General features: G+C 41.8%; 2 protein-coding genes across 2 annotated transcripts; both read right to left on the minus strand.

Annotated features, from left to right (window-relative positions):
• Positions 1–2821: 2821 nt before the first annotated feature.
• Positions 2822–43898, minus strand: GAD2 (glutamate decarboxylase 2; the record flags this gene model as incomplete). Its single annotated transcript, XM_082479011.1, has 16 exons — positions 43774–43898; positions 43446–43505; positions 43148–43297; positions 41769–42002; positions 36693–36783; positions 35765–35877; positions 31700–31815; positions 21048–21127; positions 17015–17069; positions 15482–15598; positions 14285–14349; positions 10322–10400; positions 8479–8628; positions 6579–6686; positions 3705–3794; positions 2822–2995 (listed from the first exon to the last, which is right to left on the minus strand). Exons 1-16 carry the CDS (start codon positions 43847–43849, stop codon positions 2822–2824), a joined length of 1758 nt encoding a protein of 585 aa, XP_082335137.1. The 5' UTR covers positions 43850–43898.
• Positions 43899–46952: 3054 nt separating this feature from the next.
• On the minus strand, positions 46953–110294 carry LOC309669168 (myosin-IIIa-like; the record flags this gene model as incomplete). The annotated part of the gene is made up of 24 exons (XM_082479771.1): positions 46953–47067; positions 48878–49018; positions 50772–50812; positions 53187–53296; positions 64273–64411; positions 64529–64567; positions 65181–66150; positions 67281–67404; positions 70491–70577; positions 71239–71401; positions 72868–72979; positions 75999–76204; positions 83185–83273; positions 84159–84312; positions 92683–92830; positions 95491–95701; positions 96696–96822; positions 100145–100259; positions 102775–102977; positions 103752–103835; positions 103920–104024; positions 106069–106185; positions 108759–108858; positions 110218–110294. The coding sequence occupies 24 exons, from the start codon at positions 110292–110294 to the stop codon at positions 46953–46955; spliced, it is 3777 nt and encodes a 1258-aa protein (XP_082335897.1).
• Between the last annotated feature and the right edge of the window lie 11060 nt (positions 110295–121354).

Genomic DNA, 121354 nt, shown 5'->3' on the forward strand with positions numbered 1-121354 from the left:
CTGACTGCTTTCACTGCTGTGCTGGAGACTGATTAGAGTCTATGGTTAATTTGGTGATAAGTACTGGTGGAATAAAAAGACAAAACAAAACATAAAAAAAATGTTGAGCCTGTCTGAGGAGAATAAAGCAACTAAATCCGTCTTGTAAAGATAAGGTAAAGGAATACCAGATGGCCGATTTACACTTGTATGCTGGTGCTGAGTATCGCCCCAAAAAGGGTATGGTGATGGAATTGGTTTTTTAATGCTACAATAATTAACAGAACACATCTTGTCGTGAAAAAATCCAGCAGGAGACACAGAAAGTTACAATTAAACATTCCCTTTATTGGGGCCTTGCTCCGAAATGGCACAAGTGATAAATGCTCACAGTGCCTATCAGTGCTACTAATGAAAAGACCCAGAGTCACGTTTTACACTTTTATTTGGATTTAGATCAACACCACAGATAAGATACTTTGGTCAAACACAAGAACAGATTGCTATGCCGCTCTTTCCTGGCTGCAATAAGTACAATAACATGGAAAAAAGAAAAATGCTGGTTCTCCTGGAACACTGAATGTAAATCTTGGATTGGCACATACAGCTAATAAATACGTTGTTTGCACTTAGCACTTTAAACAGAATTGCACATGCAAGGTGTAACCAGGCTATACTGATCACCGTCATCATTGTCCCTGTACTATTTTTACTTTTCAAGCTCTTTGCTTGCCTTCTTCCCAGCAAGAAAAAAGAATGTAATTTGCTGCTCTACTCAGTATGTCAGTGATTAGTCTGCCGATTTTGACACGTTTAGCAAAGGTCACATTGAAGTCCTTCCTGGTAGAATTGGTATCTCCTCTATAGCTTGACTTGCAACACTATGCATCGCAGGTAGCAATGGAAGTCCACTGAAGTGAGGTGAGAGGTCTGCCCAAAAGCCGACGAGGAGAGGTTAATACCAAGCAAAGCTATAGTAGAGGGACCGGCATGAACGCAGTTCTTACGATATCAAGAGTCAATACTACTACCACACAAATAATGACATCTCAATAATATATTGTACAAGCTTATACAGCAACACATGTTGATTTGCAACATTGTACAGTTTAAATCTAAAGTGCACAGCCTCAATCTGAGGTGACAAAACAGTACTATCAATATAATAAAGGCAACACAATTACAGACACAATTTATTTCCTCTTACTTCACGTCCTCATGGTATTACATTGAATCAATACTCCATTTATCTATTTTAGATGAAATTAAACCACATTGCACTTTTTTTTTTTTCCTCTTCAAGTATTTTAGAGACAGCAAAACAATATTGCTTTACAAACAAAAGTTGGCCGTTTAGGCAAAGTTAAAACCAAAACTTTAGTAGGGTTATAAGTAGACAGGCCCGATCTGCAGAACTCTTACCAACACTTCCAGATGTTGGGGGGAAAGAGGATAAACTTCAGTTTCCATGCCAGAGTCACCTCTACTGTTAAGGAATGATGCAGCACATGAATTCTGCGAGAGCTGTGCCCACGGTTTCTGAACAGGCTGCGAGGCTCCGCATGGGCTGTTTTAGGCAGACGTAGCCTTAGCTCAATTTTTTCTGCAATTTCAAAAGCCGTTGCATACAAGGATGGAGTCCAGCACTGTGAGAAACCTTTGACCAAGCCGTTTGTTACTTAGACCCCGTCCCTGTCAATCAGATTACAGTCACATTTGATTTAGGCCTTGTCTTGTAGACCTGTACTTCTGTAAGAAGTCTTTACCCTCTTAATGGAGCTGTGAGGTTTCATGCTATTTCTTTAGTAAGATTTTCAGTTAATTTTAGTTTTCCATGTAGTTTTGGACTGCTCATAGAAGAAAGGGTTATGAGATAAGTATTTATTCAGACATGTGACTTTTTTTGGATAGGCTTTTTTACCACAGAACACAGAAACCATCCAAATACAACCTTATTTCAGTCTTGGTTAGCACTGTATATTGATTGTGCGTCTGCTTAGGTAGGCCAAGTGGGAAACATAATTAGGAATAATAGCATCCTATTGTTGTACTGTAATTGATCTTATTAAGTGGTTTTCAGAGCTGCAGTACTCTTGAGGTTTTTCAGTAATCAACCCTGGAGAGTACAATCCATATGACATGGAGAAATGAGGTATTGGTACCTCTTAAAAATGTAGTATGTGGGCTTATATTTTAAAATAAGCAGTAATAAATATTTGAGGCACCTCCATCAAAAGAAATAGAATCCTAGTTAATTCTCAGCTTCTGTCCTTGCAGTTTTATAACCCATATAAAATAAAAATATATAGTTTACAAAATAGGATTTTTATATATATATATTTCCTTTTGTAAAACTATACGTATTTAAATACATTTGAAATGTTGCTATAGGTAAATTAGAAATTGTTCTACTACTACGAAAAAGGCAAAATACTTTCACTTTTAAACATACAGCTTGTATACTCTGCTTCTCAGCGCCCCCTCCCACATCCCCCAATTTGATTTTGTCATCATTTTGGGCAAATTTGGCATCATTCAGTCTGATTGCTTTTAATTTAAAGTAGTCGCTGTGTTAAAATAGGGGATAAAATTTTAAGTATCTTCTGTTCTTCCTTATTTGTTTCAATGCAGCTTTTTGTGCAGCTAATTATTAAGGAGGTATTCTAAAACTCAGGAAAGGACTTTAAAGGAGCCATGTTCCTTGATTTTAAACTGTACTCTACTCCAACGCCACAATATAGAAATAGATTTACTTTGGAACAAACTACATATACATTCGCACAGTTTGTGACAACTTAATTGTCTCCTTAGAGGTCCAGGAACAGACTTTCACACCCGATTATTATAAATCTTGTCCCAGGCGTTCTATTTCATCAATCAGGAAATCAATGTCTTGGTGAGTTGCTGCGGGGTTTGAGATGACCATCCGGAAGAAGTTCACTTTGTCTCCCAGGGGTTGATAGCTCACCATGGTCGTTCCATACTCCATCATCCTGGCTTTTATCACTGGTGCCACCTGCAAAGTAACAAAAAGCAGGGGATGATGATGATTATTATTATTATCATCATTATTATAATTACTATCATTATTTTAATTACTTTCATTATTACCATCATCCTTATTATTATTATAACAAAACACAGAGTATGCTTTCTTTTTTAAAAAAAGACGAAGAGCTACAAGAAGCAGTTCAAATAAAATTACATCTGATATTGATAAAAAAGTTAACCTCCATTAAGGAATAAATGGCTCACTGAAAAGACATTGGGTTTATCCTGTTCCTTTGTCCTCCTCTTAAAATCACCAGGGAATTTCCCCCCTGCTACTTTCTCAATATTGCTGACAGCCACACAGGAGCTGTTTTTTGTAGTGCTCAAAACATATTGTTACAATTGTTTTCCATCTTCTTTTTGTGCACCAGAGTGCCATGGTATTATCCACCTGTTGTTGCACTTGCTGGGTTTAGCAACTGCAGTCTACAGTCACTTCAGTAAATACACAGAGTTCAAATACTCTAGAGAACCGGTAAACCCAGGGAGCACCAAACTCGGAGACCAGAGTAAGGTGGTGCTAGCCTAACCTGCAGTAAAATGACCACAGAGGTGTCGTTTGCCAGACTATCACGAGGTGACCTTGCCCTGTGCCCTCGGAGACCATTTTGAGGATTGCCTGCTTGCAAGGATTTCACTGTTCACTACACCATGTCCTGGAGCACGCTGCTTACCTTCATAAGGCGGCTCGTTCTTTCTTCATTGTCTTCCATACTGCGCAAGCTGGGAGGTATATACCAGAAGCAGACGTTTGTGTGCTGAGGCTAAACACAGAATAATAACGATTTACACTGTGAGAAATGCTCATAATATCTCAGTTGCAATGAAGTTCATGCCTTTCCCCCCTCTCGTACATCATATTGTGACAGCAGTCAAGGGTTTTCATTATTGTGGTCCACTGAGAGCCATCATCATTATTAATGCAGAAAAGATAATTTTAGGCAATTTATTCCCAGGGTGTCAGATGCAGAAACACATCATCCAGCTGTGCGAATATATTTATCCCCTACTGAGAGGCTGCTAGATTTTGTATGTGCTGTCCCCTCCAGAGGCTGAAGGGATTGTGTGGCTAAGACAAGAGTTTATTACAGATAATTTAGAGGTGAGGACCATGTTGTTTACTTTTATTACATGACAGAGTAATACAAAATCTGATTCTGTAAACAAGAGTCACAGGTGGCACATAAGACAGTCTAAGATTTTCTTACTTTAATGAAATGTATTACTTCTCAGTTTGATTCAGCTAGCTGCTGTATTAATATGCATACACCACAGCATCTTAGCTAATTTAACTTATGTGGAAGCACCAAATAGAAAGGCAAAAGGAAGAACCAGTCGACATTTTGTGTATTTTTACAGTCGTCCAGCAGTTGCCTCTTTGCTGGATGCTAAATGTGTGAGTTACAGCAACTCCTGCTGCTGCCGGTTCCTTTACTCATCAGACCCAGTGGATGAAATACAGTGATGATGCGTGAGATGCAGGAAATAAATCACATAGTGGCATGTGGGTATGAGCCCATGATCTTTGTTTGAAGAAACATGGTGATGTTTATCCTTGTGTGCTGCAGAGCACTTAGGCACACGCTAAGTGATCGCTACCAGGGAGCAATGTTCTGAGAGACAAAACCTTCCAAGGCAAGTACAGAGCAAAACCCATCATAAGTAGGGGGGAAAAAAGTTAAAACATGACTTTTTTACTCTTTTACAGGCAAAACACCAGTTAACTCTGTAACAGAGGTCTCTACCAGGCCTGTCCCCAGCTGTCACAGCTGGAGAGGGCTGCCACAAAGAGATGGCTGAACACAGGACAGCATGGTGCAGTTGAGAGGTACAGCCACACAGCTTAGGCTGCACTGCCTTGCCCTGGGCACCCAGGGGTCCCATCCCAGCTGGACTCCCTCACCAGAAACAACATGCCCAGAGATAGCTGCACCCCACCCGGTCATGTAGCCTCTGTCACGTGAGCCAGCTGGGCTCCTGAGCAACATTGTCTGCTGTGTAAAAAAATGGCTGGAAGGCCGGGCCCAAAGAGTGGTGGTGAATGGAGGTAAATCCAGTTGGTGGCTGCTCACAAGTGGTATTCCCCAGGGCTCGGTACTGGGGCCAGTTCTGTGCAATATCTTTATCAACAATCCGGACGAGGGGATCGAGTGGACCCTCAGTAAGTTCGCAGACAACACCAAGTTGGGTGGGAGTGTTCATCTGCCCTGAGGGTAGGAAGGCTCTACAGAGGGACCTGGACAGGCTGGATCCATGGGCTGAGGCCAATAGCATGAGGTTCAACAAGGCCAAGGGCTGGGTCCGGCACTTGGGTCACAACAACCCCATGCAGCACTACAGGCGTGGGGATTAGCGACTGGAAAGCTGCCTGGTGGAAAAGGACCTGGGGGTGTTGGTCGACAGCCAGCTGAATATGAGCCAGCAGTGTGCCCAGGTGGTCAAGACGGCCAACAGCATCCTGGCTTGTATACCAGAAATAGTGTGGCCAGCAGGACTAGGGGAGCGATTGTCACCCTGTACTTGGCACTGGTGAGGCCGCCCCTGGCATACTGTATTCAGTTTTGGGTCCCTCACTACAAGAAAGACATTGAGGTGCTGGAGTGTGTCCAGAGAAGGGCAACGAAGTTAGTGAAGGGTCTAGAGCACAAGTCTTACAAGGAGCGGCTGAGGGAACTGGGGTTGTTTAGCCTGGAGAAAAGGAGGCTGAGGGGAGACCTTATCGCTCTCTGCAACTACCTGAAAGGAGGTTGTAGCCAGGTGGGGGTTGGTCTTTTCTCCCAAGTAACAAGCGATAGGACAAGAGGAAATGGCCTCAAGTTGCACCAGAGGAGGTTTAGGTTGGATATTAGGAAAAATTTCTTCACTGTCAGGGTTATCAAACATTGGAATAGGCTGCCCAGAGAAGGGTGGAGTCACCGTCCCTGGAGGTATTTAAAAGACGTGTAGATGTGGTGCTTAGGGACATGGTTTAGTGGTGGTTTTGGCAGTGTCAGGTTGATGGTTGGACTCGATGATCTTAAAGGTCCCTTCCAACTTAGATGATTCTGTGATTCTATGAGCCCCTGCCCCACTGTACTGCACCCCAGCGCTGCAGGGACTGCAGTGCCAATGGCTTTCCCAGGTCAGCTCAGGTCCCTTGTGACTGCCCACTTGAGGATGCTGATAAAACTGTTTTGCACAACCATCCTTTCAGAGTTGCATAGGGTACTGTAACTGCCCACTCATAACAGACCCTCCCATTAGGAAACCACAACTTGTTTTTATTATTTAAGAGCTGGTTCTAATTGTGTGTGTGCTGTGTTAGCCCGAGATGCCAGTGTTTAGTTTCAGCAGGGTGAAACTGCAATCTGGAATCTTATGCACAACTGCCTCATCTCCCTTCTGCCTGGATCCCATGAGGAAGAGAGATATTGGCACAACAACAGGTTTTGTTACACAAGACACTGCTTTCTGTCATGTGTTGTTGGTTTGACCTGTTGGTAGCACCCCAATAGGTGACTAAGGCAAGTGCTGTTGACCAGCTGGGAAGAAGAAGTTGCAATACATACCTTTCCATCGAACACCATTTCATACCCTTCTCTGTTCTTTATTTTATTGTATAGGTACTCTGCAAGTTCCAAGCACTTATCAATTTGTGCTTCAAATCCTGTTGTTCCCTTTAGAGACAAAAGGATAAAAAACGTTACGTGACTATCTGTTCTGTGAACCAAACCAGCGAAAGGACCGTGCAGCACTTGCCAAAGCACCAGCACCAGTCACCTCTCAGAATTCTCTGTGGGACAGATTAAGGATCTCATTCTATGAGATGAAGGACACTTTCTCATTTGTCTTTAGCTCTTGCCACTGACTCCCCTACAGCCACCTCTGCAAAATAAGCACCAAGAACTAGCTTGGTTCTCGGCAAAATATCGCTGACACCTCCAATGAAGGGTGCCCTCTTCGGTAGATTTTACAGAGAGGCTGAGCACAAGTTTAGGCAGCCTGGGCTGGCACAGAGGAAGGTCTCTAGAAGGTGCTGAGTTCCAGACATGGGGAGTCTCCTGCTATTTTCAGAATAGGGGATTTTAATCTTCCAGAGGTGATGTGTTTGGAGCTTTGCCAAGAATAATTTTTATTTTTTAGTTAAACACAGAATGGGCAGATACACTTTTAGAGCCTGGCCTGATGCCTGTGAAAATGCACATTTTGTTTAGATGCTGCCCTGCCTCTGTAGTGTTTTTCTCTCTTCTTTTCTAATTGACACCATATAAACTCAGAAGCTGTGTTTTTAAGAGCTGCAGCAAATCCTGCTTTTTCTTCTCTGGCAGAAGTCATAATCCTCTCTCTGTGACATCATAATTGTTCCTGCAATCACCAGCTGTGATGCCACAAACAAAAGATCCAGCTTTATGAGGGAGGAAGGGGAATAAACAGCTGGAATAGATAAACTGTTTAAGAAACACACATCCTATTTTGTAATGTTAATATTACAAGTGGAGTGTGAGAAGAGAAAAAGCAGTACAGGGCATATTGAAAAAATGGGGTTTAGAAGAAGAAATGTCTCTGAGTAATGGATGCATGTCCTTGCTAAATCTGTTCTGGCAGTGCAGAACTGACTTAATAGCCCATGTCATTATCCCTCTGTGTATAGAGATTTCAAAACAGGGTGGGGCTAGCACAGCCCCAGGAGAAAGGCTTGGAATTAAAGAGAGACATGTGGCTAAAACTGCCTGCCACTCTGGAGACCCCAGTTAGCACAACAGCTATTGCGACCACAGAAACTTGCATCCTCCTTTACAGACTCCCACATCTCCAGCTACATTTGATGTCTGTCTCAGAATTGTTTGCAGAGTTTTAATGAAGCACATGAGGATCTTTCAGGATTTCTGGAAATGAAAACAGTGATGTCATCTCCTCTGAAAAAAACTGAGGCAGCTTGATGGAATAGATTGGATTAATATATGGAATAACTTATTTAGCAACATTCAACAAATACAGATGAATTAATCATTAGAACTGGTGTTTTCAGATTTCTCAGAGAACAGATTTTGATGAGTCTTCCTCCACTCCTTCAAAAGATGACTTTGTATCTATTGCATGCAATGAAATGAGGTATTCCGGTCTTGATTTGCCGTGTTTCATTTCTGAATGTCATTAAAACATCTTTTTATTTCCAGAAATCTTTGTAACAACATTCTTAGGTATATGATTTATGCTGTTAGACTCCTACTGTTACACAAAGCAAATGCTATGCAAAGCCATGAAGTTTAGGTTTCAAAGTCACGTGTGCTGCTTTGAAGATAAATTGTTAAAGACTATAAAATCCCAGAAAATAATAATGTTCTTTCTTTCATGTTATATATGGGAAATTCGGGTCAGATATTCTCTAAAATGATGATTACAGAAAAAAAACCCTGTGTCTGGTGCGCGTTATTTTAATACAAACAAATATATTGCAGGCAGTCCTACCTTTGCCCTCCACATCAGCCATAGCTTGAAGACATCAACATGCCGCCCACATTGCAAAGCCTTGTCTCCTGTGTCATAAGACAGGTCGTAGTGCTTGTCTTGTTGAAAGAGGTAGGAAGCATGCATTTGATTGCAGCTCTGCATCAATCCCTTATGGAAACAAAGACACAAAAAAGTGATGTTGGCACAGATGTGACTACTGTTTTGAAGATTGCTTTGGGCGAGAAATGACCAACACCAAAATGCAGTGGCACATGTGTCCAAGTGTAAAAGGAAGATCAAGAAAAAGGATAAAACCAGACTTAATTGCTCAGTGGAATACATTTTCCATATCCCATTCAGTGCTCTGGACACCTTGGTACTTGACCCAGCAATGTGTAATCTGCTCCCAGAGCCAAGGCATTTAAAAAAAAAAAAAGCTGGACATTGTGCTTCCTAGCATCATTATGATCAAGTTCATTTTTGGATCTCGCTTTTTATTCCTTGTTCTGGTTCCTTTTCCTCTTTTCCTTGGAAGGCTTTTTTCTGGTTGACTCAGACCGAGGCAATTTGGTGACTAATCTAAATAATATCACACCACTTTTCTAATTGCTTTGGTCTCTCAAATTCTGATTTTCATTGTTTTCTTTCTTTGTAGGCACAATTCTTTTCTGCAAAGCCCTCAGCTGCAGATTGGATGCTTAAGTGCTACCAAAAGCCTTGAAAAGACAGAAGAGCATAAGGCCTTTAAACAGCCAGCTCGAGCTATTTCTGAGCTGCAAGATACCATTTTGAGAGGCAGCTTTGTGGGAGGGCCAGGAGCCAACAAGGTGAAGAAACCTGGATCATGAAAGCATGAGGTTTCCTTTTTAGATTTTTAAGTGAAGTGCAGAGAGTCATGTTCTGGCTCTAGTTAAGTCCTCAACCGAGTTTAAGGTATACCTTAGGGCTGTTGCCTAAAACGGCAATTTCCAGTCCAAGAAGAATCAAAACTTGGCTGTTTATCACCAAGTCTAATCTTTATGTGTAACTCAAAACTGAGATAGTAAAATGAGAGGGAAAAAAAATTGGCTTTCTCTTAATCTGAGCCATCTGTTCTCACTAGAGGTCAAGGATGGTACTGACTTCAACCAGGCAGGATTTGTCTTGGGGAACTGACCCAGAGGGCAAATAAAAGTCAGCTCCTCTCCTCCTAAGTGCAATCACTTTGTAAACAATCTGTTGTACAGCTGTTAGCAAAACAGAAACCAGCTTTTTGATAGCTGGTCTAGGAAGTGGTGGTTGTATAGCAGCTGTCCATATAACTGAGGGTTATATGAAAATTGCAGGCTTGAAGGGTAATTCAAATTCTAGTGCTAAACGAAACGTCTACTTTTTATTCCAAGTGAACTTAGTCTTCCCCTTTTATATCCATGCGCCCCAAAGCGGACGTATGGATCAGAGCTGGGCTGAAATATCATAAAAGTCTAGAAAATGTAATGATGCTTAGATTCTGGACCAAATGTCATGTTGCATATATACCATACCATTCATCCTAAAAGGACTAGAGTTTGTCTACAGTTACATTTTATGTTGCACAGAAACTAGCTGGGTTACAGTTATGCACCCACAAACTTAATTATGGACACAAAACGCTGTAAAGACATTGCCATTAATTGGATCTATCATTTCTACTATACAGCTACTTTAATTCCTTTTGCACTCACAGCCTCAGCACGTGACTAGAGGTCTATTTCTCAGTTTCTTTTCTAATCCTCATCACATTAGCAAATATTAGCTATGACCCACTTATGAAGAAAACATCCAGGATTTTCAGAAGCAAAATATCAGAAAGGATCAGAGAAGTGAGTATACTGGGACATACCTCTTCTCTTACTAGCAGGGCTGAACACTGCAGTGGGACGCCCATCATCTTGTGAGGGTTCCAGGTCACCGAATTGGCCCTGGGACAGCAAACCGCATAAAACTCAGACATTGTACAGTGGTGGTGAAACGAAGGAGACATTTAGTAATAACAAGAATAAGAACGAACACATAGCAATGCACACCTTTTTCTGAGCAAGCAAAACTGAAAGCAATCATGGCTGATATTAGGAAAGCAATGCCTTCATAGGGGACCTAATCCACTCTAGTTGGTTTTTGAATGACAATTCTGGCAACTTACCACAGGATAATTGCTCTATCCACTGAACTTAATCAGTATTAAACTTTCTGGGGACTCATCCATACTTCATAAACATAGGGCAAACTTCCTAAAAGCACCCATCTGACTGATGAACTTTCTAAAGGCACACAGATGATTAAAGCTGCAGATGGGAAGCTGGCAAACTAGCTTATTCCCTCCCATTGATTCCAGTTTCAGTACGATTTTATTAAGTAGCTCACATAAGCATGTTTGAAAATTCCTGAGTAAAAACTTCTGGGTACCTCTCAGTCTCTGAGTAACTTGGAAATCCTGGCTCAAAGTAATTTTTCTCATTGCTCTGCTGATGGTAAATTTTCATAGCTCCTTAATTGTAGCTCGGCTATGACAACTCACACAACCGGAGGACTCAGTCCAAAATCACCACAGTAATAAACATAGAACTGATCCTCCCTTCCACAAAAGAGTCTCATCGTGCCTCCCTTCAGGACACGTTCACTGCAATAATAGCTGCCAGCCCAAATCTTGTGAAAAAACAGGGCACTGCCACAATACAGCCCAGAGATGAGACATTTGCGACTGCAGCAAGGGCTGAGTGGAAGACCGTCCAGTTATTTATTATTTTAATTTTGTATTACGCTTGACTGGCTATTTGTTAATTACTATTATTACATATGATGATTAGCCAATAAATGTATACATTTGCATCCTACTTGGCAGGCCGTTAAGGATGCATAGTGCACAGGACTTTGTGTCGTGCAATGATTTGAGTTTTGACGGTATAAATTGGTATAAATCAGCCAACGGGGGCACGTAAAAAGCACCAAGGACACACTCGCAGGTAACATTTCTGTGATCAGAGATGAGCATGTTGGAATCTGGCATTATTTTCCTTTGTAGGATTTGGAGACAGCGCTACAGGTTTATGCATGTTCTTATCACTTCCTGCCAAATTGCTTCCACTCCTTCAAAGTAGGCAACTCCAAACTTGACATGGACACCATGTAGCACTTCTGTGCTCTGTTCTTTGCTATTTAAATGGGACTGCGCAAGTGCCTGATGCAAATCCTGTAGGGAACAGTCTTCCACAGGCAACATCTGGCCACTTGGCTTAGCTTTTTCAGTATTTGGCAGCTTTTAATCAGCTCAAAGTCAGTCATCTGATTACAACACCAAAGCTAATGATTCTGAACATGCATTCAGGTCTATGAATTTCCTTTGAAATGATACTTTTTAATTTTTATCTGCGCTTAGGCAAAATCAGCCAGAAATTCTTTAAAAGACTTCGAGGCAATAGTAGTGGTATGGGTTTTCTCAAGCAAAAGGATTATTTACTGACAACAGCCAGATGTTAATTATCTACCTAAAACATTTAATTTACACTGAGGTAATTTTATTTCCCCAATTACATCCCAATTGCACACAGAAAAAAATTAATTATGTAAAATAATTATCCACCATTTTTCATTTGTTATCAGTTATTCTGGGCTTCAGCCATCAATATGTGCTTGAAGAAATTGCTGAGACAAACAGTGAAGGAAAAATGCTACATGAATCCACAGACGTTTTTTTAAAGCATCTCACATTTGCCCAAATAACTGAGCATGAAGCACCTCTGATTTTTTTGGCTGTGAGTCACAGACAGAAAGAAAAAAAGAGGAAAAGATTTCCTTTGGCGATTTCAAATAGATGACAGGAGAGATTCAAGACTGGCAGAATCTGGTCCTCAGCCATCATTAAAAAAACACAGAGGTGCACTCACTGACTAGTGGCAGCTCCGGGAAGGATGCCCAGACCCTGTATGGGAGTGCTCACTCAGCTGCAAACATGCTTTTCTCACATAGCCGTCACCCTCCACCTGAGCCTCTGGGAGAGGGACACCAGACTGAAACTCCTGATGGCGGCCAGACCTATCTGCCCCAGACACCAGGGGACATGCTTCTTTCTGGGTGCCTTGGAGCAGCTTGAAATCTGACAGGTGGGGACTGGAGGGAGCGGTAAGGATGGTCCTGCAACTCCTCCTGCCTTTGACAGGACTATTTTTGCTGGACTGCCTGTTACCAGAAGGATGGAAGTACTCAGAGCACTGAGTGCTCCATTTAATGCTCCCTCCTTGTATCGTCCTCCCCTATCAAACATGAGTACCAGCTCCAGTTCTCTTCTATCCAGACCTGTAATGGCTGAGTTGTACTCGAATATCTACCATAAAACAGGAATGTCCATAAAAGTTGGGTCTAGTAAGTCTGCTCTAAAGGTCTCATATTTGACATATGGACAAACTGTAACAAGCCACTGTCCATCAAGCAGTGGAACAGCACTGGAAATGAAAAATTTCATTACTTCATTGCCAAACGGATGAAGATGGTGCTTATCAAAGCACTAGATAAAATCCTGTGGAGTTCCGGATTGAAAGCACATTATTTGGAAAATTGTCCAATAGAGATTCAACCTGAACTTCTCGTTCCAGCAGAATTTGGACAGCAATTTGGGATGCAAACTCTTTTTCTCATACTCTGTCCTCAAGGGCAACTGGGTAGATTTTTCTAACTTGCTGGATATTTGGATGTACGTCCTTCTAATGCACAATATGTAAGTCTGGAGTGCTGGAGGCAGTCTTAACTAAATTGAACTCATAGAATTATTGGCTGCTTTCCAAATTTTGCAAGTGAAATGTGTGAGGAAGGAACTGAATCATCAAGGTATCATCCTAATCTTCAGGAACAGGATGAGGAAGTTGTTTGTAATTTTAACTGGCAAGGAACACCAATTCGATTTAGATAAAAAAGGCAGAAGGGAGTAATAATTTACTCTCGAACAGCATCAGCTTCAGAAAACACACAAATGTGAGAGTGACTCCATCTAGCCCAGTATACTGTCTCTTACAAGTGGCCGAAATTGGTGCCCGAGAAGAATATAAAACAGGGCAAGCATATACAGCCTTCCTCCCAATATCCTCTGAGCCCCCTGTCATTTGTGGCTCACAGAAGTCCCGAATGGTTTTTGCCTGTCTACCCTCGAACACAGGTAAATCTTAACACACCATGGCAAGGAGTTCCACACCTTAACTAAAAGTTTCTGAATAAGGAGCTATTTGTAAGCTTAAGTTCAGTCTTTCCAGACTCTGAACTGGACTGGCATCACTCATTCATTTGTGTGTATGTGCAATGTTCATGACCTCGTGACTACAACTGTGTACATCCAGGCACAGATTTACTGAGAAGTCACTAACACAGCCTGGAGGATGTTCTCTCCAGAAGTGACAGAGCAGTGGTCACTGGCTGCCAGGACACCGGTCCAAACTGCATGTGTGTCCTTACTTAAGACTTCAGCATCCAAGACCTCCAAGATTAATTTCTTAGAGAAATGCAATTACAAATCCATGTTGGACACTGTATCAGAGGATGCTGCAGAAACCACTTTGGAGATGCAAATGTATGCTGGAAGGAATGAAAATGCAGACAAGAAATGTCTGCTGTTTGTACTGAAAAACAAAGCGTCACAGTACTGCAGCATTCAACAAAGGCCCTTAGCAATGCTATTTCAACTGGAAGGACATGATTTCTTCACACTGTATCTTGAGGACAACATTGATTTTTATTTGTATTTATAGACATTGCTATAGTAATCACAAGTGTATTAAAATGCATTTAATAAATGTGTTTAATTAACATTAATAAATCATACCTTTCAACGCCATTTAACTTCCATTTGTGTTTTCTTGACATCAGGAGCCCACCACCCCACGCTCCCTAGAAGGCAAGACACATTATCTTTATCAGAGAGCTCTGCATCTCTCTGCGATGACAGCTGTGCGTTCACATCAGTTTGGGGGCCTTTCTTTTTTCTTGCTGATGTGGCACGTTCCAAAATGACCGGGCAGATGGGGCCTGAGGCATTATCTGTGCTAACAATTTTCTTCCAGTTATTTGGAAGCAGCGGTTTACAGCCCAGGATCTGAGTGCCCACCCTTATCGTCTGCGAACCCCTCCCTCCCCGCCGCCTCCGACACTGACACATTGCGCTGCCCCGCGCTGTAATTAATGAGTTGCAGAGCTGCTCCTGGATAAGCTGCTTTTACTCTTTTAGTGTCTAAGTGATGATAACAAACCAGACCGGGATCTCGGCTGCTCTGGTGAGTTTTCATCATATTCCACACCACTACTGCTTGCCCCCTACTCATTTGCTTTCGCTCACAGAGCTCTGGGGCAAGCAGGCGTTTCATCTGACTGAGAAGTAGTTTAAGGTAAATACGAATTCTTTCTTGGAATTGGCCTGATTTTGGCTGCCACAGCAATCCAAAAGCAAGACACCCAGACCTACGGAAATTCAATTACCAAGGGTTTTTGGAGAAAGGATTTGCAAAAATGACACAAAAGCTATTCTAGGGCTGAAAGATGATCCTTCAGAAAGATTTATTGGCAAAAGCCCAGATAAAGCTAAGTAGCCAATCTGATAAATTTCTCTAGCATTTGCATTAACCTGTTCAGCAATTTGCGGTACTTTATTCCAGACAAATGTAGCCTTCTTATGTATTTATTTTGCAGCTGCTGCAGAAGCTGAGCCAGTGCTCAGTATGGTTCTTACGTATTTCTTGTACTAATGGCATTCGGAGATAAAGCTGAAGGCCAAAAGCACTCAAACTAGGTCATCTTAAGTGTCCCAGTTGCTCAAAGTACTGCACAGTCACAGCTCCTAAAATGATAACCTGACCTGAGCCTTTCAGCAGAGTGGGAAGTCAGTGCTTGGATGTCAGACTTAATTACAGGGAGGAAATACAATAGGTTTTGTGCAAGAAGACACGGTCCAGAATGAATAAATTAATGCCAATACACCTTGTAATCCAGCCCCCCGCCCCCCCTCTCCCCATAAGATAATACTTACATCCACGTGCATCCAGATTTTGTACTTCTTGCAGATATCTGCAATAGCTATGAGAGGATCAAAAGCCCCGTACACTGTTGTCCCAGCTGTGGCACTCACCAGAAAAGGAACAAATCCCTGCAAGAAAGCACAGAGGCATTTGGCAAGGTCTGAGTGATGCAGCCTCCGCAGCCCCAACTCCTCTTGTGGTCCCTCCACAGTGAGCCCAGAAGTGTCTCCTAGAGGACATCCCTACTACATTACATCGGTTTTCTCCTCACTCAGACGCTAGTGGTATTATAGTTTCTACCTTAAGGTGGCAGCAAACTTCCAAACCAGCACCCTCCATTTATGAGGATGATGCATGAGGCAGGTAAGGGCTCAAAAGAACAATTCCGCTCCACACCACCTGCCTGAACAAAAGGCTCTGCTCTTCATGGTGTCGTGTAAAACAATGCCCACACAGGCACCACAGTGCAAGAAATACCGCTGGTGCGCTGTGTCCTGGGCTGTATTATAATTATCCCAACGAGCGTCTGAACTGGTGGCCCAGTCCTGTCAGTGGGAGCATCTTGTCTGGGGGTGTCTTCTGGGGGCAGTGCACAGGGGAGGTGTGGAGCTCACCTCCAGCCCCATCCCTCCTGCGGAGCGGGAGACAGCGATCTCCACGGAGGCCAGGGACCATCTCTTGGATTCCCCCTGACAAATGCCATGCCACACAGAGGAGCACTCACTGTCCATCACATGGCTTTTGCGCTATGAGGTCTTGGGCCTGCCATAATTTATACCAGTGTTTCATTTCAAACTCATTTGTAGTTCCGTTGATTTCTTAAGCAGTACTCAGAGCGACAAAGGTAAAGAGCGGCGACATTTTTTGCAAAACTGGGGTGTAAACTATCAACAAGGTCTAAACTTCCTTCTGCAATGGTCAGTAGGTTTAAGTGGCAGTCTGTTATCTTTTTGCCTTATTTTTATCTCCTTTTCTTAGAAAAAGTGAGCTTTTAATGAGGATTCGTGTTAATGAGCTTTGAATGCTGTATGTCTAACAACTATTTACATATATGTTGTTGAAGGCACAGGGCTGAGTTCATTCCATACTTTCGTCTGATGTTTTAATACTAGCTTCTGTTAATGAACACATACAAAAGCAGTGCACTTTTAGAGATGTGTGGATTTTAGTTTATCTTCCATTGATTTGGAGAGTCTATGAGGAATATTTTCAATGCATTAAAATATACACAAATTCCCCCAACGATTACTCAGTTTTTGTCCCACACCATAGGCTGATAATACAAAAAAAGGAGGATGTTATGCAGAACAACATATAAAAAAAAGGCAAATAGCTCATCGAGATTATAAAGTAGCTCGAAACCTATTTTCGCAGCAACTCTTGCCTCACTAATTGCCATGCTACATTTCTGAGAAATAAATCAAAAGTTAATGGACGAGCCTGTTTTGTTTTACCAAGGAAAGCAAACCAACTAGCTGTATCACTCTTGGTTGTTTGTTTTTTTTTTTTTTCTTTTTTGGAAGCAGCAAAGCCAGTAAACTTACTTTTTGTTTGGCTTCAAGAATTCTTCTTTCAAGGTCTGATGGGATCATTTTCCCTCTGGAGCAAGAGAGAGTTATATCAGAAACTTGATCTTGAAATCAGCTCTTGCTGTTACTTCTTCACTTAATAGGAAACCCAAATAAGGAACAAAGTTACTTTTTTGCCCAAGGCTTACGCAGCATGGAAAAGCACAGAAAGACTGACCATTAGCCTGAGTTTTCACCCTAATTATGTCAACCAGTTTGCATCAAAATGGTGATGGTAACTGAGAGAAGTTATCTCTGTGGCCACCCCCATTAAAGGCTGATCCTGCTCCATGGTGCCTCCTGGTCCTGGTTGACGTTACAGCCCTGGGAATACGTGCCAGACTCCCAGGGGGACACTCAGCCCAGGGACCTAAGAAGCTCACTGGGTGTCAAACCCTGTGGTCCCCTTTCAGCAGGCACAGAAAATGCCAGCTGAGCTGCACAGCCTTGAGCAGCGCAACTCAGCTCTGGTGTAAGCAGTTGTCTCTGTGTTCCCATCTGAGGGATGAACTCATTTCAGGGCGACGGTTTCACGGTTTGGTGCATTACATGTTCGTATTTGCTTGAAGCAGGGTATGAAAAGAAGTTACCAGCCTGGACTCATTAAAGGCACTGTCAGGCCCTTTGTATTGACTGTATATTGTATTTGCAACATCTTTGGTACGAACCATTTACCTGAGATTCAGACACAGTGGTATAAGGCTTGAAGGCTAATTTACAAAACCCTGTAAATTAATTAGGCGCAAGATAAAACAATGCTGATACTGAATACTGAGGTTTAGGTTTTCTTTGCTTTAGCCACAAGCAAGGCTATCTAAGAAGAGACAGTATGCATAACAGCAATACAAACATGGCAGCTCCTCACATGACAGGAATAAAGTCTTCACTGGCTTTGCCTATTGTCCATTTAGATTATTTTTTTTAAGACTTTCTCAGTTCTCAGTACAGTTGGACACATTTTTTCTTTCATTAAGCACTGATTTCCTGTTGCTATAGAGAAAGAACCTTTACTAAAGCTCAAACCAGCAGTTTAAGGGAAACAAAACAATTAGGTTTAGTTTTGGTTTTGCATTTAAAACATGTTTTCATGACATTTAGATGAATGTAAATAAAAAAATGTATTAATGTCTTGTAACAAGATACTGCCAGGTTTTTCAAGCTTTCATCCTTACACAGCTCACAATAAGGCAGTCATTATTTCAGCAGAAATGGGTTTGTACTGCTGAGTTTTTTGCAAAACCTGTCCTGTATTTTACTTATTCAAAACACTAAAGGAACTGAAAACAAAAAGCTCTACGAAGCCTAAAAATTAGCCCAAATTTTTCTTGCAGAAGTTCAAGGTCTAAAGAGTATTCAACTCACTGTGAGTTCCCCCAGTTACATGTACATGTTCGGAGAAAAGCAGTTGTCTTTTCTTCAAAAAGTGTTTCTAGGACCATTGGAGGAATAAAGAAAAGAAAAAAACATGCCAAAGGAAGGCAATAAGTCCTTTCTCCAAACATAGTTTAGATGTTGGTCTTCAATGGCTTCTAATTTACTGAGCTCATGCACAGAAAAAACCCACAAAGCTGGGCAGACACCTGCATTGCCAACGTTTTTTTACCAAGGCAAGTGATTATCCGGCTCCTGGTCATGTTGAGTATGCACAGGAATTCATGGGCAGGAGAGTACAATGTCCAAGCAATGACAAGCTTTACCAAGGAGCAAGCAGTAGGTTGGCTTTGAGTACAGAATCACAGGATGGTTTAGGTTGGAAGGGACCTTAAATATCATCTAGTTCCCACCTCCCTGCCATGGGCAGGGACACCTTCCACTAGACCAGGGTACTCAAAGCCCCATCCAGCCCGGCCTTAAACACCTCCAGGCATGAGGCATCCACAACTTCCCTGGGCGATGTATTCCAGTGCCTCCCCACACTCACAGTGAAAAAATTCTTCCCAATATCTAATCTAAATCTACCCTCTTCCAGTTTGAAGCCATTACCCCTCATCCTATCACTAAGTGCCTTTGTAAAAAGTCCCTCTCCACGTGTGCGAACACATGTTGGAGCACATAACCCCCCACTCCAAATCTAGTCAACAGCACTGCTTACTTGCACAGCATTTTCATGGGTTATCACCTCAGAGGACCCGCAAGACTTAAAATGCATTGCAAAACAACAGGCTGCTCCTTAGACACATCACACCCAGACAATGGGGCAGGACCTTACACGAGATGTGCGAGGCTGCATCAAAGGCAGGAGGGCTACTGGCGGAGACAGGAGAGACTCAGCAGCAAAAGGACATTGAAGATAGAACGAGTGTTAGTATCAAAATCTTCTCGTATTACCCACACCTGAACACAATCTTCACTGCTGCCACACCATACTGAAGCATTATGACCCCAAACCTGCAAGTAATACACTACTGCTACCAATATGTCTGTGTGGTAGTAAAAGAGGCAATGGAAATGTATGGTCATCCAGTCTCAGGCATGACCCAGAACGTGATTTTCTACATGTTTTCCTGGCTTGAAATTCACCACACATTCATATTGTTCCATGATACAGCAAAACCAGGCAAACTTGGTGGGTGTGAGTCAGGATGAGCCACCAAGAAGTGTGCTCGGCCATGCTGGAAACATCAAAAAGATCTAGTGGCGCTCCCTCACCCTCCCACAGGTCCACATCTTCACAGAGGGTCCTCTCCACCACAGCAGCCCACATCCTGTGCAAACAGCCCGCATTGTCCTGGTGGTATCTGCTGGGATTTGGTGAGACGCAGTAATCCTGCTGTTTGCTTCAGTGTGGGTAGGGTAAGCATTGTGGTCTCCACAGAAAATCATCACACTGAATTTGCGCAATAAGAAAAGGAAGACACGACTTCATTGATCCACATCTGCCTTTAGTGGATAGAAATAATTGGAGGTTTATTTTGATGTGTGTTGGTTGTGTTGATGTTGTCATTAATTCCTCTTCAAGGAGTGCTCAGTCTTTTGTTAATAAAGAGATAATAAGTCCGTAAGTCAATATGCAGGCGCTGTGATTAGCACTGTAAATTGCTTAGTTGGTGCTCTTCTTTTAATGTGGGAGCAGAGTATTTTGATAGCAGTAAAACCTTCCACTTATGCTAGAGCCATAAATAATTCAATACCTTATCACAATCTGATGTTTGGGACTTACAGTAAGAGCATTTTCTATTGAAAAGATGCTCTGCAGAATGAATAAGGACTGTTCTATTAATTTTTGTCCCATAGAAAGTTTGTTTTCCCTAAAATTGAAAATCTTCATCAAAACATATTGATTTTGTTCATATACCTTTGTTTTCCATAGAGAATCAAAATCTTTTAGTTGGGTGAGTTAAACAAGAAGTTATCTACCAGCAGTTTTGTAGTGCCTATGAGACCGGTAGGTTAGGTGCCTGCTGTGCTCCTCCTTTCCATGGGCCACCTCCCTCCTTGGCGTATGCCCCCCACAATGCTGCCAAGACGATTCTCTGCACATCCCATTGAAAGTGTGTCCCCATCAAGGAAACTGCGGGAATGTAGTCAGGATGAGAAAGATGGTGGGGTCATGAAGTTATAGAACTACATCAGCAAATGCGCCTCAATATTTCATTCCTTTAAATGGCCCGCTTCAGCTCATTTTAATGGATGAAACTGTGAGAGTATCTAAATGTTCCATTTTGACCAAAACAAACTTCTCCCTCATTTCTTAGCAGAATATGTAAAGAATGATTGCTACTTCAATACTTTGTTTCACTTCAGGATCAAAGAAAAAGAAGTATCAGAAAACCCCGAGGAAGGGAACTTTAAGATTTTTTATGAGCTCCAAAAACTGACTTGTAAAGAAGCTACTGACAGAGCCAGTTCCTCAAGTGGCATAAATTAGTGTAAAGTTGCTGGAGATGATAGTACTACAATGAATTACACCAACTGTTCACTGCATCTTACATGCTCTGTGTGAGCTGAGCACCTCATGATCCTCCTCTATGTACCATTAAAAAGAGCTGTATTTGGCATCTTTACTTACCTTTCATCACATCTTATCAGAATCACGCTATCTGTACCAATACCCAAGGCTGCAGCTCCTTTCTTCACAGAAAAGTGACTCTGAAAAAATACATTTGTTATTATTTATTATTTTTATTATTATTTCTTATCCAATTTAATATAAAACACTACACTCTTGCAAGCCCTTCAGCAAGTAGTCCCACACAGGCAGTAACTCTATTCATAGACTTTTTGGAAACTGATCACTGTAAGTTGAGGCTTTGTATTTGAGGTCACTACAGTCAATTAGAGAAACGGCAATCACTCTAATCTGGATTTACTCCTGGAACATTAAATACACAACTGTGGCTGATGATGGACCCAAATGCTGTCCTTGATGCATACCTGCAGCTTCTATTACTTGTATGGATTCAGCTATGAACTTGATTTACTGAAACAAGAAATCCTCTCCTAGAGAATTCATTTAGTTTGTGGCATCCAGAGTGATGTGCTTCTGCTATGTAACTTCTGGCCAAACAATATACTGAGAGAAATTAAGATAGGAAGCCTAATTGTGATCTCATGCCAGTGAAAGCTAGTAATAACTCCCATTAATAAATAGAGCTACTGCAGTTTAAAATCAGAACTGGGCTATTAGTAAGACTATTAGTTAATCTGTACGTACAGAATAAAATGTGGAAGTTATATACTGGAGTGCAAGTCAGACTAATTTTCTCTAGCTCATAGGACTGAGCCAGCATTGGTTTATAATTCTAATTTAAATCCTGGTGATTATGATAATGAAGTAGTTTTACATCAAATTATACCACCAAGAATCTGATTTTGTATTAACTCAAAACCAGCTGTAACAATATCGTCCAAAGTAATTTTAACTACAGATTATTAAACTTTAAAAAAATGGAAATTCTTTACATATACTACAGCACCATAAGCTTAGGATGTAGCGCTACGAAAAAGATCAAGGACATACAAATCTAAAAGGGCTCTTTAGGTGTCCACGACGTTAAAGAAGACAGACATATAGTCTGCAGAAGACCACAAAGCAGAGAAGTAATCACTATTACTTTGTCAAGGGACTGTTTGCTTCAATGGTAATGCAAGCAGCAGGGAGCTGTAGGGAAAGAGATGGACATGATGGTTACACGTCTGCTTCACTTAAAGGCCATGAAGTCAGTGGGATTTCACTGCACACTAGAGGGCTCTGTACATAATGAACACTTTGAGAAATGAAAATCCATTCTAAACCAACTTTATGAAAGAGACAGGAAGAAGAGTAGAACTGCAACTTGTACCTTCAAGTTAACAAGTAAAAAAACCAAACCCTCTGTTGTAAAAATTGCTCGGGGGGTAGTTTTCATTGAGTCCTGACTGTGATGGTTAAGGTCACATAAGAGTTTCCACTCCAAACTCCTGTAGTCATATGCCTGTATCTCACCATTTTGGCTGGAATGCTTCAAGTTTTCATGATGTCCATGGACTTTTTCAATATTCAGACTTTTGGAAGAAGTTCAGATAGCTCTTGAGCCCTGATTCACTGATAACACATCACGGAGTTTCAGAGTTGGAAGGGACCTCTAGAGATCATCTAGTCCAACTCCCCTGCTAAAGCAGGATTGCCCAGAGCACATTACTCAGGATTGCATCCAGGCGTGTCTTGAAAATCTCCAGAGAAGGGGACTCCACAACCTCCCTGGGCAGCCTGTGCCAGTGCTCTGTCACCCTCACCGTAAAGAAGTGTTTCCGTGTATTTGAACGGAACTTCCTGTGTTCTAATTTGTGCCCGTTACCCCTCGTCCTGTCACTTGGAACCATTGAAAAGAGCCTGGCTCCATCCTCCTTCAACTCACCCTTTAGATACTTGTACGCCATAATAAGGTCTCCCCTCAGCCTTCTCTTCTCCAGGCTAAAGAGTCCCAGCTCTCTCAGCCTTTCCTCATAAGGGAGATGCTCCAATCCCTTAATCATCTTAGTTGCCCTTCGCTGGACTCGCTCCCGCAGTTCCCTGTCCCTCCTGAACTGGGGAGCCCAAAACTGGACACAGTATTCCAGTTGTGGCCTCACCAGTGCAGAGTAGAAGGGGAGAATGACCTCCTTCGACCTACTGGCCACACTCTTCCCTATGCAGCCCAGGATTCCATTGGCCTTTTTGGCAACAAGGGCACATTGCTGGGCCATGGATAATGAGACATGGACAATTTGAAAACACTTCTTCAGGTAAATGGTATTTTTTATACTACATTAATTATTTTTTTTTAATGCAGTGGGTTGGTATAGCTTTCCCCCATGGGACATGCCTGCAGTATACAAACAATGTGTACTGAGCAGCCACTGACCGTGTTGCCCAGACTTAAAATCAGCTCTTAAGGACCTAATACAGCAAACCACCCTAAGCCCCTGAACTAAGTACATTCTGAAATGTAAACACATGCATGTCAGACTGACTTTCGCACAAGCTGATGATCAAACGAAACATATACCCATGTGTTTAGATGAGCAACAAGGAATTTGTGCCTGTGCTTAAAGTGTTTTCTTGAATTAGACTGGGTTCACTGCAGCTAGTCTGATCAGGCTTAAGTCATCAAGTAAACTCCCTCCGCATTCTGGAGGGAACAGGCACCTCCAGGGAAGGATTCATCCAGCATGAGGGTTGCTGGTTTGGAGTGGGTACTGAACGACATCAGGTAAGGAGATTTCTACCCCTTCCCTGCAGACCAAGCCCTGTGATATCTGCTGTCTGTGAGTGCAGAGTGCATAGCACCTGCAGACATTATCACTTTGGAAACCGGTAGATGTTAGATTTTAACACACTGTTATTGTCTAGCCTATTAAAACCCCAGGTTAGTGGTTTGCTAAGATTAGATAGGGAGTTTGCCCTGCTGTTTTTCTAGTCAGGGTCACAAGATGCTACGAAGTATTTACACAATGAACGTCACAGGTCTGCTCAGCATCACACTGATATTCTTCATGGCATGTTCTTTACTTTATGAAACTGAATTTTTGAACAAATACATTTCCACAAGCTTCATCAGCTTAGTCAGTGGACTCTTCCCAAGCACAAAAGCATTGCAGATTAAGGCTTGGACTGTGACCAATCCACAAACCTCTGTACATGGAAGATACTGAAGTCTCTTCCCAGCCTTTGGGGTCCCCCTGAGCCCCACGGTGCGGCAATGCAACTTTATGAGAACAGGGAGGAGAAGAGGCCATGAGGAGTCTACCGGCATCAGGAGGCTTACAAAAATTGCCAAGTTCAGGAAGACATCTTTGAACTTTACAAAAACTGAAACAGAGCTAGAATATTGCCAGCATAATGACAGTTCATTGAGGTGCTATGTGAAGCTGGAATTGAATGTATATACTTAAAAAAAATTGATCTGTTCATGTATTCATGTATGACACAAACTGATGTGCACATACTAGGTAGTGTAATATATAAATACAGCTAGAGATGTAGGAGTGAAGAGTCACAGATACATTTCACTGGGTTTTGAGTCAATGACATTACATTGATTAATTTTGCTCCTTATTCCATACTAGTTAAAATAGATTTACTATTGCAATTTGGTTTTCTAATAGAAAATGGAACTATTCGAAGTGCCTTAAAAAAGAAAATACAGATTTGAATGGTTTACTATGAGGAAGAAAATTAAGCCCATGTGCTCAAAGGCATCCACTGGAATATGGCCAAACTCGGCTGCCTCATTGAGAAGTCTCACGGCACTGCTAAAAGAGCATTGGGGGGAAAAAAATGAATGTAGTGCTGATAGCTCAGTTGCCTGAAGGCTTTTTACAGACCGAAGGGAATTCAGCAGTCAGGAACCAAAACAGGTTTAGGGATAAATTGGGAAGAAATATAGAATTCTGTGCACAGAGGGCAAATGCAATTACAATTTCTAAACAAACTTTGAATATGAAATTGCTCAATCTGTGTATACGGTCACAGATCTATGACTGCTGTTATGTTTTCGTGTCTCAGGGTAACATCAGAGGAATTACTCCAACTGCCTGAGCGGCTCTATAAGAACCAGGATGAAAGTGAAAATGGAAAAAATATAGTTTTAAGAGCAAAGAAAACTTTCCTAATGGTGATGAATACTAAACTTTGTTTTAATATTCCAGGACTGGTGCTGAAAATTTGGTTGCCTGTGAAATATAAAGATAAACACAGAAAAATATAAAGGTCAAAGAGAAGGAATTGTTGCAGAAATAAGACTGGTTAGACAGAACTATTGACAGATTCAGCTGGGCTAACGGGGAAGAAGGAACTGCGACCCCTTCGGGAATGCGGGGGCTACAGACTGTTTGGCCACACAGGGAAATGAGCTTGAACACCATCTTTCACGACACAGCCGTGTAGGAGTTGTGCAGATCTGAAATCTTACGGTGGGTGAACCAGGGTCAAAAACGGAGGACGGGGCAGACTGCCTGATGCCAGTCCTGCGGTGAAAACCAGGACAGGAGAAGCTGGAAGGTCCAAAGATTCACCACCGTCCTCTGCTTGCCGGAGACAGGAGGACGCACAGGTAGGAGTGGGTTGTCACTGCGGCCTTCTCCCTCCCTCCCTTCCTGCAGCGCTGCACTGCAAAAGGGTGCATGGAAGAGTACAAATACATCCCCATAGAGATGACCCTCAATTTGCCTCTGAAAATAAATGTGGTTAAATTTCAATGGTGAAGCAGAAGGCATAGATTATTGGTCAATATTAGTGACAAAAGTGTATCGTTGGTCAGGAAAAAAAAATGGTGATTTTGAGCCTGGGGAATCTTCCCTTTGTCTAAAATTTCAAATGCTGTCAGGAATAAGTTAGTTTGCCTGATAGCCATACTTTTGTAGTTAGCTTTGTAAAGTAAAAACACACTGTAAATTTATTACGGGTGCAAAAATGAACAGGTCTTTTCAAAAAAGGAAGAATTAGATAATTTAAAATGTTATGATGCTGAAAAATACGGCATTGTTATCTTAAATGAGCAGTGCTTCAATATACAGATGCTTCTATTTTTATAGCTTGCTAAATTAATTGCTTATGATCTGGCATGGCTGAAACTGTCAGGAAGAACCATCCTCCTGCCGTGAGCCCCAAAGGCCATGGCTGGTTTTTCAGATTGCAGTTGCTCCCTGCTCACATAAATCCAGAGTGGCACAGGCTTTGTGGAAGGAGCTCATCAGCAGCGAGTTCCCAAATGCTGAGCAAGTCGAACCATCCAGCAGCCGAAACCTCTCCGAGGTCTGCAGGTTTGGTCGCTGGCAGCCTATTGACTGGCAGACCTGGACCTCCAGCTTCACCCCATCAGCCACACACCAGCAAAGGAGGTGAACATGCTTTCCTCTCCACCTCTCCTGGGCTTTAAACAATGTGGCATCCCTGGATGTGTAGGCTGGGCTACTTCTCTCTTAATTTTAATCATCTGAAAACGCGTGGCTGGCCTAGGCTTGCTATTCGGTCTCCCTCAATAGCAGGGAAGCAAGGGTACCTCCAGAAGACACCTCATCCCCGAAGCTTTGGAACGCATTTTAGACTAGGATGAGTTGTCTTCTGCAGATCTTGCTCTTTTTATTGGCTATAAAAACTGTATAGACTAACTTAGATTAAATGTTTACACTTTAGGTGATTAAAGTTAAGTGACATGAATCCCATCTTTAACATCTAATTGTAAGCTACAGCCTTTCCTTCAATTATCTACAAAGAGAATATACTGTGTCCCATCACATTTTTAAATACACTGTAATGATATATATGTTTGCTATTGTTTCCTTTAGCTGCTGCTATTCAGTTTTAAACATTATTTGTTAATATCAGGAGAGAAATGAATATATTAATGTTTCTGCACAACATACTAATATTTCCATCTTTTGCATTTTTGAAAAATATAACTTCATACTACTTTTCTAAACCAGCAAGACTCACTTTTTTTTTCCAGTGTGGACAGTTTCACAGCATTTTCTGTGGATAAGAAATGTGCTGAGTTCAGGAGTATCCTATGGCACTGTAAAACTCACCAGATATTGACCAGATGAAGGATTAGACCCAAATGACGAATGTCTCCTTCGGGATGGCTGCCCTAGAGCACTATTTTTCTGGAAAATGGTTTTACTTTGATTTGAATGGTGTTACTTAAATTAAGTTGCTCCTCAAGTAAGACCAAATTTTCACTGTTTCTCCCTGGCTTCAAGTACCACCAAAAATACTTTTCTAGTTATTATGCATTAGGTAATGCAAAGAAAGAATGTGTGAATCCATTAGTTTGATTTTTAGTTTCCCTAGGTAGAAACAAAACTACTCCCTACTTACTCAGAAGTATGCTCAGAAGTGTAATTTACAGCTTCTCAATTTATGCTACCAAATGGAAAACATCATCTCCAGGCTCCTCAAATCTTTCCCTGGAAGCCCCACTACACAGGTCACCATTTGACTGCTTCTTGCAGGTGACAGTCTGGCAAACTGTCTCATAAGTTGCCCGGCCAGAGGGCAACACTAAGTGCCTTGGAAGTGCTGGGACTAGAGGTCAGCTTTTCATCCTACACAGAAACCAAACCAAAATCTTTCATAAGCTGTGCGAAATGGAGGGCTATTGAGCTGTCTGTGTTGAGACAGAAGTGGCTTTTTAATTTCCTTCTGCCTCAGCACCAAGAACCTCCACATTAGGTTTCAGGAACTGTTCAGACAAAAACTTTGCCAAAGCCACTCTTCTCCCACAGCTATCGGTGTAGTTGGCCGTATTCCCTGCAAGTAATGGGGCTTGTCCACAAGGGGAAAATCAGCGTGCAAGAAGCTGAAGCAGTGATTTATTGCAAACTGCCTCCGATGTAGTTGCTGTGTGGATGCTGCACGCACTACTGCTGTGAGGGTGCTCCCCTACCACTGCAAACAAGCCACCTCACAGGCACTCCCAGTGCTCCCCCAGAGGATGAGGTCCCTCCAAGTATGCCCGGCTGTCTACAGTCCTGACCCCTTACACCTGAGCAGCCAACACACCCTCCCTTCACCATCAGTGCATGCTGGAGCTGCACTCCCAGCGAAGCCTCGGGCAGGAGCTAGTTCACCCCAAGAGCAGTGCAGATGGAGGATGCCAGAGGCAGAGAGAGCCTCTGTGTCCCCTCAGGTCTCTAACTGGATGAAGAGGTCCCTTACTGTCAGATCAGACTCAATCATCTGCCGGTTCTTACTCTGCATTTTCGTTTCCAAAACTATGACAGGAGTTGTATTGCTGTTTCCTTAGTGAGCACCTGACAAGATGTTCCTCCTTAGAGGAGTGCTAGAGGGGTGGGAAACAAGGAAAGATGTTGTGGACTACATGAGCACAGTCTTGCTGGGTTGGAGAACAGAGGAGATGAAGAAATCTCTACGTCTTTCCAATTATGCCCAGCCTTTTTTTCATTCTCTGAACTGTGGATTGAGTCCGTAGAGCCCCTAATTAAACATCAAGTCCACAGAAAAGCTGCAAGTCTCTTAAGCTACTTTTATACTACCAATAAAAAGGCCAAAGGCTGTTTTGTAACCTGAACCCAACTAGTTCTCTACAGCTAAACTTCTCCCTTCTGCACCCCTTTCCTGCTCAGGGTAAGATGACTTTGTCCTTTCCGCCTGCTAGGGGTGATCCCTGCTCCATGCTATTCCCAGCTACTGTTGGATGCTGTTGAGGAAAGTGCTAGTTGGCCAGGTCAAAATCACAACAGGGAATGGGTTAAAATTCCACAGGACTTGCCTTGTAGACAAATGGATCAACTAAAATATTCTGAGAAGGCAGCTCTCCCTTTCAGCTGCTTTCTCCACACTGAAATAGGGATGTGCTCAGCTGAACACTCACAGCAGCCTAAAGCTGATGCACTGAGACATAGGAGGAGGTCTTCATCTTAGATTTTTCATCGTGTTTGAAACAATAGACTAAAATAGGTTTTTACAACTGGCATCCATCACTTTTACCCCTCTGAGTCAGTCTCTTGCATCACATGCAGTCCAGAACAGCTGCCCTGAAGGACATCACTCTCCTCCCGCACCAGTGCAGATGAAAGAACCGCTGATGATGCACTGGTGTATACAGAGGATTGAATTAAGTCCTGAGTGCAACTGCATCTCAGGAAAATTATACCTGGGCTGAGACTGACCCGAGCAGTTATAGTGTACTTCACCATCACTGGTGAAATAGAAATAAAAAGAAGCAGAGTGGGAGATAAGTCATCATCCTACTGAACAGCACAGGTTAGAATGGTTAGAATAGTCACATAACCTATTTAGGCACCTAATGTAGGTTGCAAATGTCATGAGGCTGATCTCTCTGTATAGTCAATGCACAGAAGTAGGTGAACCCCTCCTGAAGGTGATTTGAAACATCTAAATTAAGGAATGGTTAGGTTCCTAATTTGGATGCTCCTGAGTTTCTCTTCAGAGGTGCCTCTCTTCACTGGTTGTGCAGAGAGTGAGGCTCCTAATTTAGGAACATGATGCACTCCTAAATTAGAAAGTGAATTATTTGGGAGCCATGAATTACTTCTCCCTTCCCTTCTCCCCCACTGGCAGCTGAACCTGTCACGGCATCAGACTGAGGCCAGATTCTGATTACAGTAATACTGGCGGCAATAGTGGTGTAACTTCATTTATTTATAGTAATGGAAGCTCCAGACTGGTAGAAATGAAAATAGAGCCTGGTCTGCGATCCTGACATTTTTGTCTGAGAACTGCTGATATTGGAATCTTTGCTTCTGACTGAAAATTCCGAGACAAAAATCTCCAAGTTTTTAAACATATACAATAACTTTAAACTTTGTTTACTATCATGCCGCACACGCAGAGCAGGGGGAAATGATAGCATCCCACTTATAGTCTGCTTGTTCCACAGCCATCGTCTTACAAGAGCATCCAACTGTGGCAGAGAAACCAGAATCAGGCTCAGGACTCTAGAAGTAAGCAGAAGATCAGCATGATGGAATAAATGAGACAAATTACATTCTCATATCTTAGTGTCTATTTGGGTTCTGCATGACATTTCCTATCTACAAAGGGATTGTACTGCTGGGCCTCTGTAATTCCTGTAACAGCCTCATGCTATTTTGAGGGTTAAACCCTGATCCCGTATCCTTTGGGCAATTAAGGGTTAAAGGGTCCCGTCTTCACGTAGAGTGGTTTCTTAACTTCCCTAGAAGATGTACCATTACATACTCTTTTAAAACTCAACTGAGGAAGGGACAAAACTGTAATTTCAAGATACTTCTAAAATGTAACGGATTTCAGATGCTGTTCTATGGATTCTCTAGTGCATTTGATTTTGGAAGGTTTAATTTGCTAAGGGAACTGCTTCTTCCCTGGCATGAAAACACAATTATTAAAGCTCATTTCATTATTTTGAGACTGATAGCACAATTTGGTTCGTTGTTCAACATTCCATCACTATGAATACAATGAAATTCTCAAATGATTAATAGGATTTGTTATTTTAAATAATCATGCTGAATCTTATTTGCAAGACTTATTAGGTCTGTAACTTCCATATGAATAACGCATCTCTAGCTGTACAGCCAACTTTGGAGAGTTGTTACTCATTTGTAGAAAATCCTTCTCTTTGCTTTGGGGACAACTACTCTGCAACGTGGAACCCACAGTTGTGTATTGCATCTCATCCTATTGCCATGAAATGCGTCCTTAGAGGGATTTCCTCCCACACATTTCTGGTTGGGTTTTAGGATGCTTTGCTCTTCACACTCGCACAGAATGGAAAGACGTTCTCTGATAAGTCAAAAAAGGCAGCCAGGAGAATGTTGTTACCTAACATGGACAGTATCCTGCTGAGCCTCAGCCATGAAAAGGTCCTTTCTGGCTGAGCCCACACAGCAGGAGAGAAATTTAGAAGGGGACCCCGAAGACCAAGGAGAGCTCGCAGCCCCTCCTGGATATAACCCTTCCCCTTCCTCCTGCACACGCATTCTCCACTATAAGCTGCAAGACGTTTTAAATGGCCATAAAGCTGAAATAATCCCCCCAATATAGACAGAAATATGACTTGTGTGTAGTTGTCCAAAGAGCAAAAAGCTCTGCATTTCTCCCATGAAGACCACTCTGATTTCTCCTGTGCCCACCTCCCCTCACCTCTTGCACTCCAGATCCCATCGGTGCCTGTGAGGATCCCTGCTGTGCTGAAGCTTTCGCTCACAGAGAGAAAACCCACAGGAAAGCTCAGTTCCTCACCATATACCACAGCTGCTCTGCCGTACACACAAAGCATTTCCATACCACTGTCTTCATGTATGTTATCACCCTCTCATTAAATAACAGCAGGAGTGGTTTCAGGTAGGAACATTTTGACTCCAAGTGATTTGCTGTTGCCCCACAGTGACCCGAACAAAAGACATTTCTGGCAGAAAGTGCTGAAGCCCAGTGATGAGCTCTCATCGTTTCATGTGGTCCTTTCCATTCACATTGACATTTAAACACAAATAAGCGAGAGAAAAAAAATGGCAGTTGTTTGTAGAGCCCGTTCTCCCTGGGTTTCAGCCACAGATAACTGCACAGCTCATCCCTCTATATACCACAAAGCCAGCCCCTTCCCGTTTTTTTATTCCCAGTGAAGAAATAACAGAAATGAAGACATCTGGCTACAAACTCCCGTTCAGCTATTTTCTTCATCATAAATTCATACAAGCAGATGTAACAGATATAGGAAAAAAAACAGAAACACATACATGTTCTGATGTGAAGGCAACCAGTCTGGGAATAGCTGCCATGCCTTTTTCTTTAACTTCTGGGAACATCTTGAAACGTGCAATCAACATAGCATACATGTTAGATATGGCACCACCTGGAGTCCACAGTAATATACTGTTACTTTTTCTATGCATTGTAATATTATTGCAGAACAAACGACAAGTCTTGCTATAGTTTTTCTAACTCTAATGTTAATGTTTCTGCCTAATGGCATCTTCTTCCTGATGCTCCTCACAGCCGGGTTGTGTAATAACAGGATCTACTACACCCAATAACAATTTATGCAAAAAGTACTGCTGCAAAAAATGTTGGGGGTTTCCTTTCATCCTCGTTTTTGTTACCAGCTCTCCTGTAGTCCCCAGTCTTATCTTTCCATATGCCATCAACACATAACCCCTGCTCTGTTCCACCTCCCAAGCGGATGCCACCATAAGGCAACTTCCTAAGTGGCTTGCAAGGGCAACCTAATCTGTGCTCTCCCCTCCCAAATTAGGGTGGTGTTTCATGCCCAGGCTCTGAGGAAACCCACACAGTGAGTCCCAACAGACACTATCTTCTGGATAACTGGAGTTGGGGGAGGGAAGAGAAAGAAAAAAGGGTCATTCTAACAAATATTTTTCTTTTTGTTTGTCCTCTGATGGGAGCAAGGGGAAAAGGTTACAGGTCCCTAACACTAGCCTTAAAATCCCTGGCGTACATTGACTTAAAATACCCACTTCAAGATGGGTATCAGATGACAGCTCTACAGTATTCGGCTCCCATATTTCAATTATCAATGCATAAAGTAAAAACCAGCACTTTGTCTTTCCTTTTTGAGATTTTTACAAACTGAGTCTCTGTGCCTACAGTGGAACAGTGTTTGGCTGTACATTAATGCTGCATGAGCACTATGGGAATATAATGCAGAACCTGTGGCGGAGTCTGAGTACTTTTACATATATACGCACATAAACACACACGGAGAGACATGTATACATAAAATCCATCCAGTTTATGATGTATATACTATATCTATACAGACTGATTATCTATTGATGTTTATGCACATATATTTACATAAAGCAAAGGTGCATATTGATCACGGTTTTAGGCTTTTACATGAACAGGTCAGAGTGCAGCTGAGGTAGAGTTCAGCTAACCCAACTTCCATCCGTCTAAAAATGGAGTGAAGAGCACAAGACAGGCATTTCCAAAAGATGGTTTAGCTTATCCTCAGGCAGCTGCTTGTGGTAGGTGGGATGACTTGCCCTGCAAACGCATCCACCCCTCTCCCTTGAATATACGGGAGCTGCTGTAACCAACCCAGGGTAGACATCCAATGCCTGGACAGCCAAAGTGAGACAAGATAAAATCCACCCTTGAAGCACATCAAGGTAGCCCTGCTGAAAGCAGCAACATTGCACCGTGTTACACCAGCAGGGTATATGTGCTGGCAAATTTAACATCGTCTTGACTTTTCTAAGATTTGTATTTATCCCACTGGAGATAACATACACTGTTCCACAGCCCATAGAGACCGTGCCGTTCGTTTCTAATCAGTGTCCCAGCTCTGCTCTTGCAGTGAGGCTGCCCCTGCTCCGGGCCTTCCCTGACCTCACTAACCCTCCTGTGATCCAAGGGAAAATGCCACAGAGGGATGGCATCCCTGGCATGGGGGTCAGTACAGACTGTGTTTTTTCTTCCCCTTTCAACTATCTTGAGAGGTATGAACATACTTCTACACATCTTTTCACAAATGACAAAACAAGAAATGGAGAGATTAAGAGAAAATGTTTGGATACTTGTCCCTAAAAAATGCAGATGTCATGTAACGGCTGCTGTTGATGATTTAGGCAACTGAACTAAGGTGTCCCAAGTTGAAGCAATTTGGCCTATCTTGTCTGAAATCATTGGCTCAGTGTCAAAAGAATCAAGACTGAGACGTTGAAGTTCTTCAGTACCAGGCTTTCCTATTAGTATTTATTACCTAGCCATTTAACCTTAAGCTTATTAATAAGCCCTCGTTCTGCCTTTAATTTTGCAGCTGTGTTTACACCCACGGTAAATTGCAGGCAACAAAACACACCTACAGAATTTGGAGAACCTAATCAGGCCTTTATGCTTTGCATGTATTGATACTGTAGATGTCATTCCAGAGAATGCAGAGCGTGAGAACATTTTCTTTGCACAGTAAAATCTTCAGCTGAAGCTGTGACGGTTTGAAAGGAGAAGACAGCATAGAAATGATTTTGATTATCGCCTACAAAAGCAGAACGTGCACACTGGGTATTGCTGCCTTAAGTGAGTGAATTAGAAAGATGCACTTTGCACAAACCAGAAATTGCAGAGAAAGCGAGGATGAGGGGCAGCCCTGCAAACGGCCAGCACAGGTACACGTCTGCCAGAGAGCCCGTCCCCAGGCAGGTTTCAGCCAGATGAAGTGAGCTCCAGCATCTGACACACCAGCAACACCCCGGCCCCCCAGGGCAAGCAGGGACGCCCCGCTGACCTGGGAGGGACAGCAGTTCTTCCCGAGGCATGCCTCTTTCCTGGCTCACACTATCTCAGACACGGTTTGCCAGACTTGGGCAGATCTGGCGCTTGCACGGAGCCTTTCACCCCGGCCTGCTGCCCTTGCCCAGCCTCTGCCCACCAGGTCTGGCTGAGCAGCGTTGCTACTGCTCTTCTGTCCCCGCTTAGGTCCCTCACCAGCCTGGTGGGGCTATTGCGGCTCAAGCCTGCGAGATGAGGAACTGAAGACCAGATGTACTGAGTCAGGCCAGGGGCTGGAACAGTAACCAGCCACTATCCAGTTTCTAAAAACTTTGGCTTAGGTATTGGGCTCATGATACATGCTTAGATCCTGCCCTATGTGATGGAGGCCACGGTTTTGGTCAGGACCTCTAAGCACTACAGTAAAAGCTGCCAGAGCTTTTGCTCTCAGTGCTTTTTAAATAAGGACTCAACAAGAAGTAATGTAAATTCTTCTCATGTTTTTCTGCACCTCTGTGGAAAGGCCCAGGACAAAACTGCTGCACCGCTTCCCAAGCGTGCATTCAGATGTGAGAAGCTGAAGATGAGCCTTGCCTGATCTTCTGCACAGCATCAACTTTACCCTTCGTGCTTTCAGAGAGCTGAAACATCCTAGGCTGTTATCGGTGAGGCCTGTCCTTTGCTCGATAGTCCAAACACTCTTTCCCTCTCCATGAGGTCGATGAACGTTCTTTTCAGAAGGGCTCCTTCCCCACCAGCTATCAGTCTGGTCTCTTTTGACAAGCCAATATGCTACACCCAATGTCAATTCTTCCAATTTTTTTTGCAATTTGGTGAGATAGATAGCCCAAATTTTTTAGCAATGAAATTCCAGAGTAAGAGAGGAGGTGACAAAGAGTATAAATCAAAAGACTAAGTGGAATGATAAAAAAAAAAAAAAGTCATAACAATGTAGTGTTTGTCAGAGTCAATGATTTCTCTACAGTTATTCACACTCATTTTTTGCCTTATTGGCTTGCCCTGAAGGAACCAGGTTTCTAAGCCTTTAAGGACTCAGATTAACCAGCCACCCAAGTACCCCCACTGCCCTCAGCAGGCCAGCTCACACACGGAAAGCTAACCCCATCCTATAACCTGGGCAGGACCTTACCCACTCCCCTAAAATTACTTAAAGGGATGCTACGTCTTTCCCTCTTTGCTCCAATTTCCTCTGTGGTGATGGAGAGCATTGTTGTGTTTCTTCCCTCCGTTACTCATACAACAGTGTTTCTATTTCATGTAATCCATAAAAAAGGGGGACAAAAAGAAAATGCAAGGCAAAGGTGTCTTCTGATTATGTTTCCCATGTGCCATTACAGCTGCTCATAGTGCAGTGCAATTTGCTCAAACAGACCCTCATAACCACATCCCTGAAATTCATAAACATGCAATACTTTATCTCAAAGAGGCCACTGGTGGTTATTCGCAAGTGTCCTCTCAAACATGCATATTTAATTATGTTTACTCTTTAACTACAAGGGATTTCATATAGCATAGTCTGAAAAATAAAGAAAGCTTGAAATATCATGTACCAGGTGAAAATATCCCATCGCCACAGCCCCCTGGCCAGCCAACCATCTCTCTCATTTTCCTTAGTGTGACATATTCCAAAAGTACAAACACTGGAGCAATTTCATAGGTGAACCTGAAATGTAGTAATGTCCATATTTAATGCTTTCATCTGCAACACTAACACATCTTTTTCCAATATTACATTACGTTATAGCCACAATATACTTTCTCTTGCACTGGGTCGAGTTCTATTTTACGATACTTCTGATAATCTTCCTTCCGATTTGACATCAAATGTCTAGAAGGAGAAATGCTGAGAGCACTTGAGGCTCCATTTCCACCTGTTTCAGTGAAACAAATCTTGCCCACCTCTTCCAGGCTCAAGGCTTTGCCCTGTGTTCAGGAGCTGCTGGGCAGAGCCAGAGCTTTGCCTTGCCAGAACCTGTGTTCATGTCTAGATGCATACACATTAGCAGTCCTACTCACGATGACAAGACAGTGCATGAAGCTAAGCAAGTGCACAAAAATGCTTCCTAGTCCCAAAGTGAAAAAAAAAAAAAAACCCCACACTTTAAATTCTGCACCGCTTTCTTACAGAAATCAATGCCTCTAACTGCTCTGAGTATGGATTGTACATAACCCCTCTACATGAATGCAACTGTTCACTTAGCACACCTTTCATTTTACATATTTACGCATGCAAAATGCTAAAATATTTTTTTCTGTATATTTTTGGGGGGTAGCAAAAGTGACATCATATCAGTATGACGACATTTTATAGAAGACAGCCTACAAGACACTGTGGGAAGTCTTCATGTAAATAGCTATAACAACCATTTAAAAAGCAGACAATTGTTTTTCCAGCAACCTTAACATAAAAGTATTCTTTCTGTCATTCAGCTACAGCAGCTAATATTTTGCTAATATGGAAAAAAATCTGCTACTTACATATTGGTATTTGCTGCTGATGTCAGCCAGTCTGCTGCCAATCCAACCATGTCCAATCCAGTTGAAAGCTGATTAAAATATCTAGGGTGCCCTGCATAAAATGGAAAATGGTATCAAAAGACTGATGACTCTGAATGAAACTATTCAGTGCCGAACAGTATATTTACCTCCGGATTTCTATAGAGAAGGAAGTGCTTTCAAGGTACGAAACAAAGCAAACAGCGATAAATTCATTTCTTGGAAAAGGCAGGATTTCTCTTCTTCCTCATTCCAAACTCAGTAAAATTAGAGTAATTACACAGAACGCAGAATAATGAATTCCAACATTCCCTATTATCCTCTCAATATGCCTTGAAAATTAGCACGACGCTGCCTCACAAAAATAGCCGTTTGCTCCTGTTAGTGTGTCACATGTTGTCACTGGATGCGTTTTTGCCTGGCTAGGTTTGAAAGGCACGCACGAGACACCATCTGAAGAGATTGCCAGTACATATAACATCAGAGATGAATGGCTGATGATTATAACAGACAGAGCGAAATGAGAAAATGGAACATTTTGGCGACTGCTTCGCACATGACTCAAAGGCTGATGATTGTACGAAGATGGCAGGGAAGGTGGCGGTCCTTGTCATTTCTTCCCTGTCAGAGTGCAATTACAAACAGCCTGGCTGCTCTCAATTGTGATTTTAAACAAACCCCAAGAAAACCAGCACTACTGCCCCAGCAGAATGATGCACAAGAACATACTCAATGAGCCGATAGTCCGTTTACCTGGTTAATCTAATTGGCTCCTGATTTTTTTCTAAAATCCTGTTAGAGATTTTTCTTAAAAATGTGCCTAGAGCCACTAAACGCAGGAACCATTAAACTCACGTTTTTACTTAGTTGCTCCCTGCAAGCCCCGCTTACACGGCATGATTACCGGTACAAATTATGGACGGCTCACAATTACTTAAATGCTGTCCGACTCAAAAGAAGGCAGCCCTTGCTTGGAAAACACCTGTCCTGACCCACAGACGACAACGTACTGTTACTGCTGTCATGGAAAACAAAAGATAGAGCAAGATGATTGAGGAAATGCAGACCCAGCACCAAGACAAAACTTATCTTCGGTCTCCGGTGGCCTCTTATCAGGCGCGGACACATGGCTGGCAGAACAGCACCGGGAATTGCTCCCCGGCCCCCACCTTCCAGCAGACAAAGGCAGAGTAATTGGGTGTGGGCAGACCAGAGCAGGGAAGAAGGGGCCGGGGGGGGGTGCTCACACACAAAAACCAGCCCCCCCCCCCCCTTAACCTGAGACAAGCCCTATGCTGCTGCCATCCCACCTGACTGTGTTTTGCACAGAGCCCTCCCCATCAGAGACAGGAACCGCCACCCTCCCCTGGTCCATGGTACCCAGGACACACAGCCAAACCCCCTCAGGCACAGAGGGATGCTGCTGAGACCCGGCAGGATGAACAGGATCCGGCCCCTGCCCTGTCCGCTCTCTGGGGTAGGTGGACCTGGGGCACATGCGCACCCTTGCCACCACTGCCAAAGCCACAGCGATCCCACACCGGGGGCTCTGCCTGCAGAGGACTGCATCTCCCCTGACAATGGGGTTTTGACAGACATTTTGGTATTTATAGCTCGGGTTCAATCTCACAGCCAGGCTCCAAGCAGGCTCCCAAATTCTGCTGGAAAACAACAGAAAATTAGGAGCTGAATGCCTTTGGTGAATGTGGGCCACAGCAAGGCTCAAAGAGGCCAGAAAAACTCCTGCTTTGGAAATAAATCCACACTGAAAAGCTGGGGAATAGCAGAATTCGTATTTGCAGCTGCTGCGTCTCGGCGGGTCTCCGTCAGCGCCGTGCCCAGCCCCAGGCGACAGCCCTGTTGTCACTGCTTGTTTCTTCAAGGAAACCCCACAGCACACCTCCTGCTTTAGGAACCGCCGGAGGAACGGGGCCGGCTGCACGCAGGGGTCGGGCAGCTGTACCCAGGAGGGAGCGAGGTGGGGGGAGCCACGTTGTGCTCCTACAGAGACGTTAGGACAGGAAAAGCAGGAGCTGCAGCCACAACGGCGGCTGCTGGCAGAGTCCCCAGCGCCTACACCTGTAACACGGCCCCCTCCGCTCAGTGCCCTTCCCTCCTGCAGCGTGGCTTTAACGCGCCACGGCAGAGAACGTGATGCCCCAGTCTGACCCCAACCTCAGCTGCAAGGGCTTCTCCATCCATGTGACACCCTCCTACGTGAGCGAAATCTCTTCCCTCGGCTAGATGGCCACGGCAAATTGTGGCTTTGCTTAAAACAGAGGCTCGATGAGCGTGGTAAGAAGAGTTTGCGAGAGATGCTCAGAAATCACTCTGCCTGAAACACACATCCTTTGTGGTGGTTGTCACCGAACAAAAAGGTGACTGGAAAAGAGCCTGACAAGGTGCAGGGGGGGGGAAGACGTGAAAATAGAAAAATAGAATAGAAAATAGTGCTTAATGGTTGGTTCAGCAATACACAACATATTTACACATATCCCAGAGTAAACTGGGAGATGATGGACAAGAACCGGGGCTGAGGCACCGGGACAGCCAGGGCCGGGCTTTCCCTGCTGAGGACGTGCCTTTGCCCCACACGCCTTCCTCTCCCACACTCCCGCCTGCACTGGGTTTTGGGCATGGACATCCCCTACCATGAAGATGCTGCATCCGCAGCCTCGATGGGGAAGTGACGAGACGTGCTGGGCAAAACCGGACAGCACAGATAAAGGCATGGCTGGTGGCACTGGGTTTGGCCTTGCTCGCAGCCCCACGGCCTGCCACCGTTATCGGGGCCTGCCAGGGAGCAGGGCTGGACCAGCATCAGCTTCTCGCACCCTTCCTGGGGTTTCCAAGCCATTTTTAAATGCTCCCGTTTCTGTTCCCCCAGCGAGCACTGCACAGGAACTGAATTTCACATCCATCTTTTCCTGCATTTGCAGACGCTGCCTTTTATATTCTCTCAGACAAAATTCTCGCTGGGGGTGGCTGCCGGTAGGTGGTCAGGGGACAGAAAGCCACGCGTGGCTCCCCCGGGTACCCCAGCAAGCCGTGGCACGCAGGCAACACCCGGGAGCATCCCACGCCCGTCCCTCAGCCAAAAAATCAGCCATTCGGCTCCTCGAATCCCAATCGGGGATCAGTGCTGGGACTGACGGATCCAGCTGTGAGGCTAATCTAAGCAATACAATTTATTTTCCAATCAGCCTCCCGGGCCCCTGCAGCCAAATGCGGCCCCGTCCGTTCCCCCCCGCCCCCCCAGCCCAGGAGGGGCCGTGTCCGAAGGGCTCCTGCAGCGGGAGGGGAGACAGACCCTCAACTGCCAGAAACCTCACTGCACTGTCCATCCTCTCAGAGTAATTCAAGCGTTTTACTCTGAAGCACATGCCGCAGGGCTCCAGGGATAAATCCCGCGCGTTTCGTGAGCCCCCCCACACTGGGGCGGCCGCCCCGGGAGGATGCAGCCCAGCAAAGCAGCTCCATGCCCCGTGGCCGAACCCCGCCACGCCACCGCATCACACAACGCCCCCCCCCCGCCCCAGCACCGGTCTTTGAACCTCAAAAACATTAATTTAATTAAAACGAATAAAAAAATGCCAAGAAAGAAAAGCCTCGCATATTTACGGGGAAGAAGAGAAATGGTAACATTGTTTTAAAGGGTCTTTTTTGGATGCAGAAAATGAAATAGGTCCATTACGTGAAACAGGCTAGGACAATAAAAGATTAACGAAAATCGCTTAAGAAACCCTATTCTATTTCCCAGATTCACAGATACTGTGTTTCACAGCATTCTGTGAAAATATGTTTCCTGTGCCTTACCCAGACACATCACATGGATCACTGGACTAATCGACTTTGTTCCTGTGGACATCATCTAACTCTTTATTCCAATATTTTACAGCCGTTTTGGCAGCACCCGACTCATGCATCAAAAACATTCAGCTGGACGCTTCCACCTCTAAACGAGGATTACACAGATCGCCCACAACCTTTACTGGATCAGTCTGTTCTGTTCCCAAAAGGTGACAAAACCTGTTTTTTGTTTTCCCCTCAACCTCTATTCACAAATCAGCCTTTTGTCTCTCCCAGTAATTGCTACGCACTTATTTTTAAGCAATTTCTCAGTAATTCAAATTCCCCCTAAGAGCTCCCCGCACTCCACATTATTTTTCAATCACAGCCGTAATTGCCGCTATGCTTTTTTGTCCGCTCCGACAGAGTTTATTTAAGGTGGCCCCGGGCGCGGAGCCGGGGGCGTCCCCACGGCCGGGCGAGCCCCGCGCTGCCGCCCCGCCACGAAGCCCACACAGGGGCACGACCCACGGGGGGGGGGGTGGTGGGGGTGTCCCATGCAGGCAGGAGTCAACCCATCCCTGCCCTCCTCCGTGAAAAACAACAACAACAAAAGGCTATTAAAACAATTCGGGCTTTGTTTTTATTGCTTGAGCCTTAAGTTGGAAAAAAAACAAACCCAAACAACCCTCAATATTCCTCTGCACAGTTCTGCCAAATTTTCCTATGTCCTGCGGGGAAGGGGAGAGACACGGCAAATGGCCGCTCAGAGCTCCCATTTACAGGATGTTTATTGCGATTTCGGTTGTTAAATGGGTTGCTCCCTGCTGCCCCCCTGTAGGGACGACACCCCCTCCACCCCCCTTCCCGACGTCCCGGTGCCTCCGGGCTCCGCGCCCGACGCACCCCCGGTCTGCAGGGAGCAAGGGGTGACCCCTGGGCCACCACATGGAAAACGGATGAAAAGGAAAGGGGGAAAAGTCGGAAAGGTGGTGAAAAGGCTGCTCAGTGCCGCAGTCGGCGACTCCCGAGACACAGAAACACCAATTTCGAACGGGGAAGGGCGCGCGAGGCTGTGCTGCCAGCCGGAGACGGGGCGCCTGGAGTATTCCATCATTGAGGAAAACGATTTCTGTCTCTCTTAGAAATTGCTAGGAACCCACAAAATACAGTCGCTGCTCCAACCTTTAACGTTTCAAGACAAAACGGAACGACACCTTTAATCAATGGATGAGACCATATAGGGTAGAAAATGAGCGCGGCTGTTACCTGTTTTAATTGCATACTTCAGAGTTGTTCTGCAGTTCAATAAAATTTCTTCCAAGGTCTGTGGCTGGTCTGCCAGTTCCCAGTTATATTCCTGGAGCAGCTCATTTGGGTAATGGAAATCAATAACTTTTGTTGATCTATCAAAACTTTTCACCACATACTGAAGTAAAATGTCCACAACATCTTGTAGGAAAGACAAGGTTGTTATTTCTCCGTTGCATGCCGGCAGAAGATCTGGGAATGGAGAAATGGAAAGTTCGTTTTACGACCGCATACGCAGCTTCTGGCATTTATGTTTAGGAAATCTTTTCACTGTGTTCAATACAAACAGATTTTGTTTTCATTTACTAAGCAAATTGGTAAGACTGCATTTTAAGGAATGTTCTGAGAGATAATAGTTAGGTTTTAATATTCTATCTAAAAAAGCAAATTTTGCCCACAGTATATTTCTGACCAATTTTTAAGACAATGAGAGAGAGCGGTGAAACAAGAAAACGGGGAAAACGAATCTCAGGGAAAATAAAGATTGGGAAACAAACGCTACAAGAAACGCTCTAAAAACTCATTTGCCTTGCAAGAAAATACCTTCCTTGTGACTCTCCCAGTGCCAGGAACTTGTTGATAATTTAATGCCCTTTTCGAGGCGATGCCGCACGGTCTCTCGGTGCGTGCACTGACTGACATCTTTTGTTTAATTGCGACGGCTCCGGCAGAGCCGAGCTGTAGCGGAACCCCCTAATTTGGGGTGACCCGGGAGGGGTCAGCCAGGCAGCAGCGGCTGCACCAGCTCTCCCACGGCGGGGCCGGGAGGGCAGAGCTCGCCCCGGTCCGGCGTGCCAACGGCGGCGTTCCTGCTGGGATCTCTATAGGAGCGGAGACGCGATTGACGAGGTCGGAAAAGATGAAGTGCAAAGATACCTCGAATTAAAACAAACCGGTGGAAAGAGCGCTCTTTCTCCCTCCTCCCCTCAAACCTTAATTACAGCGCAGGGACTTCAACGAGAAGGTCGCTGCTGTCAGTACTCCTTAGAAAGAGCGACCTGAAGGCTCCAATTTTACTCGTTTTTTTTTTGGTTGGTTTTCTGGGTTGTTTTTCCCTGGATCTTTTGTTGTTGTTGTTGTTTGGCGCCTGGGGTTGGTTTGGTTTTTTTTTTGGCGGGTCTGAGAAATGCCCCGCGCCGGGGGGTGCCGGGGAGGCGGCGGCACGGGTCGGGGCTGGGGGCGCGGAAGCTCCGCGGAGCCTCTGCCCACCGTCGGGTCCCCCGACCTCCGCGCACCGCGGGCAGAGACAATTTCCCGACCGAACCGCTGTTGGTTTTTGGGGATTTTTTTTTTTTTGTGAGTTTTAGAGCTGCAGCGTGGCCCGGGAGCGCCGTTACCTGTTGAGTGCAGAAAGGCGTAATTCACCTCCGCTTTTTGGCAGCCGCAGGGTTTTTTGTCGCAGGTACAGGCCGGCCGCGGCTCCGCTGCCCCCGGGGCTGCTTTGGCGCCGGTTTCCACGGGTTTCTCAGCATCTCCGTAGAGCAGAGCTTGACAGCGACACGGACACACGGCCTCAGCACCGCGGCATCAGCCCCCGTCCCCCCGCCCGCCCTCCCGCCCCGGCGCAGGGCCCGCGGCCGCCCGTCAGCGCTCCGCGGGCGCGCAGCCTTGGCCTCCGCCGCGGGCTGCCCTTACCGCAGAGTTTGTTTCCGATCCCTCCCGTGAACTTCTGGGCAACCTGACACCAGGCTCTGGCTGCAAGAGAAAATGGAGCGGAGGGTCCGTGGGGACGGGTGCGGGCCGGGGGCGCCTCGTCCGACACTCCGGCAGTGCTCCCCAGGAACCCCCTGCCCAGCCCAGCCCAGCCGCGCCGCGCCGGGCTACAGCCGCCGTCGGTCCCCGCCGCCCCCCGCAGCTCCGGTCGAGCTGCCACAAAGGGGGCTCCGGCGACCGGGCAGCGCTGCCGCGGCGGCTCCGCGGCTCCGTCGGGCCGGTCCCGCCCGGCTGCTCGGCGCCCCCCTACCTGTGCCGGGGCTCTCGGCGGCCGCGGAGCCCTCCTCGGCCCCGAAGGACCAGAAGCCGGAGCCGGGGCTTGCCATGGCGGAGGCGAACCGGCGGGGCGGGCGAAGAGCGGCGAGCTGCAGCCCAGGCGGCCTGAGCGAGTGTGCGTGAGTGTGAGTGTGCGGGTGTGTAAGTGCGCGCGTCTGCGCCAGGCGGCGGCAGGCGAAGGGGCGGGGGCGCCCCGGGCACGCGTGGGTGGGAGCGTCTCCCGTGGGCGCCCCCGGGGCGCGCTCCGCCGAGCTGCCGCGCTCCCTCCCCGCCGCTGCCCTCTGCCTGGGACGGGGCGGGCGGCGCCGCGGGGGCCGGGGGAGGTGCCCCCGCCGAGGCGGTCAGCGGCGGTTGCCGTGAAAGGTCCCCGGCACCCTGCACCGAAGGGGCGGGAAGGGGTGGAGGGCGCTGGGGGCAGCCGCCGAGTGGGATGAAGGCGAGAGAGGTGCTTTGTGCCGCCACCAGCCCCCGGCGGGGCGGGAGCGGGGGTGCGACCCCCTCCCCCCCGGTGCGGCCGAGCGCTGAGCGGAGGGGAGGGTGGTTCTCCGGGCCGTGGTGTGGGCGGACGCGGCGGTCCAGCCCTGTGCCCCGAGGGGAGGGTGGGGGGGATGACTAGGACGCAGATCCTCGGGGCTACTGGGAAGCGTCCCCAATTCTGCAAGCTGCAAAGCGTAGAGAAATTCCCCCACACACACCCCCACCCCCTGCACCGGGGCACCCCCGCTGCTGCGAGCTGGGGACTCCCGGGCGGCGGCGCCGAGGCCGGGACAGCCCCTGCCGCAGGCGGCGAGCAGCGGGGGAGTCCCGGGGCGGGGAAGAGACAGCCCTCCCGAGCCCCCGCCGCCCCCCCGGCCAGGCCCGGCCCGGTCCTGCCCGCAGCGACCGGCGGGGGCCCCGTCGGGCCGGGCCAGCCGGTGGAGGGGGTGGTGTGGGGCTGAGGGGTGCTCCCGCTCCCCCCTCCCGCTGCCAGGCTGGGAAGCGGGGTCCCGGCTGCGCCCCCGGGGAGGTGGCGGGAGGAGCCCTGCGCGACGGCGCGGCTGGCTGGGGGCGGCCCCGGGCTGCTGCGCCTGCAAGCCCCGGCGTCTCTCCCGGCATCCCCGGGCCGCTGCCGGGGTCTCCCCGCAACCCCCCGGGGGATGGGGAGCCCGGTGGATCCGTCCTCCCCGCTCCAGTCCCGCGGGAGGCAGCAGGTCTCGGAGGCGAGGCTGGAAGGGAAGGAAAACGACTGTTCCCTGTCCCTCCCCGACGTCGTTTCTGAAGACAACCAAACCTCCCCCTTCCACCCGGCCGGTTCGCCGCAGGAGCACGGAGCCCTTCTTTGCCGTGGCTGCCCCTCCTTCAGCACAGGAGGGATTTCAAGCCCTAACCCTAGAAAGGAGGCAGGTGAGACTGTGCCAAGCCAGGATTCGGCCCTGCCGAGAGCACTGGTCCCCCAGGTCCCCCACTGCCCCTCGCAGCCAGGCCCTGGGAGCTCCGAGGCCGTGTGCGGCTGAGACCATCTCTCCCCCAGTTTCTGCATGCACCCACATGGTTACTAGGACTGGGGTGACTAGGACTGTCCCTCCCTGAAATCTCAGCGCAACGTCTTGATGTTTTTCAACGCTGTCCCGGTGGGAAAGTAAAAGAAAACCAGCTCAGGCATCTCTGAAATTACAGGTCCCTTCCAGTTTCCAGACCACATCGGCTTTAAGGAGATGTAGACAGTAACTCAGGCTTTCCACGGTGAGAGGCTGCTGGGAGCTCTTCCCCGCCTGGCTTGCTCGTGCCCCAGTCCACAGCGTTGCATCCGTTCTGGGTGTAATTCAGACATGGCCAACTGTATCACTGCCTTGTGCATTTTTATTTACTTTACCATTTTAATAATACATGAGAAAGCAACTTTAAAACATTTCAAAATTTAAACAATGTACCGCAAATCTTGCATTGCAGCATGTTTTAGTTCAGTGCACAGCCTTATAACTACTCAAAGATAGGAAGCAATGGTTACCTGTCTCTGGGGAAAGGGCCAAGTGTGTGGGGGAACAGACAAAAACCCAACCCCTGTGGCTGCTGCCAATCATAGTATTTAGGAGATCTAAGCAAGGGAGCAGGATCAGGCCTTTATACTGGCATCTCAAAATTTGCCTTCTCTTGCTTTGCAGCTGGGAACATGCAATTATGGATCCTGAAAGGAAGCACAGCAATTATCTGTGTGGTTTCTGTGAAATAAGGTCTTTTGAATAAGGAATCGGGAGGGGGGGGGGATTTGAATGTGGTGGCTATTGCTTTTATTTCCACTTAATTTCTAGTGGACCTGATTAAGAATGATCATTGCATTTAGGCAGCAATCAACCAGAGAGCATATTTCTATTCCTTTCTTGGCACCCCAGAGATTAAGATTACTAAAAATCCAATGCAAAGGAGAACAAAGCAAACACGATTTAAAAGTTCAGCACTTAGTCACAAAGCAGAGGAGAGGGCTGGATATACTTCCCATAAATGGACATCTCCAACATAAAGACTATACACACAATATTGACCTTTAAAGCTGGCTACTAGCTTTACAGTAAAGTCAATAATGAAATAAACTGCCATAGTATGCTAATCATTTATGTTTGTTTTCATTAGAGGGACATTTGCCACCGACAGTTCATCCCAAAATTTAGGCATTGTAAACCTAAAATGATCAGAAATTCCCCTATGGTGTTCTTGTAATTTTTTTTTCCTGTAAAACACTTTATTAGAAACAATAACTAAGGTTTTCTGAAGGTGCATATGGGAATTTGAAAGCTTAACTAGGGAAGTATAAACTAAATGATCTATTTTAATTGGATGAGACTGATGAAATGCAAAAAAGAAAAGTAGGCATTGAGGAAAGTAAACTAGATTTAAGCTGCTTAATGTCTAATAATTTTAAGATGTAGCAGTGGTATCCGAAAGAAAGCTGATTTTTATATTATTTTTTTTGAGTATGTGATATGTGACTGACAGTGTCCCTTTGCAACGGTGTTGGGCTGTAAACCACAGTAATTCATATTCACATGAACACACACGTTGTAAACTTGAAACATTGGAGATTAAACAAAAAAAAAAAAAGGAAGCACATGGTATAAAATGATAAAAAAGATTATGCTAATAAAAGCCAAATGGCAGCAGGAACAGCAGCAGCAGCAGCTAGAACTGCTGGATAAGGCGCCGGCGCTGTGAGGTCTTCCGCAGCAGTCGTCTGTAGTCATAGGGATTATCTTCGGTTTTACTCTCTTCCAGGGGGCTTTCTGCAACCCTCGACCTAGGGATTAAGCAGAAGTGTTTTAGAAATTAAAGTCAAAACATTTACCTTGGCAAACACTCCTAATCGACTGCTCAACCTCCACCCTCGGAGGGAGGGGGAAATAAAAGGAGTAAGAAAAAAAATCACCTGACTTTGCTAGGCCTCTTCCTGTGCTACATAAAGCAGGCACCTTGGAACAAACACATTATACACTAAAAGCAGATGAACACAGAAGAACAACGTGTTCTTTTAGGAAGGGGACATAATAAAAGGACATAAAAACGTTGAGAACATGGGGAGGCTTTGCAGCAGTGTTTACCTGATGGTTACTGAACCAGATTTTCAGTTGGCGTAAATTTGTTTGCTCTGTTTTTAACCTGCCTGTGGAGCTCACTGTAAGTGTCCATCTCTTTTCATTATCTTTTTTTCAGATGGTAAAATGCATTCTGGAAGCCACCTCCGAGAGGCTGGAATGGTGACCTGGCACCAGGTGTTACCACGGGGCAAGATTAAAAATAAAACTCAGTTATTTAAAAAGTATATTACTCTGAAATAATTACAAAAATCTGTAGTGTTCTACACTAAAGGCATAGCCCATCACTGGTCCTACACCAGTAAACTGCCAAATAAAAAATACTCAGTGCTTCGCTTCTGTAGACTGAAATGACTGTATAGTCTTTAGATCCCGGTGACCCCATTTGAGAGATACTGAAGTGCAGAAATGTTTATTAATTGCATTCATCTGCCCTCAGAGGTAACAGTGAAAAGTTACACAGGTTTTTTTCACTATGGCTAATTAGGATGCAATCAGAACAGCACACAGTAAAAGGTAAGAAATTCCTTTTAGTAAGCTCAGTGGCAAAACTCATTCATCTCAATCAGACCTTAGATTTGGTGTAATTAACCACCCTAGAAATGCAACATTTTCCAAGGGATGGAAACTATAGGGTAATTCCCTGATATTATTATTTTTAATTCCATGCCTTCACAACACCTTCCTAAAACTAATTTAGATCCTACCTAAAAAAATGCCAAAAATAAAATACGTAAGGGGCACAAACATGTCCTCTATTTCTATGGATATATTTTCAAATTCAGCGATTGTGCCAGACTTAGTGTTTGACTTAAGCCTTTGACCTAGATATTTTCCAAGTCCTTCTTACATATATGAAGACACAGGAAGGTACAAATATATAAAGATATATAAATATGTGTTTGCACATGCGGAGTGTGCAAGGTGCATTGGCAAGAGTGAGAATATGAATTTCCTTAGCCCAGCAGAGGTCACCCTCTATGAAGTCTACGTGGGGAGAGAGGAGGTCGAGCAAACCCTCCCTTTAGGGTTTTTCTCCTGGCGGCCCACCTCGGTGAGGTCCACCACAGGCTATAAACACTTGTGCTGCCACAGGACAGCTGGAAAAGGAGGCAGTCAAGCTGGTGTCTTATCTGCAGAAAGCAGGCAGAAAGTTCGGCACACATCCACCCTATGTAAAACCTAGCCCATCACAAATACCATTTTTATGTTCTGTTTTGTTTAATTTGATTTTTGATTGGAGATTTACAGCAGGATGTCTGTCCGTCTCATCTGGCACTTGGGAAGCCAAAAACTAGCAGGTAGGCTGAACGCCAATCATACTAGCATTTGGCCATGCTGCATAAAGATGGGAAGTTTTCAGCTATACAAGCTAATTTGGCAAGAATCCATGAATAAAAAAAAACAGATTTATGTCCAATTTGAAAGTGTATATTTATTTTTATGAATCTTTTGAATATCTCAACAAGGATATACAACATTTATTTTTTCCTATTGTTATTTTGTATGAATTACCGCTCAGTTGCTCTTAAAATTGAAGTCCTGCGCTCAGCTGGATGTCTCTTCTTTCTTGTGGTAGAACTGCTGTCCTTTGAGGTGGAATCAGTAGATGAAATTTCGTGGTAGTAGATATCTAAATCTAGCACTTTGCTCAGACTGTTGACAAATAAGTAAGTTAATAAGTTAACAGTTTCACTTTTCAATATTATATCCAACATTCAAAAAAGGCAACCAAATATTATTAGTTGTGTTTATGTGTTGACCATCTAAGGAAAAATATATATAAGCACAAGAAATCAGTCTCTGAAATGTGACTGCTGTACGATGCAGATATTGAGACTTTTGAAATGCTAAATACTTTTAGATGTCCATAAAGCAGACATATATGACTGAAATTGTTTGGGTTCGCAATTATACTCAACAGAGAAGCATTTTTATGGTATAATTCATCTGACCTATTTTAGATATCTCCTTGAGGAAGCGAGGAATCATTTTCCTAAAGATTAATACTTTTTTTTCTCTGAGTACAAGAAGAAAGTCTAAACCAACTGCTTCAGATATTGGTGCCAGTAATGCAGATGTCTGTTATGTTGTTAGATGAATGCTATCCAGGGTATCATATGTACAGAAAAAAAAAAAAATCCCAACATCCAGTTTAGAATGGCTGGGGGAAAAATAATATCCTAAAATCAACCTGGAAAAAGAAGTTCAGAATTCAATTCTCACATTGGTAGAAACCAGGAATAACTCATTGATTTCAGTTGCTATGTTCTACTAATACCGAGTCAGCACATGAAAGAAAGATGCAGTCATAGAACTGGTTAACTAGATTAAAGATGAGTGAAACTTAACTGAGGCCAAATGTGAGAAAACACTAGATTTGGATTTTGATATATTTTTTTTTTCTTTTGGCTAAATAGGAGACAACAATAGGTGTGAATTTTTTTTTCAGGATCAAAACATCAGAAGAAGAGCTGTAACAGACCAAACATGGGGGACATGGACATAAAGCGAATCCTTTAAGCAGTAGCATAATCAAGTGCAATTTAAACTGTGGTTGAATGAAGCTAGATGCTGTGAGCACATATTATGTGCATATAATGTCATGTAATTTCCTTTAAGATACCTATTTTAGATACATACATTAGATGCATTCTGCAACCTCAGCCGAGGATAGGGCTAAGAGCCCATTCACCTTGCATCTATGACCAGGCTACCATAGCATGCATGCGAGAGGACCACAGCAATGTCACTGGGGAGCCGCAAAATAGCTTAAGTATAGAACCATAAATAAAATAAAGCTATGATGTATGTCAGGAACTGTGAACCGGGTCTACAGCACGTGTAAGGATCTAAGATACAGAAGGGCAGAATATACCTATTGCTTCCTTTCTGCAAAGATCCATCAAAATAGGTTAGTTACATTGTGAGGAAAAGACTTCTGGTTGAAATTTCAATGGCTACTCTTCTTCACCTGTTATTAATAATAATTGTTTTAATTTTTTATGATCTATTTCCAAACACTCATATATTTTTTAGGAGAGAATTTTAGCAGTCTTTGTATTTTTGCTAACAAAAAGAACTGTTTGCTCATCTGCTTTGACTGGAATTTTAAGCACCTTCAATTATTTTCTGTGTCAGAACTATCTTTGATGTGGACCTTATCTTAACTTATTATTGTGCTTGTGTTGCCATGGTAAAGGGCCACACTGTACTAAACTGAATTGCTGAGTTCTATAATGGATTTTTGTCACTGAAAATGGCATATTTTAACTTTGTATATGATGCCCTTCCTGTGAATCACCAAATTATTATGCTTTTTTAATGCTTTATTCTCCTGGTTGAAGTACAGCTAAGAACTATTTCTAGAGTACTAAAATGACAATAGTGAGATAATAAAAAAAATTACCTTTCTTTTCTTGGTTTCCGTTTTTCGTCTTGTATTGATTTCTAAGAAAATACAAAGTAATTAAAAATACTAAAAGGAAAGCTTATGCAAAGATACAATTCATCGATATGTTAGGTAGTAAAGTGCTGTACATTTTTCGTTAAAAGAAAATATAGAGAATCTAGTTTCTGAGCAAGTGCCCCAGAAAAATCTCTTTTCAGAATCTTTGAGACTGAGAATGGGATTAGCATTGGTACTCCCAAATTTCAGTTGCCATACTGTGAAAAAAAGTTGAAGTCATCACCATCAGAACACAAAAGGAGATCTAAAACTTTAAAATATCTATAGTTGTTTTAATGAAGTTGACAACACTGTCTCACTGAGGCAAATTTACAAATGGACATTTAAAAAGCAGTATACTAGGTGGCAAAAGCACCTTTAGGATACAAAACATCCAGAAATGCAGAGGAGAGAGATTTATAGGGAATGAGAGTAATTTCTTACCTCTAATAGATTTCTGTCCCTACAGCCAAAACAATGCTATGGTGCAGCATCTAAAACATCACACTTTTATGTGCAGATGGTCCCAATTTTGGTCTTAGTTGTGTTTCTTGCAAATGAGTGAAAACTTAATAAAATTAGTGAATTGTACCACTGCAAAGTCACTGAGAACCAGAAATCCTGATGGACAGACACTTCTTATGCGGGTAAACATACAAGACATATAATTTAAAACGCTAGGCTGGTCTAAAGAAATAACCCCCCAAAGAAACATTTAGTGTCTTGAATGAACAATGGGCTACTGTGAGACTTCGTTTATATCTGTGCACCATTTTATCTCATTTGATATGCAAGGAGATGGGGGAGAAGGGCAGGTGTCTAATTAATATCTGTAATATATCGTGAGAGAAATATCTGGTTTTGCAGAAGACAGGAAATTTTTCAAAAAATGCACTCATATTGTGTGCCATCACTTTCAGGTGATCTGGGCTTGATAATCAGCTGTGAATACCTGCAGGTCACAGAGATTTTTAATAAAGCAGAAAATTCACGATAGCTGGAAAAGCTGACTACCCTCAAGTTAGAGCTCAATGACTTGCCCAAGGTCTAAGACTTTGAGAACTAGTAGGTCTCCTTTCTAAGAGTCAGTGTATAGATATTTATACCGAACCTTTCCCTTACCAGCATTAGGAAAGCAGGCTTCTCTTTCTCTTTTTCATGGTTTCTTGAAAAAATACAACTAATTGAAGGTAATATTGATTAACAACTTGAAAAACCGTTTAAAAATTCCCCGGCCTTACTGCAGTTTTTGTTCGCACTGATGTGATGGCTGTTTTCCCATATGGAGCTGGCCATGTAACAAATTAGCTTTCACAAAATACTCGGTTCCTGACTGTATAGGCTCGGCTTTCAAAATCTGCATTTCCTTCAGAATTACACTTCACCTAATATTTCCTAATACAGAATTCAGTGTCATGCTTTTCATTTCAGTCCTTCATCTCACCAATCTTGCTTTCACAAAATAAATCTTATTCTTACATGCCAATTTATTTTTAAGAATATAATTTCTTTTCAGAATACCACTGTTTCAAAAGCTGTGTTATTTCAAAGCCCCCATAATAAAGCATAGCTGTGTCTTTTTTGGTATGCCAGACACAACTCTCCCTAAAGGCCCTGGTGACACCTTCTGTTGAAAGGAGAAGCAATTGCTACGGTTAGTTTATTAGCTGGGCTCTCACCGGCTGTTAAAATAGGTCACTAAGATACAGGCACCTCGAGCAAATGAGTTTAATTGCTTTTTTGTTGGAACTGCTTTTTGAGCTGCTTTTACATTTTCTCTCCTTCTCCTTGCTTTCTTGCCTTTTTTTCTATATTTAAGGGCACTGAAGTCAAGAGTGGAAAGCAGCCCTGGGTATCTGAACTTGGACCGAAGGCTATATATAGAGACGCTCAAATCCATTAGTCTCCTGAGCTGTTGGTATTTGCCAATTCCTTCATAATCACAATCTGACACATTTGTAAAGGAAGTTACAGTGTGCATACTAATACAGCCTATTTTAATATTTGCTCTCTCTGCAAGATCAAGCACTAATTTAGACACTCAAAATAGCTCTCTGAATGAACCTGTTTCTCTCCCATGACTTACAAAGAAACTATGGAGACCGGACACTTAATTTGGGTATTGAAAGTGGAAATGCTGCTTATGCGTATATTGAATGTATGTATGTTTAGGTACAAAACTACAAATTGCCTCAACTCTGAACCTTAATAATTTCAAATCTAGTTTGAACTGTGAAAATTGTGGCCTGCCTCCCTTCAGCAGGACACAGCTTTTATGTTGTATTAGAAAGGAATACAGGTAATCGGGCAATTAGAAAGAGAGTTTAGGTGGGAATTATGTGACAGTCTTAGCCCACAAAAACTTGCTAAACTCACATGTATCAGAGTGTAGTAAGTGGAGTCTTCTGGATTATTTAATGTCTTAGGCTTCCGTGGCCTCCTTGGGGGTCTCTGCATTGGGCGAGAGTCTTCTACTTTGGCCGCAACTGTAAAAAAGCAGAAGATAACAATGCTTATTTCTTCACAGAATGGGAGGCTTTTACAAAAACAGGAGAGAATTTCACCAAAGGAAAAAAAAATCCACATAGCCACTTCTACTGCTTGCAGTAGCTCAAGAAAGCAACTGTTTGGGGCATTTCCATGACCAGACTGGAAAGGGGAATGGGAAAGGGGGAATGTTTGAGTCCTGACTACCACATGGACAGATGCCACGTAACGAACGTCAGGCTAGAGCAGCCCAGCAGCCCGCCTGGCACAGGCTTCTCATTCTGAAAAGGGCTGATGCTCCACATTCAGAAAAGGACTCTGAAGGGTAATGGCTACTGGAAGGCTACCATCTTGTAACAGGGACCTGGGTGGTAGGGATGATATTTTTTCAGACTCAAGTCAATCATTAAGGTGCCGAATGAGGGAACTGGCGTTAGACCTCTGATTCAGAGGTTGATCCTCTACATTATCACAGTGTAGATTTCCCCCAAGGCGTCCTGCTGAGGCTGTTCATTTCAAGCCAAAACACGTACCACTGTGCAACACAGCGTGACCATGTTCATTGCATCCAGTGTAATCTAGTTTAGTCTACTCATCTTCTGGTCTCTATTTCTCCAAAACTTTCTGCAAACCTGCAAAAAATGCTTCCATTCTAATGGAAACAAAATCAGGATTTTAACACAAAATGGAACTGTTGTCCTCTGGCAGTCTCCAAACTCAGACACTGACTTGTGGGTTACATTGGTTGGCACATGAGGAACTAGAGAAGTGTCTTGGATATCTGCTTGTTAAATAGCTATATGCAGTTCTGCTAGTCTAAGATACAGGGCTGCTGAGGGTTCATAGGCTTATAGGTTCTGAGACTACAGAACTGACTCGGGGGGGCTGAGGAGCCACAAACGTACAGTGTCATGAGCATGATCACCTTACATTCAGCTTCAGCTATAGGACGTTAATAGGGGGGTACGGCAATTCCTTCATGATGAAGGAGGCGGGGGTTGCAGGGCAGCAGAACACCTACGATAGAGACATAGGGCTACATACAGGGTGGTGAATGGAGTCACAGCACAAGGTCTAGGCACGGTGAACCTTCTGTCCAGGTACATTGCATCATCTAGTGAGGTTTTAGATTGTCCTTGTCCCATCGCAGAAGTATTCAGAGGACAGTCCATGAGAAAAAGCACGTCCTTACTCATAAATGCATATAGTGTGAGGGTGGAATGAGGATCTAGCTCCCAATGAAAATTACTGAAGTGTGTTCTGCTGATCTAATCCTCTTTCACATGAAGTGACTTCAACTCCATAACCCCAGTGTACTAACTACATGTGATTGAGTCTTAGAAGGAAGAATGTATTTTGTTCTCTAATGGCCATCAGAAACGCTTTTATATGATAAAAATAAAAACTCTCCCATGTAAATCAGACATCTTTTTAATTAAGGAGGTGGCACAATCATTTTAAATGAGAAATGATCAGTAATACATCAGTGTTGACTCCTGCAAAATTAGCTGTGTAAGTTTTTTGTTATGTGTGATAAATAAAGGCTTGTAAAGGTCATGGATATACAGAGGAGGCAGGATGAATAATGTTAATTTAAATTGTTGCTGGATAGTGATTACATTTATTGTTTTAGTTTCTTATCTGAAATGCAGACTGCTTCTCATGTAATGAACGAACAAGTATCTTTTAACATTTTGCACTTAAGAGAACAATGGTGTTTTTCTAAGTCAGGGTACAGATAATTCACGTTAAACAATGAAATTCAGATGCAATACATTCATTTCAGTAACCTGTATTAAATATAAATTACATTCTTTGATTTGAATAGGTATAGCAGGTCTGACTGTGCTCTTATGTGGGCTGTTGCTACCCTGATGCATTTCAAATGGGCCACCTGGAGTTATCTGAGTTTCCATTTGTGACAGAGTAGAGGCGTATCTTCCCTGTTTTATTTTTAAACACAACAGGAGCCTAAACTGGAAACAATACCTTAAAAAAAAAAAAAGCCTTAAAATTCAGTGTAGTTGAATAGAAACACCAAAACCCTTGTCTTTAGGATTTTTTCAAAAATTGTGTCAAAGATCATGACTGCATGGAAATCTGGAAAAAGAAAATGAAGCCAAATTGGGGGCTTTAGGAAAACCCCAAGGAAAAGGCTCTCATAATACCTAAAAAGTTTTTACTGTCCTCTAAGAATTCATCACTATGTATCCTGTTACGTTCTTTAATTCATCACTGTCAAACACATAAAGCATTATCGTATTCCAGATTACAGTTATTCCAACTGAAATTACTTGTATACTTCTCGCATATATGCTCTGCAAAGACTCCTCTCACATTCAAAAACCATCATTTTGGCAATGATAAAGGCTTCAGTAAAAAATAGCTTTTCATCTCAGCTCATGCATTGTACATATGTACGAGTTATTCAAAAGAATCGAGGGGACAGAAATACCACGTTGGGGCAGACAGCCTTCTAAGTTTGGAACTCCATCGTTCCTTTTTAAAATTACATGGAGGTCTGAAAATGCAATTCTGAGTTTTTTTCTCAAAAAAACCCTGACACAGTAAGTAAAAATAATTTGATGGGTTTAGCTTTCTTTGTTTCACCAGAAAGTGAACCTGTGATTTCCTTTAGCGCTTAGATTTGTGTGTTCATTGCTACTGAAATACAGCTGATGTGGTAGTTGCTTGTATTGGATAACAAACTGCACAAAGTAAAATTTGCTTTCTCATTAGTTGCTGATAATTCCAGAAATCATTTACTTAGTAGAGTTACAGGTAGAAAGCAAATTAGATACCCAAGCCTGATAAATGGCGAGTTTGATGCGTTTATTTTCCAGATGGCCTATACCTTTCTGCAGCAGGCTATGAAGCAGAAAGGAAGAGTAAAATCATTCACTTATTAATAGGCCAATTATGTTGCTTCTGGAGTTCATTACAGAGAAAAGGTTTCTATTGAAGCTCAGGCTTTCAATAGTAAAATATCTTATAGCCTGTTTTTTCTTAAGACTTCAAGTATATCTAGCAAGATCTGTCCGTGTGCTTTACATGTAAAACTGAAGCTTTCTATCTAACAAACATTTAAATACACATGTTACAAAACTGATATGAAAACCTTTCACAACAGCAGCTGTCAAAGTACTTCAGAAATGTCAAGCTGGCACTATCATCCCTATCCTACTAGCAGGGTAAATGAGATGCACAAAGCAAGACACACCGAGACTTGCTTCAGGTTGTGTCCCAGCTAGTCATTAACACAGCCAAGGAGTTGGACTGAAGGAAGGACTGTGCTGAGACTCTCAAGTCTGCAGCCAGCCCATGCCTTACGGTTATATCTACCTGCACAAGTGCTGTCAGTGCTGCGACACGTTCCTGTGCCTTAGAAGCAATGCATAGGAGGAATTGGAAATCAAAACATTTGATGCTACGCAGAGACTCCTTTTAAAGGTTTTACCAACAGCAAGATGAATTGAACAAGTTGAAAGGGAGAAAGATTGTCCTCAAACTGCCTAAGTGCATGCAGTCAGTACTCAATTAGTCAAAGAGGTTTTGGTCTCATGACATGGGTGCTTTGCTTTTGAACCTCAGCAGCGAATGTCAGCCATGCTGTAACCTGTGCTCAGGAAGTCACATCTCTCTGCTGCCCAAAGCTGAAGGAGGCTGTCAGAACATACATTTGATCAAGTCATGATGGAAAGTTTAATAAAAGTTATGGTCATTCTCCATAAGAATGAATGAATTACAGAGTTAAGGGTCAGCAAAGGCGTGTGAACAGTGTGGCTGCTAGGCAACATTAAAGAAGGTTTAGCAAATCTTTGGAAAATTCCTTATTCCTATCAGTGTCTCAGCTAGCTCGCCTAACGCCACCTCAAAGGCTCCCACGTAAGTTGCGCACACACTTTTTGACCCTACGGTGCTCAGTTACAAGGTATTACTACCTTCAGTTCACTGAAAGCTCCAAATATACTGAAAAAAGAAGAACAGGGACAATGAAATTTAGGACCAGCTCATTTGATGTATGTGTGTCCATACACCACCACAAACTACGGAAACTGTGGAGAGCTGCGTGTGCTTGAAACACTCCAGAATGAGCAAGAAATGCTTGAATAAAGATGAATCAGTATCAACAGCCCTTTAGGTTGAACTGTGTCTGCACATTCTGACATACAACGATAAGCTTGGAAGACAACAATCTCGAGGAATCAACATCCATGGATGCTAATGTAAATGAATGTGTGACTTACAACAGATCTTATACCGAAGACTGGAGAAATAGTGTGGTTACAGCTGTGATAAGCATCTAAGTGATGAAAGGTCTCTATTTATTAGGCCACCTGGAGAAACGGATAAACCCATCTTCAGGTCATTTAAGTGAAATGTTACATGTTTGACTCAGTGCTGGTCCACATCTATGGGGACAGGAAGCATAAAGCCAGGCTCAGAATAAAGCAGGAAGAAAAACAAGAGTAAGACCAGTAATTGTATGGGGTTTGTAGAGGAGCTTGGAAGTAACCAGGAAAATGCAAATATAGGAACTGGAATTCCAGGACTTGTAAAAGAGCAGTTAACAGCTATTACTGCTTACAATATTTATGTGCATACCTTTTTACTGTCCTAATTGTACAAAGTATGAGGATGTAATTCGTCAAGTTTGGGATTTGCCCATAGAAAAGCACTGCTCTTTAACATTCTGGTTAGTAATTTTTAGGCATTGTTTATTCATGGGACTTTTACCACAGCCAGATTTGGAAATTAGTTGATGGATGCAAATGCTTATCAGTCTGGAGAAAACAGAGTAATTATTCTGGCAGAGACCTAGAACGAGGAACTGCAAGAGACTGAGAACTTTCCGACTGCATCCAGCAGAAGTTGAGAGCTTTTGATCTCCCGCACTTAAGTCCCACTAGCTCCACTGAGGGAAGCAGTTTCATTCTCTGGCTGACACTAATACTCTCATTTTGGAGAGTCTGGTGTCCTGGGATTATTGCTATTGAGGAGAGGATGTTTAAGGAAAATGGCTGTACTCCATTTCCATGACCTCCCAAATCTTATGCTCTGCGTGGATCTGACCAGCTCCCAGCACAGATCTTCTACATACTGGCTGCATGGTGTCCAAAGGGCCACTCCAGTAGCGGAGAACAACCAAACAGCAGAAGCGCTTGACTACCCTGCTTTTCTCCAGTCCCACGCCTTGGTGCTCCCTGGCTGGCCACTCACTCGCAAAGAAGACAGACCGTCCCCGTCCCGTGAATGCTGCTCTGCACACCCAGTGCTACACGGGCTCCCTTTTCCTTGCAAGGGCTACCCACAAACCCCATGCAAATAGCGCTGCGGCAGCCTACAGCAGGAGGAATCCTGGATGAAAACCCTGCCCATCTCACTGCCTTGTGGAGCTGAAAAGGTCTTCAGCTGCACCGGAGTTCCTTGTACCATGTGAATGTCATTCTAAATATAGAAAATCCTCTTGCTGACATTTTGTACTTGAACTGTCATTTAATACTTACAGGGATGGGTGCCATTATTCATCTGGAGAAAAAAGAAAAAAATGGCTCCCATAATGACCAAATCCCCCTCACTTCAGGCTTTGCCCTCAAACAACTTGATAGTGGCTATTTGTGCATCTATTCTGACACCAGCGTAACGCAAGGCTCACTAGCAGTCCAAAGGTGCAGTCCTGGGATGCAGCCATTATGTTTAGCTGAAAGCATTTAGCAAGCAAATATAACATACTCAGAAATTCAAGCCACAGGGAATTTTGTTTATTTCAGGAACCCTGTGCAGCTTGCTTTATGCATTTTTATGAATACAAATAAATTCACTTCAGAACAACTTAACCTTGTGGATTTAAGATTCGTTTAACCTTTTTGGTCATATGTTCTTTAAACTGCAGGCTTTGTATTTTTATTAAAATAAACGGTTTTGAAAATCTGAACATTTGTAACAGTACGTCATCTGGCTGCCCACAGTTCCTCCCCTCTTTGGGTAGCAATGTAATAAAATATTTTATCAGAGAAGCAGGTAAATTCTCAAACTTAACAATGGCCACCTACCCACAGACGAAGGCAGACAAGTATTCCTATCTGGCATCCAGCTATAAAATACAATTCATGCGTTACAGCTGTAAAACGACATATAAAACTAGTGAAGCTGAGGAATAAGTGTAAATAAATGAGAGTGACCAAAGTAATTACAAATAGGTAAATACTACATGATTTAAAGAACAGCTAAAGCTCAACTGTCCTTGCCTTCATAAGGGTAGGACAGCAAAGGTAGCTCTAGAGGGAAACCTGCCATAAAAGCATATCCTTCTGTCAACGTGCGTGTAAAAATTGTACTGTAACACATAATGTAGGCAAGACGACAGGAAGGCTCCTCCTTGTTTCATAGACAGTGGATCACTCACCATGTCTACCTGCTTCGCTTTAGCATGACAGTCTGCTGCACATTACCTCCAGTCTTTGTTTTACGTAGTTATCTTACTACATTGCATACAGCAAGAAAGTATAATACCCAGAATGCTGATAACTCCTGTGCTGTAGACAGTACAACCTAAATGAGCCGAACGCTGGCGTATTTTTACTTAAATATCCTCTACAAGTAGTTAGAACATGTTTGCTATAATAGACATCTACTTACGACAATGCAGCTTTGTGACTGAGCTCTGTAATGCTTAGGCTCCCACCAGCCCACAGGCAAGCTGGGGAATTACTGAGTATATTCTCTTACTTCAATATCCTGTGCATTGGTCATAGCTGGAAAGGGAACAGTTGTCCTGTTGTGTGAATTCTGTTCAAATGTAGAAAAAGAAAGTTCACATTCCACACGAAGAAAGGTTTGTCAGTGGACTGGTTAACAGTTACTAATATGGCTGTGGGGATGTGAGAAATTAAGGCTTAGGTCCCTGCTGCCATCGCTGCATACTGTAGGTGAGCAGCTGAGCCTGTAATCCACTGTCAAACCCACTGTGTTGCAGAGAGTGAAACTTTCCATTGCGGCCAGGAAGGCTGGCAGAACACAGGGCTTGACTAGAACCCAGCTGGCCTGCCATCATGGTTTTTTGAACTTCACTGTCTGGCAGAAGTGACCTTTGTTACATTTATCACGAGCAGCCACACAAGTTGTACAAGGTGCTTGGGTCAACAACCGAACAGAGCAAATACAAACTACGGCTGCCCAGCTCAGGCCAGCTGGGCAAGAAGGGCCAAGGAGCCAGACCCAGCTCAAAGAGTAATACTGCCTCTTGTATCAAGGGAAAGTTAGCTACAGGAAGATGGGGGACAAGAGTTCAGTCAAGAACTGTAGGAGGACTGTTTTTTGGGGTGGTTTGACTTACTGGAGCAGAGCATTCAGTGACTAGCTGGACAGCATAAGTGAGCTGGAAGGGTTAGTTTGGTTTGACATAGAAGGGGCCAACTCGTCCTACCAGCCCTTAAACGCTGTGAAGCACAACTTTAGCTGGCCTGTGCTTTAGTGGCACATTTCTCTCTAGCGAGTTCAGTCATTACTTCTTAGTCAAACAGCACCCGCTATTTCACTTTACGTGTATTCAGCTCTGGAAAGCGTAGCTCCTCCTGAGCTCTGTACTCAACTTGTCTACATGCCAACTTGTCCACCATATTTATTTTGAAAAAAAATAAAAAAATTTGCTAAAGTTCTACACGAGCCATCTTGAAATAAGCATGCCTTGACTACAAAGTATGTTTTAAGATATATGAATATGGGCATTCAGGAATCTCTTTCTGATGCTTCCTACTGTTTTAAAGTTATGATTGTTATTGCTGACATTTTTTGTAAAAGGCAGTTAGTCAAAATAGCAAACATTCAATTTTTGCACCCGTAAGATAAAGAGAAAAAAAGGAGGGTCTTGTAATTCATCAGAATTTTCTTACAGATTCTTCCTGATGTACAAAAGAGCCAAATGCTGTCATGTCACACATACAGACATTTGTCAGGAGAAAACATAAAAGAAAATAAATCCTCCTTTTGTTAAGGCCACACAACATTAGCTTGTTAAAAAATCTTATTTACTTTTAATTATTAAAATGAGGCCAAAGACCTGGTCTCCCTTGTGCAACTAAACAACTGTTTCAGTATTGTCTTAAAAAGCATTTTGACTTGGTTCAAAAGAAATATATGACATTTTTCATGTCATTGTTTAAAAGGATACAATACAGCACTTCCACACGCTTTACTGTTGGAAAACTGCTGTATTATGACACCACAGAGGTTTAAAGCAGTGGGACATTTTCAGAGATAAAGGGGAGTGAAGTGGCTGACTGGTCACCACTTTAAGCAGGGTTGCATGCACAGGCGACAAACCCTGGCATCCTTTTGTCTCCTGTAGAGATACTTAAATTTATAGCAATGTGAAGGGTAGACTCTGCTCCATTTTGCACATGGCATGAACATACTGATACGTTTTCACCCGGTCCACTTGTGTAACAAGACCTTTAACTGATAAAACAGGGATTTGTGTATTCCCTTTCTCTCTATCTACCTCTCTTCTCTAACTGCTGTAGGAAAATGTGTAAGAATCAAGAGTTATTTTCCAAAGCATGCATTTTTAATTCCTTATGTTGATCTTGTAAAAATTTAGCAATATTTCACAGAGTACTCAGTACTATCCCATCAATGACAACCGCAAACATTGCTCTGTCTTTAATGAAAGATCACAGCACTTATTTTTCCATTTCACATTCGTTTTCTCTTGCAGACTTTGGTCTTGGAAACAGGCTGAACTGCATAGATTATCTACCAGCAGCCAGTTTACACTTAGAGGTTTAGCTTTTGTAAACACCAACCCCTCATTTTAGCAGTTTGCCCATTTGAGAGGACTGCACAGTAGGGGTGAAGTACTTTTAGGATCTCTTCAATGCAGCCATGGGAACAGAAAGAAATTTCAGCATACATGACAACTGAATCCACAATATTATAGTGAAAACGGTACAATTAGCTCTGGGCAGCGAGGGACAGTCCTGCATCTGGTCCCAGCTGTGCAGAGGCGAGCAAAGATCTCCCCCAGAGGCAGTGCAGAGGCACAGGCCCACAGAAATGAAGACCCACCCAGTCATCCGCCACATTTGCCCTCATCTTCCTCTACATCTGTGGCCCAAGACACAGGCTGAGGAAATCCCATATGTCTGTTCCAACTGAAGAGGATTGAGCAGCTCAGTCAGCTCCTTATGGGCCTTTCTACGGGGCACAGGTCTTAATGATCTGCACTCTCTGAATCCCATGTCTTCCACTTTTATTCTCCCAGTACTCTTCCCCACTGCCACCTAACCTGCTCCAAGCATGCCTGCATTTTGGAACCCCCAACACCCATGTTAACCGGAATATAAATAACTTCAGAGTGTATTTTCAGAGGTAATATCCACTTAAGTGTGTGAGTTAAATGGATGCCAATTATTAATCACAGAATTTTCAGAGTTGGAAGGGACCTCTAGAGATCATCTAGTCCAACTCCCCTGCCAAAGCAGGATTGCCTAGAGCACAATACTCAGGACTGCATCCAGGCAGATCTCAAAAATCTCCAGAGAAGGGGACTCCACAACCTCCCCGGGCAGCCTGTGCCAGTGCTCTGTCACCCTCACCGTAAAGAAGTTTTTTCACGTATTTAAATGGAACTTCCTATCTTCCAACTTGTGCCCATTACCCCTCGTCCTGTCACTGGGAACCACTGAAAAGAGTCTGGCTCCATCCTTCTCCAACCCATCCTTTAGGTACTTGTAAGCAATAATAAGGTCTCCCCTCAGCCTTCTCTTCTCCAGGCTAAAGAGTCCCAGCTCTCTCAGCCTTTCCTCATAAGGGAGATGCTTCAATCCCTCAATCATCTTAGTTGCCCTAATAAATACTTGTAATTTTAAGGACATACCCACCAACATGGGTAGAGTTTTGATAGCCTCAGCTGCATTTGCGGATAGCTAAAACTTCACTCAGCATATATGTGACAAACTTTGGTAAACTGTTTGACATAGTACCTAAAAGAATATTTGTTTTTTAAAACATAGTCCCATATCTTACCAATAGCACACACAGTTGAGCAACATATAATTAAAAAAGATCCAATGTGGAATTTTACCAAATAAATGTATTCCTAGAGATGCTATGTGTAGGTCTCACTGTGATTCATTCATCAATCTTAAGCAGAACTGAAACAAAATACCAAGAAAAATGGTAAATATGTAAATCCTGACCAGGCTTGGATATTTGGCCAGCAGGTCAAAGGAGGTGATTCTGCCCCTCTACTCCACTCTCGTGAGACCCCACCTGGAGTACTGCATTCAGCTCTGGAGCCCCCAATATAAGAAGGACATGGAGCTGCTGGAGTGTGTCCAGAGGAGAGCCACAAGGATGATCTGAGGGCTGGAGCACCTCTCCTGTGAGGAGAGGCTGAGAGAGTTGGTGTTGTTCAGCCTGGAGAAGAGAAGGCTCCGGGGAGATCTTATTGCAGCCTTCCAGTATCTTTCCAGTACCTAAAGGGGGCCTACAGGAGAGCTGGGGAAGGACTTTTTACTCGGGCACGTAGCAATAGGAAAAGGGGGAATGGCTTTAAACTGGAAGAGGGCAGGTTTAGATTAAACGTTAAGAAGAAAATTTTCACTTTGAGGGTGGTAAGGCACTGGAACAGGTTGCCCAGAGAGGTTGTTGAGGCCCCATCCCTGGAGGTGTTCAAGGCCAGGCTGGACATGGCCTTGGGCAACCTTGTCTAGTGGGAGGTGTCCCTGCCTATGGCCGGGGGGTTGGAACTTGATGATCTTCAAGGTCCTTTCCAATCTAAACCATTCTATGATTTCCCTGGAAACTATGTTCCATGTATGTACTGATATGGCGCTTAGTACAAAAATGTACAGCCTGAGCCAGAGCTAACTCATCTACTAGTTCCCTGGGCTTTAAAAACATGATTAGGAATTGTTTCTCGAAAGCCCTGTTTAGAAATGAAAATTCTCCTTACAGTAAGGTTCAACATTACCTGACTGACAAACATGAGAAGAAAGTCGGCCATTAGCTTGCTTATCTTTGGACAGCATCACAGGTCTCAGTTGATGTGACAATATCATTTCATTCAATTTTTGCTGCAATGCTAAGTAGTCTTCGGATAATTTTGATATCTGAAAAATATAACACAGGATTTTACATTATTCTATGAATACATATACATTTTCCAAGGTAATCAAAGGTAAAATAGTGGACTAGGGAATGAATTTAAAAGGTATTGCTCCACTTACTGCAGTGTAGAACCCTTCCACATTTACCTCGTCATCCCCCTTAAAAGAGAAAAAAAGAGGGAGAAAAAGAGAAGAAAAAGAAGAAGAAAGATATGAAGGGGATAAAAAAGGAAGAAAAAAGAAGAATCAAAAAAGAAAGAAAAAAGACACATAGGAAACTTCACACTGCAGCCCAGTCTGGCAGCTACTTCATATTGGTTCACACATGTGAGCAGACAGTGCCTTGCTGATGCAAAATAGCTTCTACAGCTATAGGCATATTTGTCTGCACATTTGTGAGTCCCTAACATTGACAGAGAAACTTTTAGTTTCATTTAGAGAGACATTTCACAAGTTTACTGAATTAAGGACCTCGCCTGGTAAATGCATATTTCAACAAAGGCAAAGCTTCTGCATTTAATCTAAACCAGGTTAAAACTAACTTTTTTTTTTTTTTTTTGCCAGTGCTCTAACTTTGTCTTTCCCCACTTTCTGAAAAGGGTATTTTTTCTTGCAACCCAAAATATGCATTTTTATAGAACACTCATTACAAAATTTTAGTCTGAGTTTAAAGAGTAAAACCTTGGTGCCACTGAAGCTAGTAAAGTAACTTTGCTATTCTGTCATTGCTCAGAGTATTGTGCTCAACGTATGTAGCTTATAAACTTCTTACCTGCCGTGAAAAGGCTGCCAAATCACAAGCCTCTTTCTCTGAGTCTCCCTTCAGTGTCTTAGAGTCTTCAGCCTCTGTACTGGTGCCTTCCCTATCTTTTGTTGTTTGGGGATCATTATTTTGAACATGTACAGCTTCTGTTGGCTCCTTTATAGTTTTCTCTTGACTTTTGCAAGGTAGTTTCCCTTCTTTTCTGAGTTGTCCCCTCCTTCTGTAACCCCGGTAACTGCTCTGAATAACCACTGCTGCCTTCTCTTTGTCTTCTGAACCTTGTTTTGCTGCCTCAACTTGCTTCCATGAGCCTCTTTGTGACTCTTTTCTTGTAATTCCTTTATATCCTGTAGCTTCATGTTTCAGGTGGTTTCTTTCCACATCCCTGTCAGTCCTGGCCTCGACCACAGCAGATTCTTGTTTTTGCCCATCTGCGCTGATCATGGCTTGATTACCTTGCTCTTGCTGGGGATCAGGTTCAGCTGTGATTTTGATAGAAGATTTCCTGGATGGCTCTTCCAAAGAGGCTTGTTCTTCACCTTCACCAACATGTTCTACTACAGGGTTCTGCTTCACAGAAGCTCCCTCTCCTTCAGTGGATGTTGTCTGTTGCTCCTGTACATTCCCTGTGTCACCGTACCCAGAGAACTCACTGTCAGCAACAGCATCAGCTTCATCTTGAGTCTCCTCGTCTACTGCTTCTTCCAGTGTATCATTTTGAGCTGGCTGCAGTTGTGCTTCAAGGAATTCCACAGCAGATAATTCTTCTTCTGCTATTTTTTTGCACTGTTCCTTTATATTTTTCCGGACCCTGTAGCCTCTGTAATGGCTCTGAACAACAACAGCTGCTTCCTCTTCTGTTTTAGGAAGGGCACTCTTTACACCAGCTAGACTTCCCTCATTATCTTGGAGTTCTTCATCCTTTTCCTTTTCGCTAATGGATGCTGCATTTTCAGTTTGTTTCTTTCTAAGTGACTCCCTGAATGGAATAGAGTTACGGGCAAAAATTATAGCTGAAGGAGATGAAGGATAGTGACAACTTTAAAACTACCTTTGGTGGTGTTTGTGTACTCAATGGCGATTTTATACATTGCAACATGGGAAAGACTTAGTTCATATAACTGGAATTAAAGACAGCAAACCAATCTCCATCTTTATGATGATTATTATTTCTTAAAGTGAAAAGGGCATCCCTGTGAAATTCTTCACAGAAAATTGCTAGGGGGACAATCTAGGCTTCATGCGGACTCATAAAACAGTAAAGAATTAATTTAAATGTTAACAAAAACATAAGGCAGAAGCTTTTTAGCACCTCAAATATGTATAAATACACACAATCCTAAATGTATTCATGAAAGAAAACTGCCTCAAGTCACACCAGGAATGCAAAAAGAATTATCCTGGGCATAGGTCCAGGTCAAATTTAAAAGACCGAGTCCCTAAATTGTCTTTGTTACCATCAGTAAAACTTTAGTGCTAGGTGAAATCTGCCTGCCTGTTCCTTCCCTCTGAAAGACTGTGGACTCCTTCACAGCTGTTTTCGACCTCTCTGGACCAGTTTCCACCTACTTAAATGCCATCACTGAAAAAACAATGGTGATGCGCAAAGTGCTACTAGCTCCATTTCAGAGACTAGGACTACAACCACCTTGCAGAGATATTTAGAATGTGATTCACCTCACCTAACTTTTAGCTGTTTGATCTAAGACTTCTGTGTTCCCGCTGTCATCACCTATGCTTATCTCAAACAGTGGCTTAAGATGAGAAGAACAGTTCCTTGCAGATAGATGTCTATTTCTTGCTCTTGTCTGAGCTTTTTATGATGAGCTAGTTCCAAAAAGAGATTAATCTACTGATTACATTAACATTGCAGGTAAGCACAATATTGTTGATCTTTCCCCTAAATATGCCTTTATTCCATGGCCTTAAAAATATGAAAAAATTGGCTACTGACATTAAAAGCCTCCACATAAATGTACATTATTTCTGCATACATATACAGAATAATCCTAATTTGCTCAACTTTTAGCTTACATCGCTGTTCTTCAGCAGTATAGTTACTGAAAAGTGACACATCTGAGTGACGAAAGAGATCGAAACTAATACTACCTCCTCCTTTTGAAGATCTTCCTCTCCTTATATCCCCTGTAGTGAGACTGAATTGTTATCGCTGCTTTGTTTCTTGTCTCAGTTAGTTCTTTCCTCTTCTTCCTGAGTAAGTATCCTCTGGCAACTGACAAAAATTGAAATATAAAACAGCCTTAGGCAACAAGCAATAGGTGTCCCACACATTTCAGAGAGTCAAATGATAACAGCATTAAACAAAAAACAGTAAGGAAATACAGACGGGGGTGGTTGTTATGATTATGTTTCATCTGAAATTTTTCTGTCCCACAAAACTTCTTTGAGATTTCAGAAAGCTGTACCCATTCTACATGAGGATACAAGCACGCTCTTTCTTCGTATTTCACTGGACTACAGATAATACAGGAAGATGCAGAACAAAGCAGAAACATAGTGCTATAGAAGTGCTTCTAGAACACTGTGCTCTCAGCTTCCATGTACCTGCTTTGCCTGATTCAGGCAATTTATTTGACTCAGTCTTTCATTTCCCTGGGAAATGCCTGATTATCAGGCTACAGAGATTACCAGGCTCTCTTCCAGCACAGACTTGGAATTAGCTGAACATTCACTAGATCAGAGAGAAACTGAAAACGTTATAGCTCAGCAGTTACAGACGACTTAGCTCATGCTCCTTTTGCAAAGATTCGTTATTCAGAATGAAAAAGCTCAGCATGAAAGATGTGCTAAGCTCCACAGTAACCAGGTGCACTGTGGCGAGGGTATTCGCTACTTGTGCTTTGTAGGAAGCACAAGTTCAAGTTTCTGGTCTGAACCAGGATGAATACCAGGATGAATAGGACTCAAACATGGGTCTTCCCTGAGACATGTATGTGCTAACTAGTCACTAGGAGCTTGATGCAGTTGTCGGCGCATAGGTATCTAGTGCTATCTGAAGTGCTCCAGGATAGTCAAGGCATCTATCTGCATGGAGCTGGCAGAAAGAACAAGAGAGACGGGACTTTCTGGAGAGAGAAAGTTGAGTTAACCACATGAAATAAAGCTAGAGGCCAAGCAAGACAACCTAGCACATCTCAAATCACACTAGATAACAACATGGGGGCAAATGAGCTGAGATTCGGTGGTTTTGAATAAAATGAATCCAACTCTATGCTCTGCTGACTATAAGAGGAGTTTAAACACCTAGGTCACTTTTAGACATCTACACTGAAGTGTCTTAATCAGAAACTGAATTGCATTCAGAATGTTGCTTCAAAAATTCCTGAACTTGAAAATAATTTCCTAATGGGAACTGGCATAGTGGCCACAGTGCTGTTATTTCAACAAGTCTGCAATTCCAGGGATTCAGCACAAATCTGCTAATCCTTGGCAAAATAAAAAGAACACAATGTTTTCTCAAAATATTTCTGTTGAACGCTAATTCCAAATGCAGTAACAAGACTGTGGATAGAGGATTCAGGTGATTTAAATACCCTGAGGAGATGGTAGATATGAGAGTTCTTACTCCAACTTTGCGGAGAGTGTTTTCCATCACAGGGAAAGGTTAAGCTCACTTAAGACTGGGAAGGGAGCATAAGCAGTCTATTCTAACACATTCAGATAACTTGGTGCTAGGTTTTATTTGCTTTAGCATTTCCCTACTTATACTTCAGACCAACTTGGGCTCGCTAGATGCAGTGGTTCAGGGTAAGAAGCACTGTATAAAAGGGACATAAACTACATCTTGATAATAGGATGTACAATAAAGGAATCAAAAAACTTATTGGAAGTGGCACAATTATTTTTTTACTGCAGTCTGACAGGGCCTTAGAAAAGTGCAAATTGTACAGCACTTGGAATACATCTAGAGTTTCTTGGACTTGTGAGCCAATCCTCATTCCATTTTCATACAAAAACAACTCAACAGGAGTTATTTTTAAATACATAAAGTTATGTTGTTAATGGACATGTCCATGTGAGCTAAGTCTGGCCCTTTTAGACTTAATCTGGTTCACCTTTGAATTTTCCTGAGAACTTTATTATGAGATAGTAGCTGTCCAAGCTTTGTTTTCAAACTGGAAGAGGAGTTTTGTATTGGTTTAGAAATAAATGGGGGAAAAAAACCTGAGTTAGCTAAGGAAAAATGAATTCCATTTTGTTCTGGCTTCACATGCACTGAAAAAAGTTGAAATGAAACTGCACACAGGACAGAGAAGGTGGACAAGAAGAAACATTGGGGAGATCAACAAGTAGAGCTAATTGGTAAATTCATACTTTTGCATTTGCTAAATATCCTAATATAATTGACAACTTTCATATGTGTAATTATTTTTGGCACATCGCTGGATTTTATTCTGTTTTTAGATTGTTTTCTACACTGATGAAGTTCTACCAACTGCAGTGAAGTGCTCTTCAGTACACACTAACATTGGCTCAGTGCAATTAACGGATGCATCTGACTGATTAAAACCAGCACTGATGTCAGTATATTCTCATGAAGGCATATCTGAGGTAGTTTAAATCTAGATAGCCTGGGTACTGGCAGCACTAGCTTGTATTTGGGGTTGCCACCTTTGTAATTACTGAAAGTGCTGTGCGGATTTGTGCCAGCTGTTTTCAGACCCGTGCCTCTCTAGGTGTACTGCTGTTGATTTCAGAGCTGCCGAGACTACATCTGGCTCAGGGACATCTCTGCAGGAACAGGCAAGACAGAAATACAGGGAGGAAAAAGGGATATCGCATAGCATATATCTGGGTCCAAGGTGATTGTTGATGCAGAAGAGAAGGAATATTTTGCTAAGTTGGACTGAGCAATGGCAAAAAAGAATCTGAAACATGAGTGAAATTACAGGCTGTAGTCTTCTCAAATATAACTACTACTGATACGTAACAACCCCTATTCCCAAGAGAACAACACACGCACACACATTATATGCAGACAGTATCATATGGGGCTTCAACAGTAACAGCTGTAATACTTAAGACATGTCAGACTAGGAGTGAAAAGCCTTGCTATAACATTTAAGCAGCCCGCTTCACAGCTGTGCAAAGTGCCTCTAAGCCACTTTGAGGTACAGGTAATGGAATACATTGACCCATTTCAACCACTGTATACATATACACATGATAGATAAATTCTATCTCAGAATGTGTTAGTGAGCATAGTCGATAAGTGTAGCCAGGTAATAGCAAAGAATCTGGATCAACATATTGTGTACGGATAGCACGTTAAAAGCCAGGAAAGCAAACAATTCTTACCTGCTTGAAGTCTAGTAATATATTCTTCCACTTTTTTATTACGTTTTGCATTTGTGTATTCTTTACGAGCAACAAAACCCCTGTAAGCTGAAAAGAGATGTCAAAAATTAAATAATCTCTTAGGTACACAAAAGACTGTAAGAATAAAAAAAAGTCTGGAAGGAATTACAGAACTCCATTAAAATATTCATAAATATTTTGCAGGCTTTATCTTTCCAAAAAAATGGCAAACAAGACAAGAAGTAAATCTGTATAAAAACTACGTTTTCTGGTAAGTAAAGTTATTATGAATGAAATAAATACAAAACACAAGAGAATCAGAATGTAAAATAAGATGATGTTTGAAACGTATTAAAAATTTCAGTTGATCATCAATTGTCTTATTGTGTAATTGGTCTTATTATCTAGGATGGTTAATACATTTTATTTTCATTATTATATTATACAACCTTGTCAGAGCATGCCAGAATATTATTAATAACTGTATCAACCGTGCAATCACATCCTTCCATTGTTAAAATTGCCTTTTAAATGTAACATTGATAAACGTAACTTCAGTAAAGAGATTGTCATAACCTGGTTAAAAGAAATTTTTCTTCATAAGAACAAATATCACCAAGTGTTAAGATATTTTGTCAAATGTAACAGCAGGAAAACAGCAAAATCCACATCCAGCATGCACATCCATCTATCAACTGTACACACACACTAGCTTTAAGCAAAATGTTAAATGTTTTAAAGCTATTACCTGACTGTATTTTAATAGCACTTTGTTCCCTTTGATCCTTTATCTTTTTGTATCTCCTTGAACCCAGCCACCCTCTGACACAAGCTTGAATCAAAATAATCATGTCAACTGTCTCCTTCCGCATTAAATTTAGCTGCTCCACGTGATAGTATTTGAGGAATACCTTAAAAAGAATAGGCAGACAAGCAAAAGTTTTAGTTACCTTCCCAGGCCCTGTATTCACTCAATCCATTTAACATCAGAGTTACAAGCTCATTTCAAATGATGAACAGACACTTTAGCTGTAGTGCCTAAAAGATCACTCTTGTTAAAGATAGCATTTTGATTGTTTGGGAAATTAGTTTACCTTACTCTCCCCTTCAACATCTTTTGTCAGTCCCTGCTTGTTCGTGCTTTCATGGGAAGGTGTTTTAAAGACCCTGAGCAAAACTTCAGTCTGTAACTATAAATCTGTTTCAAAACTATGAGGCCGATAGTTTTGCTGGAACTTTCAACCTCTCTCTTTTCCAATTTTAAATTTAAGGCAATGTTTATTTACTAAATTGCTTGTATCAAGCATGAAGATCATAAAGCTCCTGAAAAACTAGTCCAGCACAAGGGATACAAACGCATTCCTGGTGTATGTTAGGATAAAATAAAATGTGAAGAAAGAGCTTGTGCAATTAAGACAATAATTATGCTTATTTTGCAGAATTACCCCAATCTTTGATCAATTGTTGGTACAGATACAGGTTAACCCTAATTAAAGTAAACATAAGTTATAGATCTTGCATCTCAAGACATGCTTTCTTTGGTTGCATGTTGTCCATTAGCCTCACTAAGACAACAGAGAGAAATAAAGGTTGCGGAGGAGGTAACTTCATGGCTTCTATCCCATATATCCAGGAAGATGTCTCAGAAGAAGAACAGTTGTTTCTTCTACACTGAGGTGATTTCAAATAGTTTAGGATCCATCTCTTGCTCTACCCATATCCTTCCTGGGCACTTCTGTTACATTAGCAAATACAGAGAGTGCAGTAGTTGTCTGACACTTCTTTACTCTGGCGGATCTCCTGAGATCTGTCAGCTGGGGGTGGGTTGGTGTCCCCCTCTGGCACACTGGGAAGACAAGTGAGCTAGAACCAAATGCAAGAGTATGGGAATAGACATGTGTTTCTCTTATAATAAAGTCTTCCCCCCACTTCACATATATGGGATCACCCTGCTATCTCTTCTCTCAGTGCTCAGCAGTCTCCCACAGAGGTCTCTGGCTGGAAAACCCAAACCTTTTCCTCTCCCTCTGTGAGTCTGATTGCTCCAGGGGAGAAAAGTAACTTCTTATCATTAAGAAAGCTTGGACTAAGCTCACTGGGATCCTTGCTACCACATTTTTTGAAAGAAAATGCAAGCAGTGTTGTTGTCACATACTGCTTTGCACTGTGGCATCACTTAAAGCTGATCAGAATTTTAACACTTTACAGGGTCAGGACGTCAGCCAGATATCAGGGAACAGTACCCAGCAAAGGGTGTTTTTTTCAAAACCAGTAGAGTCCAAGAACTACCCCAACCACATGGGTGAGAAAAAAATTTGCTTAATAAGTTAACAGTGACATACTGCAATAATGCAGATACAATATATTAAAAAATTACTTTAGTTTTTCCAAGAACCCAGTTGTCAAGGCGGGCTTTTTCCAAGATGGCAGCACAGGTTTCTGGGCTGACTGGAGGATCATCATTTGTTTTGTAACAGATGAGGTAATACCTAAAGACAAATATATGTTTCTTTATTCCATCAATAAGGAGCAATAGATGCAAATACATTTAAACCATTGATTTAAATAATAAAAACAGTTGCATGAAAGAAACCATAGCACTGAAAAAACCAAAGCAGCATATAACCCTCAGCAAGTTTGCCGATGATACCAAGCTGTTTGGCGAGGTAGACACACTGGAGGGGAGGGATGCCATCCAGACGGACCTGGACAGGCTGCAGAGGTGGGCCCAAGCCAACCTCATGCAGTTCAACAAGGCCAAGTGCAAGGTCCTACATCTGGGTCAGGGCAATCCCAAGCACAAATATAGACTCGGCAGGGAACGGCTGGAGAGCAGCCCTGAGGAGAAGGACCTGGGTGTGCTGATTGACGAGAAGCTCAACATGAGCCAGCAATGTGCAATCGCAGCCTAGAAGGCCAACCGTATCCTGGGCTGCATCAGAAGTGTGGCCAGCAAGTCAAAGGAGGTGATTCTGCCCCTCATCTTCACTCTCGTGAGACCCCACCTGGAGTACTGCATTCAGCTCTGGAGCCCCCAATATAAGAAGGACATGGAGCTGCTGGAGCGTGTCCAGAGGAGAGCCACGAAGATGATCCAAGGGCTAGAGCACCTCTTCTATGAGGAGAGGCTGAGAGAGTTGGTGTTGTTCAGCCTGGAGAAGAGAAGGCTCCGGGGAGATTTTATTGCAGCCTTCCAGTACCTTTCCAGTACCTAAAGGGAGCCTACAGGAGAGCTGGGGAAGGACTTTTTACTCAGGCATGTAGTGATAGGACGAGGGGGAATGGTTTTAAATTGGAAGAGGGAAGGTTTAGATTGAACATTAGGAAGAAATTTTTCACTTTGAGGGTGGTAAGGCACTGGAACAGGTTGCCCAGAGAGGTTGTTGAGGCCGCATCCCTGGAGGTGTTTAAGGCCAGGCTGGACGTGGCCTTGGGCATCCTGTTCTAGTGGGAGGTGTCCCTGCCTATGGCCGGGGGGTTGGAACTTGATGAACTTCAAGGTCCTTTCCAACCTAAACCAGTCTATGATTCTATGAAAGAAATTGCTGTGATTATATGCAGTACTGAGAAACTCAATCAAAAGTGGATGAGTGACATATTGCACACCCTGGAGGGTTGTTTAATTCTATATCAACACCAGAAGGCTTTTTAAAAGTGTGCAACCCAAGTAGAGTTGTGCACCAGTTCTTTGTTGCTCTGGCTCTCTGCATTCTGTGAAAGTGATTTCAGAGGCAAAATGAAAATATTTTTAAAGCTTTTCTGCATAAATTAGCTTATTTCATATCTAGTAATGTCATGAAGATTTCATATCTTATCTCATGTGCTAGCCCATCTACATTTGAGATAGTTAACATGATGTGAGATGCATCCCAGCTCTTGTTACCTCCTTGGATTCAGCTTCGCAGATCCTTTTGGAACATATATGTACCATTATGACATCATACGTAAGCATTTAGTCTCCCAAACTCATCAGAACTAATTCTAACTAGGGAAAGAGGTCAGGATGCTTGTGCATAAAAAGTACCCATAACATACCAGCTCAGCTGCTGGGTAGGAAAGTTCTTATGTGTTCCAGGACTTTCCAAAATGCTGTGTAACAAAATGAACCCTACCTATCTTGTTTTTTTTTTTTAATTCAGGAAAATTACATGAATTATGTGTGCTTCCTGATAGTACATTCTGCTTTTTTCTTGTTATTCAGCCTTTATACACAAAGCTTGGGTTGTACCAGCTTTAAATAACAGTAACAATTTCCTCATGGAATAATAAAAAAGAGACATTGTTGATTCCTGCATTATCACCAATTCCTACAGCTCTTTTTTTTTCTTTTTACTACACAATGAATTGGCTTATTTTTATTCTAACAAAATAATTTTGCCATTATCCTAGGTCTACCTGTATCTCTAAACTATTAAAAAAAAAAGACAAGGAGATACATACTTAATAAAAATCCCTTTTTGTTTGAGGGCCATATCCTCAGTGCCGGAGATCTGCACAGCCTCACTGCAATCAGGGCCATGCTGCCTGGAGAGCTACCCCGTTATGTTCACTGCTTTCCTTTCTTTCACCTCAACAGTAAATTTTTTTATAAAAGCAGTGACCAAAAGCCACAGCACATCTTCATGCAGTGATAACTACCTTTTCCCATGCTGCACTCTTCCAAAACAGTAATAGTCCCAGGATCATTCTTTCCAGAAACAGTGCTATAAAAACATCACTTTGTCCTTCCTCTCTCTCCTCGTGCACCTACAGGATTCACTGCTAGCTCTCAGTTTCTAGTGCATTATTACTTTTAAGTACTTCTGTTTGAATGGGTGTTGCTTGCTTCTTCCCAGATTTGATCTCCATTCCATAAATGTCAGTTCTGATTAAGGCAAATACTCAGGGTCTTTATTTGTAAGAGAGAAGTACAGACAAAGTGCTCAGGATTGATTTTTTTGGGGCGGAGGAAGAAGACATAGTTAAAGGAGTTACAAAATCATAGTAAGTTCATTACTCTTCTTCTTAACAAGTGACTAATGCTTAGAAATTATATTTTAAACAAAATTATACACCTAATGAACTTTTCAGACCTAGATTAGCAATACCAAATTATCATCCACCCTATGCAAGCAGATGCTGCACAGTGCTGAACATCAGGAGCGAGAGAAACTGTGGTGCTCCTTGGATGCCATTGCTCCAAATTCTCATCTTTAATTTGAAGCATTACATTTCTAAACCGCAAGTCTTTAAAGAAAACTTGCAGATTATAAGCAAGACAATTTTTACCCAAATGCGCAGGGAGCCTGAAACAATCATCCTGAGATGCATCATCTTCACCCACCAAGCCAAAATGGCCACTAATCTTGTGCCTGAACTACTCTTTGTCATCCAGTCTGTAATCTTCATTGTCACAGGAGACGTATTTATATTTTTTCTTTAACGATCATACCAAAGACACTGCTGATGCTTAGCAAACACTGGACAGCAATGATAGGAGAGAAGAAGGCTTCTTCACATCAACATTACCGTTTTATGAAGTTAGCGAACAGTATACGGTGTGAATAACCCTGTCTTCGAATTCTTGCTGTCTCCAGAATTCCTGTGTAACGCAGCTGAACCAACACTTTTTCTTTATCAAACTTGTTTGCCTGCCGGTCGTTGTTTGGCTTGATGCACCTGACAAAATGAGGCTGGCCGACGACCATTTTGGATAACAAATCCATCAGAGAATACTGCAAGAAAGCAACAAGGTATCTGCCACCAGGATATTTATAAAACTTGTATATAGGTCCATGTGTAGCTGAAATTTTATTTCATATGATCAGAATCATGTCCAAACCCATTTACTTTTCAGAAAGCTAGTACTTTAATGGAGTAAATGACCCAACAACAATTCTAACTTTGATAAGATCTTGAAGTCACTAGTGTATGCTGCTTGAGAGAAACACTGACTGCAAAAGGATGTACCAAGTTCCACCCAGAACATTCTCACAAACTGCCATAATGTCTAACATATGATAGAAACTCTCCTTAAACTTATTGGCTTATGTCTAACATACGATAGAAACTCTCCTTAAACTTATTGGCTTCTCTTGGAGCCTTGCTAGGTAGCTGACTTTTCCTTTTTCCTGTTGTCACCTATTTGAAGACGCACCCAGAGAGTAAATATCTGTCTGTGGATGGGAAGTGGAAGAGCAGCAAGCCAGCAAGTATTGCCATCCCTTCATTAGAAGAGAGGCTGCTTAAACTGCTCTGATCTAGCATGTCCTGTTCATTGTATAGGCTGATGGTGATACTATAGCTGCCCTGCCAGGAAGAAACCTTTGAGGAGGGCAAAACTGGAATAAACAAAATCACAATTCCAAAGTTGCATTTTTCCCACCTCACCAGGGTACTAGGCTAGCAGAGGGGATACGGTTTGTATCTCCCCATGCCAACTGAGGTGAATCTGGCTGTAAACAACCTTGACTAGTGTTTCGTAAAATTGCTTCATGGGGAGATATTATTAAAACACAAATGAAGGGGCTCATTCCTCAAGATTCAACCTGACTCAACAGAAAGAGGCAGCCAGGAAGTAATGCAGTTCAGCAGTAGGTTGCATACATGAAACTAGTGTAGGACATCAAGAGCCATATGTTTCCTATTAAAATGTGCAATTCCATTCTGGATAGACGCTGCACCATGCAGCAAAGTGCTTAATTAGCTTCATCGCTAGTGTGCCAAATAAGTAGGACACAGTAATGGATAATTTTTTTTTCCACTCAGTCTGAGGTGGCAGATGCTTGTCTAAATCGCCCACAGATTTCTGCGTATGAATAAACCGGTGGGGTTTCATTTAAGAGCAGTAGCTAGCATGATCTGAGCAGGGATTTCCACTACAGAAAATAATAATAGAAAAGTGTAAATATAATTAACTCATTTGCAGCCTCTGATTCTAGATGTGCTGGTAATGCACTGAACCACAGACATTAGGTTTGAATGAGATTGAATAATTTTTTCCATCTAGAACTTTAAAACACCATGCAGCTTTGGACCACCATGATACCTAGGCTGAAATTATCCTTCGCAGTCCACAAAGCAATGCAACTGTATCTACAAAACAGAGATCTTGCTCCTTACTGTTCTGTTTTTGCTGGGAGAGATGACTAAGTAAGAGTTGGAAATTCAGACCTTAGCCCAAGTGAACCAAATCTGTGCACCACTTTCGAGGAAAGAATGCTCTTCACAGCTATTTTATGTTGCAGGACCAGCAGCACAGCCAGTGCTTGGGAAGATCAAGAGCACTGCTGAAGAAGCCTCAAGGATGGACTCAGGACGGCCTCCAAGCAGTGATCATTAAGATCTTTCTCTGGAGCTTCTGCTTCAAATTAACTTTGCCCTCTTGCTTCATAAACTCTTAAAGAAATGCTATACCACGACCTCCCTTTATCTCCCTTTGTGGAAAAACAGGCAAGGGAAAGATTAATATCGATTGTCATACATCATCATGACAGAAATGTGGCTGTGTAATCAAGTACAATTAAAGATGAAATATCACAATCTCCACTAGATATTTGTACTGGACAGACTGCTGCACCATATATGCAGTTCACAAACTCCAAATGGATCACTGTTGACTCTAAGTCAACAGGTGCATTTCAAAAGGTGAAAGAATATACATTCATTCTACTCTAGAAAAAATTATTAAAAGATCTGATATCTTACTCTAAAATAAGAAGCGACTGTCTGTGTTTTCATGCTGGTTGTCTCTCTTGGATGATGTCCGGTATCTCCCGCTTCATTCTATAAGATGAAGAAAGAAAATGATGCTTTTTATCTCTGTTGAGTCTGTCGTGCCCTTTCCAATGCCACAGCAAAGCACCCCTCAGAGAATATGATTAATTTAGAAAAAGGTGTTCTAAACAAAAAAAGTTACAGCATGATTACTAGCACAAATCAGTTGCACCAGTACATTACATTACTTTGCTACACAATACACAAATGTTCACACACAGAGGACACAATTTGATAATGGAGCATCTAAATAACTGCCACAAATAACCTGACAATGTCTGAGGTCCTGTCTGTTATTTTGTCATCACTGTTATTTTGATAGTTCTCTAAGGAACTTGACTATACTCCACACCAATATTTAAATTTCTCTTTTTGCTACAATACAGCTAGGAAATAATATCTTTTTTCCCCTGAAGTTGTTATAAAACTATAGCCAGAAAGAAGGGAAATGTTAGGTTTTTACCTCACGGAAGGAATATGAATTGCACAACACAAAGATATCCAGCTAAACAGAAAAGAAAATAGGAGAGGGAGAAAAACCAAGGAAGGGGTTACTTGCTTACTTTTAGTACCAATAACAGTATTGCCTTTCTAGTTTAAATTAGGGTTCAATGCAGAATTACAAAATCAATTTTCTTACCTTTGTATGACTGATTGATTTCTGGGGGGTCCACATTTGGTAACTGATTGTAGTTTTGCTTTTAGTGTGTGCCAGGTTACCTACGGGAAGATGAAAGAAAGCAACCTACCAAAATGCTTACATCTCATCTAAACTAAAAACTGTGCTGAACCACCTTATTCATGCCCTCAGCGTAACCATATGATTATAAAGGTTGTTGACTTTTTCGGAGTATGTCCTCATTTCCCCTTTCACCCTCAGGGTGGAACAAGCTCTGAAGAAGTTGCATGAAGATGGAACATGGGCTGAATTTTCCTCCTTCAGCACTTATGTCACCTACTAGAGCAAAAAAATAAACAGACAGACTGCTGCAGAAGGTAAGAAAGATACATCTTAGAGCATCCATGTGGTTTTACCCTAAGGATGTTATTGTACTATTCTAGTTCTAAGGCTACATATACGTTAGTTAAAAAAAAAGAAAAAGTGCTAGCACCCTTCTCTTGTCCTGAGGGCAAGTGACACGGCATGACTCACGTCTATACAGCTAAACTCGATACTTCACTACTTTTTTTATCTCCTGATAAAAATAAGACTATATCTTTCCACAGAACTTGTTGGAAAACATCGCTGGCCTGTGCTTTCTCTTGAAGTGTGCCTTGGTATGTCTGGGAGACTGCTAGCTGAAATGATCCAAAACAATCCAACGGAGGCATGCTAACAATTAATCAGAATGGGCAATCCTGTGGGAGTGTTCTAGTTACTGTTCACTGGCCCTGTTTGGTTTACTAGCATAGACATAGTCTTAAGACTCTAACCTTGGAATTCTTTATCAAGCAATACCTTTATTATGCTGACTTGAAGGACTAGGTGCACTGGAGTGGTTTACACCTTCTTCTAAAGGAATAATGAAAATTCTGCTGAGATTTCCATCATGTTGATAAACCCCAACCGTTGCTGCAAGCTGCCATTGATTCTGCTAATAGCGTAACACCTCTGGAATCTCACTCTCCGATGGGAGAACTTGTAATCTCTCTGTGCTCAGCTACTATCAGTAAGAGGCAGATAAGAGCTGGATAAACAGCTGCAAATTTACAGCATGCCAAGCTAATGTGTCATGTATTATGTGATGATACCAAGTGTTAAACCTTTCTTGGGCTTAGCTGAATATCGCAGGGTGGGAAGGAAAGAGAGGATTCCTCACACCTAATTTTAGCTATCTGAAAGTGAGGTGTCTACAGGATCACTGCTGTATTCAGTGGAGAGAGGCACCTCCCATCCTAAGAGAAACACCTGAGGCAGGCAAGACGGGTTGGACTCTGGGTAAACCTCTACATTTCCACTGATTCTAGATGAATAACTTAGGTCAGAAATATAACTTTTAGTTGGCTATAGCTGGATGGTTTGGGTCAGTTTTGAAAGGCTACACACAGTGTTTCATAATATTTAACAAGAAGATTAAAACAACTTTCAGAGTTATCTTGCAAAACATTACATAAGACTTGGGATCAGTTCTTGGGACCATTTGGGTTCTGACTTTGCCTCTACAGAAATCATAGCTTAGTATCTTAGCAGATATCAACAAGTCAGAAAGTTCAGACAAGGACATCGAGCTCAGTGTTTTCCCAGAAACACTGACTTAAAATAGACCTTCAATACCAAATTTTGCATTCCACCAGCAAAGCTCCCTTTGCGAAGAATAGGAGCCTTGCCAAAACCTCAGTTTCTGTAAGCTACAATAACATTTTAGAATAATTTCCATTAGGCTCTTCCAATTTAACTTTTCTGTTCTACAAGTACACCTCCCATGTAAAGTACCTACTGTATGGCATCAATGCCATCACACAGGGAGTAATACAACACAATAGTAAACTGGTTGTGAGGAGACCTACCCATCATCCTAAAATGGCAGGTAGGACACTATGAAAGGACCTGGTTCAACTGACGTATAACTTAAGAGTAGTTTCTGTAGAGCTGGTCATATTCTTCCACCCCAACTTATGAACTTCCTGAAGAAGGGCTCACTACTAGGACCCCATCAGTTACCTACTGTAAAGGACTAAAAGATGGGGGAACTAGAGGAGTATCTCCTCACTCTTCAAAGCAGATTTAGGAGCCCCAACCTGTCCAACTGCACTGTCCAGTTGCACTTTAGAGAAAAAATGCCCTGTCCAAAAAAGGCCAGTGACTTACCTGATCCTTTCTGTTCAGTCCTCAACTCAAGGGTTGCACTCCACTCCCTGTCTTGCTCCCCTACCCTGAAGAGAGGACCCTGAAAGAAGCCTCTACCACTTGCTTGGCACTTGACCAGACCAATCCCTCCCCTGCAGCTTGAGATGGCTGGGGCTCCATTCTGTATAGATTCTAGGGTTGGAAAGTTAAGCCACAGAGTGTATCATGTCACCAACAAATGGTCATATGAAACCTCGCAGCGGTCATCACGAAGGCTAGAGAAGAGTAAGACGTTTATTACAATAGCAATACCTGTTTTTGTAAGTGGATGGGTTACCAACTGTCGTGTCAGATTGTTTTCAGATGATCGCAGTAGCAGCACAATATCAGCTGGCAGAGTATCTCTATTTTTGGCCAGGAATCCACTTGCATTATATAGAACCTGTTTAAAAAGTACATTTATGCATCTTCTGGGCTTTTGAAAAGTAATTATACATTTAAGCACTCTGGCATGTGACTTTTAATATATCAAAATACACAAATAGTTTTTCAGCCATCAGGCTCACTCTTGCTTACAGTTTTTCTTTTGATCACTGAAAGTTCTAACTTTTCAATACTGAGAACCATTATGATGCAGATCACTAAAAGCAAATCCATCATTCCAAAGTAGCTTGAGACGTTTATTTTCCCTAATGCAGATATGTTAATATCAGTTTTAGCCAGTCTGGGTTTATCACTAGGACGAGTGTATTATAGTCCTCCTGTACACCAGTACATGTGTAAATGTACAATTAACAACGCACCATATCACACAGGATTACCCATATGATTGTACCGTCTTTCTGTCCCATTCATATCTTGCTGTACTGGACCCAGGACTTACCTAGAGATCTCTGTATTAATTATAGAGGAATTTTGCAAAATCACAAACTGCATATTGGCAATTGAAATCTCTCTAAAAACTCCAGGAATGGCGTACCTAACTCAAAATGTACCTCCATGGCTCTATCTCAATGATGCTGTAAAAGACCTGTAAGAAAACCTGGCCTGTGAAGAAGAGTAGAAGATACTGGCATTTTTAATTTAGAAAAAACCCTCACAAAACAACCCAGTAACAGTTGTAAATTACTAAAAAGGCTTGTAAAAGAAGAGGAAATAAATTGTTCTCCCGTTCCACAGTAAACAGGGCTAGGAGTAATGAAAATGCATCACAGCAATGGAGATATAAGTTAGACCGTAGGAGAAAATTCCTAATGAAAAAGCTTGTTGAACACTGGAAAGGGCTGATGGAGAACTGGTGGAATCCACATCATCAGTGGCTGGTATCAGGAATGGTACAGGGAGAGCTGGCTCTCCGTTCCTCAGCAATGAGATATGCTATGCTGGTGAAATGTAATTCTGCTGGAGATGAGGTTCAGAGGAGTTACTGCAGGCCTTTTGTAGCTGGCTGTGTTACGTGAGGGGCAAGTTATCTTCCATCAGCTGATGGGCAGTATGCTCCCTCTTTACAGGCATGCTTCAGCACTGCACAGACCCAACACAGTTTCCCATGTGAGACAGCAATGCCCACTCCATATCCCTTTAGAAGAGCTCAAAAGGAGCTTTCACAAGGCAAGGTTCAGGTGACCAGTGGCATCTTGGTGCAGTGTGCCAGCAACTCCTCCTGAGTTTGAAACGCATGTGCAGCAAGTCACCTTGTACAGGAGGGCAAGATGCTGCTCATCAAATGAAGCAGAAAGCAGGGCCTGCACTATCTGGCTGATGACAAAGTACAGAACTCAGAAGTAAGGCTGTGGGATGTAGGAGGTAGTAGAAAGAATGGAGCTGGATCCTGATTCGAAGCAGTGGGAACAAGCATGGCATAAGACTTTGAGGAACGAAGGGGAAAAGCACTGAGTTGCATCACATAATGGTTATTTTTTGATTCTTCTGTAATACAGTCTGTTAATTTACCTGGTGACATTTAAGAAAAATGCAGTCCTGCTATTGCTCTTTTTTATGACAGAAAATAACTTTTTAATTTACTTTTGATGTGTAAGGCACCGCCAACATTTCCATGTCAGGCCTGAACAGATGAAGGTTGAGACCTCTTCTGTTTCCTTCTAGCTGTACCATTCCACAATCCCCAACTAATATCATTAGGTCTCTTACCTTTCCTGCATAATGATAAATCCCAAAGGTTAGATCTACTCTTTTGGGTCTCCAAAAATATTTTGACTTCAAATTATCTTCAAATTTTTCTGAAAGGAAACACATAGCTTATCTTACGGTACAGTAATTGTCTTCTGAAGCTGGATCCCTCTAAGGATATTGCCTGAATTCTCAGACAACACAAAGGCACAAAACAGACTCCGAAATTTTTAAGGACAAAGATATCATAATGGTCTTGTAACAAAAGGCACTGGATAGAGAACATGGGTGCTCTTGGATCAGTTACTTACTTTGTACCAATTTTTTTCTGTGTGACCTCAGAAAATTGCTTGCCTTTCTAAGCTTTTGATCTTCATATATGAAACAATGTAGTAATCCTTCCTAAGAATTCCTTGGGAAATTGTGAGGAAACATTTACCAATTGATTGAGGGCCTCTGTACTGCAGACTATAAAGTATGAGGATAAAAAGACAAAAAGCTCTGAATTACAACATACTTAGGTGTTTTAATTCTAATTTCTGAATAGAAAAAAAACAGGAAGCATAATCTGTTGAAAGGCACTGAGACAGGTCCGCAGCCATTACCCTTTAAAAGTACTAAAATTCTTGTTCAGCTATGGCTCATCAAAAATCTCAGAGCTGAACATGACTCAACTTTGAAAACAGTGGTCTTGGCATATGAACCTAGAGTTTTAACTCAGTTTGGTCTTTATCTTTCAAGCCCTGCAGCTAGAAATTCCTGAAGGCAAGAGAATTCAAAACCTGGATCAGCGGCTAAGGTTCATTTGTTTGTTGTTTCTCTACCAACTTCAAAGACACATCCATCCCTGCATGCATGCCTCCCTCCAACAAACTGTGACACTGGAATGTGGGCTCACTAAAAACACAACTAGCATATAGCCTAAACTGGACACACCAGACAGAAATCTAACACGGAGACAACCTGCAAAACTCTGAAATAAACCATATACTTACCTACGAGTGTCTGATCTGTTGCTTGTGGGAATCGACTTTCCTCATCCAGCAGGGACAATAAACCCATTGGTTTCTGCAGGAACATATCTAAGAGGGGTCTGTTGTCCTCATATTCTATAACTCTTGCATCAACGCCTTCATATAGGTATTCATTCTGTAATAAGCAATAGAGGGCATGTTTTGTCTATGTAAACAGGACCACTTCATAAAATAATTCACAAACTGTCAACTGTAGCAAATTAAAACTACACTGAAAAAGTATGCCCCAGGGCTAAAGACATCAAGATTTTGTAGTAACAAAAGTCAGCTGGGATGTATCACGCTGTCAGGCTACAGATTTTCATTTACCTTTTGATATGTAAGTGCTTGCTAAGGCATATTTGGTAAAGTAAGATGCTTTCCAGGAATATGCAAGAATTAAAGAAGTAGAGTTGAAGAAGATAAAGTACAGTGTTAGCAGATGGAGACCTCAGTGTCTATTTACTTCCATGGTCTGCAATGTACAGAATATTTCTTAATCATTTAGTGCTACTTTTACATTCCCAATTTGTTGCCCAGATCTATGCGATGTACAGTGGCCAAGATTTACAAAAGCGACTACAGATTACTTGTTTGTTTCTCCCTTCAGAAACACCTGAAAAAGTTCTTATGTGGAGAATAATGGTGCACACACTTTCTAATAATTAAAGAAAAGTGTACATACTTTCTAAAAATGAAATAAATTATCTCAAGGTGGCCTCTACAACATTCTCACTCCTTTTAAGGAACTAGGGAAAGTTATTCAGTAAGATTACAGATGGACAGTTGGGGCTGTATAGCCTGGAGAAGAGAAGGCTCCGGGGAGATCTTATTGCGGCTTTCCAGTACCTAAAGGGGGCCTACAAGAGAGCTGGGGAAGGACTTTTTACTCGGGCATGTAGTGATAGGACGAGGGGAATGGCTTTAAACTGGAAGAGGGCAGGTTCAGATTAAACATTAGGAAGAAGTTTTTCACTTTGAGGGTGGTAAGGCATTGGAACAGGTTGCCCAGAGAAGTTGTTGAGGCCGCATCCCTGGAGGTGTTTAAGGCCAGGCTGGACGTGGCCTTGGGCAACCTGGTCTAGTGGGAGGTGTCCCTGCCTGTGGAAGGGGGCTTGGAACCAGATGATCTTCAAGGTCCTTTCCAACCTAAACCATTTGATGATTCTATGAATAAAAAAACGGTGGGTTTTTTTTTGTGTTTTTTTTTTTCTCCTGAAGACTGCAAATATCTTTGGATTCCTACCACACTGAGAAAAACATAACAAATGCTGCCCATGGTGTGTTGCGATGGTTTTATCTCAAAAATACTTTAAATTACAGCTGAAGAATACAAGAATGACTTTCTTCAATCCTTCAACAAGGACTAAATCTGTGGACAGACGCAGATTTACCAAGAGAAGAATGCTCTAGGGACTGCCACCCCTCCATTATTTTTGCCTGCATTACGTAATGCAGTAGCAGTTATCCACTATGCAGTGCTCTCATGTATAGCAGGGCTGCCTTACAGTCCTGTGCAAGCTATACTATGAAACACATAATTAAGCCTTTTCATCCACTTTAAAAATAATCCTGCTTCCGAAGGACAGGACTTTATAAAAGTGTTGTATTAATATATGGTGTTAACATCACAGTTGTGCTATCCTGAATTCATTGTGAGAAGACTGTCATAAACATGAATAATGGCTAACATTAATGAGTTCAAAGACCTCTAACCCTGAAAGACGTCTCCTTATGAGTCATTCACTTGAGTCTGAAAGATAGACAGGGTTGAGTGAAGAAGACAATACACTGAGCATTTCAAAAGGAGTTAACTGCCATATACAACAGAAAAGCATATATTATTAGACTTCATAACTCTTCATCTCTAAGCCAGAGAGAAACAGCAAAATGAATAAAATCAGTAACACTGTCCTGGACATAGAGGCCCAAAGAAATAAATCTGCTGATCCATTTGAAAGAGAACACAGAACTTATATCTAAACCCTTCCAGTACCCAGAGTGATGTAATTTCCCAGGACATTCTTCACTCTAAGGATAGGTTATGGCTCAGTTTATATGCCTGTACCAGGGTGTAAGCAGTAAGAATCTCTCCTACAGCCCCATGAGGGCTCTTCAGCTCAGACACATAACATTAACTTCATTCATGTCTCCCCTGAAGCAGTGGACAGGTGGAGTTTTGCTTTTTATTTTAATCAATGACCTGAGTATCCGGACAAGACAGGAGAGTAATAAACGTATCACTGATATAGGTAAGAAGTTAATTATATACCTGTAGGAGCTAGTGGCAGGAAGGAAATGAGTCCGTGTTATCTCCCAAAGATAACACTGGAGTAGAGGCAGCTTAACCGAGGGCTACGGCTGTACCGACGCACAGATGTTACGTTCATGAAACCAGCTGTTACTGCTTAGGATTATCAAGAGTACACTTATCAAGTAGGAAAACGGAAGAGATTGCTCAGGATGAATCTATCAGAGAAGAGTGTTTCTGTGACACTCAGACATCCTCAAACAAGCTCTCACAGACAACCTATCTAATGATTAAATTTTTCCAACTTCAAATGCTTGTGAGAGAGGCTGGTTTAGAGAGCTGACAAAGTAGTTCTCCTTGAAACTGAAAGGAGGTCTGTAGTAGTTGTACTACTACACCATAACAGCAACATCTGCTTCCCTCCCTCCCCGGCCAGTGCGCAGGGCCTGACCTCCAAGCCTGTGGCGTATGTGACCAGTTGGTCTTTGTGTCTGCACCTCAACAACTGAATGAGTGCCAGCGCTGATGGTTTCGGTAATGCTGCTGTCTGCCCAGTAGGATATGGAAGGAGTTCACCCCATCACTTCACATGGGATCCTGGAGGACTGCTGATAACCAAGTCTTCCAGGCACCAGTGTGCCAGATGGCTCAGAAATAAGACACCATATTACATTTTCTTATGCAATGCTGGTCTTCAACCATATTATTAGGATACAAGCAGCAAGCATAAAAGCCTTAACGACGCACATCATAAAATTGTAATGAAATAGATCTTACTAGAATTAATAAGTTGAATCAGCTATAGGATTCTGTAATCCCCCAGGATGTTTTATGACAAGAAAACTCCTAAAATTAGCAGCTGCTCATTGAAATTCTAAAGCATAATCCACTAGAAAGTATTCCTATGGATGAGGTGTCAAAAGGAATGACCGAGTTACACTAACACTTGGACTCCTATCTCATCTCGGTATTGCATGGTATCTTTTCTATGATCAAAAATAGATATTAGCTTGTGCAACCTGGTTTCACTTAATAACAAAAGAACTATTTAATGTATTAGGAAATGTTCTTCATGTTTAATAAAAAAAAGATAACAGCATTTTGCTGAGAATGTGGTATGATGACGCTTTCGTTTAAATGGGAACACCAGAGACTTATTCAGAATGAACCTTTTCCAGCTTAAAGTAGAAGATTAAATTGTCATATGAATGCAAAATAAACATTGCATATATTTAATGCAAAAAGTAGCATCCTTCCAACTGACAGTAAATTTGCCACTTAAATTTACCACAGTAAATTTAGGTATTTGACATTACACCTTTTAGTTTTAATGGAAGAATCACAAATGAGAAAGAAATGGGAAGGTTTTCTTGCTGTCCAACATTACCTGCAGATCATGTAGCTAACAGAGAATGAACTTACATCAGTAAGAGAAACATTTTGAAGGATAGGACTGAAGGTGCAAAAGCATTCATTCCGCTTAACTATAGACACAAAAAAGAAGCAACTAAGTTAAGAGCCCACATTTCCACCCAGTGGAGACAGAGTTGTATCTATTTGTCTCCACTGACTATTGGGAATATAAACTAGCTCTAGCTTAAGCTATGCTCCCCACTTCACCCTTTCTGTTAAATTAGGTGAAAGAAGATGACATACAGGCCTAAAAGCATTTATTCTTAAATGGAAATATTAAGTCAACAATAAAGAATAAATTCCCTCAACTTCAACTTGAGTTGTCTACTTTGGCATGCAGACGCTCTGCTTTAACAGACACCCCACGTCTCAGGTGGTGATAGTACCACTGTTCCTTCCTACGATTCCTGTCACTTCTGAGGCCAAATTTTTGTAGGCCACACTTCCCAAGGAAAACAAAACTGAACACTTTTCAGATGCAGATACAGAAAAGAAACCACCAACACAGGTAAAAACATGTCACCTGCAACACTGAAAGTACAATTTAGCCTTATGAGTTCATTTACTATTTGGCTTCATTGCTCAAGTCGCCAAGAAAATATTCCCCTTCCCTAGTTACATGATCACTGCTTGTTAGGTTGAATCGGGTTAATTGAGAACTAGACTATAATCAGCTGATTTAGGCCTTGACTAGATATGTCAAATTTCATCTAATTGCATGTGGTATGCTATTGAACTGGGCAAAACAGGGAAAGAAATGAAGAAATAACGTACCTGTCAGTTTTATTTCTCTTGGGGGAGGTATGAAAGAAATTAAATTCCCCAGTCTTCTTTGGTTAGATCTACTGGGTGCAATGCAGTGTCGTGTTAGAGATGTCTGAGACAGCACAGAGCAACCTGACACGTCTGGCTGGCATTGCACAGGGCTGTGGAGAGATACTAGCCTGGGTCCCCAGTGACAAGATAGCCCCATGGGCATGACAGTCAGCTTGGGCTAACGAAAAGCCAACACAAAAGTCTCAGTGACTGTGGGCATGAGCCTTCTAACATACCTCCTTTTTTTTTAGTATTAAAGACACAAACACTTACATGTGTGTAAAGTCAGGCAGACACATCTGCGAAAGGCAGGGGTCATCCTGTTGTTTGGATTTTCATAGAATCATAGAATGGTTTAGGTTGGAAAGGACCTTGAAGATCATCAAGTTCCAACCCCCCGGCCATAGGCAGGGACACCTCCCACTAGACCAGGTTGCCCAAGGCCACGTCCAGCCTGGCTTTGAACACCTCCAGGGATGGGGCCTCAACAACCTCTCTGGGCAACCTGTTCCAATGCCTTACCACCCTCAAAGTGAAAAACTTCTTCCTAATGTTTAATCTGAACCTGCCCTCTTCCAGTTTAAAGCCATTCCCCTCGTCCTATCACTACATGCCCGAGTAAAAAGTCCTTCCCCAGCTCTCTTGTAGGCCCCCTTTAGGTACTGGAAAGCCGCAATAAGATCTCCCCGGAGCCTTCTCTTCTCCAGGCTGAACAACACCAACTCTTTCAGCCTCTCCTCATAGGAGAGGTGCTCCAGCCCTTGGATCATCCTCACGGCTCTCCTCTGGACACGCTCCAGCACGCTTCTTATGCTGGGGGCTCCAGAGCTGGATGCAGTACTCCAGGTGGGGTCTCACGAGAGTGAAGATGAGGGGCAGGATCACCTCCTTTGACCTGGTGGCCACACTTCTGATGCAGCCCAGGATATGGTTGGCCTTCTGGGCTGCCATCACACATTGCTGGCTCATGTTGAGCTTTTATATAAGTGATACTTCATATCATTAACAAGAACAATGACCTGCCGAACTTTTAATTTCAGTCATATGATTTTGAAATTGTTTTCTTTTTTTCCATGTATAGAAAATTTAGGAATTATATTTTGTATTTTCCTGCAAATAGCTTTCTCTTTCTTATTTGTCTGCATGGAGGGCTTGTATTTACAACTGAAGTACATTAGTGTTGTTAGCACAGGAGAATCCTTACAGTGAACAGAAAAGATGCTGAAGCCACCTGCTTTCTTTAAGTCTGTTCTTGTGATGTAAAATTGGAACAACCACTTTATAGATAAGTAAAAAGTGATGTTTTATAATGACTATGATTCATCCCATACCTCTGAGTTGTAATGCAGAATAATACATTTGTCATTTCTTGGTTCTGAAAGCTGGGGGATTTATACCCACACTTGCACAAACTTCATCCATATAGCTCATTCTGTACTGCTGTAGTAATATCTTTGGAGACTACTACAAGATAATATAATGAAGCTTGATATAATCTGGTGGTGTCACGTAAATTAAAGTAGACATCTTCCTTGGTCGGTATTACAGGCAGAATGTGAACACTCAGAATAGGAATATTATCACTGGTATAAATGAAATATTAATGCGAAAATGCATATAAGTACCAGAAGAAAGAGCCTTAGAAGAATGGCCAGTGATTTGAATGAAGAGCATTTGTTCACAGCAATAAAATTGAGGAACATGTTCTTTATATCAAGACCAGAAGCCCTTCACTCACATAAAACCAGTACAGACAACTAGTGGAACACACTCCAAATCTGACAACAGGAGGATGACTGCAAGGTTACACCACATCACGTATGCCTTTCCTTTTCCCACCAAGGAAACAGGCTGTAGGCATAATGATGTATATATTCCAAACAAGCAAAAACAGATGCTGACCTTGCCTAAAGATTACAGAGGCTGAAATAAGTAAGTTTCTGAGGCAAAGAAACGCCCCATAACAACTGCTGATTGCTAAAGGGTGTGAGAAACCTGAAAATCTATTTCAGCAAGAAGAACCCAAGAGACACGATGACGACTTGCTAATTGGCGTCCCTTATTCTCTGGGTCCCCCACAAATGATCCTGGCCAGACCACTTGAACACACACACATCTTGATGCTTTCTATGTGTGTGTGAGCTAATGAAATCTATGAGAGAATGAGCAGGAGTGGGTAAAATCGACATACTTAAGAGATTCACCTCCTCCTTCCATAAGGTCTGTAATTGTCATACTAATTTCTCACAAGGAGAAATGAGTAAACTGTGTGTTGTCAAAATCAGAGGTTCATGTTTTCCCTTATCTTCTCAGTAGCAAAATAATCACCCTGATCTCTCTGCAGTGGGGCACATGCAGAACAAATTGTTTCCGTGAGATGGTGACACCACAGACCTCTGCAGTAATATAGGTCTGGCCAAAATGTTCTGTATTAGGATATCTAGAAACAAGTAAAGGCACATTACAGTCTAATTAAAAAAGAGAAGGAATATTAAAATAATATTTGGGTGTACAGAGACAGGGTTAAGAAAGCCAAAGAAGGTCCATCAGCAGAAAAAGGCAAAACCAAAGGATGACACGGAAAAGGCTGAGGTACTTGATGCCACCTTTGCCTTGATCTTGACTAATAATCCCTCTGAGACCAGAGGGAAAGCCTGGAGCAAGGGAGACTTACCCTTGGTAGGGGAGGATCAAGTCAGCGAACATTTGAGCGAAGTGGATGTACACAAGTCCATGGGACCCGGTCAGTGACTGGATTTGACAGGAATAAATAACAGTTCTGCAGTTTGTTCTATTTCTATCTCCCAGCTGTTACAAACAGCAGTAGCCAAGTGCTCTTCTTGTGTGAATTTATGCACTTTGGAAAGAAGATGCCTAAGTAATTACAGTAGTTCAGGCTAATTTCTCTCCCTGGCTTTTAGATGGTATTAAAGACAAGGAAATACTTGTGACTGAAAATCTCCTACATAGATCTATAAAAACAACGACAAGGTCTAAGACTGCAAGGCAGCATTTCCTGAAATAATTGGAAACAGGATAAAACATTGACCCATATAAAAAAAAATCCGTTTTACACATAGATATTTATACCTGTAGACTGACACATACCTGTACATACCTACATACACAGACGCATTCCAAACTTGTATATGTCTCATCCTTAAAACATGCAGTGATTAAATCTGACAAAATACTCTTTCTGTACTAATAATTAAAATTAGTACGCAGGAGGATTTTTGTCTATCCATCATAAAACCCAATAATTTCAAGAAAACAGAGAAAGTATTAATTCACCTAAAATTTGAATGACTCTTCTGCTCATACAGAATTCTAGATTATTTCTATTTTCAGCAAGATTAATATTGTTTCCCCAGGTGTGTTATTTCTTCACAAAACAATATCAAATAATGATTTTAAAATGGTTAATTTAATTCTCATGGAATTATTTACAAAGTTGAGATGATCTTTTTTGAGGCTTTTCACTCTCCACTTCTATTTCATAAACTTTTATAATTACAATTTTATTCCGTTTCTCTGTTTTACATCAAATTATTTAGATTAAATCTATCGTTATTTAGCTTAGATGATCTAGCCCCTGAGTAAAAATAAAATAACTGCAAGATTTTCAGTTTTTAATAATGGAATTTCAGTGTTCATTAATCTTATTAGTAAACTATTATGAACAGTGCACTTTAAAAATTATGTTACCACTCATTTATTTTTTTACTGTAGAATCATACATTATATCACGTATGTTACTCCTCAAGAAAACAACATTGCATTAGCATCAAACTGATTATCACTGTGTTATGTTGCTTAGAAACTGTAAATTTCAAGTTTAATGCTTTTTATGTGGGCATTTTACTTGCAAATAGCAAGCACTGTTTCACAGAATACATAGTCAGAAAACATTTGTTATAATTTTCAATTTACAGCCTATTATGGAGAAGGAACAGTGTAGTTTCTTCAGACAAGATTTTATACGTTCAGTAATATTAAAGCTTTATCAAAATATTCAACACATACCTGTTCCCAGGCAAAGACATGTTGATTGAAGTAGAACTGAATTTGTTCATTGGCAATGTTGATACAGAGTTGTTCAAAAGAATTTTTTTTGAAATTCTCAAAACCAAAGATATCAAGTATTCCAATGTTCAAACCATCATCGTTTCCACTGCAAAGATTAAATAAACTTTCTATTGTTATACCTTTATTTTACAGTTACTGCTTCATTATTATTTCACAAAAGGAAATAATCTGTGTGCCACTTAAACAGGGTAAGTTTTGCTAAATCAGCCATCTCTTAAAATAACAATCAATTTTTGTTTGAAATACAATAAATCCATCTAAATTCAAAGATGACTGTATTTGCAGACCAGATACACTGAATCACATAATGACCGGGTCAATTGATAAGCATAGAGAGGATTTAAAATTTTATTTTTAAACTAATATTTGCTAGTTAATATTCTTTTGTAAAAAACTGACTACACAACAGGAACAACATGGAGATCATTTTGTTTCTCTCATAATAAAAGATGCTTTACTCACGAGCATCCTGAAATTCAAGATTGCTGTCATTAAATATGATTCCTTCATATTATTTATTCACAACAATTAAAACTGCTTATTTTAACATGAAAGTCAAAAGAATAAATAGCTAGACCTTTTATGCATTGAAATAACTACTTTAAGTATTGGAGTGTGGTATGAATTTAAATTACTAATTAAGTTCCAGAGAAGGACTACTAGTAAAAACTTCAGTTTGAAATTTTAGCTAAGGCATTCTGAGACATACATGGCCATTTCTGCAACTGGAAAAAAAGTTCTAATATTTGTACTTATCTGCTGAAACAAAAAATTAAGATGATAATTTTTTATATAAAACTGAAGTTGTCATTAGCGTTTTTTCCTAGCTAAATTGAAAAGAATAAAACACATTCTATCTATAAAACCCCTTTGAGGGGCTATCTGTAACCACCTTTGCTTTTTTTCTCCCCTGTAAAAAGTGTAGGAAATCAGATCTGAAGAACCAGCCTCAAGATACTCATGATAGTACCTGAACCACTTTGAGAAGTCCATCTCAAAAACGGAAGCATTTCATTGTGGAGGGATCAAAAGTATTTATTGACTTTGACCTGAATTTGGTCACTATTTTATCTGTCTGGAAATTAGGGGCGCATTTTTTGTGAATAAACTGCTGAAATTTGTCTGCCTCATTCCTTCCTAGAGCTAATTACAAAAAAATAGCAAATACAAATTATTTTACTACCACAAAACCAAAGCAGACTTCTGTTGTTCTGGGTTTTTTTGGGTCTTTTGTATAGTGAACATTTCAGGTCAAACTTTCTGCCTCCTCACCAGCACAATATGTATTCAATTTCAAAAGGTCTCTGTAACAGGCAGCGCTGCATGCACTTTATCCCATTGCTTACTTCTTAAAGTTATGTTTATTGCTGCTCTGCTGTAAACAAATATTTGAAAATTCAGACAAAATTTAGGATTGCAGCCTTGGCTTTCCTCTGATATTAAAAAAAAAAAAAAAAATCAGAAAATCCAGCTTTGCCAGCCATAGAGCGCCCTGACCTACAGGATCTACAATGTAAGCCACATCATTTCTTCTTTGATTAATAGGACATGGTTTAGAAGTGGGCCTGGTAGAGTTAGATAATGGTTGGACTTGATGATCTTAAAGGTCTTTTCCAGCCATAACGATTCTATGATTCTGTGATTTTCAAAATGCGTTATAACCTCATTCTCAATATCTTTCTTGTCTGTGTGTTGTCGCCCTGTGAGGGTAGGGTGGACATTAACCTCAGCATATGTGTTTGGAAACTACTCTCACATATATATCCAACCACTCTCATAACAACAGTGGCAGAAGCAGTATGGGTGCAAACAAGGGCAGACTTTGACCTACGTAATCAACATATAAATGTCAAGAGTTGACTCTGTGCGCTAGGAGAAATCACGGAATCACGGATTTTTCAGAGTTGGAAGGGACCTCTAGAGATCATCTAGTCCAACTCCCCTGCTAAAGCAGGATTGCCCAGAGCACATTACTCAGGACTGCATCCAGGCGGGTCTTGAAAATCTCCAGGGAAGGGGACTCCACAACCTCCCTGGGCAGCCTGTGCCAGTGCTCTGTCACCCTCACCGTAAAGAAGTTTTTTCACGTATTTAAATGGAACTTCCTATCTTCCAACTTGTGCCCATTACCCCTCGTCCTGTCACTGGGAACCACTGAAAAGAGTCTGGCTCCATCCTTCTCCAACCCATCCTTTAGGTACTTGTATGCCATAATAAGGTCTCCCCTCAGCCTTCTCTTCTCCAGGCTAAAGAGTCCCAGCTCTCTCAGCCTTTCCTCATAAGGCAGATGCTCCAAGGCCTTAATCATCTTAATTGCCCTTCGCTGGACTTGCTCCAGCAGTTCCCTGTCCCTCTTGAACTGGGGAGCCCAAAACTGGACACAGTATTCCAGTTGTGGCCTCACCAGTGCAGAGTAGAGGGGGAGAATGACCTCCTTCGACCTACTGGCCACACTCTTCCCTATGCAGCCCAGGATTCCATTGGCCACAAATAGTACAAAGGAAAAAGTAGTTAGTGTGTAATTTGCAAAGCGTTAAATGAGTTAAGGTCAAACTGAAACACACAAGACACCTGTGCTATCCCTATCTACTGTATTTTCACTGCTATGAACGGGATAAAACCGCCCTTTTTTAACCTTGTAGTGTCATAAACAAAAAGGTAGCAGAGAAAAAGTAGATGAGAGTACTAGCAGATGATATTATTCCCACAGAAAACCTCTCTTTATCCTGGAAAAGCTTCTTTTACCTTAAATGTTTGTCAGGTTTGAGTAAAGTGTTGATGCGATTGACTATCCAGCTAAAGAGGCGCCCATACAGTGCTTTGGCCATGGCATCTCTGACATCAGTGGCTTTTTCCACAGTGTTGGGACGAATAATTGTTTCTCCTCGAGTCACTACACAGTGAGAGGTGAGGGCCTCTTGCAGTTCATCTGCCTGAATACACAGCAAGGACGCACCTAGGAAGGAAGGTCACAGGCACACCTCAGAGGCAGTTCTTTTGAAGGAAAAATATGCATTTTTGCAATCAAGGCTGCAAGTGCAATGTATTATGAATAAGGGCCAAATAAAAGTCTTGAACTATGACTAATGAGGGTTTTCACACCAAACAGCTCTCAGTACCTTATTTAGTCACCAGCCTTCCTAGCTTCCATTGCAGTCAATGAGTAAGTGATTCAAAGCAGAGGCATTTAGGTTCTAAATTGCTTTATCAAGGAGGCTATTTCTCCAAACTAACTATGGAGAAATGCTAGGGAATCTAGGTGACTATGTCAGGAGTATGTAAGTTGTGAGGTGTGAATATCCCTCTCGGTTATAATCCATCCACATAAGCCTTTGCTGTCCTCCTTTTGCTCCAAAAAAGGATGCTTCTTTCCCAGTTGCACAAAATTTTTCTATCTATGGCAGGAAAACGTGTAAGGAGATAGCATGAAGACTTCATTATCTCCCCAGCTGTAATTACTGAGAAAGAATATCAACTTCCTTGAGAATCTTTGCCCTTTTCCCTCCTTTGCCTCCCTGCAGCCTATAATGTAAGGTATACCTTCCAGAGAATTAGTGAGCCAGATTTCAACAGGCACATATGGGGAACAAGTAATGAGTATCTGAGAAATAAACTGGGGAAAAAAATATTCAAAGTGTTAATGAGGTTCTCCATCAAATGTTCAAATAACCTTGGAAAAATTCCAAAGATTTTCTTTTCAGGCATCTTCAGGATTAGTCATGTTTCCTGAATGCCAGTGAACTGGTTAGTCAAATAAGGTGCATAACATAGACAATTTTTTCTTTTTGCATTTGAATTCAGGTGGGCTTGGAATTAATCTATCTTCAGCATTTATTATTCTTGCAAAATTTCCACGTGAATACAGTTTTCATTGATAAATCTCTTGCAATAAAAGAAATTTGCCATCAAAACACTAAATTAAAACAATCAAATCAAGAAAAACCACTCACAATTCTCAAGAGCTACTGGATTGGAAATGTTGCTCTTGTCAATCATATGTTCAGACACCACTGCAGAAAATTCAATGTTACCCACATTTAAAATGGCAGCCAGGACACTGTACACACTTCCAAGTTCCTGCAAAGTATATTAAAAAAGATACAACAGTTAATAGCCAGACAGATTTGTCACTTTGGTTTGTGCGATGGGCACGCATGTGTGTTGTTTCCTAAGCCTGGAACAATCACTGTCCCTCTCTTGTCTGCCACACGCCCACAGCTTTTAGGAATACTTTTGTCAGCATAGTCTTTCAAGTGTAAGACACACAAAGAATGCAAGACAAACTATAGCCTAATCTCTCTTCTATACTTGACAGGATTGATGTGGACGAGGGGAAGTGCAAAACAGGGGTGACCGTAATCCTCCTACACAGCAGGAATTCAGAGGTTATTTATATCCATGCTTCACTGTGTCTGCAGGCATAACCCTGTCCAAAAATGTAACACCTAGATCAACAAAAATATAAAAAAATCCAAATCTACATTACAAAGGTACTCCACATAATAGCGCTGCAACAGCTCCCACCAACATCACAAGAAGTTTCACTGGGAGAAGAATGAGACCTCACATCTCTGATTTGGCAAAGCACTTTTCCCTTCAAATTGTCACATAGGAACTGTGTCCTCACCAAAGCACTTTGGCATGGACTTTACTTAAACATACTTAAATTTCAAATTATTTGGCAGGTTCTGAAGAGGGATTCTGCCTTGAAAAAGTGCTGATATTAGTCTTGAAAGTGAAAGGATATACACAGTAAATGATTTTATTTACTTATATATGACAAATAAAATCATATTTGCAATTAATGAAATAATGCTTTCACTGCAGGTTTGACTTAGATTTGAATGGTTATCCGTATGCTTGATCATCTCCAAGTATTTTCTACTCAGAAGTGCTGCGGCATTCCTGTAAAGCAGACTAGTTTTTAAGCTAGGAATCTGTGATACACTATATTCTGAGGCATGCAGTAGTACCATATTTTATAAATAACAGTTTTAGAAGTTTTATAGCAGCTTTATAGGAAGCAGTTTTGTAAATTTGATTGGTATTTTATAATGATGAACTTCTCATAATTGCACACCATTTTAGCCCTACTATTCAATAGTTTGCTGGTACCACGTCAGGCATCATTTACTCATATTAAAGTCCTTAATTGCTCTAGAATACATGATCTTGTTTTCAACACTTTCAGAAGTTAATCTAGCAGTTAATAAATTAATTATTCCAGTGACAGCAAGACAAACCAGATAAGCTCAGTCTAAAAAATTATGCTCAGGATAATTGGTGCGCAGTTTACCTGGGTTTTAAGCAATCATTTTCATTTGAAGCTTAGGGACACAGATGAAATGCAAAGAAATGGATAGCTTAACTTCTGGCATTATGCTGTACAGTATGTATAGCTGCTGACATTTTTGTGCCCTTTTCCAGTGTGTCTGAAATCTGGCTTGATCTGCCTCATACAGCATGATTATTGTTCACCTCAGGCAGTCCTTTCCTATTAATTTTGCCATGCAGCCTGAAATAAAACTGTGTGATTTTAAGACAGGGAGTATCAACAGTAGTTACTATTAAAGCCTGCCAGTCAGTTAAAAACAAATTTCAAAGAAGTAAAGCCTTGTTTAAAGCCTTGTTTAAGTCTCAGTTTTAATTGGAGTGGAGAAGACATTTTGTCCAAGGTTTTCTGCTAATAAAACATGGAACAAGCTTATATAGAACCTCCTCTGCTGACTGGGATAAATGTCAAAGCTTAAGGCTGCATTACTAAACCCCAAACTTAGAAAAGGAACTCATTGTCTTACAGTACCCATTTCTCACTGAAAATAAATTGGCTCTGCACATGTACCCTACATCAGAACCTCAGTGGGAGAAGAAGACTTCTCTGTTCCTTCACTCTTGCAAACACAGCCTCAGACAGGCTAATTCACCCTGTGGAGAATGTAAGACAGGCTACTGTGAATAGGGCTCACATGGAACCACAGTTAGGTTGCCTGTGGATCTCAGCCTGCTTTGGAAACTGTGGTGGTTCTACAGGTAGATAATTCTTTACAGATTCAGCTCACAGTGGCTTGCTGAGTTAATCAAGTGAAGATGCACGCTAGAACTGCTCAATGCAGCCAGTGACCTAGTTCGAACTGGATCTTCAATATGGTCTTCTCTTTTGGATGATCAGGATTATTGTTTCCATTCATCAAAGTGAACAAAAGAACCGAGAACAAAACCAGACTTGCTTCTTTTCATGATATAAATTAGGACTCATCAAGGTCTCTGGTGTTGTGACAAAACTGCTATCAGTGCTGAACTGTGCATACCCTTCCACACCGCTTCTGGAAAGGTGAAAGTAGAGGTGTGAGAGGATGTGATAGTACAGGTGTGGTATTACTAAGTGCAGTTGTGAATAAGCATGTAGAGGAGAAAGAGACTGTGAACTCCACTGCTACTATGACTTAATGCAAAATGAGTGTGGAGGAACAGAACAGGTGAATAAATCTTTTCTTTTGGCTATTCAAATATTTACATTGAGGGAAGCCAGAAATATTTAACTGAAGTGAGTAATTTTCTGTGAAAAGCTCCTTACAACCTACAGTTTTGTTGAAGAAATTAAAACATACACCCATTCTGCAGCACTAGCGCTATATTTCACAGATACTGTATGGATCATGCTCTTACTATCATTTGTGATAAATAAAGTCAGTGGTAAACTACAGCTGTGATGCATCACTTCTCCTAAGAAGAGAGAACTAGGATGCAGGGAGGTGTTTCTTTTCCTTGCATCCTACTTTATAAATCCAGAGCCCTGTTTTAATTTTAATTATACCAAAGACAGCCTGAGGAGAGGGGTTTAATGGCCAGCAGAGCAATGACATAAGATCATAAAGAAACAATGGGTTCAGTTAATGTTTGAGGATGAGATTCACTCCAAAGGGATGTAAAAACTTCATATAACTTTGCCCCTGGAGTTGTGAAAATGTATTGAGTTCGTCAAAACTCAAATCAACTCAATGAATTTTTAGAACTCTCACCCTGGACTTCATCTTAAAACAGAGATGAGGCTCATATTCACAGGCCTAAAATTATAGGCTAATAAATAGTTACAACATGATATTCTATGCATTTAATTTGCAAAAGCCTTTTTTTCCCAATTACTCAGCTGTGCTCTGTTCATTATTTTCAAAGCCTTGTTGACTAATACCATCTTATTACTTTATCAATGCCTTGAAACATTAAAAATTTAAATGTGGTAATATAACAGTAAGTTGACTATGCAATATCCTAAACCACAAACACACTACTGCTAAAGGAAGAAAATAACAATGGAGATGATTTGAATGCTTTATGTAAGTTTTTCCTGATTAAGGTAGCCATGAAAGATCACCAAAAAAAAAGGGTTATCAGCACTCACCTCCAGTGTAAAACCTATGACTTTGAAGCACTGTTCAATTAATTCAAACTGAGACTTATAAAAGCTATTGTTCATGAAATCTTGCACTATTCTGAAATGATCGTTTTGCAGATATCTGAAAGAGTTGATGGATACAGAGTTAGAATGTAAATGAGGCTGAGAATTCAACCACACCGCATTTCTTAGTAACCAATTTATGTAAAAATAAACTGCATTACCTGGGAGGTCTATATTCTGGCAGTTTATAATGTGCCAGTTTTTTCTTTTCCGCCAGACCAGCGTAAATATAATAAAAAATATGGAAATTTTTCTCTCCTCTGAAACAATAGAAACAACTGGTTTAGTAATGTAACTATATTACATTTACTAATGACATACTTGCTACTATTAAATGTTATTTTAACAACAGGCAAGGTTCATGCAAACTGACAGAGGACTCTGAAAGAAGCTTTATTACACAAGTTCCTGTGAAGCGAACACCCTTTCTGTGCCACTGGGCGTTTGCTCTGAAGCTGCCAGGGCGGCTGCTCGGTGGCACAAGCAGCTAAATGCTGCCCTGCCTTTGATGCGACTGGTAGATGCTGGGTGAGATCTTGCATGTTGCTCGTCTACCTGCATTAAATGGGCTGCTTAACCTCCAGTTATTTTAAAAAATCTTCTGACCATGGGAGAGCTATACACTCCCGATTCACTGAATCCAGTATGTTTGCTGTGTCCTTTAGCCCTGAACCAAGAAAGCCCATAAGCAGACGTTCAGCAAAGGGCCTTATGACTTGGCATGCTTTGCTTAAAAGTTAGGTGCCCAAACCTGGGACACAAGGTTTATTTGCACATCCAAGCTTCCTGTGCACCTTATAAGGAAGAACTGGATGCTTAGGTGGTTATTTGCAGCCACCACTGAACCCTGAGATGGCCGAGTCAGTCACCATGAAATGGCAAAAAGGAATTGCATTCAAACCCCTGGTTTCTGCATGAGCTGCGGCATGTGTCTCAGGAGCACCATTACAGCCTCCTGTGAAATGGGATCAGAGCCCAGCGCGCTCCTCTCTGCAAGGGGGTGCCTACATCAGAGTCCAGTGCCAACTTAATTTGCATATTTTACTGTGGGCAGTCAGTAGTAGAAAACAAGATCAATTTAAGGAGTAGGAGCAGATCCCTTATCTTTCCCCTCAGTGTCTTAACCATTAGGTTGCATCGTCATGCTTTGCACTGTCTCTGAAACCTCACTGTGCCCTGATGGTTTTTGTATTCTCTTGGAAAGGTAGGGGAACCTGTAGGTTCAAAATCTCTTGGCTTGAAGCAGGTCTGGAACTTCGGTGTCCCATTTTCTGGGTAATCAGTCACATGTTTTCTGCAAAAAGTCATTCCTAGCTCTCCATGTGAGTTTGGGAGTCACGTTCTCCCAGAAGAGCAGAACAGACTGCCCTTGCAATGCAGGTACCTAAATGCCACTTCTCTGCCCTGGCATGGCCGTATGGACCAGCCACACAGAGACCTCAGTAAGGAGGAGAAAACGCTTGACACAAACAGCTTCAGGTGCCCTTGGCAGTTCACGCCTCAAAATTTAACCTCCTACAGTGGCTCTCACGCTAAACAGTTTGGTGGCGTTTCAGACATCTAAACACCTACCTAAACAACATTGGAGGCACGTAAAGGCTTTGCTGACTTCCTGTCTCAGCATATGGCTAAATATAAATACAAACTGACAGCCGCAGAACACACCCATGAAAAGTTATGAAAAAAAGTGGTGTTTTAAGGAAAAATCTGATTCTATTCTGATAAAGCAGTTTCTGTACTTATGTTCAACTGAGGAAAAAAACACCATTTCATAAAATTGCCTCCAACTTTAAATTGTTTACTGAAACATTCCAAGTGATACTTAGATGTTCTTCATACCACAAATCGACAACAGGCAACAAGGTCATGCAGAACTACAAAAAGAGTAAAATGAGTAAAAGATCAGCAAGGGAAAATTTAAACCAGTGACAACATTCCTTGTCTCAAACTCTGTTTTTCCTATTGTTGTTATGGCAGAAATAGAGTTGCCAAAATACTTGTTATCTGGATGTGCTATATATTAGGATAGAAAATATATGCCACTAATTTAAGTTAATTGGAAATGCCTTTTTTTTTTTTTTGTCATTTTATATTATGAAATACACACATGACAGAGATGGATCTGTTCTGTGTTTGGTCTGTAACTATTACCAAATCCTACTAGATGCTCCAAAATGGAAAACAAGCACTTTGTAAACAAACAAAAAAAAGCTACAATACTAGAGGAAACATAGAAGAATTAAATCCAAGTGATATACTCAACACGATACTGCAAACTTCCACAAAAGAATAAGTGAACTATTAGAAAGTTTTAAAGTCTTTACACATTCTGATTTGCTTTATACATCACATATGTATTTTTATAAGATTGGTTTAAATAACCCAGGTGGCAATGAAAAAAAATCAGGAGTAGTTTTAAGCTACCTCACAGATTTATAAGTTATTCATGTATCACTTATAAGAAAAAATCCCAGTACCTTATTCATCTTCATGTTTTAATCCACGATAATTTCCTGCATTGTAGGCCTACTCTGTAACCCCCAAATTAAGTGAAATATAATTTTTATACTTACACTGCCTGGTGGACAACTCTGGATTTTTCAAGGAGGTACTCGGAAATCTGAGCTCCTACTACAGTGCCACCGCAAGTGAATTTCATTTCCAAATATTTTCCAAATCTGCTCGAGTTATCGTTGATGATAGTGCCTGCATTCCCAAATGCTTCTACGAGGTTATTCACCTGGAGGATCTTCTCCTGCAGAGTCCTGTTATTTGCCTGGATATGAAAAAGATATTGCTTAAAATTATCAGTAATTATTGAAATACATTCATTCTTTAGTGTTTCTTTCCTCTTCTAGTTGGTATTGTGAAATGTGACATAATCAGGGCAGCCCTTCTCATGTGAATCATGTGGGAAAGAAGGCATGTATATATCATGAAACCTGTCAGAATATAACCATCTGCAAACTAATGCCTGGCTGGAAGAGATAACACACACGACGGTAACAACACCACCAGAACTAATCAATTTCTGTGGTCCAGCACGCTTGAGCTGGCCAGCCTAGTTTTAGGATCCTTGTTAGCATCTGCTTACTGCTGCGCTGCACCGTACCAGTTGATCAATTTGCTTGCATCTCACCTGAGACATGCAAAAAATGACATTGTATTTAGACAGTTATGGTGGTCACTTCCCAGAATGACCTCGTCCCTCTGACAGCAATCTGATTGTGGAAGGAGGTGAAAAGCTAGAAGAGGATTTTATTTAGTACAGTTTGGGTGATTTGAAGACACTCAATTAAACAAAGGACAGACTCACAGCCCTCACTGCAGTGGGTACTTCCTTGCTGAATCCCCCAAAAATTTTCAAGTGACCCTAGTTCAGGAGGGAGGAAGGGGTAGATAGACCAGCATCATGTTCCAGTCTGACCTTACGGAAGTTCTTTGGAAAATGTATTACAGTCCTTCCCCTCTACCAATGCCCTGTGCGTAGGTTCAGTCAACTGGGCCTAAGATAGCAAAGCCTTACAGAGGCATTCCCTTTGAAACGTACCTTGCCCAGGACAGTGAGCTGCTGGACCAGAAGATGGGCACTTTGCGTCTTGCCAGCTCCACTTTCTCCAGAAATAACGATACACTGCAGAGAACAAGAGCGTGACTCTGAGCTCATTACATATCTCTCAGCTGAGCAAAGGATACAACTAAGACACCTCATCTTTACCTGATCGGAGTTGTATGTTACCATGGACTGATAACCTATGTCAGCGACAGCAAAAATGTGAGGAGGGTTGGCAGTCCGTTTGGCTCCAATATACAGTTTTGAATGCTAAGTGTAACAAAAATGAAAACATTATCAGTTCCCCTTAACAATATTTTTAATCAGAGTTTAATTTTATTTTCAGATTAGTGTACAGCATGCTGAGGTTACCAGCAGTGATGTTTTCTGAGTGAGCTGTTACTGCACTCACTATACCATGAATCTGTATGTATTTGGTACTGTAAGAACTGCTGAAAAAAATGAAGCACAATTTTGTATGATGTCAGCCCTGATTATGCTATGAAACTCAGACTGTTAGGAGAAAATTTAACGGTGCCAGACACCAAGGACCAACTTATAATATCATTTTACTTGTACTTCACATCCTCTTAGTATTTCTATATGATATTGATATCAAAACTTAAGATCTTTTCTGTACCTGTAGTATCTGATAATTAATAATGCCAAATTATTGTATGACCAGACTTTCATATCTGTCCCCTTTTGTATAATCGGGAGACAAATTCAAAAAGTTAAAATTTTATAGGCTTGCTTTTTGAATCATTTGATCAATTAAATAGCTATGGCTTCCCCAGCTCTCTTGGGAGGAAATCATAGAATCGTAGAATGGTTTAGGTTGGAAAGGACCTTGAACATCATTGAGTTCCAAGCCCCCTGCCATAGGCAGGGACACCTCCCACTAGAACAGGTTGCCCAAGGCCACGTCCAGCCTGGCCTTGAACACCTCCAGGGATGGGGCCTCAACAACCTCTCTGGGCAACCTGTACCAATGCCTTACCACCCTCAAAGTGAAAATTTTCTTCCTAACGTTTAATCTAAACCTTCCCTCTTCCAGTTTAAAGCCATTCCCCTTCATCTTATCACTACATGCCCGAGTAAAAAGTCCTTCCCCAGCTCTCCTGTAGGCCCCCTTTAGGTACTGGAAAGATACTGGAAGGCTGTAATAAGATCTCCCCGGAGCCTTCTCTTCTCCAGGCTGAACAACACCAACTCTTTCAGCCTCTCCTCATAGGAGAGGTGCTCCAGCCCTCGGATCACGCTTGTGGCTCTCCTTTGGACACACTCCAGCAGCTCCATGTCCTTCTTATATTGGGGGCTCCAGAGCTGGATGAAATACTCCAGGTGGGGTCTCACGAGAGTGAAGATGAGGGGCAGAATCACCTCCTTTGACTTGCTGGCCACACTTCTTCTGATACAGCCGAGGATACGGTTGGCCTTCTAGGCTGCGATTGCACATTGCTGGCTCATGTTGAGCTTCTCGTCAATCAGCACACCCAGGTCCTTCTCCTCAGGGCTGCTCTCCAGCCATCCCCCACTGAGCCTATATTTGTGCTTGGGATTGCCCCAACCCAGATGTAGGGACCTTGCACTTGGCCTTGTTGAACTGCATGAGGTTGGCTTGGGCCCACCTCTTGAGCCTGTCCAGGTCCCTCTGGATGGCATCCCTCCCCTCCAGTGTGTCTACCTCGCCAAACAGCTTGGTATCATCGGCAAACTTGCTATGCCCCCAACTCCTACCTCCAGCCATTCACAGAAGTTCTCCATGGGAAGTGGAGGAGAAGAAATGCTCCCTCCCATAAAGAGAGGTAAGATTCACCTGAATAAATGCACTTATCTGTACAGATACTACTTCTGAACCAGCAGCTATGAGCTGCTAGTGCCTTTACACTCCATGGGGTTCTAGTCAACAGATCTCATGAAGTTTAGTACAATTTATTTCATCCTAGAACGACTGTTGAAAGTCACTAGAAGAACAACCACCTCAAAAATCCTATTTCTATCCACTGATTAAAATGGATGACTTGCTCAGATATAGCTGTTTGCACTTTAGACATGATATAGACATGATCTACATTATAGACATAAAGATAGCAGAAATTAATTTTTTCTAGAGCTTTTCATTTTGGTGCTGAAATTCAGCACACGATGTGTGTCAACATGCACTTGAAGGGACAACTGTGTTGGTAATTCTGTTTTTTAGAGTGAATTGTAGTAAATACCAAGAATGGTCTTACTTTATACTTGACACAAATATTAATATTTTAATGGAAATCAGAGCTAGTTTAAAAGAACCAAACCTAGATTTTCATACCTGTGAAGAATAAATATCTATGTTCCGAAATGGATTGACAGCAATGAGAATGTCCCCAACATATGTGTAAATCTGATCTTTGGAGTAACCCTTCTGCAACTGCTCTGTTACTGTATTCTGATGGAGAAAGAATGGGAACATTGAATCACATGGGGAAAATAAGAATATTAGGACAAAGTATAAAATATTTACGTAGTTACAATGAGTAAGGATAAAGAGGGAAGGTATTAATAGTCAACTGAGAGTGCAATTGATCATGATCATGATCAAAAGTGAGGAACACTTTCAAACACACTGGCATTCCTAATTTCTTGTGTCCAAAGTCACTTCAAACAATATATACTTAGAGATCTCCAAGTGGCTGTAGAAAAATGAGTTAATAAGTACTAGTTTAATTCAATTAATCGAAGGTTTCCATAAGACAGCCCTGTCTTCATTTCTAACACTACAGCTTCACGTAACTCATCAAGCAAGAGCCATATGCTTGAATTCATAACTGCCATTACAGCTACTCTAACATTACTCTCAGTTATGATAAACACAGATGTTCAACTGCTTGGATCCTATTAATGTAAACAATCAGGCTGTATTCTGTATTAACAACCCATCTCTGCTGTGATTGTTCTTAGCTGCTGCAGAGCCAGTTCTCCCTGAACCAAGAAAAAAGAAGGGCCCTTTTTAGTGGCATACCCAATTTCTTTACATAATTTCCCTCAGTTTCTTCAGCATACAGAGCTGGGTACATAAAGTGCTTGGTTAGGTTTCCAACCAAAACAGGACATAGCTGGGTGAAAAAATTCAAACCAGCCTTGAGACTATTCTGAGGTACACGTGAAGATATTTAGGCCCTATTCCCACTGGAACAAAATGACCAGCAGCAGAGGACTACAGAAGGAATTGCTTTCCCTCCACATCCATCTGTTCAGTGTTGTGCACTGTGTTCTGGTTAATGCATTTAAAACCTGAATTCTCAGCAGCTGAAGAGGTTTCATTTCCTTCACAGGAAAACATAAGGAGAAAACCTTGGTTTGCCATCGTCTTGATAAACTACTTCCTTTTCAGTTTCGAACGCTACCTTGCTTTTTGCCATAACCAAATTCATATTACCAGAATTTTTTAGGGGAACTTCTGCCCTTTTTGAAATTATTTCTTGCACCAATAGAGGGTCTCCTGTGTCCTGGTTTGACCGTAGTTTTGTATATATTTTGACAAAACCGTAGTTTTGTACATATTTTTCATTATTTCTTTTAATTTTATTATTAATATTTCATTAAAGTAGTTTAGTTCCTTCTAAACTCATAAGTCTCTTTTCCTCCTCTGCCTCTCTCTTTGAAGAGGGGTAGAGGGGAGCATCTGTCGGTCCCATCTGGGGTCCCTCAGGTCCCCAGTAGTGGATTTGGCCTAAACCACAGCACTCCTGTTTGTCTCTTCTGATGGGGCTATCTAAACTGGAAGAAAAGTTTGAATGGAAGAAATGAGACAGCTCTGAGAAGCTGCCATTCATATGTGAAAGAGATTTTAAACTGGATTGCATTTAGTAAAATACCACATAATCAAATGATGCCTTTAGGTGAAGGCTTCCTGAGAACTTTCCTGAGAATGCCCCACCTCTGAGGAGATGGGATATATGTCTAGTTCACCGGGGTTTTTTTGTATCTTCTCTTTAGCTCAGATTGTTTACATGCTTCATAGCAAAAGATAAAAACCAGTCTTGCTAGCAAATGGCTATTCCCAATACGAAAAAAATGCTTAACTCTGGACTTTGTGCAGCAGATGAAGTTTGGATTAGCTCAATTAGTATTAACTAAACATTAAGCTACTATAATAAAGCTCTTGGATGATGGAAGATGTTCTGTGAATTGTTAGCATTATGTAGTTTCCCAGCTCAAGAGCCACATTTAGTATTCCGGACTGACAAAGATACAATATACCAGAGAAGTTTTACAGTTAAAGAGAATGTGAATTATAGTCTATGCACAGCCCTGTAGAGGAAGAATGACAGTTGTTTACAACCACTGATGGCCTCTACGACCTGCAGATAATGTGCTGTGGCCTGATTCTTCTTTCTGGTTTTGAAGCTTAAAGCATAAACACAAGACCTCCCCCCTCCCTTATGCATGTTCCCCTGTTCCTAGCAGACTCATTTTTGAACTTTGACAAAACAGTGAGATTTGTATCAGTAATTTTGTGAAAAGGTCACCAGAAGGCATTGAGAGGTCAGAGGCTCAACTGACATAAATTGATCTCAATGCATCTCCACACCAGAGTAAGTCAGTGAGAAAACAGCCTAGGAGAGTATAGCAAGCTAGTTTAAGACGACTCTAAATGTCCAAGCAATAGGGGAAAAGGTGCTTGTTCTTGGACCTGGATCAATTTCAGGTTAACGTATCATTGCAGATATTTAGCTTGGATAATAAAATCCAGCAATATAAATCCTGTTAAGCAAATGGTGCTACAATACTGCTTGGTCTAAGGCTCTAACTGCAGAGGGTGTTCTAACTTTGCGTTGGAACCATTCCTGACGCAGCGAATCTCATCTAAAATATTCAGCATAAACTGGTAAAATGCCATTGCACACTTACACAATTGAAGTGTGACAATATAGTTGAACTTGAAAATCAACAGCACACCATTGTGTTTTAATACATGATTACCCCTCTTCAGGAAAATGTGAAAAAGAAGGTTCTTACCTCATCCAGTACCTCCAAGGTTGCTAAGTCATCTACCTCTTCCTGGTTTGAAACTAGTGACTTACTGTAGTTCCCTTTCTTTGTATGAATACGTTCAAATCTAGAAAAGAAAGACATGCAATTCCTGATGTAACGAAATACAGAGCAGACCTTGCATCTATAACCATCTTGAAGACAATTCGGCCAAAACATTCCAGTTTTCCACTGTTCTGAATTCAAACACACAAATGTTTGAATAACAGGACTGGATATAACTTCTTAGTGCAGCACATCTGGTTTGATCCCACAACTGACACCATGAAGAACTTTTTCACTGGACAGATCTCTGCTTGATCACACCCCTACGTCAGCTGCATGACTGGAGCTGTGCAGTCCAGGGGAAAAAAAAACATATTTATAAAGCATATAACAGTCAAACTCTGGCACCTACCTGCAAAAAGAAAAATGACCCAGATAAAAATTATGGATAGGACAAAACCAGGGGTGTATGATGAAATAGTATGGCAAGGACAATGCAGACAAAGCATTCAGGATGGAAGCATTTCTAGCTTAGTAATGACAATGCTCTAAAGCCTGGCTGAGATGGCCACACTGTAGAGCAAAGTGCTACTGAACCACGGGGGTATGTGAAATACATCCTGATCAAAAAGAATTTTCTCAGACTCTACAGGAAAAAAATCGTACAAAATAAGGAAACAAAATTTCAAATCTTTTTCTTATCAGGGTTAAATTTAAACTAAGTTTATCTTAAACTGAAATTTCTTTTCTCTGTTAAACAAACCAAAGAAAACTTTATGCAGTCTTACAAAAATTCCCCAAGACTAGGACCATTCTCTATCCAAGAGTAAAGGCATTGCTAACCAAAGCAAAAGCAGCAGAAAATGCAAGGTTTACAATTCACATTAGTTATACCTGCTTTACGAGATGGGGGGAAGATCAGGGAAAGGGGAACTGGATTAACAGCAGAGTTCACAAACTAAATCAAGCTCAGATGTTTTCTACCCAGGCCAAAACTTTAATACACAGTGAAGAGAGGACAGCAAAACGACAGCAGCTGCACCAAGATGGAGAGTTAGAACGAATGAACGTCACACTGACAGGGCAAGCTAAGAGGCTTCTGAACTCCCACCGTAAGATTCACTGCAGGGTTTAATGGGCTGTACCCATTCCACAAGCATCACCTACTTCATGGGTGCTACTTCAGGTCACACAGGCTGTGCATTGATGTGGGGCGCAGGTGCAGAAAGTCAAGCAGGCACCCACTTGGCATTAGTTACTGATTGCCAGGACTGAAGAGAGGCTGGAAGAAATGGGCAAATGATGCCCTCCCAAGCTGGGAGTGCAATCAAGATCTGCATGATGGAAGTGCAGGCACAAATGTGCTTCATCTAGCACCTCTTTCAGTGTCTCTTGTCTCTAATGATAGCTCCCTGAGGGTGACAGAATGGCTTGTCCTCACCCAGGTGCCAGTAACGGAGCAGTTTCTTCCTCCCTTAGGCAGGTGCCAGCTACCACTGGAGTCTTTCCATTGTCCATAGTGCAAAGCCAGGAGTTTCACACCCACCACAGCTGACTAATTCTGCAGCCTTAATATCAAGACACAAACATGTAAGATTTTGTTGCAAGAGCTAGCATAGTTTCATGGTCTCTGTGCCAATATCGGAACCCAATACTCAGCGTGGAGGCTAAGTGACCAGGAAGCACAATAACAGTACAGATCAACAGGATCTGCATTCCCCTGATGGAAGAGAGGGATCAAGTCTTGTCAGCTTTACACCCAGCTATTTGGCAGACTACTCTCAAACTGTTGTTAGGACCCTGGAGATGAGTGGGAAAGCAACCCACTTCCAAGTGTTTTCTTTCTTTCAGTATTTACTCCAGGCCAAAAAAAGACTGTTGTAGATACAGTTATAAGGATGATGGTGAGGCTAGATTACATGGAAATGAATTACATGGAGGTGAAAAGCAATGGAAATACTACAGTGCAGTACCAGAGCCTTATTACTGCCACGCAATACGGAACATGCAATGTGTGGGCCTATTCCCACATGACCAGTGCAAACAGACAAGAAGAGACGCAGGAGGAGAGCATGTCTGTGGGAGGGGAACAAAGGCAGCTCTTGCTGCAGTAAATCCATAACTGGACTGTAATTTGGTATGTGTTTAAATATGTTGAAGCAGAAAACACATAGGAACACAAACAGGCAACATCAAAAGGGATGGGTCTGGTGGAAAGCAATCACACCTCTCCTGGGTCCGATGTCGTCTTCTCTTTCCTTTGGAACCCATTTGTACCGTAAGAGCTGTTCTGGTTGTACTGTCCTTGCAATAACACTGTGAGACAATTGTTGGTTGTATGTACCCACAGGTTGTATTAAAAGGATGTAGTAATTTTAAGACTTAAATTAACTCTTCAGCCTTGTGTGGTCTGCTGCTGCTTGATTTGCATTTACCAGCTAAAGGATATTACTGCATTCAAAGCCAGAGGTGCTAGCAAAATCCTACCCCCTCAACAGCGATCTGTCCCCTCTATAACCCACGCTCCTATTGATACTTCTTTTTAACAGTTTCAGTTGAAAATTTGTATTTGGATAGTTGAAACAATTTCTCCATTGTTCCTCCATGAAGGTCATTTTGTGTCCAGAGGATGCATCTAGTATCAGCATGACTTTGAGAAAGACCTATCAACACGCACATGAGGGAAAGATGCGGGAACTGCAGGACTACGTCAAGCTCTGCTGTTCTATTTTTTTCCATTGCCGAAGGAAGACCCAAAACAAGACATCTGTCAAGTTATGCTTTCCATTTCTGGTGGAATTGTTACTCATCGAATACACTTAAAAAAAAAAAAAAAAAGTTACTGCTTGTCAGTGAGAGACTGATATTTCCCAAGATTTGTTTCAATTACCATTTTTCACTTAATGTACAAAGTTAGCAAGTGCCTTGCAGGAAGGGAGGGGAATGCTCCAGTCGTGGAGATTTTTTTTTTTTTTTCAAGAAAACAATCTCTATTTATGCCAGGGAAGTTTAATTACATAAAATTGATTCTCTTGTAATCCTCTTCAGCTGACATTACAAGAACACTAGTGCTTGTTAAACCAGATTATATTCTCCATTCTCAAGAGTACAGCAGAGCGGCAGATTTGCAGAACACAATATTTTTCTGCTTTGCTGTCAAAGGGCACAGACCCCTCAAGGGCAGTTATACTGCTTCACTTGCTAAAACTCCAGCCACTTAAAAAAACCACATCGGTGCTGTTGACATCAATGCTGAAATTTCATTATTGTCATGCACATAGACGTTGTGAACTGAAATAACCATGTTTCTCTGTTCTGTTCAGAAATTATTTGTTGGAGGCATTAGATCTTACAGCCATGCTCAACAAGCAATTCAAGCAGCTAAAGGCCAGAAACATCAACCCAGTATGGAGAAGAAAATGAGTCAAGGCAGCATTGTTTCTGTGCATCCTCCTTCACACCCCCCCGCTTATCTTTCAAGATTCAGTTAAATCAAAATGAGGCAACTGCAGCTTTTTCCTCTTCAAATTGTCAAAATGTATTTAAAAGATTTCTGATAGTTCCAAAAATACCATGAAAAGGGAAGTGTGACTCACAATGCCCTGTTGAACTCTCTGCCTAAACCGGTTGGAGAATCATCTACAGACTAAGAAGTGACAGGAAAAGGGCTGGCCTTAGTCTGGGTGTAAAGAAGAAACTAAAAATAATCAAGTTTTCTGTAAGGTGAAGGTGGGAACAGCTGTACAGCTCCCAGCAGTTACAAATAGCATTAAAAGTGACAAACAGAAAAAAAGCAACACAGAGAAACCTGTAGAGAATCTATCATTGCTGGTGATTCTGTTTCTCTGGAGGCTACACAGAACAACAATAATTCACTCTTAAAATCAAAATTTTGTCTCCAATGGGTGTATCTGGTAAAATATGCTTAAATAAAACTATAGTCTTATATCTATGCAAAATCTGTACCCAAATTTAGAAAAGTGTATTGACAGATTCCAGCTGCATCTGCACAATGCTTTGCAGACAAACCTGTGCTCCCTCTATGCTTAAATGATCGCACAGCACCCGCTGCAGTCTCAGGGAACTGTGCTCAAGTTTATGCAATGCTGCTGAGAGCACAGCGCTGCCCAGCAGAGCTACAGGGCTTTTGGTTCAGAAGTGGCCTATGTCCAGCCAGTTGGATCACGTCCTGGTCTGTACAACCTGTCTGTCAAAGTCTTGTGCTGGTTTACCATGCCCTGCAACAATGCAAATTATTGCTCCTTCACAACAGGCTTAAGAAATGGCTGCATCCCTGACAAATTTCAGGGGAAAACATGTGTTCTTAAATGAGATAATAAGATATCTCTAAAAGGACCCTTTGGGATTAGTCAGATCTTCATTGCCCTCATAAGCCAGTCCCATGCCTTACAGTCAGAACCATACTGAGAAGACAAAGGGGAAGCTCCAAACCTGAGCAATACCTGGTTAAGTATCCCACCTTCAGGATAAATGAGCTGCTGAGCAAGTGGCCTGATGTGACAGTAAAGTAGCAGTTGCAGAGCATTAATCTCAGAGAGTCCTGAATGCAGGACTTCTCCTGTTTTGCTTCAGGAGGTAAACTATTTTCCATTCAGGCATTGCTGCTGCCCATTGTACTGCATGGAAGAAGACTGGAACCACATTCTTACTCTGCTACAGAGACGTGTATTAGCTAGAAGCATTTGAGGTTGGAGATCTGCTTATTCTAAGGCCTGTGTTGCCAGAAACTCTTCATTGCTTCTACAACCCGAGAACAGTTTGCAGCATAGCCATCCTACACAGGAGTGTCCCCAGTGCAAGAATACATGCTCCCTGTTGGTACAACAAAGCCCACACTGACTTACAGGAGAGGAGAAGTGCTCAAGGATTAGTCTGGAACTCCAAAGCCCCAGGTTTAAGCCCTTGCTCTGACACAGATTTCATCTGGAGACTTTGACCAAGGCAGCACTGGACTCTGTGTGAGCTCTCTTCCTCTGCTCCTCATACTGCCTTTGTCAAGCTAGCGTGGTGATCTCCTACTGTCCACTACAGCCTGCACTGCAGAGCTGAGCTTGAAGGATTGCTATCAGCTGCTTTCAACTGGCAGGGTGAGTCACAGGGAGAAAGAGAAAATACCCTGAAAATAAGTGACGTAGTTCTGGGCAATCAGGGAAAATAATGGAAGAAAACTATACGGTACATCCTGCTCATAATGCTGATGAATAAATTGACAACCACCTTTGCGCATGTTGTACATGAACTTCTGTGAACTCACCTCCCTGAAGTTTCCAAATAGTTAAATAGAGCAACTGTTCAGCACCCTGTTACTGGGTTTCAGTGTTATCCCTACGTGGCCAATATGGAAGGACAAGCTCTTAGGATAATTCAGCTCACCCAAAAGCCCTTGCTCTGAATCACTTTGCAGTAGAATGGGTCTCTTTCCCATATTTATTTAGAGGGCATATAAAGATGAGGCTCTTAACCTGGGGACCAGAGTCAGTTGCTGAAATTTAGGTGCAGTGAATATCCCTCACATACACAGCTCATTCTGGAATGAGTCACAATTCCCAGGAAATACACGTTGTACTAATCATAGCATATTTCTGTAAAGATTATTGTAAAAGCAGTCAAGATTAAGACAGCCAAACAACCCAAGATAAAAGTCTTACAAGCCTGACTGTCAGGTGTAAATGCGACAGTTCTGAAGGCCGTTTCAAAGACAGCTATTTCTGTTGCAAAGTAAAACTCTTTACAATGCAGGTTTTCTTCCCCTCATCTGGCCTAGCGAGAAGGGTAATTTTAGAACAGTTTTTGGGCATATGCTGCAGCACTTATTTCTAATACTTATTTTCATCACTAATTATAAACTGTAACAACTATAATGTGACTTACAAGAATGTAAGTATGTAATTGAGGGACTGGATAAAAACAAGGGGAAACTTAAGTAGTGTCCAAATGTGAAGGATCAGCCTCCTATCAGGTTATTGTTTCTTTGAGAATTTGTCCTATTTTCATTAAAGATCGTGCAATAAATTCCATTATCATGCTTTTTGTGTAACTACCAACACAAAACAAGGATTGAAATAGTGTATTTAAAGAGCTAGGTGGCCTTAAGGACTGGAGTAACAGAATGAGGATGAAGTTTATTTGTATAAAACCTCAAGATCATAATACTAGGATGTAACAGAATTATTTTTACTAGTTGTAAGTTCATCACTTTGAAAGTACTGACGGAAAAGAAGTATCGAGATGATTATGAGTCATGAACCACTCTGAAAAGAGGCACATGCCACCTTATGAAGTTACACAATGAAACAGGAGTTTCTTGCTGCAGCCATGATAAAGGCAACCCCTGCAGCCCAAGACCCTTGTCCTGAAAGTGACTCTGCTCACCAGGAATTCACAGTTCAGTGAGAACACAAATGCTAAACAACAAAGCCACAAATTAAATACACTTAGTACGCAACCTGGCCTGCTTCACCTCCTCCTTAACATGAATTCATCTGCCATAGGTTACTTCACTATTTCAAAAAAACAGATTTTAGAGACGTTTCATCAAGATGCTATGGGAAAACATTAATCCATCAAGAGGCATTTTCTCATGCTATTCCCATTGTAATTTCTCCAGTGTGGGATCTGAGCTAGGAAAGGTTAAGCTGCAAACAGATTTTTTTAGCAGAAGCGATAACTTTACAGAAAAATGTATTGCAGTGGCTCAAAGTCAAAAAGTGGACTCTAATGAAGCTCATTGCTAGGATTCATGCTTTTTTGAGCCTTGAATAGTGCAAGACATGTTGGTGCTGTAAGACTGTTCAGAGGCTACTGAAAAACAAGTGCAATCTTCACCACCTTCATTAAGTCTGGAGCAGATCTATGGCATATTGCTGTTTAAAGTTCCGTCAGCATAAGTTGAGATTTTTCTGGTTACTCAGGAGGATGGTGGGTTCTATATCTTGCTAGGTGTTTGGAAAGGATGCAGCACAATGACCTAAAGCTAGGTTCTTCTTCACTAGAATAACAATAATGAGAATGTTCAGAGGGCTCAATGTGATGCCCTAATGACTCAATGACTCATAAATATTAGAAAATACTTCAGGAACAATGGTCCTAATGGGATTGACTGTAGGGTGGCTCCACTCTGTACCTAGAGATCACACACCCTTGCCAAGCAGGCACACAAAGGTTAGATCCGAGGACCTGGCCTTCTGCAAAAACCTCTGAGAATGTGACATAACCTAACAGGATCACTTCTTTCTGAACTTTACCAACTGCACACTCAGCAAACAAGATGACAGGATCACAACTGCAACAACAAGATTACCACTGCAGAAGGCAGTCAGAGCCAAATTACACCTCAGCATGGCGGGCAAAGACAGTGGTCTGGTATGGAGTGAACACATGAATAGAGTATACAGGAAGACCCAGTGGCAGACCTCAGCTATTAACTTCCAGAAATTTTACTTTTTCCTTTTGAAATACAGAGTATTTATTAATAATTTGAAGAGGACAGGAAACACATACAGAGAAAATAACTGGATTCCTTACTTTCAGCTTTAAGCCAATGTTATCGATTTTCTTGAGTTTATATGGTGTGGAATAATTGCTGGAGGTGACTTAGAAATTAAACTTATATTCACATTTCAAGGAAAGGTACACTTTCACATTTCACAGGAAAGGTAAACTTTCAGGATGGAGTGCAGCTGGTGTGCAAGGGATACATTCCACACAGGTTCCCTAGGCAACCCTAGATGTTGGTAACACCAGGGCAGCCTGATGTGCTGACTCTAAGAGAAACTGCACAGGGGATGGAGTGAAGTCACCGCAGCCAAGCTCTGCGATAAGATGGGAACGGTACTAAGCTGTGCAACTGCTACCCTGAGCCAACAATCTGTCGTTTTTTGACAAAAAGCTATCCTTTGGGTGAACTTTGCTCATTATAATCTCATTATAATACCAAAACACACCTCCATCCCAAAAGCTACCCGCCTCCAAGATGTGACGACCCCACACTGAGCTTGTGCTCTGAATTCTTCCTAGTCTATACCTTTAAAAGCCAAGTGAGAAAATTTTACACCAATCATAACATAAGTATGTATGACTAGAGTCCCTCAAGCTCCACCTGAAAAATAAAAAATAGTATAAAAATAGCTTAAGAGAGGAGGGATGTCAGGGAAGATACCGCTACAGACAGGAAGATACAATCGCTGATCACCTCTGACTTCTGGGATCAGTTGATGGGCTGAGCCTCTCTTCCCACCCCCATAGAGATGCCTGTGGGTAAGGTTTGAACACTTGGTTATACTGAGTGCTTCCCCGGGAAACTTAGAAATCTCTATAGAGTTCCTTTATGACTTAACATGTTTGTAGCCAGGCTGTATTACTAACATTCTTAGTATTTCCACATGCTTTGCAGACAGTATTTTATCACCGGCAATCCAAAAGAACTTGTGCATCTGTTGCTTCAATAAACTACACTTTTCATTAATCTAGCTGTGAAAGTTCTCATTGAATGTGACCAAACTCCGTAAGTGTGGTCGTGCTAGTTCATGGAACGTGACTAGACTGAAGGTGTATGGTGTTATTAGTGCATCCGTAATCATGATAGTTCAATATATTGAATGCGACTGGACTTTTAATGCCAAACTGGGCATCACTCAGAATCTAAGCCTGGCCGCCCCCAGCCCCTCTGATGTCTGAGGACAAGCTGGAACGTGATGGGGTTTATTTTCTGCCAAATTACTTTGCTCTTTAACGCAACATATGGCATGCTCATGTATACAACGTGACACAGGTAGGAGGACTTCTTCCCTTGGTGGAAGGAAGAGTTCTTTAGTCCCTTAAATTACCTGCCTCCCAGTGACAGCAAGCAGGAGAACTATGCCTTCAAATTATGGACCAAGAGAGTGTGAGCTGGAGATCAGGAGGGAGCTTTATAAGGAAAGTTGCCAGCAATTGGTGAAAGTTCAGGAATTCCACAGTAGGGCCCTAACACACCAGTGTAAAAACAGTCCCAGAACAGGATAACCAAGAAAAGAAAGCCAGGAGATTTTAAGATGAGACTCCTCCAGGTGACTAGTCACTACACAGCCTATGTCTTGACTCTGAATCAGATTTACATGGTACCTCTGTACAGACTTCTGTTGACACCATTTGCTCTGTGCAGATTGAAGGTCAGAAGATACATATGATTAGTATTTAAAGACTTTTAAAAAAGTATGACTACTGAATTCCAAGATCTGTGTATAATCTTTTTATCATTCAACAGAAGAAAAAACAAATGCCATTCTGTGGTAACGCCCTTTACAGGCCTGGAATTCTAATTTCTTCTAAAGCGAAATGATGTACATACTTTACTACAATTTCAGCTACTGGAAAATAATCTCTGCTTTTTTTGCTTGTACAGAGATAGCACTAGATATTAAGATGGGTGTGCTTACTGTTTCTAGGACAAGGCTGATCTTTTTATGCATTCACTGCTATGAAAGACAATCTTCCAGCAAATGTAGTCAATAAATGTGTTAAAGATGAAGTGATTACATGTACAGTGACTGTAAAATGTGATTTTTACTTGCAGTCTTTCACACTACTTTCACTGATCTCAGGTATGAAAAGACTTGGTTAAATCAATGCAAATGAGATTTAAACTAGTATCAGCCTACTTGTTACTATTTTAAACTGCTGAACTGAAATATGGGCACTGCACACCAAGCTACTAGTTTAACCATGCCATTTAAATTACACCCTTAGTTAAATAAGTAATTTTTTTTGGCGCAGATTCAGATAATAAAATGTTATTGTTTTCAGAGAGAAAATTCTGTCTTCCTTTGGGAACATCTATGTAGAAATTACAGTTGATCAATTGCAAAAGCACAGGTAACTTCATCACACAGTAATACAGTCCTTAAACTCTGGTTTATATGAAGACTGATCAGTTAATAAAACACAGTCTAAACAGGATAGAGAAAGTGCCAATAGATCATCCTGTTCCTGTGCCATTTGATTGCTCTATGCACATGCAAATTGGGCCGCTTTATGTTTGTATTGTATAGGAAAAGAAAGTTTATGTAATTTGCTTTAGGCAGCATTTACATGAAAAAAATTAAAGGATTTTGAAAAAAACAAACATACGAGTTCTATAAAATGGGTAAAGAAGCTCACGATCCTTAATTGACTTAGAAGCTTGATTTTCAAAAACTAGGCTTTGAAAGGACCAGTGTCAGAAGTGTCAGCAGGTTTTAAATTCATATAATTTAGTGTTTTGGACTTATTTTACTGCATATTGTTCCCCCGTGTTTTATAAATAAACATTTTTTAAAGTCTGGAGTACATTGCTGTTTTAGTGCTCAGCCCTGACATCCCATAAGCTTATTTCAATTCCAGAATCTTTCTGGATTAAGCAATTGTCAAGTCTGCACCATATAGATCAGACAAATCCAGTATGAGGCTTAAATTTAAGCAAACTGCATAGGTTTTTACTGAAACGCCAGAAAAGAGAAACTACTACTCATCCCACATCCACTTACACAAAGTCCAAGAAAACCTAAAATTCAAAAATTATTTAGAAATATATTTTTTATTATTATCTTCAAAGGATAAACAGAAAATTTTCCAAGATCAGAACTCATGACTGGTGTATATATGGTTACTATAAATATGTGTGAAAGGAAATGTGGCAGATTTTAGTAAGCTTTTTCTATACAGATAATGCCAAAATGTCTTTTAAAATTTATGTTCCATTAAAAAAAAATAAATTGTCATCCTCTACCTTGAAGCACAGGAGAAGTAGCACCAGTAGTACATCAATACTAATCTCGTACTACATTTCACATCTGATACATTACCTCAGTGTACTGGGTGTTTTTTTTTAAATTCTAAAATTGAGCCAAGCCATTTTCAGTTGTTTTAAATAAAAGCCACCAGGTGCTAAGTGATTTATGCAGAGCTGATATTACTAAATACTAGTGGAAGAAAGTATCTATTCAAAACGACATAAGATTTGAAGTTTGCAAAACAAGATCTGGCATCACTACCACTTCTTTCAATCGGTAGCGTGCAATTCTTGCAGGAACCTGACCAATTATTTTTAGCATAATTGCTTAAACTAAACATTAGCTGATGATGCAAATGTAAGAAAATGCCAAACATAAATTTCACCTAACCTTAGCTTTCTGAAAGTGGGGATGCTACTCTGCATCTTGAGACAGAGGAGAAAGAGGAGGCACTTCTAAAGATTGTTTCATCCCACGTGTGAATCATGATGCCCCTCTCTTTCCACTGGCTCTATAGAGGATGCCAAAGATCAAGCTCTCTACTTTTTGGCCAGCTAAAGTTATGAAGGTGAATCTTTCTCTGAGCACTAGCCATTCTGAAACAGTGAAAGCATCAAAATTGTCCCAACTGGTCTACTTTTTAGCTACTTTTACCTTGCTTTTTCAGTGACTCCCATTTGTTGATGAACATCAATAAATTCCATGAGTTGCCTTTGTAGCACGTTTTCTTTTCCTTCAATTTGCTTAATAAAATCATGCTGCAACAGACTAGATACTGTCGGACGCTTCTCATAATCTTTAGTCAAGCACCTGTGCTGGCAGAAAAAGCATATGATCATTGAGGGATCGCTATTAAGTTTTGAAAGGCTTGTCTGTAGTTCATTCATACCTCCATAACAGATACATCCATCTTAATCACAACAGCTCTGTACTGAAAATTGTTGAGATTTTACAGAATTGATGAGTCCAAGAAGTTAAATTACTGCTTTTTAAAACAAAATATTCTTTAAATTAAGAAAAACAGAAACGCCACGTGTGTTAAAATGTTGTTGCTTTGTGTTTTAAACCTGGAGCCTCACTTGGAAGTCAAACTGGATTTCCAAACTAGGTTTTTAAGGAAAAGTATTAACAGCAACAGACTTCCATAGAGAATAAATACAAAGATATTTTACACATGACATTTACACACGTTCCATATTCAGCTACAGTGGTCTCTGTTGTTACTCACTTGTTAATGAAGTCATTGAATTCAGGTGACCACAGTTCAGGCTGCTGTAGCGTTGGAGGTGGATTCCTGCAAAGGTCAGTGTGATGATAAGTTAATAAGCTACTCATTTCACAAAAACAATGTGTGAAGGCAGGTTGAGTAATGAGTTTTAGAAGGCCACTGAAAAAAGATATTGATTTCCACTGGTAAAAGGAGCATGGGTAGATAATACAATGCCTCACTGGTTCTCCTACTTTACATAACTAACAAGGAGAAACAGCATGGAGATGATCTACCAAGCATAGCTAAGAATCACTATAATTTTTTAAATCAAATCAATAAATGGAAATGAAAGTAACAATCCATTAATCACTATTCACTTGTAATGGCAAGTTTCTCTTTTCAAGGCTGAAACAATATACTTTCTTAAGAGAATTTTTTAAAAGAATTTCTATTTTAAGTTTTCCCAGAATGACTGAATTAATCACTTTGCTGAACAAAGTGTCAGAAGGAACTAGTTCTTTATTAACTATTTCTCATTCATCAGAAGATAAGCAGAAGTTAAGTAAAGGATTAAATACAGATCTATTGTAAATAAATAC

This window comes from Vanellus vanellus (assembly GCF_965231255.1).
Source record: "Vanellus vanellus genome assembly, chromosome: 2".
In the NCBI taxonomy this organism is placed as follows: domain Eukaryota; kingdom Metazoa; phylum Chordata; class Aves; order Charadriiformes; family Charadriidae; genus Vanellus; species Vanellus vanellus.